General features: G+C 44.9%; 1 protein-coding gene across 1 annotated transcript; it reads left to right on the top strand.

The window, feature by feature from the left end:
- Window positions 1-49,768: 49,768 nt before the first annotated feature.
- On the top strand, window positions 49,769-119,138 carry LOC146862895 (toll-like receptor 1). The gene is made up of 3 exons (XM_085642275.1): window positions 49,769-49,820; window positions 60,456-60,548; window positions 116,544-119,138. The coding sequence occupies exon 3, from the start codon at window positions 116,595-116,597 to the stop codon at window positions 119,001-119,003; it is 2,409 nt and encodes an 802-aa protein (XP_085498401.1). The 5' UTR covers window positions 49,769-49,820; window positions 60,456-60,548; window positions 116,544-116,594; the 3' UTR covers window positions 119,004-119,138.
- Window positions 119,139-144,179: the final 25,041 nt, after the last annotated feature.

Raw genomic sequence — 144,179 nt, 5'->3', positions numbered from 1 at the left:
ATCTCGTATTAGTAAACCCACACTGATGCCGGTGTTGAATTTATTAATACATGCACACAGAGGGCACCTTAGAGGTGCCCCCTGAAAACCTACTAGGTACTGGTGTGCTGACTGACTGTTTTTAACCAGCCTGCCACCAGAGACAAGTCTCTGACCCCCAGTGGTGAGGGTCTTTGCTCTCAGGGGGCCATAAACCCCCTGAGATAAACTGCTCGGGCAGATGGTATATTACAGGATGACCTGCAGATTAGCATGCCAGGGCAGGGGAGCTTCAAAGGGCCATCCGCCTGTGGTATGCGAATCTGGTTTCTCTCACAGGAGAGGAAGCTGACCCCCTTTGTCCAGAGCTCTTTGGCACCCGGATAGGAGGAAAATTAGTGGTCATTTAGGCGTGTCAACCCTCAGACTAGTGCCATCCTTAGGGTAGGTTACATGAAGTGGAGGCAACTTTTCAGAGTTAGCCATCTTGGCGATGGCAAACACAGGAATTCTGGGCCAGGGTAATGCCCACTTCCCCCAGGAAGTGGTCATGTAGGGGGCATAGTGACCCTAGGGGTAGGTAGCCCATTGGCTTCAGGGGAACCCCTGGCACCAGAGAAACAGATCCTGCTGACCAAATGAAGAAGAAGGGGTGAAGAGATGTGAAAGCAAGAACTGTAGAAGGAGCAACAGAAGCAACTGACTTGGAACCAGCCCTGCAGGCCTGTTCTCCTAATCTCTACAATTGCGCCAGAGTTGTTTCACCCTGCATGCTGCTGATCCTCCAAAGCCTGGAAGGACTGCCAGCCCCAGGAACTCCTGTGAAACCAGGAGGTACCAAAGACCAAGACCACGGAAACCCGACACCGGAAAGCACCACTGCACCTAAGCTGCCTAGCCTGAGCTGAAGTGGGCCAAGGGTGCCAATGTGGTCCGCCCTCTCTCCAGACTCAAAGCTCACCTTGGGTTTCCCCACTGTGGACTTCTCAACGCCACCCGCAACATCTGTTTACTGGCCCCCATCTATCACAACCACAGGACACTTTTGCCCCGTAACCCCAGGCCCCGTGGAGAAGAGGACCAAAGCTGTCCACGAGCATCGTGAGGACTGACCCCCCCTGTTGGTTCAGCCCGACTTGCCTCCCAGTCCCACACTGCAGCATTTGTTAACGAAGACTGATCTCAATCGACTTGCATTGGGCACCCGATGCTGTTTGGCACCATTGCACCCGGCCTCCCTCGTGCTCCTGGAGGTGATCTCCTGGTGCTGCCTTGGACCTTTCCACATACTCACTTCAAGTCCGAGAGGTTGGTCACGTAAGTTGTTGCAGAGTACTCATATGCCTTACTTGTTTTTCCGTCCGTAGGATAACATTGCGGCCTTTGCAAAATGCACTAAGTGTTGACTGTTTAAATGCAAAAGTGTTTCTCTTTAAAAACGTACTTACCTGATTGTATCAATTCTGGTGTCGAAACATATATAGATATGTGTTATTTTTATAAATTGGTGTGGATCTCCTTATTGAGTTGTGTGCATCATTTATAGACTATTGTGTGTATTTGCAGATGTCTAACACTCCTCTCTGATAAGCCTAAGGCTGTTCGACCGCACTACCCCCTAAAAGCGCACCTCAGGATTGATAGAGCAAGCCCCTGTCCACTCGTAAGGGAATACCCAGACTCTTTGCACAGTATATCTCATTTTGATATACTATATAAAGAGCCGGATTCCTACATTATCATTTTAGTAAAATCAAAAGCTCTGGCTAACATGAGAACTGAAAATACGAGTCATTCTCAAAACTCTCCATTAGTATCACAGACTACATTCCCTGTGTTGGAGCCTTTGGTTTAGAAATTAGGTCAGCACATTCCTTGTCATCTGGGCACCAGACCGCATTTGTAGCAAAAACCAACTCCAACCACTGGTGTAACGAAACTGAAGGGGCCCTCCTGCAAGGTACGTGGAGGGTCCCCCTCCGGACTCAATCAGGAGCTCTCCGGGCAGAGTATGGTGTGGAGGGGGCCTCCTGAAGCTTGGGGGACCACCTGCACCACAGGGGCTGCGAGGGCCTGTGTTACACCACTGACTCCAACGTAAGCGGCATGCTAACATTTGAAGCCCTGTTTATTCCTTTGTAAAGACATGAGGACAAGTCCCAGGATGTAAACCAAAAGCCTGGAATGCATGGACCTGAGGAATGTGCGAGCTCTGGGCAGGACACCTGGAAGGAGTCAGTGCTGGCAGGGGACCTGGAATTACAAAGTGAAAGAAGGTGATTTCTCTTGGAGTGAGCTGATGCTTGCAGGTGACCTCGTCTGAATCGAGTTAATGCTGCGACAATTTGTGGAAGCCATGCGAAAAGCAGTAAGGCTCTGCTTTAGTGTAAGCTGGAGCGCAGCATCAGAGGGGGCCTGGATCAGTGTATTTCCCTATCAACATGGAACGTTCATTACTTTAAAAATGGAAGATCTGTCCAACTTCAGCCTAGTTTTCGGGGCCCATCATCTCTACCTGGGCATCTGTAGAACGTTTCTGGGCCTGCCCTTTTGACTTACACTTAATAGAGGCATTAAACTTGGTCGATGACAGTCATGCGCACTAGCATTCTACTCACTTCTCCACCCTTGACAAACCTCTTTCAGGGATTAGTCCAAATGCCTCATTACAAAACCAGCATTTTTCAAACGCTTCCTGGACATGATCCCATGTATTAATTAATTAATGTATTTATTTATGTATTTAGCATGTGTGATTTGCTGCTTGCAAACCACGACTGCTTCAGACCACAAGCGACCCAAGTTCAAAACTTGGTGCCCACGAAGCTTCATTCTTCACGGGACTATTCTGCTTATGGTGTGGCCCCACGAGTCAAGGGCGTCACGGCCTTCTGTTCACTGGCAATTTGTACTAGTGCAAAAAGTATACGTGTTTTTAGTAAAAGAAAAACGTGCTCCAGGAGCCACAAACCTTATTTCGCATTTTTAGGTGTCGCCTGGCGAAAGCAGCGCACGCGCTGTCCTCGCCATGGAGAGCACCTTTTGGAATCAATTCAGGGGAGGGCTATGGCCAGTGAGCTATGGGCCCACCGGGAGCGGGGGAGAAAGGTGGGTTGAGACAAGGGGAGCACACCCTGTCTGCTTGCTGCGCCTGGGTCTAGTTCAGGCCGCTTCCACAGACTCAGGGCATGACCAGCATGTGGTGGGTGCCTGACTTCTACTGGCCTCGGCCTTTACCCTTTCCCTACCCCTCCCCCCCTTAGCTCTTACCAGGAAAGCAAGACACCTAGCGGTCTAGCTCCGTCTTCGCCAAAGCAGAGATTTGCTTGGAGGAACCAGAAGCACCTAAAAGTGCTGGAAACACCGCCTCCAGGACTGGAGCTGGAGCTGTGGACTAGTCAGCTGGTCAAAAGAAGGCTCGGAGCATCTTGGCTGTGGTCGGGTTGGTTGTAGAAATGTGAGGTGGTGGAGGTGAGGGGTGCACACCAGACTCACCCGCAAGTCGCGCCCAGAACTAACTGGGCTGCTTCCGTGAGGTCCTGGGGCACACACTCGCAGCACTCAACTAAGGCCACCGCACTTGCTCTGTGAGGGAAGCAACGTGGTCACCGATCACTGGGCTCGTGGTCTAAGGAGCCCTAGTGATTCCAGATACCGAGCTGAGGAGTGGGTAGTCTGCCACGGGGCTCCAACAGCTGTGAACCGCTGGTCTCCCTTCCCTGTTTTCCTATGTGATTCTGCCACAAGGCAGAAGGCTTCTCGGACCGCTGCGAGGCGCTGCTATCAATGAGGGCTAGCGACTAGGAAGCTGGCCAGCTGCGGTGCCGAGCCAAGCACCAGTGACGCCCTCTGCTATATCAGAAGAACACCTCTCTATCCACCCTTTCGCGAACCCTGCTGCACATGTGTGGTGATGCCCTGTGCTAAGATCAGAAGAACTCCTTCCAATCCACCATGGCACAAACCATGATGCACCTGTGTAGTGATGCCCTGTGCTAAGATCAGAAGAACACTTCTCTATCCATCCTGGCACAAACCCTGCCCCACTTCTGTAATGATGCCCTCTGAGAAGATCAGGTTAGCTTGTGTCATGCTCCCTTTCCCTCCCCTATATCTAACTATACCTGGCATCCCGTTAGCAGGTATCTCACATTATCCACAGACCCAATACTCTAAGCTGATTTGGGCCTGTTAGGCCTCTGTTAGCTTTGTTAAAATGTTAGTACTGGATTCTATATTCTGTTAAATTCATGGGCCTCTTCATTCCAGTCATATGCTATATTTCTATGGCTAAGTAGTTGTCAGAGTCTCTGGGTTCATAAACATAATGACTAAAATGGTCTGCTTGGCAGCTAGCAATAGATCGGATACCCTTTTCCTTCTGATTGAATGCAAACAATTGGTTTCCAGTAATGAAATACCTAAGATGATTGTCTCCGGATTTTCAGATATACCCCTGCCTTTGATTTGGGATACACCAGCTAGTATATTACCCCCAATCCCCTTGATCTTAGGCCATGTCCACAGTATATGCAAAATTGTATGTAGTCCCCCACATTGTCTCCAGCAAGTCTTAGGTATTGTCTTGTCAATTTTATTTAGCCTCACTGTAGTGTGTTCTGCCATCGATTCAAGATCTTGTAGAGTGTTTCTTGCCCCTGTGCATGGTGCCCAAAGGTTTTTACCCATATGTTAATGTCATCCCATCGCTCAAGCTAATGGGATATTGAGGTAATTTCCCATTGTCTTTGGTAAGCAAAACTTAAGGGGCATTAGCTATCGCTTAAAGTCTGGAGACCATGTGTTGTGTTGTTGTCAGGGCGTGCAGGCCTTTTTTTGTGACCTTGTGGCATCCTCTTTAATTGATGGCTGCATGATCCCAGTGCCTAAGCTGCAGCTAGTGGTTCCTTTCCCTTTCTGGGATGTTCTAAGTGGTTTTCATATCTTCAAAAGGGTGGTTTTTCCAGTTTTATAGACTGCAAGTCTGAAACTGCCACGTGTCTTCCAGATCTGGAAGTGAGCTCTAGCTAACCCATGTGAAGTCCTAGTACCCCATAACAGGTATCATCAAGGTGTCATGTCCTGTGCGTATGTGCCCGAGGACTCTAGTGGTTCTCAGAGCACTCCTTACAAGCATTGCATAATCGATTGGGAGGTATTTGGGTCTGTCTAGGTGTGGTCAATTAAGTTCATGACCCAGTATGTTCAGTTAAAGGTTGCATGCAGTTGACTAAAGACATGCAAACCAGAGCTCCGTGTGTGGCGTGGTCCTTTGCATGGTCCTGGACAGGAGCGGACGCTACACAAGGGAGATGGATACATGATGAGGCCCTTGCATCTAACCAGATAGTCCCAGGTCTCTAAAAAGAAACACTTTTAAATGGTCTTTAGACCCGTGCAAAAACACCTGTGCACAAATTGCATATTGTTAGAAATGGTGGTCTCTAGTTGGCAATGGTTTGCACCTTTGTCCAAGTAGGGACCCTTCTTCCTAGTCAGGGTAAGGGGTAAACACTTCTAAAATAACACCTGCTCACCCCTTTGGTAGCTTGGCACCAGCAGACAGGCTTATCTCAGAGGCAGTGTGTAAAGCATTTGTGCATGCATACAGTAACACAGTGAAAACACTACAAACGGACACCACATTAGTTTAGAAAAATAAGCAAAACTTTATCTAAACCAACAAGACCAAATACAACAAAAATCCAACATACAATACTGTAAAAATACTAGGTACTTTGCAAGATAACCTTCAAATTGCAAACATAACTTGAAAACACAGTTCTTACGAGTCGGTAGCTCCGTCCGGGTCTACTGCGATGCTGAAAACGACAGTCTAACAGTTCCAGCCGGCTGCGTCTGTACGGGCCAGCTAAAGCATTGACAGACTCGTAGACAGTACCTTTTTCGTTGCGGCCGATCCCATTGGTACAAATTGGTTGGGAGAACAGTTGCGGTTGCAATGTGAAGTGGAAGCGGTGCCTCGGGTGGTGCCCTCACGGTGCGGTGCAGGCAAGCAGATCGGTGATGGTCATCCAACTGCATTGGTGACGCCAAGGCTTACGATGCGGAGTGAGGCACTGTTCAATAGGGTGCTGGCAGGTCACAGTGCAGGCGATGAAACTGGTCGGTGTTCAGAGTGGGCAGCGACAGCGTCCTGGCAACGTGAATTGAGGCGGTGCGGAGTGTGGTGCCCACAGGACGAGGTGCATGGAGCGGGTTGGTGATGGTAGCTCAGCGGCGTGGGTGAGACCAGGGATGCGGTGCAAAGTGCGGCGTTGCCCTCTGTGGTGCCTTCAGGACACTGAACTAGCTACAGACTCAGCTGCTCTTTTCTTTTGCAGCGATTGAAACCAGCAATTCCAGAGATGGTGCTCAGAAGGATGGTGAAGTCTTTGCAGTTCCTGAGACTTCTTGAACAGGGGGCAAGCTCTACCTCAAGCCATTGGAGATACTTTGTCAAGCAGGATACACTCTCAGTTCCTCTCCTTGGCAGAAACAGCTATTGCAGCCCAATGGCAGACAACACACAGCAAAGAGGCAGTACTCCTCCTCTAGCTTCTTCCAGCTCTTCTCCTTGGCAGAGGTTCCTCTTGAAGTCCAAAAGTGATCTAACCGTCGGGGGTCTAGGCCCCCCTTTCTATAGCACAAATTCCTTTGTTCTCTGGTGGCAGAGAAGCTCTTTGCCCAGCCAAAACCAGTTCTGTCCTCTCTGGTGCAGCTGCCCGGCAGGAGGTAGAGAAAGCATTGTCCAAGGTAGACCAGGCCCTTTCAGGTGTGAAAGTAATCTCCTCCGCCAACTTTGAATGCAGCCCAGGTCGATTCAGCTCAACCCTGACTCACCCTGGAAAGGCAGGACACACCTCAGCCCCCAAGTGGATGTCTGAACAGAATGCACATCCCCAGCCCCTGTCACTCCAAAGCCAGACAGTCAATACACAAACTTAGCAGAGGCACACTGGATGGCTAAACAAGAAAATACCTTCTTTCTGAAAGTGGTATTTTCAAACCTAGAATGTAAAACTCATCCTTACTAAAAGATCTATCTTTAGATTCTGAGTTCAGGCATACTTAACTCAATTTTCCTACCTTGTTCCCATGGGCAGTTATACTTATAAGGTAAGTAAACTCCCCATTCTATCCTCTGGGACAGTTAGCCTTTCAATAGTGAAAAACGCAGTTGGCAGTATTTCACTATCAGGACATGGCACACACATCAGGACATCTCCTACCTTTCACATATACTGCACCCTACCCACAGGGGTACCTTGGGCCTACCTTAGGGGTGACTCACATATAAGAAAAGGGAAGGTTAGAGCCTGGCAAGTGGGTGCACTTGCCAGGTCGACATGTCAGAACAAATGGCGCCCATGCACCCATGCACTGCAATGTAAGACTGCTTGTGTGTGGCACAATCTGTGCTGCAAGCCCACTAGCAGCATTTGGTTTACAGGCCCTGGGCACTGGGCACAAATGGTGCACTGTACTAGGGACTTAGCAGTAAATCAAATAAACCAATCGTGGACATACTAATCCATAACAGTAATTTACAGAGGGAGCACTTGCACTTTGGCACTGAACAGCAGGTGGCAAGTGCCCAAAGCATCTAGACCAGCAAAAACGAAGTCCAACCCACAATAAAAACAAAGGCAAAAATACAGGGGAAACCCACGCCAGGGATGCCAGGTCTAACACATATGAACCAGGTACCATGTGTTTTTTACACCTAATTAAATATTTGATACCTGTGCACTACAAATGGGCCATAATGTGCTCATGTTATTACAGCTTGTGCAGTGTTTGCACAGGAAGTAAATCAAGGTGGTAAAAGTCTGCAAAAACTTAACGGGTGAGCACTCATTTCTAAGGGCCAGATGTATGAAGCCTTTTCCTGTTCGCAAACGGGCCGTTTCTCAGAATCGCCCGTTTGCGAACGGGAAAAAGACTTTTGGGATGTATCATCCCAAAAGGCCCTCACAAAATAGGGAATCGCAAAATTTGCGATCTCCCTATTTTGCGAATGCATTTAAGGAATCGCAAATTGCGATTCCTTAAATGCAATTCTGGAAGCACCCAAGTTGTGCGGTTTTGCCTTAAAAAATCGCAAATTACCACCAACTTTAAGTTGGTGGTAATTTGCGATTTCCTTGAAAAATTCACTTTTTTGCATATTTCAGGGGTGCAACAGGGTGTCCTTTTGGAACCCTTGCACCCTTGAAATTGCATTCGCAATTTGCAAGTACCTATTGGGTACTAGCAAATTGCGAATGTCTTCCCATTCATTCCAATGGGCCTTTAGGCACATAGGAATGAATGGGAACGTATTCATTAATTGCGAATCGCAATTAAGGAATATATAGGAATCGCAATAATTATTGTGAAACCTGCATACATAGCATTGCGCAAATCCTTAATAGCGAATCGCTAAAATTCGGTATTGAGGACTCACAAACTGCAAAGATGATACATCTGCCCCTTAGAGTGCTAAAATAGTCGCAAATTCTTTTGTACCCATTTTTAACAAATGCCTACTCTGATGTCAGTATATGTTCTTTCTCTCAGTCCAAAACTTCTGATATTTGTTAGTTTACTGCAGCCTGTCTTCAAACTGTGCTAGACATTTGTCATCCCCCTGGGCACATTAGGTTGTTAGTGAAGGAAACCACTGACTATAACCTCCAGTTTGTCACTAATCCTCCCAGTTTCCTATGCTGGGTGATTTTAACACCTGGATCAAGTAACATACTTACTCAGGGGACGACGGCGGTGGCGACCATCACGCCATCGTAACGTGAATTACCCACCACCATATTATGATGGCGGTGGGTATCGCGGCGGACAGAAAGTCCGTCCACCGCTTTTACGCCGATCGGCAATCGTTATGATTACCGGCCGGGCGGAGCTGGGGCCCATATATGGTGGCGGTGCCTAGCAGGCACCGCCATCCATATTATGATGTTGGGATTTCAAGGCCTTTCCAAGGCGGCGATGCTGCCATGGAAAGGCTGGCGGAGACTTGCTTTGGGGGCCTGTTACGGGCCCCCATGGGGTGAGGGGGTGCACTTGGGATGTACCTATGGTACCCCCCTACATGTCCATGCACAAGGTGGCAGGCACCGCGCAGTGCCTGCCACATTGTGCATGGAAATGCACAACATGGCATTTTACCATTGCGGCGGGTGCTGCAGCCAGCAGCACCCACCGCAATGTTAAAATGCCAGATGCGACCGCCACGGTGGCGGTCGCATCATGATCAGGGGTGTGGGACCGCCGCATGGCAGGTGGGCTGTCCCGTTCCCGCTAGGACTCAGGTCCGCCCACTATCCTAATAGGCCCCTCAGTATCTAGAACCCTCACCAATTCCTCAGCAGCAAATGGTTCAATCGACAACCTTTACAAATCATGACACAACCCTTGAATATATAACCCTTGTTTGAAAACGCATTCAGTGCAATAAGACTGTGGAAATGAACAGCCTGAGAGAGAATTGGTATCAGCTACCTGCAAGTGATTACTAAAGGCCTATCTCTTTGTTAAGTCTCTCAGCGCTGTGAGACAGTGGTGATTTTGATATTCTGATTGGACAGGTGGTAGACATGGATGTTGGAGTACTGTACCTAAAAGGATGTCTTCCTTTATTGTAAGCCATACTCAACGTTTTGTATATGCAACGATGGTCCTGTTGGATTCAAAATAGTATTGGATCAAAACATTATTCTTGCCATTGCACAAATGCTACAACGATTTTCATAGAAATTAACATAAATTTCAGAAACATGTAGGCCTGAACACAGCAATTATTTCAACAATGCTATATTTTAATGATAATAGACAAACAACGAATCATTCATCATGAACACAAGGTGCTCCATAGGTGATCCATGCAAAAGGTGCTCGTGTATTGCATTAAAAAGGTGACTGTATAAATACATAGAAGTTACAACATTGAAATACTGCGAAATAAGTAATATTCTCAACCCTGAGGGCTACTATTAAGATGTCCATTATTGCCCAGTTGGAGACATTAAAGTGCAGGCAACAATGGTAATCATCAACTTTACGACCCCCTTTGAATGGCGTGTGATTACACAACATCTACTGGGGTCTTCATCAGGACTGGGTATGGATCAACCTGCGTGCAAAGGCACATATATTCAGGCCTCATGTATAGATGGTAAACACTACAACCATGGTGAAGCATTCCTTTCACCCACCTTGAGTCGATGCCTCCAAAACTTCAATAGAACCTGTTTGTACAAATTCAATTATTATGGGTTGGGCTGGGCAAAGAAACTCCCAAACTTACCAACAAATTCCATACAGTACCCAGGTTCTGAGGAATACAGAGTTATCAGTAAATATACTCATTGTGTGGCCATATTTCCTTTTGCCTCACCCTTTGGGCACATCTGTTCACCAAGCCAACCTTTGCCTCAGTTTTCACACACAATATTTTCAAATTTGATCTGAAGTACGCGGAAGCTTCCACCACACTTTTATCATGTATTTTGCTTGCCCAATGTCTCAAAGCTAGGAATCAAAGATGTTCTGATCTGTGGCCCAGTAGATCATGCTTGGACCACTAGGCACTGACCAGACCTTTACGAGCCATGTACACTTCCAGTTCAAGAGATTCACACTCGAGGTACTCAAGTACCTGCATGCACCTATCAACACACTCACCAAATCATAACTTTAACCATTTTTTATGCAATAGCTATCCTTTCGTACCCACAACCATGACTATACTTACGACGAGGGCAGAGCTACGCATGCCGTTTCCCTGCAAGCTCAACCATGCATGTCTTAACCACACATATGAGTGGTTAAGTCAGTGCACGGTCTAGATTCTGGGATGGGCGGGCCCAGGTATAGGAAGGAGAGGATGTGGTGAGGTAAGTGGGCCGGGGGCCGGGTTTTGGGGTCATTTTTAAGGGCTGGAGTGTTGTTTTTAGGGCTCGGGGGGGAGGGGGTCACGGTAGTGTTTAAGCTTCAGTGGCGGTGGTCAGGGATGTATAAGCCTGGGGGGTTAGTGTTTAGAGTGAGGGGGGTCAGGGACGTTTTTAGGGCTAAGGGGGGGGGTCAGGGTAGTGTTTAAGGCTCAGGGGGTTGGGGTCGTTTTTAGGGTGAGGGAGGTGGGGTAGTGTTTAGAGCTCAGTGGGGCGGGTCGTTTTTACGGCTCATGAGGGGGGTTGGGGTGTGATCTGTACCCCACATCCCTTTACCAGTCATGACTTTACCATGAAATTGCATGGTAAAGGCATGCGTGGTAAAGGAATACATTGCTTAGACGCATTCATTGTTGGGGCCGCGTAGTAGAAGCATGTGTGGTTTAGCCATGTGTGCCTCTGTCATACAACCAACTAAGTTACATCTCTAAGTACTGTGTACAAAGCACTCGAGTTCACCAGCCCCTCCCTCCTGATTGATGAATTTCAGCAATACTTTTAAACACACCATGGGCTCAGCTAAAGGTTTCTTTTTGGATGCAGATTTAAGAGGCATTTAAAGGCAACCGAGCTTTGGCAGACCAACCTCCAACTCTGGAATAAAACCCTTGCTTTCTGTGAAATCACAACTATTGCATGCTGTTTCGCCATAAACTTAAAATATGGCTGTTACCTAAGTAATGATTCAAACTATTAAGAAAGTATGAAAATATCTTGGCAGTAAACGAAGAGAGGGTGAAAATCCATGTCAGATCTGTGCCAAGAAGTCTGTTTTTTGTGTACAGGCACTTTAGTAATTAATTTCACAACATCCCTCTCGGCCTGTATGTCAAAGCACAACCTCAAATGCCTAATACAACATCATATTGCTAGCTCACGCTGAAGTGTTCACTAGAGACCTCCCAATGCAGCATGGCTAATGTGAGGCCATTTGTTGGGTCTTGCCTAGAGAGTGTATGTAATGTCTCAGTGAGACCTTTTTAGGTCGAGCCTAGCGGCAGCGCGCATGCGCTGCTCACTCTGGCTGTATTAGGGTATGCAGTGAAAGCCCTGCCCACTCTCCGCTCATATTTGTCATTGGCTTGTATGATTGTCCTTCGAAAATACAGTCTTTCAATTCATTATGAGGCTTGTTAGTCCCACCTTGGTACCGCCTTGTCGCCATTTGTTACCACCCATAACGACTGGATCTTTTACTTAGCTCGTTACACTGCATGCTTTATCTACTGCGTGAGCACTATTTAGTTTGATTGGCAAACCCATAAGCTCAAGTATCTGCTTTCAGAGGCGCTCAAAGCTGCTTCCGCTGCAGTACTCGGACGTGTCCAAGGTCACACATACTCCAGCTGCCTTTTGTTTCTGGGACAGCGTGTGTCCATGGGGCAGAGTGGGGACATCGTGTTATCTAACTGGCTTGGTCTTATAAACAAATTACGATTTTGAAACACCTAAGGGGGGCGTAAAAAAAGGGATTTTTGCTTTTCTATGGATCGGCACACGGAGTGGGGCAAAAGTGCAGAAGGGGCCGAATTTACATAGAGAAATCTACACCATTTTTGGCTAAAAGGAATGTCTCACAAATAGGGAGGACCGACCGCCAAGCCTGCTTACAAACTGCCTCCAAGCATTTTAGCCTCACCTTGTTTGTGTTTTGAGCAAAACAAGTAAATGCCAGCCCTACGTCGTGTGTTTTGTATCATCCTATGTATGAAACATAATCCTCAATGTTTAACAATGTTTTTATTAATGAGGCCTATCGAAAACATCTGTGCATAATTGGCACTCGTTGTTTGTTTTGACCCTTCTCGCAGCCCCCATCTCTCCCTTCCAGAAGCTTATTGTCAACTTTTTCAAGTTTACAAAGGATAAAGTATTCTTTCCACGTATTGTTAGTTCCAAGAAGGGCTCAGGTGCCACAAAGAAGCGTCACTGTTTGATGTTTTTTTTGTTAAGAACGAGATGAACTTTCCTTTGTTTACAGGGTATCTCCGCAGTTAGACAACCCTGCTTCTGTTTATACATGTTCCTGGCATGTGAAGCGCATGCTCACTTTCCATCCTCCCTGAGGAAGAGCCGGTTCAACGCACTCCCTGGCTAGCTCTGCTGTTTTCATGGCACAGGTGCCTGCTCCATACTTCCTTCTGCTTAGGAAACCGAGGTTTTAGGAGCCTTTCTTGTTAGAAATGCTGGGGACTACGTCACGCGAGTGCAGAATAGAGAACACTGATAATTGGCACAGTGACTGCATAACCTACTTACGGCGTTAGTCATACGGGTAGCGTTAGAAGTCATTCATCTCATGTGCATGCCTCTCCCCAAAACATTAAAGCAAATATGCACATTTTAAGCTCCTCCCATTACATGAAACTTTTACTACACAGCAGATAAAGCCATGCTACAGTGAAATGGGCTATTAATCAGTGTGAGTAAATAGCTACTTAAGTATCGGGGCTGGGAGGAAGCATGGCTGTTAAAGTTGCAACGAGGGTCTGCTTACTTGGAAATGCTGGTCCACCGTAAACTCTTAACATGCCATTTACTATGCTGAATTTAATTGCGGTAATATTTTGGGCACAGCAAGCATGTTTTTTTTCACGGTATGATGAACCCTCGTGAGGATCAGTTTGGGAAATTATGTATTTATTTATTGCCAAACAATACATATTTTCACCAAAAAAAACAAGCATTTGCAATGCAACAGGTCTCGCATTTACTCGAGTTTGAGCTATTGGCATTGTAAATGACAATACCTTTTATTTATGTTTTAGTTTTTGAAACATAAATGAAACGCATTGTCATTTACGATGCCAATAGCTTAAACTGGTGTAAATGCGAGACCTATTGCATTGCAAATACTTTTTTTCCTACAGTGGGCCTGGAAGCCTCTTATACTTACCAATGGTTGGGTTCATTGTCACTCTTATTTCCTTGTACTTGTTGGTCAGTTGCAGTAGGCCTCTTTCCCCTTCCTGTGTGGTACGTATTACTTGTGTCCTTCCACTGATAATTTTTTTAAGTGCAACTTTTTTCATTTGTGTTTAAGCACTCCACGAGAGTATGTCTTTTCATGCTATCTACCTCGTACACTTGCCCCCTCAGTGTTCTTCCCACTCGTGTATCCTCCACTGTCTGTGTGTTTGACCATAGCCCCTCCCTTCCAACCTCTGTTGTTGTCAGCGTGCCCCAGCCCACCCTCCCATGTCATCAGTTTGCCTCCAGCCCCTCCATCTCACCCTCTGTTGTTGTCAGGTTGCCCCAGCCTCTTCCACCAACCCTCCTTTGCCATCATATTGCCCCAAGTCCCTCCCTCCTACCTTCTGTTGTCCATGTGCTTGCTCTCACCCCCTCCCTCCCATCCTCTCTTCCGTTTGTCTCTGCCCACACCTCCCTCCAACAATGTTGCCTCATGCCCCTACAATAAGCAAAAACAAGCATTGATGAAGTCAATAGATCTTGTATATACAACAGCTATTGGCTTTGGCAATGTGGTTTTGTTATGTTGTACACCTGTGTGGCTGCTGTTCAGCATGACTAAAAGTTAGTGACGTTGAGTGTACTAGAGTAAAGTGGAGGGAGTAGAGTGTTGTAGACTGGATTTGTCAGAGTAGAGTGTTGTAGAGTGGAGCAGGGGGAGTAGAGTGTCCTAGAGTTAAGTAGAGGGAAGTAGAATTCAGTGGTTCAGTGGCAGAGAGTTTTGTAGAGTACAGTGTCATAGAGTGCAGTGCCGTAGAGTGAAGCAGCGTAGAGTGGAGTGGCGTGGAGTGGATTGAGGTAGAATAGGATGGAGTGGGTTGAGATAATGGGGTGGATTGGATTGGAGTAGATTGGAGTGGATTGGATAGGGGTAGAGTGAGTTGGAATGAGTGGAGTGAGGTGGATTGAAGTGGGTTGACTGGGTGGGGTGAATTGAAATGCAGTTAGGTGGATTGGATTGTGGTGGATTGGAGTGGAGTGGGGTTAATTAGATTGGTTCGGTATGGGGTAGATTAGATTGGGGTGGAGTTGGGTGGGGTGGATTGGATTGGGGTGGATTGGATTAGAGTAGGGTGGTTTGGAGTGGGGTGAATTTGAGTGAAGTGGAGGGAGTGGATTGGACTGGACTGGAGAGGGTGGATTTGAGTGTGGTAGATTGGATTAGAGTGGAGTGGACTGGACTGGAGTGGGGTGGGGTGGCTTGGATTGCAGTGTGGTGGGCTGGATGGATTAGATTGCGTGGGGTGCACTGAACTGGGGTGGGGTGGATTGGAGTGGAGAATGGAGTAGACTGGGGTGGATTGGACTGCAGTGGAGTGGGGTAGATAGCAGTGGGGTGGACTGGATGAGGTGGGTTGGATTGAAGTGGGGTGGATTGAAATGGGGTGGATTGGATTGGGGTGGGGTGGACTGGAGTGGGATGAACTGGGGTGGGGTGGAATTGATTGGGATGAAATGGCATGGGATGGAATAGAGTGGGGTGGAATGGAGTGGGGAGGGGAGGGAAGAATTGGATTGTTGTGGGGTGGGGTGGGTTGGGTTGGATTGGAGTGTAGTAGATTGGATTGCAGTGGGGTAGATTGGATTTGAGTGAGGTGAATTGGACTGCGTGAGGTGGACTGGGGTGGATTGGATTGGATTGAGGTGGATTCGATTGGAACGGGGTGGATTGGATTGGGGTGGGGTGGATTGGAGTAGGGTGGGGTGGATTGCATTGGGGTAGATTGGATTTGGCTGGGTTGGGGTAGATTGTATTGGGGTGGGGTGGACTGGATTGGGTTGAGGTGGATTGGATTGGGGTGAGGTGGATTGGAGTGGGGCCGCTTGGAGTGGAGTGGATTGTTTTGGATTAGTGTGGGGCAGATTGGAGTGGAGTGAGTTGTTTTGGATTAAAGTGGGGCAGATTATTTTGGATTGGAATGGGGAAGATTGGAGTGGGACAGATTGTTTTGGATTGGAGTGGGGCAGATTGTTTTGGATTGAGAGGGTCAGATTGTTTTGGATTGGAGTGGGGCAGACTGGTATGGGGCAGATTGTTTTGGATTGGAGTTGGGTGGATTGGGAGGGAGAGGGGAGGATTGGATTGATGTGAGGTGGGTTGGATTGGAGTGGGTAGATTGGATTGGAGCGGGTGGACTGGGTGGATTGGAGTGAGGTAAATTGGGATGGAGTGGGTGGATTGCGCTGAGGTGGATTGGATTGGGGTGGGGTGAATTGGTGTGGGATGGATTGGAGTGTGGAAGATTGGTGTAGGGCAGACTGTTTTGGATTGGAGTGGGGAAGATTAGAGTGGGATGGATTGGAGTGGGGCCATTTGTTTTGGATTGGAGTGGGGCAGATTGGAGTGGGCAGATTGCTTTGGATTTGAGTGGGGCAGATTAGAGTGGGCAAATTAGAGTGGGACAGACTATTTTGTATTGGAGTGGGTGGATTGGAGTGGGTCAGATTGTTTTGGATTGGAGTGGGGCAGATTTGAGTGGGTAGATTATTGTGGGTCAAATTGTTCTTGGATTGGAGAGGGCGGATTGGAGGGGGTCAGCTTGGAGTGGGGCAGATTGTTCTGGATTGGAGTGGGGCACATTGCTTTGGATTGTAGTGGGGCAAATTGTTTTGGATTGAGTGGGGCAGATTGTTTTCGATCGGAGTGGGGTGGATTGGGAAGGGAGTGGGTTAGATTGGACTGGGGTGAGGTTAGGTGGATTGGATTGAAGTGCAGTAGATTGGATTGGGTTGGATTGGATTGGTGTGGGGTGGATTGAATTTGAGCAGGGTGGATTGTGGTGGATTGGAGTGGGGTGATTTGGGATGGAGTGGGTAGATTGGGGTGAGGTAGGTTGGATCAGAGTGGGGCAGATTGGAGTGGGGCGGATCGGAGTGGTGTGAATTGGTGTGGGGCGGATTGGAGTTGGGCAGATTGTTTTGGATTAGAGTGGGGGAGATTGCAGTGGGATGGATTGGATTGGGCTGTTTGTTTTGGATTGGAGTAGGGCCGATTGGTGTGGGGCAGATTAGAGTGGCACAGATTGTTTTGGATTGGAGTGGGGTGGATTGGATTGGGGAGGGAGTGGGGTGGATTGGAGGGAGGTGAGGTGGATTGGATAGGAGTGGGTAGATTGGATTGGGCTGGATTGGATTGGTGTGAGGTGGATTGAATTGGAGCGGGGTCAACTGGGGTGGATTGGACTAGGATGAACTGGTATGAAGTGGGGCAGATTGAAGTGCAGCAGATTGTTTTGGATTGGAGTTGGGCAGATTGTTTTGGATTGAAGTGGGGTGAATTGAAGTGGGGCAGATTGGGGTGGGGTTTGTTGGGAAGATTGGACTGGAGTGGATTGGATTGGGGTCAGTGGTTTGGATTGGAGTGGGGTGGATTGGATTGAGTGGGGCGGATTGGCGTGGGGTGAGGTGGGGTGGATTGGCATGGATTGAAGTGGGGCAAATTGGAGTGGGGTTTACTGAATGATTATGTGTTAAACTTCATTTCAGAAATTACACATAAAGAAACAATGTCGCTTTGCAATGCGATAATCCTCATCTTTTGAGAACAGTGCCCACAAGTGAAAACAAAAGAAAGCATGAGTGTAAAGTGAGAAAAGAAGACTTGGCAAAACAAAAGAAAGAAGAAAGTTAACTGTAGAAAATAAATCTTTGCAATTTTGTTTGTCCTGCTGAGCCGGCACGTTTTTGCCAGTAACAAGCCTTCTGTTTACAGGGCACTAAAAGTTAAACAGAACAAAATAGTACCTCAATCATGTCGGGAGCAGTGGACGAGAACTGATTAGTTGAATCAATCAGTGCTTGGTCCCTGCTCCACAGAGAGGAATGGTAATTATGGTACGCCTGCCTTGATGAATTACGAGGCTGTAAAGAAGAGTTCCACGTAAGCCAACAAATGGTAATCAACGGGCGGACTTCAAGCCCTTTTTGGTAACAACAGTGTCCCACATGAGATAGCGCATGCTCTCACAGGCTTGACCCTAAAAAAGCGCTATGACAGGGCTAGTGCTTCTGGAAGGTTCTGACATCCGGTTTCATAACAGAATGCATTTATCTCTAATCAAACTCTTTGAAGAACCTGTTCTTCACTACTCCACGGAATCATCAGATGGAATGAATACAGAGGTTTTGAAGCATTTCTAAAAAAACTCCAAAATGCTTGATACTCTTAACTCACAACATTTCAGACTATTTTGTGTTTCCTGATCAGGTTTGTGTAGCAATGAGTTACCGTAAATCCTCTTGTTCCAGAAACATTTTGGGAAAACATTTGTAAAAGTAATTTGACTTGAAGGAAGACTCTGCCCGCATCCATAACAATAGGCTTCTTTGTTTGTACGGTTTCATTTAAGCACAATTGTTTCTTGAAAGTGGCCTCTCTCACCCATTACTTCAGTGTTCATTGCAATTTAGTTAATAGAATGCTAAAGGGTCGTTTTTTTCCAAAGAGTGACTGGATTCTTAGATTTGGAATGTATTTTTGGTTGTTCATACGTAGGATTTATTTTCATTACATTTGTGCATGGTAACTGTGAACGTGTTAGGTTATGCACAACCATCAGTGCCACGTGATATTTAACTGTGCAGAAAAATACCCTAAAATAACACTGTTACAGAAACAGAAGTGATAGTCATTAGAGTGAAGTCCGTTTTCCTTTCAAAGGCGGATATGAAAGTCTAGACACTTGGGTGTAGTTCTTTTAATGCAAATGTTAAAAGTAAATTGCTAGATTTGTTACCTAGGATGAATCTCTTGCCACAGGGACGTCATCCACATAAACACCACCTGGGGACTGGTCACGATTGATTGCCCTGGCCACTGTGATGGCTTCGATGGCACACTTAACCTAATAGGGACGAAAATGGCATCCAGGTTTTAGATGGTTAGTAGCACTAGCATGATATATTCTGTATGTCCCCCAATTCTGGATGGTTAACCTTCCTGCATTTCGACCTACATTCTCCCCTGTGTATTGAAAGCTGGACATTGTGTTTTCTACTGCCTCGCCTCCATCTCTCCAAAACTTTTTTTCCAAATGTTGTGTGGGGCACAGAGAAGTGAAAAGAAGAGAGGGACATGGAACCTGAGCAGACTACTAAACAATAGATCCTTTCCTGGCATCCCTTTTACGCTTCCCCGACCAGAACATCCCAACTCACACTCTGTGCATCCTGCAGAAAGTGCACTACACGAACTAAAGGCCTCAGTGTGAGTGCCCTGTGATTGTCAGTAGGCCAGTATCAGGGGATACCACCCCATTGGAATTTCATGTTTTGCTGTAATTCTGCTGATCAGGTCTTTTCCATACAGAGAATCTAACTGCTAAAAGGAGGTCGAATATACAGTTAAAATATTGGGAAGAAAAGGGGATTAACCAGGGGAATCTGATGTAGAATTACAGGTTCACCCCGTAATTCCAAATTTCCAAGGGGACTCCCAGGGTCTCACTCATAATATCAGGTAATTCCGAAGCTCCTCCCCACCAAATTTATTGATGCTCCGGTTTCAGGTGGAGTCACTAGGTCAAACTTCAAATCACTGAGCTTGTAGTATTGTGTTTAGATTTCGATTCCGTAGATAGGTTTCCCAATTTATGCCTTTATATAGGTACAATTCATATTGCCCTTATTTAGGCATAGAAAATCCAGCCCTTATTTAGGCATTGTCGATGGTAACCAAATACAGGCATGGTCTCCTACATCCGTCAATCCACGTCACAACGAGTTCTTGGAAAACTAGACTCTTAAGCCTTCAGGAATTTCCCTTGCTTGGATATTGATTTCTCCAAGAACTCATTTATTATGCATGAACATCTATTCCTTAGGGGTTCATTCATGACGGTCCGATGCCCGACTTTTACGTCAATACAGGCATTCCTAAACACCTTCAAGATATAAATATACCTGCACTTGCCCTGGCAAACCACGGTTCCGGTACGGTCCAGTTCGACTGCCTACTTGCGGTTCGCCACTGCAAGTTCGGAAGGAGATCGAGTTCCCGCCTGATGCACTAACCAGACGCTGTCATCCTCCTCTCAGAGAATCCAGCTCCAGTGTTTCTGACTCCCCTTGCGGGGTGTTAGATATCGAGTCCCGGAAAGAGATTCCAACCTCACACATTCTAAGGTATGGAGCAGACTAGAACTTAGAGAAACTTTTACCAACTCTTGGCAAAACTAAAACTATAGCTAGCTATACTTTGGAAAACAGCACCTACTTCTTACCTCGTACTACACTTAGGTTAGATACACTGGGGTAGAACTATCTAGAAGCATCAGATGAGTATTCACATTTTACCCTGTGTTATTTATGTATGTATTTTATGAATATATGTCATAGCTACAAACCATGCTATTGCAGTATTATTTTATCTTACTGCTAACCCTGTACGTATTGTACTTTGCATCCTGTCTCACGATTGTAGCAGTTCATATCTCTTGCATGAGAAATAAGACTGTTCAATAAACCCCTTTTTATTGAAACGCCCATCTCTCTATTTCTGTGCAACTCTGTAGAAACGAAGCATGCACGATTGACAGAGTAAAACTGTTATCTATTGTTTCCACGGTTCTGAGATTGTTCCGACTCTAAGGGAAACAAAGTTGTCATGTTTATGCGGTCGTCAGAAACGAATCCCTTCTTGTATATTTGAGAAGTTTCTAGTGACCTCTGAGTTAGCTGGCACACACAAGTAATTAAGTTTAATGTACTCGATAGAGAAATACTGACCTCAGGGCTATGTCAAAACTATAATGTATATTATTCCAATGCGCAGAACCTATCAGGGATATAGGAATTACGCTACAGTAGGGTTAAAAACAAAACTAGATGAAGTTATATATAATTACTAATTTCCCTACTGCTCTGTACCGCTGTCTGTTTTCTTTAATGTGCACATGAACATCCCTGGGTCTCGGCACCTGTGCATCATACTAAGCTATATGTCCCACCTTCCTATTTACAGGGTATAACCTAAACCTTTGTATTTTCCAAGTATCTGCTGTTTGGTATTCGACTTATGTTTTCTTTTGTACTGTACAGTAACATTATGTCTGATGAGCCTCTATTGTCCAGCACTTTGTCACGCTCGTGGTGTTTATGTGCGCTGTGGCAAAAACTGCTACAATAAGCAAGCATTTGCAATGCAAATTGGTCTCGCATTTGCCAGAGTTTGGGCTATTGGAGGTGTAAATGACAATGTCTTTTACTGAGTTTGTGGCATGCTGGCCTGGGTTGGATTTGGTGTTAGATACCAGTGAATGTACATGGTGTGGCGTGTTAATATGTGGTTTGGATTGGATTATTAGTTGTGGAATTGAGTATAGTGGAATTGTGTGGTGTGGAGTGGATTTGTGTTATGGAATAATATGGCAAAGTGTGCAGTGGAATTATATGGAAACTAATTATGTGCTATTAAGTGTACTGGAATTATGTAGAGTGGGATTGTGTGTCATGGAATGTAATTATTTGGAATGGGATTGTGTGTTGTGGAGTAGTATGCAGTGGATTTATGTGGTGTGCTGTTGAATTTTGTGGCATGATGTGGAATGTTGTGGTGTGGATTGGTTGTATGTGGTGTTTGGTGTTGTGTAAGTGTGTTGTTGAGTTGAATTATGTGGTGTGTTGAATTATGTGGTGTGGCATGGAAATTTGTAGAGTTGAATTGTGTGGCGTGTAAGTGTGTGGCGTTGAGTGAAAACTGTGTTGAGTGGTATTATGTGGCATAGTGTAGAGTGTATTCATGTGGAGTGTTGCTACGTTGCATAGACTGGATTTATGTGGTTTGTATCTATGTGGTATGGATTAGAGTGCAATTATTTGGTATTATGTGGAGTGTAATTATGCTGTGCTGATGAATTGTGTGGGGCTGAATTGTGAGCCGTTGTGTAGAATTATGTGGCATGGTGTGATGTATAATTGTGCGGAGTGGAATCATGTGACATGTTGTGGATTCAGAGATAGTTTTGTGTTTTCAATATTGTAACAGGAGCAGGTCAATAATATTACTGGAACTGATTTATGACACCCTCCTATTTCTCATGTCAGGTCCATTTTTGATATAAAAGAAACGTTTTTTATGGATGTTGCATGAAACAAACACAAAACTCCAGTATGAAGCTAGTGATCGGTGCTTGCTTACCCCCTCATCAAAAGTAAAAATGGTGCAATGGGTGTAATGTGGCAGAGTAGCGCCTAGATTACTTACTGGTACTTTTCAATATTTTAGTTCCTGTTTTACTTACTTTTTAACCCCGCTTCTGAAAGTGTGCAATAGGAATAATTTTGTAGTGTACTGTAAAATAGCTTTTGTAGCTTCAACGCAGGTTGTGTGATGTCTGTTTGCAAAAGTATACTTACTTACGGTTGTAAAATACAGCAACCAATGTTGGATGTTCAAAAACAGAGGCTACAAGCTGACTGAACTGAAGGTGGCAGGGTAGGTTTGGGACAGCAAATTGCACAGCAGTTCCCAATGGCAAAACTGTCACTAATCAATACAAAGGGCGATCTCCAGCAGACCACATTTTTTTTTTGCTATAGTGCCACCATTTTTTAACACCATACTTCATTTCACCAAGGTTTTTTAGGTTCACCAAAGGTTTGTGATGTCTGTTTGCACCAGTTTGAAGCTAGTGATCGCTTACACCCCCATAAGTGTGACATGCCTATATAAATAGGAAATAACAAAGGCACAAAAGAACAAAAATAACATACTGTTTACCTCAAACAATGTTTAATTCCAGCAAACGTAATGAAATATAAAGCAATATGCTCCGGGTGTTTTTGGAATCCACAAATAAATACAAGGGGAGTCCTCTAACAGACCAAATTTATTTTTGACAGATCCCTAGCATATTTTACACCATTATTAATTCCCAGAGCTTTTACAGCTTCACCCAAGGTTGTGTGATGTTTGTTTGTGAAAATATAGTTGTAGTTGTAACATATTTCCACCCAATGTTGAATGTTCCGAAGCAATAACAAATATAGGCGGAGAGGGGGCGGGGCTTCTCTTCCATATAAATATAAATATTAAAGGAACTGTATAGCTTTCATAGTTTGTTTGTAAGGAGAAGTCAGAGCTCATGCAAGGTAAAAAAGACGCACTGATAAACCAATCGTTTATTTTGAAGTGGCCGCAAAAATAAATATTACGGTTGAGATCAGGAGGCTTTGAAAGTTATTCTCACTAGCCCTAGAAAATGTACATGTGCATTAAGTATTAAAGGGACTTTATAAGATAAGACACCTTACAAAGACCCGTGGTGTTAACAAGGTAGGGATCGCGCAAATAAAAATGACAGCGACACAAGAGTAGTTAGATATTTGTGATATTGTCGCAAAAGCTATATAACGGTTGAGATCCTACAATGTTGATTACAACATTAATATAGGGCACCTCAGACAAAGTAAAACACAGATTTAGTTCTGCGCATTTATGTGCGCATGTAACAAGCATTAAAACTTTACTTAACACAGTCAGACATGGGCTTACAATGTTCAGTTGCCTGTGGGTGTGAAGGTGGGCAGGGCCCTCTCCTCCTGTTCCACAGCAGGTTGTGCTCAAGTCCTCTCCACGTAATATCTCTGCCTGGCCTCTCCCAGGCTGGCAGAAGGCTTAGGGGCCGAATCAGCGTCCCAAGAGGAGTGTGCCTGCATGCAAGCTCGAGAGGGAGTCTACACACAGAGTGCCCAGGACAGGCTGACAGCCCTTCGCGCATCGGATCCGCGAGCGGCCCTGACATCAGGCCAGTCCCGCCACTGCCTCCTCTCCTGCTCTTCCTGTGAATCTTCTCTTCACAATGAATTTAAATCACAGACAGTGTGTCCCGCCAGTGACATTATCATGCGCTTGTTAATCTGGAGTGGGCAGGGACTCTGTGCTTCTCCATATCCCTGTTATTGCTATGTACTATATCGTGGTACCAGCCTGGGTCTACACCCACCCTTCACCCCGCAGCGCTTAGCACAATGGGAGGTACTCACGCGTTGTGGTAGCCCAGAGGGTCCGAGAGGCACAGCTCCGAGATCCTCATCAGTCCAGATAGGGTATCCCCCGGTGGAGGAACGGGCACAGGGGTTCTGTAGGTATCGAGGCACCAGCTGGGAGGAGTGGGATGGTGACAGGCAGCTCTGGGTAAAAGGGGAGGGGAGGTTCAGGCAGAGGGGATTGAACACTGAGGTGAACAGCGCCTAGTTACGAAACAAGACTTCCGGAGCAACCAAGGTTTTTTTTCTGTGCACCCCAGGGATGTCACTTCCGGGATGCCTGCCCACTATTTTTAAACAAGCATTTGCAATGCAATACGACTCGCATTTACGCGAGACGTATTGCATTAAAAATGGGAGTGCAAGAGTGATAGAAGGGACAAATGGGAGTGGGGGGGTGAGAGGTTGGCGAAATATCATGGACTGCGTCAGGGGGCAGGGGGGACACAGGGAAAAAAATAATGTTGAGTAAAGGGGCTAATAGCCTCGGATGTGTACAAATTATGCCATGGACATTAGGAGGCGGGACTAACAAGGGAAAAAACAATCAGAAGCCAGCATGTAGGATGGAAGCCAAACAAAAAGATGGGCGGAGAGTGGGCAGAGCTTCCCCCACTATACTGTATACAGCATCTCTCGACGAGACAGCGCATGCGCTGCCTAGGCGAGACCTAAAAAGGGGTCCATCTATTGCACCCCATCCTTCTGCACAAAAGAGGCTACCCATGAGCAAGGTTAACCTCGCATCACCCGTATACAAAAAATGTGTATTTCTCTATGTGCAGTTCACTGATTTCAGACTTTGCTGCATCCTTTTCCTTTGCACTATTAAAGGATTGTTAAAATGCTGATGTTATCTGCATCTCTGTTGTCATAGATGGTCTTGTGCAAGCAGGCAATACCTGTTCTGACTTTCTATTCTGAGGTAGGTATGTTAGGCATCCCATAGCACACCATGGGGGTAGATGTCAGGAATCAATCTTAGACTTGAGGTTTTCCAGGAGGCAGGTGTACAAAAATACATTTTCAGCTGCTTAGAACAGTGGTTCTTAAACTTTTGACCTCTGTGGACCCCCACTTAATCATTACTGACTTTCAGGGATCCCCAATCAACCTTTATTGGAATTTGCGTATCCCCAGTGAGTCAATATTAGAATCCAGGGCCCCAGCCTAAGCAATTTCGATGATTTGTACCACAATACAATATGCAAAAATACAGAATGAAGCATTCACCAAACAAATATACAAAACGTGAAATGTTTCATTTCATACACAAATATAATTAAAATAATCACAGTTTTGACTTTAATTGCAAGGTTGGCGCTTTTAAAAATTGAGCTGACTTGATCATGGTACATTCTGTTTGACTGCTCCCACAAATCAATCTCAGGACACCAACTTGATTTTTAGCCTCCAATTTCAAATTTCTTCACATTTACAGAATGTTTTCAAATTTTCAGTTTTACAATTGCTTCATTATTTATATATGCCTCATTAATCTGTTGAAATTATTTGAATAGTGGACCCCCTGAGTAGGCGCCCCGGACTCCTGGGGAGCCCTGGACCACAGGTTAAGAACTGCTGACTTAGGATATTGTTTTCCAAGGGTCCAAGCAAGTTACAGCAGTTGCACAAAAATTCACATGCCTGGAACCTTTAGAGAGCAGGATTTAGAAATTGGGACAGACCTTCACGGATGGGGCTGCAAAGCTTAGACTAGCGGAGTCAGCTATTCGTTTCACTTCTGGGCTATGGGAGGCAGTGCCACTTAAAAGGACAGCATGGTGTACTGCGCTCGGTTGTTGGGATTTCTCTCTTCTGACTCAGACACCACCTGTTTGGAGGTCCCACAGTTTCCTCTGTTTTCCCTAGCCTCAGTTCCCTATTAGGTAATTTCCTCTAAGGCAAGGCTCTACAAGTTTTCCCTTCTCCCCTCTGTTTCACCGCAGTCCGGTGCTACTCATCAGTTGGTGTTCCAATCTAGGAAAGGAGGATCTGCTTCTTATGGTTACCCCCAATTTTTGCTTGATGTGATGCAGTTTTTGACTACTCTGACTGAGATCCTGCTAATCAGGACCCCAGTCTATCTGCTTTTTCCCTAAACTGTTATGTTATGTACTCAGGTACACTCCAGATTGGATACTGTCAGTGCTTAATTTGTAAATTAATAAGTGCCAGGGCTCTCGTCAGGAGACCTCTGCAGCTTGCACCACATATTGCTGCTGCCATGCTGCCAGTGATAGTAACAACACAACTACTAACCATCACACTTCTACTAGTGTGACAGTTCAGATTATCCCAGGGCTACAAAGCTATAAGAATGGCTTGGGTGGCAAGTAATAGTCATTTTTAATATATCTTGAATTAACAATTGACTGTTGTGGTTATCTGGCAGACTGTCACAAGCACCGGTGTTGACAATTAAGTGCCGGTGCCGAGCACCAGAAACCACCGGCTCAAATTAAGCACTGGATACTGGGGTACCCTTGTCAGTCCCTAGTATATGGTACACAGGTACCCAGGGCATAGGTACCCCAGAGGTCTCCCATGGGCTGCAGCATGTATTATGCCACCCATGAGAGACCCTGCAAAATGGAACAACAGGCCTGCCATTGCAGCCTGTGTAAATAGGTGCATGCTACACTTACTAAAGATATAGGTTTACTATATCTAAGGGTCACTGCACTTAAAATCTATAAGTCACCCCTATACCAGGCATTTACAATCCTGAAGGCAAGGTGCTTGGTTCTAAGTGAGAAGGTGCCACTGCACGAGCAAAACACCCTTGCAGCGTACGAAGTCCATTCTCCCGGGTTGTCGGTGAAGCAACCATATGCTATATAGTGGGGCATGGTATTACCGCACGATGAGCATATAAAAAACGGCTGCTACGAATCCTATCATGTTTGGTATCAAACATGTTGGAATCATACCTCCCACACCATTGATGGTGTGGGAGGTATGATTCCAAGCACCAGAACCTGGCTTCGTTGGGCTCCTGGAGCTCCCGGTACCAGTCTTCTAGTCCCGGACAGCACAAAATGGTTGCTGGCAACCAGAGACACATTTCTGCCCTCCTGCTGCTGAGCCAAGCTCGAGCAGGGGAAGGCAGAACAATAGGCATCCTGTCACAGAGAGGTGTGACCACCTCCCAGACAGGATTTAGTGTATTAGGGCTGAGTGGGTGCGCTTGCCAGCGCCTGAAAGTCTGCTTGAGGGGCAAATTTGATGTCCCTGTGCATAGTCCAGTTCAAATCAGTCCTGGGAGGTCCCGCTCAGGCGCAAAACTGGACAAAGGACATTGGAGTAACCTCCCCTCTGTCCAGGCCCTCCCCTGGGAGGGCCCCCTGAATCTTCCCAACCCTTTCCATAGGGTACTTCAGGGTTTACCAGAATATAGGTCCCTAGATTTGTTGTGGACTCACGATTCAAATCCTGACACAGATATGTGTTTGAGCAGGGATGAGCAAAAACAGGACTGCTTTCTGTTATGGTGTGAGTTGAGGTTATCTCTGTTTTACGGTATTTTTTGTGTCTCTTATAGTTAGAAGGGGTCATTCCCCTTAATACTATTCACCGTTCGTACATTGGCTCAAGCTGATTTCTATGTAAGTCCATGCCAAGTGTTCTGCATTTCCTGCCATTAGAAATCCATGCATGTCAACCTTCACTACATGACCATCCACTGACTCACTCAAGGGCCTTCCACAGGTAGATTTAGCTCTTCTTCTTTTACAGACATGTCAAGTTAACATTAGGTTCCTCTCAAACCTTACCACACTGATTCATGATTCTCTCACTCTTTATGAACTTGGCCACATGGCTACCACTGATACTTGTCTCAAAGAATGCCGAGGCCACCATATTGCCCTGGCCACCTCTAGGCTATAACAGCTACCATGTAGATCATCTGTCTCTTCTTGGCAGATGCCTTGTGTTTTTCACTCAGTACAAGGTGACATTTTGTAGACCCACATGCTGCCTCAGCATCATTCTAGGCAAGTTCAGTATGTGGATGGACTTTGAGAGCCTCCTTAAAGAGTTGATAGAGTTGCTATCTTTTCTTAATCTTCACTCATATGCTTCCAGCTCTAGGCATGCTATAAGCTCCTCTTTGAATCTAATTTCTCCAAGTTTTCCTGATTGCCCTATTCTGCAGACAGATCATTTAGCCATTAATTTCTCTATATCCCTGCCAATTCTTAGTAACCATTCTTTTCCTTCCTCAGCCACCTCCTATAAAATTAGGATTAGGCTGTTTAATTTACTGTGCAACATTGATGACAATGTTAGTGTGTGACACTAGCCCTAAATTTGAGTCAATAAAGATATCTAAATTGGGGATGCTAGCTGCAGGGGTAGGTTGTGATCCCATAAATGGTCGCCACTGAAGATCAGACAAATTAAGGTTTGGGGCTGTGGGAAGTAATTCTGTTTTACTTGTATTTAATTTTGGGTAATTGAACAATTTACACCAGATAATCCACAGTCAGATAATCCACAATTGAATACTCCAGAGATTTGGATGAATCAGTATTAGTGAATATGTCGAAGACCAGTTGTGCATCATTGGCATATGTCAATAATTTTGTGTCCATTTGATACAGTATAGAAGCCAAGGGGAGCATGTAAATATTAAAGACAAGGGGAATAAAATGGATCCTTGTGGTATACAATAGTGTAATTTTATTGAGTGAGAAAATGAGGGGTTAACAAGACAATTTGGTGATAATTGGCTCCTAAATCCATTAACCTAGCTAAATCTCAGCCAATCACCCAAATGCCATTCAGCCGTTTAATAAAAATGTTATGATCAATGGTGTTGAAGGCTGTCAAGAGGTGCAGAAGCACAAGGACCCCTATGCATCTGGCATCCATCATCCTTCTCAAGTCTTCCAAGATGGGTACCACCAATAACTAATTGCAGCATTCTGAAGGATAAGCAAAGAGTTAGATTCCACATGATTTTGCAGTTATAAGACTTCAATTTTTTTTCCAATAGTTTTGATAGATATCGGAGGAGTGATTTGGGGTAAAAATTACGGGGGTCGGAATTATCTAGGTTGAATGTTTCAAAGAGGTTTGACTAATGTGTTTTCCAAACTTCAAGTATTAACCCAGTCTCGAGCGAGGTACTAAAGATTGGTAATATTTCTTTAGCTAGTAATGGAATAACTTTTTTCAGAAGCTTCGCAGGGCTTGGGTCCAAAGGAAATATAGAGTGTCAACTTTCATTAATCACTGTAAGGAGCATTGATGCTGTTATGTTCCAAATTTAGAAAAAAGGGGGTTGTATACTTTGTCTGGGTGAAATTTACCATACTTGTATTGACCAATTGGATCATTCTCAATTTCAATCCTAGCTATTTTCCTGGAAAAGGAGGACGCAAGTCGATTGAAAATATGGTCTGAGGGAGCATTTCGGTTTCGATTGCTTTTGATTCCTGCAATTCCTTTACTATTTAAAAAAGTTATTTAGTCAGATTGGGTACTTTAAGAAGCCAACCAGAGAAAAACACTTGTTGAATCTGATACTGTGATATTATTTAGCTTTAACCTTATATTTTATTTATACGCCCTAGTTTTTTTTTTGAAAATTCTTTTTATTGGCATTTAGTAATATAAACGTACATTTATCATGTTGCGCATAAATGACTGTAACATATACGTAGCAAGGTAGACCATCATTGATATCGAGATTACGTTTACGTCTTGATCGGTGTGAATGTGGTCTATGGTGTAGCAGGTCTGTGCCAGTTAAAGAAAAACTAGGGGGAGAGCTGAACTGGGAAGTGCCATGGGGTTCTTAGTGTTTGGGTTAGGCGTATACTATGAGTCTGTTATTGCCTACTTCATCATGTCGCTACCATTCACTTAGGAGGGAGTGGGCATACGGGCCGATGTGGGGTGTCGTTGAGCGTTCCTGCTGGGGGATTTATACGCCCTAGTTGAAGCTTCCTTCCCTTATCTTTTCCACTAAACTAGCCAATGTTCTACTCTCATTGATGGTGGACCCAAACATTAGCTTATTGTATTTCATTCACTGGATTTTGGCTATAATTAATGATCTCCTACATCTGAAATACACTACCTTTAAGAGTTCTCTATTTCAGCTCCTAGGTTTTCTCCTGGTAGCAATGGAGAAAGCTTGCTACAGGTGGAGCATCAATGATGCAAAACTATGCTCCTACCAAAAGAAATTCAGAACACTCTTAAATTCTGTTTAATAAAAAGCCATATTTGTTAACTGCACTTCATATTATTATGAGCACATATGTGTAGTACATAATGGTACCAAGGCTTTATTTATATTGTATAATATTATAATTATATATTATATTATACTTGAAATTTAGAGCTCCTGTCTGCAATAAATCTGTGGCATGTCCTTGTCTTCTGTTTTTCACACCAAAACAAGGTGCGTTAGAAATTCCTTCTCCTCCTCCCCTGCACTTAACCATCTTGAGTACTATGTCTGCTATGGACATAGGAGGCATAAATATAAATTATATTTTGGTAATAGCACACTTGCTACATAATTTAGCATTGCAAGTAAATACAAAGTAGGTGGAAAACCATGAAGTACACTAAATAGATATACCCCCTTTGGACTGAGGCACCTCAAGACTGTAAGAAGGCCACTAAATGTATTTATTTATTTATTTAGTGGTGATTTATGGGGTGCAGAGCAAAGAGGTGGCATCGGAGTAGAGGGAGGAGAGAGGAAGGATACAGGAGTTTGCAGCATTCAGGAGGAAGCATTCCTGTTCATGAGGTCGATGGTTGGGACCTTTTAAGATTGACCAAGCATGAAAGATTAATATAGAGAACGGGAAGAGAAAGAGGCTGATGAACTGAGAGACCCGCCATTAATCGGCAGGAACCCCACACCATCATACTCACAGTTCACCCAAACAATTTAGAGGAAAAGGAAAAACCTGGGGGTCCCAACAAGAAACAATGTAAATGCAGTGCAACAGCGCCATTGATTTTTGTTTTAAGGAACAATCCCACTAAGATTTTCTTTTCTGAACAACAAAAGAGTTTGTAGAGTGGAACTTAAACAGCTTGCCACCCAACTGAAAGTGCCCTGCCTTCAGTGGAACCACCAGACCAGCAAAAGCATAGAAGGCCGATGGGGACCTCATAATATGCAGGGCGTTTCTCCTTCAGGGGCGTTGAGGCCTAGCTGGAGTGTCTCTCACTGGTTTAAATCACCTCCTTAGTCCTTCTCCGTGTCAGTAATAAGCAAGAATTATGTAGGCAAGATATGGCATTCCTTCAGGCTGACAGGATGAGAGCATCTGGGAAGGTCTGTAAAATGCATGGTCTTTAAATCCCTCCTGAATCTGGGGTGATCTTGATGTCTGAGTACAGGAGTCTACTTGTTCAAGGTTTTAGAGCTGTGTATGCTAAGGAGGTTTTCCACATCTTCACTATGGTATTTTATGCTGACAATACACAGATTATCATTTCTCTATCCCCTGATTTTAGATCCACCTCTTAAGACTTAATAGTTGTCTTGAGAAGGTTTCCAATTGGATGACAGCCAGAACTTAAAACTAAACAGGGATAAAATGAAGGTCTTGGTAGTTGGCAACTATCAACCAATATGGGACCAACTTAACAGGCCTCCGTCCCTAGGGGAATATCCATCCCTCAAGTAGGAAGTTAAAAGTCTGGGGATTACTCTGGATAAACCTCCTTTGGCCTCCTTAGAGCTCTGAGGAAGACTCTGAAATGCCTCCCTCTGGAGCCTACTGGCGCACGTTGATGAACACACAGGCATAACAAACGTTGTTATTCTGATGTGCTGCGCCTGTGGAGGTGACACAGTGAGTGTGTGGCCCAGAACACTCGTTGTAAGGTGGCAGGACCCCTTGCCACCACCGGGAAACACCACTTGCTGCCTCAGATTGCACCGCAGAACAGCCAGGCAGCTTAGTGTTGGGGAATGATGGGGCGCACTAGAGGGAAAACAACTGATCAAGTGGATAAGGGGAGGATGCGACTGGGATTTCTTTGTAATATCCCAAGACGACTGTGTGCCTCCCACAGATGCAGACCCTCCAAAAGACAAGTTGGATATAATACTGCAGATGATCCGTTACTCTCACAAGGCAATCAAACACCAACTTGGGATCCTAACAACAGACCTTACACTGCTTAGAGCAGACCATAAAAAGTTGCCGGAAGTAGTCAAGACCCACTCGTCAGAAATGGCCGAAATAATCCCACAACAACAAGACCAAGCAAATAAAATCACACAACTCCAACAACAAGTGACGGTGTTGCAGGAACGTATAGAAGATGCCTAAGATCGCTCTCGCCGAAATAACGTAAGGATAGTAGGACTGTCCGAAAATTGCAAAGGCACCCAAGTAACGCAGTTCATAGAAACCTGGCTGAGGACTAAAGTGGCACCGGAAGGGCCCACTGACCTGTTCTGTGTCGAGAGAGCCCACAAGGTTCCCACCAGAAGGCCGATACCAGGAGCGCGGCCGCAACCTATTGTGGCCCGGATACTCAATTATAAAGATAGAGACACTCTCCTTCCCTGTGCTCAAGAGAAAGCTCTTATATTATATAACAATGTACGCATCTCTCTGTTCCCAGATTATACATTAGCAGTACAGCGCCAAAAGTCCTCTTACCAGGAAGTGAAGAAGTCATTTAGGACACTCAACGTCAAATACACCCTGCTGTTCCCGGCACGTCTGAAAATAATCCACGAACAAAAGAGTAATTTCTTCAACAACCCTGACGACTCATGGGCGTGAATAGAACACACCTTCCCCGAACTCGCTACAAAAGGGACACAACTGACCAATCCCACCAGCACACAGAAAACAACAGAATCAAGGAGGCGCGAGAAACACTCCCGGAAGAAAGCTGAGGCGACACCGTCGTGTGAACAAGCACTGGAGTGCAGATTGGTAGCAATCAATACACCGACAGTGCTCTGTGAGGCAGACCTTGTATCCACAGATGATTCCTTCGCTGACACTATGGTCCATTTGGACTCCGAAAAACAGTTTGACACTATTCCCAACTATAACACCGCAGATGTCGCACTTTCACTTGAACTTACTTGAGTTAGACTAGTGCCATGCCAACATCCACGTAAGCGAAGAGCAAACCCCAACTCTCCCCTAGGGTAAGACCATCTCCAGGAAGAGAAAATCTTCTGAACAATGTATAATACCCCACGGAAGAGCAGGGACAATCAAGGGACCACCGGGAAGCCCACCAGCAAGGCCAACGAATCTCAGAAGGGAGGGGCCAAAGGATTAAGTCCAGCACTGTAGCAAAGGAAAATAACAAACAGGGAGAGAGGCAAGAAGTCCAATGTTAATCCCTACAGTTTAAATATGGTAAACACAAAAAGTGACAGAGAATAATAACTACCTAAGAAGAATGGTTGTGTACCCCCTCATACTCACATCAGCGCAGGAATGATCTCTTCCAAAATAGTCTCCATAATAATCCACTCAAAGGTATAAAAGAAGCAAGTCTCGATTCAGAGGAAGAAAGGCACAAAAATTATAAGGGCATCGATTTCCAAGGTATTCATAGAGCAGTTGTTTCTGACTAGTGTTTGTTCAATAAAGTTTTTGTTGTAATCAGTAAAACAGCACTGCTCAGTTTTCACGGTTCGTGAGTTCCATAAACCAAAGAAGATCCATGCGGTGCACGTTGATATCCCTTTATGATTGCCCTGAGAAGAAAAAAATAAACAAAGTCTGTGAAGTCCACAAATGATGAAAACAATCATTTGTGGAGGGGCATCGTTATCAGCTGCTCTCGCGGAAGACAAGGACGCGGTGCGAGCGCGATCGAGGGATCCAGGAGAGGAGGAAAAGGTGAACGTGCAAGCGGCGCGTCGGAAGCAACAAGGCTCGTGAGCGCGACACTCCTCGGAGCTGCGGCCGACGGTGAAGGTACAAATCCGGGAGCAAAGGCGCCGATCCGAACCAGGTCCGCGAGAGGGAACTCTTCGGTATTGTGTTGTTTCAGGGTAAGAATAGAGCTCGCACTCAAACGTGTGTATCTCCAAGGTCCAAGGGGGGGGGGGAAAGACAAACGGCTGAGAAGCAGACGTCCTCAAGAGGGGCTCCACGGGTTCTCTGTCAAGGATGATGTACGTAATTCTCGGCCAACGTGAACACAGGATCCAATGCATATTATCCATGGGGTCACAATCCGGATTGCATATAAACATACGATACAGGAATTTCAGGTCAGGCAGAACGGAGTGGTCCGCTAGAGCTCAGTAAGCCAAGCGAGGAACTCAGGGAGGGGCTTCATTTAAAAAGATCTCATCCACCAATGAGCTCGTCCCCGTGTAATATGGGGCGGTACACAACCCGGCCTTCGGGAATGGTGCATTATGGAAGTGGTAGTGTGTTTAAAGGGAGCAAGGATACAGCACAGGTAGACTGACGTGTAACAGCAGACGGCGGACAATTTCCTAGGTTGAGGACCACGGAACCTTCACTCCATGCAGGCTACAGGAAGGTGATGTATCATGGAACAATTATCCCACTTAACACTGACCCTATCACAAACTTTATTTAGATGGGGATCTTAGGTGACATGTAGACATGGGGTGGTACAGTGGAGGTATAAAAGGTTGTAATAATTGCACTCTGTAGCATCCATGTTCCCCTGTTCCCTTGCTGTTTTACCAGCTCACCACAGTCAACACATAGTATAGAAGTGGCAGAAGAACGACGAGGAACATGCGGCGAGGCACTTAGTTTCACTAAGTGTACTTGTCAAGCTCTGGATATGTTCACGGGAACGCAGATTGCGAATTAACAGTACATCATTGTGGTTATCATACCACGTGTATTGTAATAACTGCTGCCTACCCCTAATATATACCAAGTTTTTCTCTTCATCCATTAGAATCTTCTGTTCGCTCAACAGACGAGCTCCATGCATTGGTGCGATTGGTGCGATTGCCACCTTTGCCAAACTATATATATGTCCAAAGTTACTACCTTATTGATTTACACCTATTGGTCCATCTAGTATCTTCATTGCCCTGAAGAAGTCCTGTGTCTAAGGAGGAAACGCGTTGGCTGTTTGTCTTAAAAGAATGAATTAATAAAGAAGAGAACAACTAGTTACACACACAACTTTATTTCATCATTGAACATCTATTATTCTCAGGAATTTGAACTTTGTTGAAAAGTGGTGCAGCTCCGATATAGTTTTTTCATAGTATAGAAGCGGCCTTGCAGGCGGCACCGGGATTGGTGCAGCAACATCAAACACACTGCACATTCCATCATGTGCTAGCCTAGCATTACCCCAATAGCAAATGCACACAATTTTAAAAGGTTCCAATGTTGGTTTGAGATAGTTTGGTCAGACACAGTTAGAATTTGGACTGTGTATTGGGAATTTAGAAGTTACAGTTTCTTAGAAGGCCTACTGGTAGGCACCCTTTAATTACTTTCTGCGTAAGGACCCCTCTAATGACATCCCCACAGGTAGGTACGGCTAGACAAGTAACACACACATGGAGGCAACTGGATCATATAATATAACCACATGGAACCACATGGAATGTCTGGGGCATGGGTTCCATACATAAGAGGCATAGGATATACGCACAATTTTGCCGGCGTAAGATGCACATTGCATACTTGCAAGAAACCCACATAACCAATGTTGAAGCCATAAAACTACAAAAGAAGTAGAGAGGACAAGTTTACAACACATCCTACTCTGCATTCGCACGAGGAGCTATGCTATGGATGAAAACAGGGGTCCCGTTTGAGGGCCAAGAGAAGAGAAAGGACAGTAATGAGCAATACATTTCACTTCGGGGATATTTAGACAGCAGACCAGTAGTCCTTGGTAGTATATATGCCCCTAATACAGATCAAGATAAATTTCTCACACAACACAACTTGGCATTGGCAGACTGGTCCACATACCCATGGATAATAGGAGGAGACTTTAATACAGTTTTAGATACATTACTCGACTGCTCACATCCCCCCTACTAGGCACAACAGCGGTCCACCAGGCGGAGGCCCTAGGCACCTGGGTCACAGAATGGTCACCATCCGATGTTTGGCGTAGTAAACCTGCAGGCATGCGTGAATCCTCATTTTACCCTCCACTGCACTTATTACACACGCGTATAGATTGCATTGTATGTACCACTGTGCTCCTAACCCAAATACCACACACCTTAGGAAGATGTTGTTGGACAACAACCCCCTAGAAATGACACTAACATGGGGCTGAGTCCCCTCACCTGTGTCAAAGTGGAGACTAGATCCCCGCTTCTTGGAAGGTAGTGTGTTCCAGGACACCCTGGCCACGACAGTAGACAACTACTTCCAGGAAAATGCAGGTACATCCTCCTCCACTCTTCCAGAATGGGAAGCTTTTAAGATAGTAATTAGGGGGACATCTATTAGCACAACAGTGGAGGCTCGACAATTAGTACACAAGGAGCTATAGCGTGTCGAAGCAGGGCTAAACAAGCCTGAGGGAGAGGCAGCATTAGACACAGAGAAGACTCAAGTCCTCCAGGATGCACGCATCAAATATGCTGAATAACTGGAACGCTATTGCACATATGCGCAGAGGTTACACACAGAAGTTGACAAACCAGGTAGCGTGCAAGCACGAATACTCAAACAACCCCACCCTCAACTCCAATATTAGAAATCAATACTCCAGCAGGCTTACATGTTACCACTCAGAGGGAAATCAACACAGCATTCCTTAACTAGTATGAAGCCCTGTATTCTGCCCCTCATTTGATCCACCAGCAGAGGATAGCCAACCTTCTTAGATGATGTGGAAATCCCACGAATATCGGCAGAGCATAGGGCCAGCCTGGAGGCACCAATAACACATAACAAAATCAAAGAGCCAATAAAAGAGCTGCCATGTAATAAAACACCAAGCCTTGACGGGCACCCTACTGAATTCTACTCAACATTTGCTACACAGCTGGCTTCCCAGCTCTTACGTATGTATCAAACGGCGTTGCAAAAGGGTAAGCTGCCCCCCATGACAATCCTGGCACTGGTGACATCTCTGCCTAAACCGGGAAGGGACCATACTGATATCACGGCATATAGACCACTATCGTTATTGAATACTGAGTATAAAATACTAAGTAAAATACTAGACCGACACCTGTTACCACTGTTACCAGAGCTCATTCATACAGATCAGTGTGGCTTCATACCCGGTCGGAGTACGTCACTAAATATCAGAAGGCTCTATCATGTAATGGATGCCACCCCTGACAACCTACTGACAGCGGGCTGTATATCACTAGACCTGAGACAAGCATTTGATACCCTAGGCTGGGAATACATGTTATCCACCCTCACTAAATTTGGACTCCCCCAGGTTATATAAAATAGGTCAAACTATTGTATACTTTCCCCACTGCAAGGGCAAGTACCGGAGCATATATTTCAAGCCAGTACATAATATACAGATGAACAAGACAAGGATGCCCCCTATCCCTAATACTATTTGACTTTGCATTAGAGCCATTGGCACAGCATATGCATCAAGAGGCGCTAAACTGGGATATACCGATGGGGCCTTCGATACATGTGCTGTCGCTTTATGCAGGCAATATAGTTGTGTATGTCAAAGATTTGAATGCTGACCTACAACACATCTCCCAGACTTTTATGATGATTGAGTAGATCTCAGGTTTAGTCATAAATGCTAACAAGTCCCACGCTTTTTTCTTCAAAAATGGCCATCAAACTCTAGACATCAATTTAGGGGATAAAATAATTAAGGTGGCTGCTCACACCTTTAAATACCAATGGTCCAGATATACAGAGACACACAGTATCTACTTGAAGGAAACCTCCAGAAGGCCATCTCCTCCATGCGCTCGCTATTGACATTCTGGGTGTCCCTCCCCCTTTCAGTGGCCGGGCGCGTGGCCATATCTAAGATGGTAATGCTCCCAAGGCTATTATATTATTTCACTAATCTACCAATGGTCATACCGGCATCTTATTTTAAAACCTCAAATGTACTACTAACTGAGCTAATATGGGGGAATGGACGCAGGTGGGTGGAATTGACCAAAATGCATATCTGGACAGACCAGGGGGGGGGGCCTTGGAGTTACGGATTTCAAGGCCTATTGTTATGCCAGCCAGCTGCAGTGGCTATCGTACTGGCTGTTAGGACATAATTTGCATGAAATAGCATATAAACCTGCATTCTCAAACTTGGTGCATTACATACATTATTATACCCTGGTGTGGGCACCCCGGCCCAGGCCCAGATGTTATTAAAAGTTGCCCTCATATACTGGAAAATAGCCCTCAAATATATATCAAAAGCTACACCATATGCACCAAATATACCGCTCCTAGGCCTCCCCACCTCAATGGGCCCACTGACCTCAGGGCGCCTGCAGGTGTGGGAACAGTCCGGGGTGTCCACGGCAGGGACATTGTTCGGTAACGGTATGCTGTTAAACCACAAGGATTTCATACATGTACATAGTCTACCAGACTCCCTTTTTCTCACACATGCAAGCAGAATATGGTATGTCAAACTACATTGGGCTCTAGACGGTACCGAACCGAGCACCCACAAATTCATACATGCAGTACACTTAATGGGTAATGGCAAACACCTGATTTGTTGGCTATACCGTGGATTGAGGGCCCACCTACCAGCACACCTAACTCAAATAAGAGACAAATGGTGCAGGATATTGGAAGGGAATTGCAAGACAAAGAATGGGAAAATGTTTTAGCCTTCCCAAAGCAGGTCGCAAATAACTCCAGATTCAAACTAATACAACTCATGATCCTGCATAGAGCGTCCCTTTAACCACAAAGACTACATGCTATGTATCCAGAAGCGTCAGCAGCATGCCCCAGATGCTGTGAACCAGATGCAAGATTCCTATACAGGATATGGTCCTGCCCTACCCTGTCAACCTACTGGTTACAATTGACTGAGGACACAAGTAAGGCAATAAGGAGCACCACTCGTTGTGCAGCAGACGCTTGTTTACTGGGAGTTTATCCCCGTCCCAAGAATAGTAAAGCACAGACTAAATTTGTAGATCTGGCACAGCTCCTTGCGAAACGTCAAATAACAAAAATATGAAAATCCGCATCCCCCCAGAATATCTTGGCCTGGCTGTAAGAAGTTATATAACGGGGAACGGCTGAGAACGGTGCACTCCTCAGAGAAGAATACATAGGCCTACGAAATTAACCAATAGTGTTGGAGTGGGACACTCTCATTGAAGCTATTATTAACCATTCTAACATTGCATTTGGCTAGCCATAATTCTCTTGCCTACAGAAAAGAGTTGCAGAATAAGACAGGAAGAGAAAGCCTGCTAAAAACAGTACACCAAACCCATGCATGCTAGAAGACTCTCCTAGTTCAGTGATTTGATTTCTTCATTTGTGTTTCAGTGATTTATATGGTGAATATGACTGATGAAGTAAACAATGAGGCACAATTGGTTCTATCCCAACTGTGTCTCCTGCTCCTTATGTAAGAGAATGTCAATGTAAGAGAGCATCCAAGTGAGCATTAATGTTTTTTTTGGTAAGAAATATCCTCCCTCAATAGAGTTTAAGATTGTAGTCATTGTAGTGAATAACTGTTTTCTCTTACCAACCTATGCTCGCCCTTATCCCATAATCATTAGCACAGTAGTAACAGAAGAGAAACTCCTGGAAGGATATAGACCACGCTTGATGAATTTACTGGCAAATTTTAAGGTGACCCCTTTTTCTTCTCTCCTAATGCATGTCTTGTAACCAATCACTGAAAGAGACAAAGTAGAACTAGGAGAGGGTCATTTGAACCTCAAGGCTCTGCAATTGCACTTCAATGACTGTTTATGGGTCACATGGCTGCTTATAAAGTAGCCCTCCCTAAACCAAACTTCCTGCAACAAGTAGACAGTAAAACGGCAACAGCACAGCTAACCTGCAATTCCAGCATACCATTAAAAATGTCAATGTATAGTCGGCATGCCATTTTCCATGTGTTAAAGCATGGCACTGCACAAGTGGAGCCCACTGTATTCTTCTTCTCTTCTTTATGCATCGCTTGCCAGCATCTGCCCTAAGTATGCATGGCGAACAGAGGGCACCAAATATGTTGCTGAACAAGAAACCATGACAATTTATCAGTCTTCACCAGCCCTTACTTAACCCAGAAGAACTCTCCCCAGGTGCCTGATCCCCATGAGCTTTCACAGAGAGTGAGTTGACACAAAGTTTTAGCTGGCTTCAGCAAAAGCAGAAGCAATAAAAACCCACTGTATAAAAGACCTCCTTGGGTTATAAAAAGCCCAGCAACAAAGGACAGGAGGATAGATAAAGGTGAATCAAGAACCCATGATGGACTAGAAATAGACCCAGAGGTGGATATGGTGTCACATGAGGGATATACATCATTTAATTGATGAATTCAGAAAGGAACTACATTCCATTTGGTAAGAATTTACCAAATCTATTTTGAAAATAGACCGAGTGATTCAGAAAGTAGATGATAGAACGGGAAAACTGGACGTCGCAGTCAGTCAGTCAGTCAAAATTCCTTTATTCGATAAATTAATATCATAAAAGACACATACAATCCTAACAAACACAATTAAAAAACATTGAATAAAACACACAATTCATGCCATAAATACCTATCATAATATGACCTATTTCATATTCAAATATAAATAATGTAAAAACTACAGATATAAAAATTGTACGTAAAATGTTAAAAATGATCTAATTTAAAACCTGCAATGGGAAAACAAGTTTTTTCCTAATACGCATAGCAGCGACCAAGAAGCTTGCGACGAGAAACATAACTCGTGGGGTACTTAATTGCTGTAAATATACGAGTGCTGGCCTAACCTGTCTAAAACCCAGCTCCCTCAATATCGGCAGCAAAAACTTCCTCCTGCAATCCTTGTAAAAGCTACAGAACATTAAAAAATGTAGAGTATCCTGTCTCGAACAATTATCACATTTGCAGGGTTCTGCACGATCCACAGTGCACCAGGTTTTAAAAAAGCCCAGAGAAAAGTGCACCAAGTTAAACCTAAATCTGATTAGGAGGAACCGATGGTATGAGGCATTCACAACAGTCAGATAAGGTTCAGGACCAGGGGAACTGATCAGGGCATAATTAGCTCTGACAGTTGGCTTTGTCATTTCTAGCTCCTCACGTTCTAAGGAAAATAAGGTCTCAAGGGCAGTTTTGGTCATTGCAAGATCCTTCTTCGTAATAGTTTCTGGCGATCGGAAGAGGGCCTCGCGACCTATCTTTTGGAACCCAGATTTTATGTATGCCAACCATGATATTTTATTTACATTGTCCAGTTTTAAGCAATTATTTAATATTACATGGTTTAAAGTAATTTCTTTGTTCAGCCAAATCTTGAGCCAATAAAGGAGAGGAGCGATTCTAATCAGGTCTGTCACAAAACCAATCCCCACTTCCGTGTGTAAAGAGAAGGTTGGAGTGGACTGTGGAACAGAAAGGGTGTCTCGGAGGAACTTATTTTCAATAAGCTGTATTTTATTATGGTTGGTGTAGCCCCATATCTGACAACCATACGTTGCGACAGCTAAACATTTTGCCTCGTAAACTTTTAGTAGGGCTACAACTGGTCTAGCCCCTAATCTTTTAACAAAGCCTCTAACTCCCGAAACTGTCCTAGCAAATGCCACACTCCGGCTATTGATTTGTGGATTCCAGGTGCCCTTTTCATCAAAAACAACCCCTAAATAGGGGAATGTTGAGACCCTGTTTACCACATCCCCACAACAAAAGAAAGTTTTGACCCTGGATTTCTGCCTTCCCTTCCCCGCAATCAGGACCTGAGATTTTTTCGCATTTATTTTAAGGTCCAGTTTTTGCATAAAATCTCCGAAGGCATCCAGCAACTTTTGCAACCCTACTCCAGTGCGAGCCAGAAGCACTGCGTCATCCGCATATAGGAGAACCGGAACAACCTGGTCTCCTATACGCGGAATGTCTAAAGATATCTCTCCCAATTGGGAATCGAGAGCGTTTATATATAGGGTAAACAGCAAGGGGGCCAGGATACAACCCTGTCTGACACCTCTGTCTGACCTAAAGTGCCTCGTGCATCGCCCATTTGAGTTAACTGTAATTTTGGCTGATAAATCCGAGTGAAGATCGGCCAAAAAATATACAAGGGAAGGTTGGAGGCCCATGTTCAATAGAATATTCCAAAGTTTAGATCTATTAGAAAGATCGAACGCAGAGGAAAGATCCATAAAACCCATGTACAGAAACCCCTCCTTGGCCACTGTATATTTATTTATTAAAAGGTGCAAGTTTAAGCACTGGTCAATGGTGCTCCGTTTGGGTCTAAAACCATATTGTGCATCCGACAGGATCCCACTCCCCTTCAACCATTCACTTAATCTGTTCAAGACCACTCTACCTAGTATTTTGACAGATGAATCTATCAAGGAGATTGGTCTGTAACAGGAGAGGTCCTGTCGGTCTCCTTTTTTAAAAATTGGAATAATGATTGAGGTTGCCCAGGTAGCAGGAAAACTATTATTATCTAGCCCAGTCCTGTTAAATACATTGGTTAAAATGTTTGCCCAAATATGTGGATCAGCTCTTAACAGATCCGCAGGGACCCCATCAGGTCCCGGGGCCTTGTTTTGCGACATTTCTTCTATGGCCCTTTCTACTTCTGGAACCTGAAAATCCAGGGGAAACGAATTGCTTTGTGGCAATCTTGATGAAGCATGATTACCATCTACAGGCAGGCTGTATATTTTTTCGAAATGGGTTAGCCATGCCTCGTCAGGAATATTACAATCAAATTCGTGATTTTCATCATCATTAGAGAACAGGGGCTGATTTATAGTTGCCCAAAATTTCCCACTATCTTTCAGGGTATCAGTGGACAGAAGATTTGTCCAAGCTTCCTCCCTTAGTTCCTGTTTTCTTTGGGCTAAGGCCTGTTTATATACTAGCCTTTTAGAAACTACGAGATCCTATCTCTAGGGATTTTTTTCAAGGCTTTAAGAAGGCCAGCGTGGGATTGAGAACATTTTTTGTTAAACCATCTTTTTTCCAACTGAGGTTTTTGCTTACCTTTTAACAATAGATTCTGGTTTATTTGTTTACAAATAATGTTAAAGGCATTTATAACCTCTGGGCCTTGAGACTGAGGATCTAGGCAAATATTAAACTCCGTTTCGGTTTGAGACCGAACTTCGGACAAAAAAGTAGTTGGGACCACTTTAGTCCACCGGAGTTTCCTACCCTGATCAGTTAGGGCAACTTCTTTCGCCAAGTTTTGTGACGTATGCCTAAACGCTAATGTTCGGCCACCCGGGATTATCTCCAGAATCACCGGGTTGTGATCACTAAAAATAGAAACCTCTGTAAAATAACGTACAACTTGGACTAACATTAAAGAACTCAAAAAAATATAATCGATGATTGTACCTTTGTCTTTCCCTTTAAAGGTTGGGATCCTATTTTCTCCCTCCCCACAAGCTGATTCATAAAGATTCCATTCTGCGAGGAGATATTCTAATTTTTCCCCCTGTTTAGAATGTTCAAAATGTGGGGCGGCCGAGAAATGTGGATCCTCATGGTCATCACCTCGACACAATTTATCGCAAGGGTGAATATTTAAATCCCCCATCAGAAAGATCTCAAAGGAATTCGACCTTGAACTATAAGATAAAAGAAACTGCTCTAAAAGGTCCAGATTATTGTCGGCATCCATTGAGTTATATAGATTAATAAATAAAACTTTATTTACATCGGGAGCCGAAAGTTCCACAATTAAACAGTTTAGACAACCAGCATCAAGCTGCCTAAGTGAGCCCTTTATCTCAAGGGAGATCAACGTGATCAAGCCACCCTTTGCTCTCCCTGCTGCACTTTGTTTGGCTGGAATGTGAAAATGGCAATAGCCATCCATAGAAAAACTATTTTGTGTGTCCCAAGTCTCTTGTAGGGATATTATGTGGAATGAGCATAGGAATTCCTGCCAATTTGAGTCGTTCATTTTAGCCCTAATACCCGCCACGTTCCAACTCATAATCTTACAAGGAGGGACTGAAGGGCTTTCCGGGTATTTTATCTCCCTAATGTCATGTTCCAAGAATTTAAAAGTCTCCTGAGCTGATGCCACCGAAATGGCAGAAGGGGCAGGCACTGGGTTAGGTGAAAGAGAAGGGTCAAGATGTTCCTGTGAGTATACAAAAGGAACGGCGAAACTTACACCAGTATTACACTCCTCTATCAAGGATGGAACAACCAATGTAGGACAATCACCTCCAAACTCTATTGGACCACCCGGCAATTGGGCATCGGGATTTATTCTCCTTGTAACGGCTCTATCCTGATCTATTATGTCAGTAAGGTCAAGAGCTGTATTGTTAAGGTTCAGTCAATCCACACCTTCCGTATCATTAAGGGGACCAAAACGGTTATGCAATGGGAGGTTAAAATCTGAAATAGGTGGTCTAGGATTACCCCTGTTTACCCTTACCCATTGTGCTGGCCGAGTGAAATAGATAGACGGATAAAAATACCGTAAATCAAGGGTGAGGATGCCTACGGGATTTTGGGTATTGGGATGGTAACAAATGTGCCTAACTACCATAGGATCTCTAAAGTTTATAATGATGCAATCGCCCTCTACATCCTTAATTTTGGTACCCAGCCAACTCACCCTTCGCACAAACAAAATTTCGGCTTGCATGTTGGATGGGAGAGACCTGTTTCCATTAAGCCAATATATGACCTTGTTTTTTAATTCTCTAAAGGATTCTGTCTTGTCATGTGAAATCTTAGGGACGCCCGCCAGAATAACCGTGTAAGGAAGTGACTCTGGAGGTAGATTTAAACATGGTAGTATAGAGATCGGGCCAGTATTCAATGGGGCAGGGGTAGCACTAGCAAGCTGATCTTTATTTAAGTCTACGTTTACTGGTTTGGTTTTACTTGTTCTATTTACAGTATTAGAACATTCTTTGTCAGGTACATCTGCAGAACCAGTTTCCGTCGCCATTGGTGCATAATCTGAACCACAATGAGGATTTTTAGTATGCGAAATTGACACGCTAATAATCTCTGGGGTATCCTTGTGTGGTAACACGTTCTTGACCGGGAATAAACACCCATGGCCTGCCTGAAGTTCTAAAGCTTTTTTCATCACAGCCGTATTTGCCGACAATAAGTTTTCAAGGTTCTCTACTTTGGCGCTCAATTGTTTTACTCTCTCTAAGATGGGAGCCAACAATGATCTTAATAAATGTTCAAATGTGTCCATATTACCAGTAATAGATGGGTTCACACGTAGCTTGCCGGATGTAGTTTTAGTGGCTGTGGAACTAGAGATATCTAAAAGTGAATTACAGTCTGATTGGATATTAGTATTATTTGTAGATATCTGATTTTTTGCCACTTTAGGTCGTTTACCCTTGCTCACTCCGCCTGCACGTTTCCTTTTACAGGATTTGGGCAAACTCATATGCCCTTTACCCTTGACTTTATCAGTTTCTGATGGTATCTCTGGGTTAGGGAATAAAGGAATAGTGTTATAAACTCCCAAACAAGAACTGTTTTCCAAGATAGAAATGCTGTCTGTGCTGCGGATGCTGTTTGGGCTTATGTTCGTTTCGTCTGAACCAGGAGCCTCAATACTAGGTGCCACATTTTGGACCAAGTCAGTAGCCACGTGAACAGGTGACTGTGCCAACCTTATGTTCCCCAGAGAGGATCTCTTAGCTGTTAGCTCTACGGACAGTCTCTTCTCTGTAAGAATAATCTCATGTTCGAGGACACGAGTAGCTCTGGAAATAAAGTCATCCAAAGAGCCTGATATTGATCCCCCTGAACAGTCTTGGCCGCGTTTCCGACCAGATCTTAGAGAGGTTGCCATGATTCTAGTATGTAATAAACGATCCAGGAGCAAGCAGGAACAGTACTTTCTGCCTTGAGACAAAGGGGAGCCAATAGATCAAAATGTTACTATTCTCGGCAAAAAACGTTGCAGGGATAGCAGCCAGTACCTGAGACAGGTAACAAAGACAGACAAAGAGATATGGCCCGGCCCGGCCTCCGTCGGCCTCGGACGGCCACAGACGGCCCGCCCTCTGCCCGGGCTCAGCCCGGCGCCGCCCGCGCGCGTCCCGCGACGCGGAGGGCGCGCTCCAATTTGTAGCGCCTCCAGGCGCGTCCAGTGGGCGTGCGGTTCCGCCCTGCCCCACCAAGTGCTGCTGGGAATTGTAGTCCCCCTCCTTGCCGGTTCCGCGGGTGTTGCAAGCGCGGCGGCGGGAGGGAGACCAGTGCGCAGGCGGGCAGGCAGGCTGCAGACAATGTTCCCGAAGTCGCAGGGCAGGAGACCTCAGCTCACGACTGACCAGGTACGACACCCCCGCTCCACCGAGGGCGCGCTCCAATTTGTAGCGCCTCCAGGCGCGTCCAGTGGGCGTGCGGTTCCGCCCTGCCCCACCAAGTGCTGCTGGGAATTGTAGTCCCCCTCCTTGCCGGTTCCGCGGGTGTTGCAAGCGCGGCGGCGGGAGGGAGACCAGTGCGCAGGCGGGCAGGCAGGCTGCAGACAATGTTCCCGAAGTCGCAGGGCAGGAGACCTCAGCTCACGACTGACCAGGTACGACACCCCCGCTCCACCGAGGGCGCGCTCCAATTTGTAGCGCCTCCAGGCGCGTCCATTGGGCGTGCAGTTCCGCCCTGCCCCACCAAGTGCTGCTGGGAATTGTAGTCCCCCTCCTTGCCGGTTCCGCGGGCGTTGCAAGCGCGGCGGCGGGAGGGAGACCAGTGCGCAGGCGGGCAGGCAGGCTGCAGACAATGTTCCCGAAGTCGCAGGGCAGGAGACCTCAGCTCACGACCTCAGCTCACGACTGACCAGGTACGACACCCCCGCTCCACCGAGGGCGCGCTCCAATTTGTAGCGCCTCCAGGCGCGTCCAGTGGGCGTGCGGTTCCGCCCTGCCCCACCAAGTGCTGCTGGGAATTGTAGTCCCCCTCCTTGCCGGTTCCGCGGGTGTTGCAAGCGCGGCGGCGGGAGGGAGACCAGTGCGCAGGCGGGCAGGCAAGCTGCAGACAATGTTCCCGAAGTCGCAGGGCAGGAGACCTCAGCTCACGACCTCAGCTCACGACTGACCAGGTACGACACCCCCCGTCGCAGTCACAGAAGGTGCCCATGAATTACAATGAAATAGAAGTCAGAGTCAGAGAATTAGAAAGAAGATGCCAGTTTCTAATGGCCTAATAGATTATGGTGAAAATAGATTGTGACATAATAATGTAGGACTAAGGGGTAATACTAAGTAGACTAAGGGGTATACCAGAAACCATAAGAGATGATGACCTAGAACAATATGTGCAAGACAACTTTTCCTTCTTACTTGAAGACCCCACATAACCTCTGATAGAACTAGATAGTACACACAGTCTTCAGTCCATATCAGTTCAAGAATAAATTATTTAAAGAAAAAAGGAAGAGCTATTAAAAGCAGTAATAAAAAAGACCTCATTGTGTTCAGAGAATGGACAATTGTTTTTTTTTTCAAGATGTTTTTGCAATAACCCTGGCAAAGAGGAAATCTTTAAAGATTGCAACAGATCATCTGAAGGAATATAAGTGGGGATACCCATTTACACTGCATTTTCTCTTAAATAAGAAACCAGTGTCGGAGTCTACAAGAGAAGAAGAAATGAAAATCGTTAACCTGGCAGGAGATCTGGAAGGTCCGGACAATGGAGGTGAAGAGCAGTTGAAGACAACAACCTAGGAGTGCAAGAACACAAGAGCTGTCAAAAAGAAGAGTTATGGGAGACTGAAGGAGATACAGACACTTCTTGGCCAATAAAGTGCAAAACAATGCTGTAGAGGTTCTGAATAAGCAGAGAAACAACATAAATAGAAGATGTGTATCTTGAGGGCGATACAGCTTGTGCTATGTTATGCCTATATAGCTACAAATAATCGTTTAAACTATAAATCACACTCAGCAATTGTTAGAGGAATTGAACTGTGAGTTTTCTGAAAGTGACTGGATTCTGATAGGTGATGTGCCTTAAAATTGTTAATATCTACACAATAAAAAGCAAATTCCTTCAAAAAAATGTTAATATGTTACCTAACCTCTGTACGTTTTTGAGCAATATATAGCTGGAGAGAAAGTGGAGAAAGGAGCTCATATGTTCACATGTGGTGAGGCTGTGCACAAATTCAGTTTTTCTGCAATGACGTATGACTCCTTATTAGAAATATTACAAATACCATACTGCCGATGTATCCTTGAGCATTTCTGCTGTTAGGTGGAGGAGGGAGGTCTTTAGCCACTGTCCTCCGCTAATGGTAAATTGTTTGCACATATACTGTTGGCAGCACGATTGTCAGGCACCACAATTACTAACCCGTGATAACCAGCCTAGCAAGAGTGATGCAAAATGCTTGTACTGCCACACCCCTTGATGCTGAACCAAGTGAGTTGTACACAGCACTCATTCTGGAGGAACAGCAAAGGGAATGGGACAAAATAAGAAAACAGCCAATCGCTGATTGTCTGACCCTTCAGGTTCATCTGTTATCTGCAAGTGCCTGAATAATAAACACAAATATTTCGTTTTTTCTAAAAAATAACTCCTTCATAGCTAATGATTTACAGTTTCAATCATTTACATTGTGTCTCTAAATCTAGACTCAATATAACTGTTAATTTGCATGAGAATCTTTTAAAACATTAGTTCTTTCTCTTCTAGTTGCTTCTTCACTAGAAAAAACTTGTCTCTGGATGTGGCACACACTGCGTGGTTTCCTTAATCTCTCTCTCTGGTTTGCACAGATTGCGTGAATCACCGAATACTAATTAAGGGGCATATGTACCAAGCCCTTTTCCCGTTCGCATACAGGCCGATTCTCAGAATCGGCCCGTTTGCGAACGGGAAAAAGCCTTTTGGGATGTATCATCCCCAAAGGTCCTCACAAAATAGGGAATTGCAAAATTTGCGATTCCCTATTTTGCTAATGCATTTAAGGAATCGCAAATTGCGATTCCTTAAATACAATGTAGGAAGCACCCAAGTTGTGCGATTTTGGCTTAAAAACTTGCAAATTACTACCAATTTCAGGTTGGTGGTATTTTGCGGTTTCTTTGGAAAATTCACTTTTTTGCATTTTTCAAGGTGCAATGTGGGGCACATACATGCCCAGTGGGCATGTATGTGCGCCACATGTGCACACATACACATTTCAGGGGTGCTACAGGGTGTACTTTTGACACCCTTGCACCCTTGAAATTGCATTTGCAATTTGCGAGTACCTAATGGGTACTTGCAAATTGCGAATGTCTTCCCATTCATTCCTATGGGCCTCTATGCACATAGGAATGAATCGGAAGGTATTCCTTAATTGGGAATCGCAATTTGCGATTCCCAATTAGGGAATATGTAGGAATCGCAATTATTATTGCAATTCCTACATACATAGGGGCAGATTTATGAGCCCCTTGCGCCACTTTTGCGTCACTTATCCCATGTTAAAAGTGACGCAAAAGTGGCGCAAGGGGCTCATAAATCTGCCCCATAGTATTTTGCGAGTCCTTAATAGCGATTCGCTAACATTCGCTATTAAGGACTCACAAAAAGGCTCTTTCATACATATGCCCCTAAGTGTCTTGTAAATAATCAAGTATCTTTCATTTTTCTCCACTGAGTTCTTTTACTTATGGTCAATCATGATTCTTTTGTCGTCTCAAATTCCTGACTTGCATGCACAAATGAAGGAGGTAAATATTAAATGTACTTAGCTTTCTCTTGTCTCTTTTATCTCTTGCAGATCATAGAGAACTCTCTCCTGGAAGCGCAAGGTTCACAGAGCAAGAAGATTTCTTGGATGCGCAGGTAAGCTGGGTCGGAGGGAGAAACACAGGTGATGTCTTCACTGGAACTTTGATTGCCTAGCAAAGGGTATGGTCCAAAGGAGTGGTATTTATACCCCCTGAAATCAAAGATGGCTGCCATCATCACATGGCTGTTTCCAAAACCTTCTTACTTATTCCAGATGGATTGCCATGTGCGGTCAATTTCTATTTACCTTCTTGTTCCAGAGCCTTCTGCATTGTACCTTGTGCTTTCAAAGCCTATTTATGAGTAATTAGTTGACAACCTTGTTTTCTTTTACCAACAGTCTTAAATATATTGTTTGTTCATTATAGTTCTATTGCATTTTAACAATCGTGGCTCCCCCTTTAGGAACCATCTTTTTGCGTCTCCACAAACTTACCCAAAAAGACCAACCCCCTAGGATGTTTTGTGAAACACTTGTCTCTGCAACCTGGGTGGCCATGACACCTCCCCTCCTCAATAACTGCCATCTCAGCGGGTGACCTAGCTTGGTGGGATACTGCCTGTTAAAGTTGCGAAGTGATTGTAGTGCATGGAGATGACCAACTGGTTCCCAAGACCTTTACTTGGGACCAATCCCTTTCCAGCCAATTAGGTAGTTGACTTGACCTCGTATTTTTTAGAATCAAGTATACCTTTGTTTTCATATCCTACTTCAGCACCTTCTTCAATGGGAGCTGGGGTAGATTCTAGATGCATTTCTGGATGGCAAGGCTTGAGTCATGAAACATGGAATGCTGGATGTACCAGGAGTGCTGAGGGAAGTTCCAGTTGAACCGCGACTGGGTTCCTTATCTTTGTCATAGGGTAGGACCCGGTGAAGTTTGGCCATCATCAAATGCATGCTTCAGTCTTCAGTATGAGTGATCGCTAAACACCATGATACTGTTCTAACGTTTGATTTATACGCTCTGTTTTACCATCAGTTTTGGAGTGAAAGCTAGTAGATAAGCGGGCAACTATTTTCATCACTGAACATAACTTTTGCCAAAAATCTGAAGTGAATTGAGTGCCTTGATCAGTTATGATTACACTAGGAATGCCATGTCATCGGATAATATTTTGCGAGAAAATGTATTCTAATTCAATAGCAATAGGTAATTTAGTCAAAGCTAAGCTATGAAATGCACCATCTTGATTAGGTGATCCACCACTACCAGACTAGACTGTTTCCTTCACTGCGAGGTATTGCTACAATAAAATCCATGGAGATAGTATGCCACGCGCTAGGTGGAACGGGGATGGGGCATAGCAATCCTGCTGTTTTTTTATCGTTGAGCATAGCTATAGGGATTCCCGCATGACCCCCATATCGGGATTATGTACCAAGGTTTAAACTTGATGTTGCAAATCATGATGTGGGACCTAGAGAATACCTTGATGATATAATAGCCCATCACTCTCTTCTCTGACTGGGTCTGCTTTTAACCATGCCTCCTTAACAATATTCCATATACACGCTTTTAGCCTGGTTAAAAACTCATGAGTGTTGTCTATTAGCATCACCCTATTGCAAACCATTCCTGACTTTTGTAGAATTAATGGTGGTTCACAAATTGGATCTTATCTGTTTTCTACTGAAGTGAAATGAGACCTTGAAAGGGCATCCACCTTCCCATTCTGAGGGCCTGGACAGTATTTTATGACAAAGTCAAAATCTGAGAAACATAAGTACCATCAAAGCTGTTGAGGAGTCAGGGCCCTGGATTATTTTAAACACTGAAAATTCCGGTGGTCAGAATAAATTTCAATGGTATGTCTGGCTCTCATCATATAATGGCACCATTCTCATTTTATCGCCGACAACTGTTTGCATGTGATACTATAGTTTAATTCACATGGAGTACATTTTCTAGAATAATAGGCCATCAGATGCATCTGAATGGTATCTGGGTGAGGATGTGAGAGAATCTCTCCTATTGCATAAAATGAAGCATCTGCTGCAAGTATGAATGGGAGGTTAACACCCTGATGCCTCAAAATAGGGGCTTGAATGAATTGTTGTTTCAAAGTTTGAAATGCTTGTTCTGATTCTCCTGTCCATGTAAATGTAGCTCCTTTTCTCAAGATGCGAGTAATGGGTTGAACGATGGCTGAAACGTTTTTAATTAAACACCTGTAAAAATTGGCAAATCCTAGACAGTTTCAAAGAGCTTTTACATTAAACGGAGACTGCTATTGAGATATATTGGACACCTTTTTCTCATCCATTATTTTTTTTAAATTCTTTTTATTGATTTTCTTCCAAACGGGTGAGAGATGGCTACCCATCTGTGACAAGATCACATATGACATGAACAAACAAAACAACAGTAGCCCTTGGCTGAGGCACGCCAGTAGAACAGACATGCAGAGACACCAAACAGGCTCCCTCTCCCACCTTTTAGGATAGTTCCATATGTACTTCAGGCCAGGACTGATCCAGAGCCCTCTCTGCTCCCAGAGCCCACCCTCACTCATCCATTTATATGCCTTTAGGATTTAAGATATACCCTAAAAACTCAATTTTTTGAGACGTGAAATTTTTGCAAACAGTGGATATTCCCTCAATCGACTCAAGATGTCCTTCATATGACCAATGTGTTCTGAATGGTATCTGAGTATATTCAAATGTTGTCAATATACATTATACAAAACACGTCAAAGTATCCTCGCAGTACATCATCCATGAAAGATTGGAAGGCTGCCAGGGCATTGTAGAGTTCTAAGGGCATGACCTGACACTGGAAAAAGCCAAATGTTGTCCTGAATGTGGTCTTCCATTCGTCGCCCTATCAGACTCTAACAAGGTGGTAAATTTTCGGATATCCAACTTGGTAAAAATAGTCACCCCTTTCAACTGATCCAGCGATACTGGTAGAGGATATCTATTTTTTACTGACACCCGGTTTATTGCTTGATGGTATACAGAAGCGTAATTTCCCTTCCGTCTTGGCCAGAAAGACGAGAAGGGAGAATACCCGGCGACTGCGAGGGTCGGATAAACCCGGTTGCTAAGTTCTTATCTTGGTACTCTCACAAATGTTGGGTCTCTGTCTCAGTGAGGCCATAGATCATGCTGCATGGAATTGCTGTTCCACAGAATAGATCTATCTGGTGATCATACTCTTGATGTGGGGTCCATTGACTGGCTTTTTGTTTATCAAACACTTCCTGATACTATTTATAGCATTTCAGAAGAGTATTAATACAACAAATCTGATATTCATCACTTCCTTAAGTTAGGTATTTGTCCGTGTTCTCTTGATTTGGATCTTGAAGTGCATACTCTTTTAGACAATATTTCTTACAAAAATCCAAATTCATTAGCATTGGCCTTGCTGCACACATAACTAAGGGGTTGTGGAGTGTTAGACAAGGCATTCCCATTATGAGCATAAATTGTGGTGCATCAATTGAACCAAATCTAATGTGTTCAGAATGATCCTCACCAATTCTCATAATTACTGAACACATATGGTAGCAATTGGTCCCAAAGTCAAAGCGGTTCCATCCACCGCTTTTAATGGCTTTGGAATCTCTTTCCTGAAACAAGGAATACACAACTAACTGCCAGATTTCTGATCAAAAACAATTCTCAGTGGCCCTAGAATCTAATAAAGCAGGACTCCATGGGTCCTAATCACCTGGTAACTCAACTTGGATGCTAATGTTCAAATGAGCTACAGAACTTTGTTGGGTATTAGCCAACACCACAGAGGTCTCAGTAAAGGCCTCTCTCGGAAAAGCACCTCAAACGTATTCAAGAGGACTGGTTTCTGAATCCTCTTAGCACCACTGCCTGATTTTCACTTTCAGTTACTTTGGTCCTTGTGCAACAATCCTTTACAAACTGCCTTTTTCTTTTCTCACAGTACATACAGAATTTTAGTCTTCTTTTTTCTCGCTCTTCTATGGTCAAAGGACCCCGTATTCCATTTGTTTGCATTGACTCTACACCATTCGAGCTTTTGGTCCATTCATCTATTTCAGGTTTATTCGGTCATATCACAATCAACTTAGAGTGATCAAGTTGTACAGTTAACGATATCAACTCCTCACAGTTATCTGAAAGATTCACAGCTTGAGCCAACACATCTTTCAGTTCACTCCTTAGTCCTTGATAGAAAAGGGAAGCTCTCTTCCTAACTAGCCACTCAGTCTCAACTACCAATTTGTTAAAGGTTATGATGTAGGTTAAAAGATCTTACAGCCCTTGCTTTAGAGTTATAAGCGCTCTGCCTAAGGAAAGAATATTGATTTTCCTGTCAAAAAGTTTTTTCATTTCTTCATAGAAGTTAGTAAAATTATATAGAATAGGGTAATCTCTATCAATTATAGGAATTGACCACTAGCAGCATTTCCTCCGAAGGTAGGAATACACAAAAGTTGTCTTGGTCTGTTCATCAGGGAACACCATTGGTGTACACAAAAAGTGATGTTTACATTGATTAATAAAATTCCCAAATTTCTTTGGAACCCCATAAGAACATTCGGGGGGGAGGCGCATATCGAACTACAAGTAATGGAAGAACATAAATAGAACTGGTAGTCTGTGTAGGAGAGGGAAAAGCAGATTGTGATGCCGCACCTTCAATTCTACTCCTCGAAGGAGAAGAAGTAGTGATGTGATTAGACAATATTCCAGAATCTACCAAGGGAGGAGACAAAGGCCAAGGTTTTAGAGGAACTCCAGCTCTCCCACATCTGTCTCAGTTTTACTCTGACAGGACAAACCTGCCACTTCTCTCCGAATTGGCCATAACTCTTTTCTTAAATTCTGAATTTCAGCCCTAGAAGCTTGTACTTTTTGTTACAAACTGGGGATGGTTTCCAGAATAGTTGTTAAAACTCGGTTGGTGTCCATCGTTCTGGCCGTGAAGATCAATGTGGGGTAGGCAATCTGTCAGATACCACAATTATTGTATAGAGAGTGACTAACCTGTGATAACTGTCCCAGTGGGAGCGATGCGCACGGTATGTTCTTCCACACATCCTGATGTTCAACCAAGCAAGTTGTACACAGCACTCATTCTGAAGGAACACTAAGGGGAATTGGGCAAAATAAGAAAATAGCCAACTACTGACTGCATGACAGCTTCCTTGTATCACCCTTCCGGCTCGTCTGTCATCTGCCTCTCGGTGTGCAAGTGCCTAAACAACAACATAAACAAATATTTAGTTTTTTTCTAAAAACAGCTCTTTTCAGGCTTTTGATTTATGGCTTCAATCATTTTTATTGTCTCTCTCAATCTAGACTCGACATACCTGTTAATTTGCATGAAAATCTTTTAAAACATGAGTTTTTTCTCTTCTAGCTGTTTCTTCACTAGAATTAAACTAGTTCCTGAATTTGGCACACGTTATGTTATGTTATGTTATGTTATTTTTATTTATACCGCGCACAGCTGCCCCAGCAAAGGGGCGTCCTGGCGCTTTGAGAAGGTGAACACAACACAGCACTAAAAGCGGACAAAAGGAGACGAGACACAACAGATGAGCTAAACAAATAAAAAGGTCTTGATAGCCCGTCTAAACTGAAGGAGCTCATTGATGGCCCGAATTTGTGGAGGAAGAGAATTCCACCAACTCGCTGCCAGGACTCGAAAGGAGCAGCCACCAATTCTGCTCAACTTAAAACGCGGGACCACTGCTAAGTTCTGGCCTAGCGATCTAAGAGTGCGAGAGGGGACATAGGGAATCAGCAATTTCTCCAAGATTTGTGGGGGAGTACCCTTTAGGATTTTAAATGCAAAGCAGAGAACCTTAAATCTAATCCTCTGCTGCACAGGGAGCCAGTGGAGAGAGCGCAGAGTATTGGACACCGAGCATCGCCTAGGCAGACCTGTCACCAATCGGGCCGCAGCGTTTTGAACCCGCTGGAGCCGCAGAGATTCTGACTGGTTTATCCCCGCCAGTAGGGAGCTGGCATAGTCCAGCCTGGACAGCACTGATGCTTGGACCACCAGCTGTCTTGTGGGTGCATCAAAGAACTTGAGGATGGGTCGAAGTCCTCTGATGATGCCATAACAAGAAGCCGCCACCTTCTTGGTATGACAGATGAAACTCAGAGAAGGATCAAGCCACACCCACAAGTTTTTTATCTCTGCCGCTGGGAGGGGAGTCACACCCAACTCCGAAGGCCACCATTTGTCATCCCACAAAGCCACCTGTTTACCAACCACCATAATCTCCGTCTTCTTGGTGTTTAACTGGAGACAGTTGGAATTCATCCAGTTAGCCACTTCCCGCAGACCATCACAGAACCTGGGAGCCTCCAGGTCTGGGTCCCCATTCAGTGTGACCGCCAGCTGCGTGTCATCTGCGTAAGAGACCATGGTCAGGCCCCACCGCTTGACGACCGCAGCCAACGGTCTCACATACAGATTGAAAAGGGTGGGACTCAGTGAAGACCCCTGTGGGACTCCCTGGTCTAGCGGGTAGGATGACGACTTACCGGGCGGGATCGCCACCTGGAATGACCTATCCGTAAGGAAGGAACAAAACCAGTGCAAGGCGGAGCCAGAAACGCCCACCTCCTCAAGACGCCGAATCAGAATCCCGTGCGAGACCGTGTCGATGGCGGCACTAAGATCTAATAACAGTAGTGCCGCCGTCCGACCGGAATCCAGCACGGAACGCAGATGCTCGACCATCGAGAGAAGGGCCGTCTCCGTGCTGTGACCCGCACGGAACCCGTTCTGGGTAGGATCGAGAATGTTAAGCCTACCAAGATGGTCTGTAAGAGTGGCATTCACATGGGCCTCCGCTATTTTCGTGGCCCAAGGGAGAAGGGAGATAGGGCGGTAGCTTTCAGGTTTAAGGGGGTTAAGGGTCGCCTTCTTCAGAATTGGCATGACTACTGCCTGCTTCCATCTAACGGGAACCACTCCAGAAGAGAGAGACAGGTTGATCAAGGACAGCACCGGGGTACGGCAAACCGGTGCCAGGGTCTTGAGTTGGGCCGGTTTCAGCAGGTCTGCCGGAGATCCAGACTTGATTTTGGCGCTGAGAAAGTCAAACACCTCCAGAGATAAGGGGGGTAAGATGGAAAGACATTCCCCCTCACCTAAGGTGCGACCAACCTGCTCTAGCATCAGGGAACCCATTGGGAAAGTGCGATAGACGGCTTGCACTTTTTCATGGAAGAAAGAGGCCAAACCCTCACAATGTGAGTCCGAGCATATTTCCACTGCAGTTGCTCTCTTCGCCATCAAGTCCTTTAATACTTTAAAAATAAGTTTCGATGGATTGGCAGAGTTCTGAAACTGTTGAGCATAAAAGGAAGTGCGAGTTTGACACACTGCCCTGTGATAAATCTTGACCTTGGCCAGATAACATATTTTCAGATCAGGGTCGTACGACTTCCTCCATAATCTTTCGGCCTGTCTACAGGCCCTCTTAAGAGATGCCAAGGAAGTGTCATACCAAGGGCTCGGCTCCTTCCGGTGGCACTTGGACCAACACATAGGAATCAGAGAGTCGAGGGCACCAGATATCCACTCACAGAAGGAGTCGTATCCACAATCAACCTCGGTGAGCGGACCTAAAGGAACCTTCTCGAGCTGATGGTAAAAGTCCTCCAGTCTTAATTTGTTCCAGAGTCGTTTAAGAACAAGTCTATCCTGAGATAGAAAAGGAGAGTCAGACAAAGAGCATGCCGTTTTCACCAGCATGTGGTCTGTCCAAACCAACTGGGAGGAACCAAGAACTCTGAATCCTTCTAGATTTGTGAAGAACGGGTCAAGAATATGACCACCTTTATGTGTGGGGAAAGTAATCATCTGCGAGAGCTGTAGAGCCTCAAGATCCGCCAGAAAGCTCCTAATAGAGGGTAAAGAGGGGCAGTCCAAATGGAGATTAAGATCTCCCACAACATTAAAATTTGCACATCCTAGTGCCTCTATGCTAATATACTCAGGAAGAGCAGCCCTAAAAACGGAGGCCGGTAAATTAATAGCCCAGAGAAGGTAAACTGGTGACTAAACGCTATTTTAAATAGGGCACCCTCACACCCCAAAAGTTCAGCGGCTTTCCACTTGCAGGGATAACACAAGTTTGGTGGCCATCACAATACCTCCACCTCTAGTCGTCCGATTTAAAGTGAAAATAGCATACTCTGGGGGAAAGGCTAGGTTAATTATCGAGGAGTCAGAGTCCTGGAGCCACGTTTCCGTCAGAAAGAGCACATCCGGCGAACCATCAATAAGAAGGTCATAAACCTCCTGATGGTGCTTTACCACAGATCTGACGTTTACGCTCCAGATTCTCAGGTCCCGTTGTCCTGGCCTCTTTATAACAGGCCCCAAGGGGCGTATAAGAGAGGGGGATTCCAATGACCAAGCACCACACCTACAATGATATGGGCCACACAGGACTGCGTGGTTTCCTTAATCTCTCTCTCTGGTTAGTGCAGATTGTGCAATTCACCAAATAATAATTAAATCTCTTGTAAATAATCAAGTATTTTGTATTTTTGTCCACTGTGTTCTTTTTACTGATGCTAACTCATGATTCCCATGCCTCAAGTTCCTGACTTGCATACAGGCATGAGGAAGGTAAATATTAACTGCAGTGGTGGTTGGTGGATGGTGAAAGTGGTGGGGCTGAAAGTAACAAACACCCTTCTACATTAGGCACAGAAAGTAAACTTTCACCCTCAGTATCTGACTCTACATCTGCCTGCATAAAATTATTCTCCAAAAGAGTGATGCAGTCTCTCAAGGAAGCTTGCTGTGTCATGTTTGTAAGGATCACTTGTGACACATTGATGCTCCAAGAGATGTGTCTGCTCAGAGAATAGAGGAAGCTTGGCATCTACCTGACTTTGCTCCTGTCCCTCCAGCACTTCAGAAGAAAACCTGCCCTTTCCCCTTCCGCAATCGGTCCCTTGAATATTACCTCAATCTGGCATCTGCTCATCTGACCAGCACTTCAGAAGAAAACCTGCCCCTTCCCCTTCAGCAATCGGTCTCTCGAACAGTTCCTTAATGTGGCATCTGCTTTTCCGAAACGGGCCTGACTTGTACTTAATTCTTCGGTGACCCCATCTGCCTTTCCAAAGCGAGGCTGTCATCTGCCTGACTCTGTCTAGCTGCGAGGCTGTCTTTTGCCTGACTCTTTGGCTCTGGTTGCCTGGTCTTATTATTCGATGCTCTCGTATTACTTGTTCACAAATTAACCATTTTTAAATATAACGTAAATGCTGGCATAGATTGAACTATGAGGATTGAAGGCCAATGGGAAGGTGCCAATCCGTGATAGTACTGGCCCCCTGCTCATCCCTGTGTGCCCGAGGCCCACTGGACCTGCCTCCGGAGCTGGTACAAAGGTTCTCGAGAGATTACCAGCAGCTCTGTTTGGGGGAGGCAGGAGTGGGAGGGGAAGGGTTCTGGTGCGGGATGAAACTTCTTTGGCTGAGCAGAGACATTCTTCCATTGTCAACAAGGACAGGCTTTCAAAATCATTCACTGCCTTGGACTTAATTAAACCGCATTATTTATTTAGCTTTCTTATTAAAACATGCACTGGCACTGTGAGCACTATGCTGGCCCAGGACATCTAATTGCTTCAAAGTAAAAGAAAATACAAAAGCATCAAAACAATAACATGCAAATCATAATGCAAAGCAGAAAAAAACCTGACAGCTGAGTGCGGCAGCAGGCAAATGCACTGGACGTTCCCTACACGGAGGAAAGTCCTGGACTCACCTGAGTGCAGGTGGAGATAGATTCCACACAGCTGGCTGGGGCCGTGTTTTAAACACTAGTGAGTCTATCTAAGGCTGGATGGCTCTTGAGAAGACCTTACAAACGTTGATCGATTCAGATATAAGGACTATAGGACGGTTACCCAGTCTTTAATATGGTCTAGCCACAGTGGACTAATGCTGCATCCTCGATCTCTTCCATGTAATTTTGGTACAGATATGGTGCCAATCTTCCTCCATGCTTAACCGGACTCACAGAGCTGCATCCCACATTTTCTTCATCTGCCTCAGCCTGCAATTACTAAACTAAACTTGTCACTATGCTACGTGCGACAGTTTGAGGGGCTGAGTCTTCCTCACGGGCAAAAGACCAAAATATGACCAATCACTGTGTGGCTTCTAATAAAGCCACATAATGATTGGCCATGGTCATTTTTAATATGTCCACCCCTGCATGCACTGCCTTTGAATGTAGAGCCGCGAGAACAGTCGCTGTAGCTGGTGATCACAGCCAATCCTTGCGTTGCTACCATGCTGTTTATAGAAGTAAACGGCATGAGAGCCATACAAGTATTGATTGGAGCAGGTGCAGCAAACAGTTCGAGGGAGACTTGGTGGCAGTGCTGACTTGACCCTGGCTGCATAACACAGTGCAGGTTCATGGGACTCAAGTGCGCATGCCGGGCTGGACACAGTAAGAGACCTGTCCAACCCAACATGGGCACTTCCCAAGCCTGCAGCCTGCCAATGAGATAGGCTAGTTAAGCCCAATGCCCTGCCCAAACAGCGATGCCGGGGATGAGATATTTAAAAACAAATAAGGAAAATAAACAGTACAGCATGTGGCAGCTCAGAGGGGGCAGTGGGCGACGCTCTTAAACTCCTTAGGAGAAACCGCCGCTGTTTAAATGTACTTAGACACTTGTCTCTTTTGTCTCTTCCAGATCATCGAGAACTCTCTCCAGGAAGCGCGAGGTTCACAGAGGAAGAAGATTTTCTGGATGTGCAAGTAACCTGGGTCGGCGGTAGAAGCACAGGTAATGTCTTCACTAGAACTCAGATTACCTAGCAACGGGTATGGTCCAAGGGAGTGATATGTATACCCTTCTGAAATCAAAGATGTCTGCCACCATCATATGGCTGTTTCAAGAACCTTCTAGCTTGTTCCAGAACATCCAGACTTGTTCTAGATCATTCGCCATGTGCAGTCAATGTCTCTTTGCTCTCTTGTTCCAGAACCTTCTGAATTGTTCCAGATAGATTGCAATGTGCTTTCAAAGTCCCTTTGTAAGCGATTAGTTAACAACCGTGTTTCTCTTTACCAACAGTTTTAAATTATGTTTGTTCATTACAATTCTATCATGTTTTAACACTCATGACCCCCCCCTCACCCTCAAAACGTTTGGAACCATCTTTTTGCATCTCCACAAAATTACCCAAAAAGACCAACTCCCTGGGATGTTCTGTGAAACACCTGACTCAGTAAACTGAGTGGCCATCACGATTGGCAATTGCACAAAAATAGAAAGCCCCAGAACCGCCTACCGTAGTGATGTTGTGGAATCAAGCATTGACCCTTCATGTGATAGGGAAACTAACTGCAATAATTAGAGATCAAATTACCTCTTTTAAAAAGACTTGGATCCTATATGACATATGTTTAAAAAACTGAGGTAGCAACAAGTTTACCCGGTTTACCGGAATTGATAAGGGTGACAGGGATACCACATTATTGAACACTTCTGAATGAACAATAAGTGAAATAGATTAAATAGATGGACGGGAAGAGGGATTTGAAATGGAGACACCTTCTGATTATAATCCTAAAACAGACTATTATTGTTATATGTTTGGTGATCAATCTGAATTACTGGTTAATTGCATTGGAAGGCCCTTTGCAAAGGGTAAATAAGTAATGCATGCTCCATGCTGATAATTTGTTGTGTACATGCCAATCATAAATAAAGTTTTTACATTTAAACAGAAGAGAGCATCAGGGGTTCCAATCTTGAAGGTGTGACACATCTGTATGGTAAGTGCTGGCAATGGCCCTTTCTGCAGTCACCCCAAAACCTTTTGCCTTCCTCCTCTCCTTTGCGCTGAATGTATTTTAGTTGGCTTTAGGACTCTGGGCACTTTACCACGGCTAACCAGTGCTAACGTGCATATGCTCTGTACTCAAAACATGGTAGAATTGGCTTATCCACAATTGGCATATTTAATTTACTCATAAGTTCCTAATAAAGTGCACTGTATGTGCTCAGGACCTCTAAATTGAATGCTACTAGTGGGCCTGTAGTACTGATTGTGCCACCCACTTCAGTAGTCCTTCAAACATGGCTCAGGCCTGCAATTGCAGAGCATGTGTGTGCAATTTTAAACAGCCATTTCGACCTGGCAAGTTAACCTACTTGCCAGGCCCAAATCAGCCTCCTATTACATATAAGTGACCCCCAAGGTAGTCCCTAGGACACCCTATCGACAGGGTGCAGTGTAATCCCATAGGTTAACAATGGGATTGCCTTCAAACATCTTTTAAGTATATTTTCCAATAGGGAAAATATAGAGATTTTGAGTTTGGTGTCTCTGGACTCACAATTTAAAATCACAACTATGGTGAAGTCAGATTTTAAGTCTGTAAAAAGCCCTTTTTTAGAAAGTTGCCATTTTCTTACTTTAGCCATTCTGTGCCTCTGCTTGTCTCTGAAAACACCGCTAGGTGACAGCCGGGCTTTGTGCATTTCCCCTAGACAGTCACACACAAAGGGAGCTGAGGCTTGTCATGCATATCCTTATGCCCCTTCACCAGGCTGATGGGTCTGTCCGAGCTAGAGTGAGAGGAAGGAGCTGACACTTGGGGCAATGCATATCCCCATACAAAGAGCTGCATACTTCTCTGTAGTGCGTCTGGAGCCAGGGAAGGAAGGAAGGGCAGGGACCATGTGAGGTTCAAAGGTCCCCTTTGCCAAGAAGAGGAGCTGCTCTGCCAGAGGAACTGCCACTTTGCTACTTGCTCTGCTGTGTTGGCCTGCTGCCTGCTGCCTTTTACCTGACAGTGAGAAAGACTGGACCTACTCTCTACAACCTCTAAAATCACACTGAAGTAACTCCTAGGGTTTGCTGGCGTTCCCCCTGTTCAGAAAGTTTCAGGGTCATCAAAGACTTTGTTTTAGCAACAATTGCTAGACTGCACTCAATGAGTCCTCCCCCTGTCTGAGGTGCCACATCCAGACCTGGACCTCTAAACTGGGCCATCCAGTTCAGCCCTAGCAAGATCGGCGCTTTGCAGCTGTGAGTTAAGTGAAATCGCTGCATTTCATTTACTTCTGCCGCCAACAGAGCGCAACGGGAAGCCTTTCCAGCCTGACTCATTGGCAACACAAGAACTCGCCTATGATGCCCCACCTCATCACTTCCCCCCACGGGTTTCAACAGCGTGTTGCTGTGGCAATAGAAGGACTCGCCTGCAACACTGCATCTAGCCCCCTTCCCCTATGGAGTTCACCGTCGTTGCTGAGACTTGCCTCTACGGGTCAAAGACACCGCATTGCATCCACCCCTCCCAGGTTTGATGACGACATGGGATTGCTGGCGGCATACATTTTGACCAGCACGGATTGAGTTCAACGCCTCGTTCTCTTTACATCACTGCATCCTGAGGAAAGGTACTGTGCTCTCAGCAGGACCTGTAGGGGGGTTTGTAGCCGTCCTGTGCTCCTTTACAAGTGGATTTCATTACGAAGTTACATCAATCAGAGTGACCTTGCATACCCCTTTGTACTCACTTGTGCCTCTGGAGCCCTGTGCTATGCAGGAGTGTTGTGTAAACTGCTTGGATCTGTGACATTTAACCGGCGAAGTGAGATTGCTTTAAGCACTGTGCCGACCTTTATCATTCCAAAAGTGCATAACTTTAGAAACACTTATTGTTTTTTTGTCATTTTGGTTTTGTATTAACCAGTAAAGAGTTTATTGTAACTCAGGTATAGTCTTTTTGTGGTGTTTTACTACCTTACTGTACTTAAGAATACACAAACACTTTAAATATTTGCCTCTTAAGTTACGCCTGACTGCTCTGTGCTAAAGTACCAGAGGGTGAGCACAGGTTAATTTAGGTTGTGTATCTGACTTACCCTGACTAGGATTGTGGTCCTTACTTGGACATGGTGCAAACCTCTGCCAACTAGAGACCCAATTTCTAACAGTAAGGATTTGGAAAAAGACAAAGGATATTCTGGATACTAACATATAATCTTGTCCAACAGCCAACCCACCAGGCAGGGCATGTATTGGATCACATCCATGCCTGAGCAAGTTCGATCACTGTGGATGCTGTTGAGGAGGTTTTATGATCAAAGCATAATGGGTCTCTTTCCGACTGCATACAGCAAGAGGCACAGAACCATCGCAACCACCCACGAAAACATTCTATCGCAAAATTGGACAAAACAAGACTATGGGCCTGTGTAGAAATTTTCAAACAGGATATTCAGTCAAATAATGCCAACAATGCTATTAATCAGTTTAATTCCTGGATTGTAGGGACCCTAGATGAGCTGTTGCAACTTAAAACTGGGATTACACATCGTAAAACGCATTTATCTCCCTGGTATTCTCAAGAAATGACTCAGGCAAATAGGAAATGTAAAACGTTAGAGAGGATTTGGAGACAAGATTATTCTGAGGCATCGAAATAAGCTTATAAAATAGAACTTAGAATATGTAAAAGGCCTGTGAAAGCCTCGATGTGTAGCTATTATCACATCAAATTATTTCTGCAAACTAGAGAACTTTTTGAGGTTTACAATTCTCTGGTAAAAAGTATGCATCATCTACCCAATGCTCCCCCAACCCAAATGCTTTGCTCAGAACTGGCAGATTTCTTCCAGAATAAAATGTCTAGAATTTTATCATCATTCACCCAGACGGTGGAATGCAGAATCTGAAGATAGACTGAATCAAGTTGCTCACCATTTTAATTGTTGGTCAGATTTTAGACTTATCACAGAGGAGGAGGTGATATCTAAAATTTCTATAATCAATTCAGGCTCTCTTCTTGACCCATGTCCTATTAGGATTTTTAAAGAGCTAGCCTACTTTTTCTCTCCTTTGGTAACTATTATGTGTAATAACTCTGTAGAGAGGGACGGTGTTGTACCCTGTACAAGTAGACACAGGTAGCCTTGCAGTAATTCCAATTCTTCTTTATTAGTTACATGTCCAAGTAGCAACAATCTAATCTCCAGCCAGATCTGGTCAAGTACCAGCCCCACCAGGAGCTGCCTGCCTAGCTGCTCAGCCCATCTCTAACTGTCACCACTCATCCACACAGGCACCCTGGCATTCCACGCATCACAGTCACACCAACATTCCGTAACCAACTCACACTCTGGCTGAGCAGCTGGGAGGACCTAGGGTGGTTTACATGTAAATACAATATAGAGGATATAACATTATCCCTTTCCTTTAAATAAAAAACAAGAATAACAAAACTTTAAGAAAAGAACTATGCACAATAAAGCAGTAGTGTTCTAAACTCAAAGACGAAACATATAGCAAAACATTACGAGAGAGTGAACAATAATTTATCAAGAAAAGATGGAAAAAATACAACATACATGAGTATCAATATCCCCCATCCTCCCCCTTGAAATATTATTAAAACATTAGAAGCATAAACACATTGTAACATCATGTAAAGTGAAGCAAAAGGCAACCCACCCCGCTACACCAAACCCAACTAACATATGTAGAGTAAAGCAAAGGGCAACACACCCAGTGATACCGATCTCAACTGCAAGGGAACAAACAAATATATGGGATAATGACCCATGAAAACTGTGTATGGGGCAAGCACCCATAACACACACCCTATGTAGGGTTGTACCTTTGTCTATACCAAAACACATGTATATGGAAACACACCCATAACCTACCCCCTTGTGGAGGTCACAAACCCCCTAAAGGAGTATATATTTGTACATGTACATGGGAAAAACCCCATAACCCAACCTTGCGTAAGTTTAAAACCAAAACCTGTGTGTATTAGAACACACCCATATGTCTACCTCCAAATAAAGGTCACTAACTGGGAATTAAACCCAACCCATCCCTGACGAAAGGGATACAACTATGATATGATTTGACCATACAAAGAAAAGCATAAATCTGTGGCATCACAAAATATGAAACTGTTGCATAGATAATACTAATACAATTCCATTAACTGTAGAAGACTAGTGAACTGTGCCCCACGCCGTGAGTGATCTCTCACCCGAGTTGTACTGCACAGGGCACCCACACACAAATACAGAACACCCTAAGTAAAGTGAGTAAAGACATAATGGATACAAGTAAAGCTCTGGCATAACAAACTACTGAATCGTGTACTGTCTAGAGTACAAGGTAATAACATATGGAATAAAAATCATCCAGAAAAAAAACATAGAGTACAATAAAAGTTGAGACCATAAGTCATACCATACTACGTGAAGCAAGACAATAAATGGATATGGTAAAAAACAAAACCAGTCTGTAAAAATGACCACAGTCTTGTAGATCTTCCTGTACCACTCCTCCAGATAGTTTGTCCATGCCATAAAAACCAAATACAGGAAACCGTCCACTGTCTAGCTAATTATACGATTTCTTACCTCCAAATGACGAGACCATGGCAATGCTCAGAGAGGGTCCCAGCTGGTACATCAGCTAAGCGCTAGCATAACCATGGAATAACAGTTGTGAACACAGTGACCCAATTGGCAGCAACATCAAAAGCTACCAGTGTCCGGTGACCACAGGGTGCACTTAACAGGAGAAACGAGTCACACGAAGCAACCAAACTACGGTGTTGTCACCGGACTACCAGCTTGTTGAAACTTTATCCAAAAACATGGTTGGCAAAGAGGATACAGCTCACAACGTCACTGGAATGCTTGGAATTGTATTAGTTATGGGTGAAAGACAGCAGCACCCAATCACAAGATGGCGGCACATATTCACACGTCCTGCCGGATGGCTCACGGCATGTCGAAACACGCATGCATCAAGAAGGTGGAAACCACCTCGAACATTCATTCAGGACGTCAGAGGGCTCCATGGTGACAAGAATTTGCAGCAGAGACTCAACACGTCATGAAGATGACAGAAGGTAAAGTGCGCTTTACAAGTGACTCACGCCTCGTTTTTTAAACAACCGCACGACGGTTGAAAAACGCCTGCTGTCGACAGCTCTCAACAGCATTCTCTAATGTAGTGTAGTGGGGTTCTTAAGTCAATGAATACGAGGAGAATAAGGTTGATGAAGTCTTCTTTATTCCTTAAACCACACAACACAGACCCAACACACCAGGCTACTTCAGAGGTCTCCACATAACTTCCAGACCTTGAATACTCCGCTGGAATCCCCCAGTGCATTCCACTACCACATTCCAGTAACCATGGGAAAGGGAATTCAACACATCTTCCCCCTTAACACAATAAAACAAATGACACAAATCGTATAACTATACACAAAAAATCTAACAAAAGAAAAGAGAAAAAGTATAATAAATGAGATACATAAACCAAAGAAAAGACTAAAATACACTTATTGAAGAATATAATCCTTAAGGTATTAGGGGGCACGTATTCTTCTTCTGCTCTCCCTTGGTACAACAGCTACCCCACTAGGAGTACGATCAGTAGTTGTTGGTTCATCAGCAGCACCATTAGTATCTTGCAACAAGCAAGAATCAGAAAGTGTAAGATCAGAAAAAAACAACTTCCATTTTGAACATTTTGAGAAAACATGGCATCACCACCACCAGTGTGGTGAGTGGACATTTCATTTGAATGACTAAAAAAGAAACCATCCGGAAAAGACAGACCAGAGGAACTGCAAGGGGTTTCAATAACACAATTCTCATGGACGTTGTTTCTCACTAACACCACATTCCTTTTAACTCCACCATTTGCCATTCTCTACTACAACTGCATGTCTGGAAACTTTAACAATACGTGCCATGGGATAAAACTTAGAGTTATGGCTTTTAATTCCAGCTGGCCTTTTTACCTTGATAAAATCTCCAACAAAAAGTTGCACATCTTTTACTTTCTTGTTCGTATCATAGACTTGTTTCATTTTAGATTGTGCCTTTCCAACAGTATCACGTACCTGTTTAAGATCAGGGATCTTGTTAGAACACTTTTTCTGTTCCAGAACCCAGTTGGGACTGAGTTTGGAAGAACCAAAATGCCCTTTTAACAGAACAAAAGGAGGAATACCAGTCACAGAGTGTGGAGTATTGTGGTAACTCCATAACCTTTCTTGAACAGCTTCATGAACAGACTCTCCCTGACTAGAAGCTAACTGAATGGTTTCTTTTAACATCCTGTTCACTCTCTCCACCATGCCATTTCCCTGGGGACTATAGAGGGCCACAGTCATGTCCTTGATTCCCATGATGGTTAAAACGTTTTGCATAGCATGAGACTTAAATTGGACCCCATTATCTGAGACAAGAATGTTGGGAACCCCTTCTTGTCGAAACAAATCACTGAGCATATTAATCACAGCTGTGGTAGAAGGTTCAGACAAAAACTTACATTCAACCCATTTAGAGAAGTAGTCAACAGTAACTAAGGCAAATCTCATATTAGCTTTGAAATTGTACATTGGACCAATGAAGTCTATCCCCAGTTTTTCCCAAGGGCCCTTGGGAAAATCAACAGGATGAAGGGGAGTGTTGCATACTTTCAAGGATTTATCAGCCACGGAACAACTAGCACAACGTCCTACAAAACTCTCCACTTCAACATCCATTCCTGGCCACCAATAGTAGAGACACAGGCGTTTTTTAGGGCCAGTCATACCAAGGTGACCTTGGTGAGCAAAATTAATCAATCTTAACTTGAGCTCTCCCGGAGGAATCAACAAACTCCCTCTCATAATAAAATAATTTTCAATGGTGAGATCATCTTTTACCTTGTAAAAATGGCGTAAACCTTCATCCAATCCTCTCTTCAGGCCAACCTTTGATGATACAAAACTTAATAATTTCTGTAAATCATCACTTTTTGAACAATCCAACCATTCTGAGGTACTGATGGCCCCTTCCAAAACAACCAAACCATCAACCAAACCAACAACACATTCAATGTTATCATTAAAAGAGTTGTAGTGCTCTTCATGTAGAGGGCACCTAGACAAAAAATCGGCACAAGCGTTTTTCCCTCCAGGGATGTGCTTAATAATAAAGTTGAATTCAAACATCCTGGAAAGTAGTCACACCAATCTAGGACTGACCTTATCATGATCATTTCTGGACAACAAGAAAACAAGAGGCTTATGGTCAGCGACCAAAATAAACCTTCTGCCCCAAAGAAATGTTTCAGAGTGCTTAGTGGCCCAGACACAGGCCAAAGCCTCCCTTTCAATGGTGCTATAGTGACGTTCTGTTTAAGAGAGAGATCTGGAGGCAAAACCCACTGTACGTTTAATACCTTCGACTAATTGAGTGAGGACAGCACCTAACCCAAAACCACTGGCATCTATTGTGACAATAGATTGGACATCATCTCTGAAGGGGTATAAGGCAGGAGCTTACTGAATGCTGCAGACTCAGCCTCCTCCCAGGCAAATTGTTCACCCTACCTAAGGAGTTTCCTTAAAGGTTCAGTTTGGAGGGCAAAACTATCAATGAACCGTGAATAGTATTCACATAACACAAGAAAAGATCTCAGCTGATCTTTATTCTCAGGAGGAGGGCTATCAAAAATTGCTTTGACCAGGTCAGACTTGGGCCTAACACCCGACTCAGAAATGTGATGACCTAAGTAGTCAATATTGCTAGCTAGAAATTTTCCTTTTTCATTTTTAACTGTAAAACCATTTGACTCTTAAATTTGTCACACTTTAGACAAAATTTCCAAATGTTCCTCAGTATTTTTAGAAAAAACAAGGATGTCGTCCTGGTAAGCAAGAACATTATTACATTCCCCAAATAATTTGTGCATTAATTTCTGAAAAACAGAAGCGGCCGATGCCAGGCCGGAAGGCAATCGCAAAAATCTGAAAGCACCAAAAGGGGTGTGTAAGGCCATGAGGGAGCGGGAATCTTCGGTAAGCTCCACTTGATGGTAAGTAGATTTTAAGTCAAAGCACAAAAAAACTTTGGCACCTCCCAAATGAGCTAACATTTCTTGGATTTTGGGTAATGGGAAGCAATCAACTAAGATGTTCTTGTTCAAAGATCTTAAATCAATACAAAGTCTGATATCTTTTGTGCCTTTTTTTTTCGCGACGACGATCGGAGAAATCCATTCTGATGAATCAATCGGTTCAATAGCCATATCAGAGCATAGATTCTCCAGATGTAGCTTCAAATGATCTGTGATGCACAGTGGGATATTCCTAACTTTGTGCATGAGAGGAACTGCATTTTTCTTTAAAATGATTTTGTGTTCAAAATCATGTACAAGACCAAATTTGTCATCAAATAAGGACTCATGCTTAAGTAGTAACTGTTGCAGAGGAGGATTAATTTCAGGAATATCCACTATAGAAATAGGACACAAGGTACCTGGTCTCAACACCATCCCAATTTTCCCTTGGTCTTTCCACCCTAGGATGTTGTAGCCTTTTTTGCCACGTAAACTTTGGTGAAAATGAGTCTGTCTTTAAATTTAATGTTATGGAGGGAGAAACCCAGCATATCAATATTGTGACCACCAAAGGAAATAGTATGAATGTCTGGTGGTGATAATTGAATAGAATTCCAATGTTTGTAAAATAATTCATCAGTAACAAAGGTAACAGGGGAACCACAGTCTACAGTCACCTGAACCTCCACATCACCAATGGTGACATTGCACAAAGGACCACCATCATTTAGATCAGAGTCAATAGAAAGCACTATCTTTTTTAAACTTCTAACAGTGCAAATGTTGTTTTTTGAAGAATCTTCCACATTTTCAAGGGTGGCAATTTTATGAGGATTCTTACACATGCGAGAAAAATGACCATTCTTCTTGCAGTTTGTGCAAAGTTTACCTAAAGCAGGACAATTCTTTGCATTGGCTAGATGTGTAAAGGGTCCACATCTGTAACAAACACTTTGCTTTTTAATGTCTTTTGTCTTGCCGAATGTAGCTTTACGTTTAGTGCCAATAGCATTAACAGGTTCAGAGGCAGGATCAGCTTTGGCCTTGTTCAATCTCTTTGTGCTACCACCGATCTTTCAATGCCTCTGGCTAATTCAAGAGTTTCATTCAAAGAAAGATTTCTACAGCAAAGTAACCTTTCTTGCACTTTTTTGTTAAAACAGTTAACAATTAGCTGATCTCTTAGGTAAGAATCAATGTTGCCATCCAATTCACAAGTGACAATTAAAACTCTCAGCTCAGCTAAGAAAGTATCAATAAATTTGAATTCAAATTGGCGTCTAGTGTAAAACTTGTGTCTCTCAACTACAATGTTGGTGTCATCCTTAAAATAGTTAGCAAGTCTGCAAACTGCTTCTTTGTAAACATCCCAATCAGTTTCATCAGGTTGAGTGACCACTGGCAAATGGTAAAAAATGCGTTGGAAATCTGAACCAAGACTATTGTAAAGAAGAGCTAGTTTCCTATCCGGCTCAAGCTTCGATCCATCCAAAGCTAATATATAGCTGGCAAAACCTTTAAACCGTTGTTTCCATTTTGTTTTGGGTATACCTGGCTCTGGTTAGAAACGCAGAGGACATGTTATATTTTGCATTGTAAATAATTAAAACAAAGAACAGTATATACTATTAATGTGCAGACAGTATAATGGTGTGCACACCACCGTGTAATGAGTAAAAGCAAAGACCAAACAACCATAAGTCGTGAAACATTAAAATGTATATATCACAGTGGAACTCATGTTGAGAATGTAAAAATACTTGACAATTAAAGTAAAAAGAATATGTAAAACACAGGTGTGAGCTTCAGCGTGATAAATTTCAAATGATGGAGTACTTGATGTACATATTCATATCATATTTCCATGCTTGAAGTAATAAAATGTGCATGAAATTTCATTAAACAGGTGTGCGGATTACCGAGTATAATCTGTGAAGAAGCACTTAAATTGGAGACTTGAAGCAGTAAAATGAATTTGAGTAAGCAGAGTAGAATGGAGAGACGCACGTTATGCAGGTGTGCGTGTCACCGACTTGAAGCATTAATGGTGCCTGCTGAATTGGCTTAGTGAATGCGCGTTGTGCAACAACAGGTGTGCGCATCGCCGTTCTCCCAACTGGCTTTGTAAGCAGAGTAGAACAGAGAGACACACGTAATGCAGGTGTGCGTGTCACCGACCTAAAACCTTAATGGTGCACACTGCATTGGCTTAAGGAATGTGCGTTATGCAAACAACAGGTGTGCGCATCACCATGCTTTCAGCTGGCTTTGAAAATATGTCAAGGGTGTGCACGTCACCGCGCAAGAATTTCAATAACGTCAGTGCCTCACAAGATGGCGGCAAGTTGCATGACCTTGACGTGACCCTGACGCGTTACGTGACTTGACGTGACGCTGGGGCCAGAACGAAAAGAATGGAGAGAGCGAGGAGAAGAATCTTGAAACACCGATTCTGAAATCCAAGGTACGTGCAAGGTAGAGTGTGCGCTCGTGGGGTGGCAGTTGAAAAGGGTGCAAGTCCCAATAAAACTGAGCAAAGTAGAGAAAAGGTAAAAATATGTTGTCATATGACCTGTCACCAGATAGTTCAAGTAGGCGCTGACCAATAAATCCAATCACCACACGTCTACCACGAAATCACCAAGGAATCAATTAGGAAAGACTGTGCTGTAATATGTGTTGAAAAGGATCCCAATCGTCTCCAATTGTAGTGGGGTTCTTCGGTCAATGAATACGAGGAGAATAAGGTTGATGAAATCTTCTTTCTTCCTTAAAGCACACAGCACAGACCCAACACACCAGGCTACTTCAGAGGTCTCTGCATAACTGCCAGACCTCGAATAATCCGCTGGAATCCCCCAGTGCATTCCACTACCACATTCCAGTATCCATGGGAATGGGAATACAACAAATAGACAAAAAGTTGACTCACCACACATGTGCTTGACGGAGATGCCCTCATGGGAAAATGAGCCGAGAGTTGCTCACGAGAGCCGAGGCAGACTGCACTTGACTGTAGTATAACTTAACGCTGCAGAAAACTTGGCAAATGTGTAGACGTAGGCAGATAGGATGTCCACACCAGCCTCTGGCACACACTTGACGACTTCAAAAATAAACCGACTTGTTAGCTGGCAATAGGGAATTGCTCAGAATACTAGTAGATGTACTCACTTTTGATCAAAATACAACCTTGAGCTTGTGACTGCATGAAGGCAAGTAGACAGCACAAAATAATTATCAACAGAGGTTCCTTGTCACTATGATCCTTGTGGATCAATGTGGTTGGAACACCATAAATGGCTGTAGATTATCTACCCCTCCAACTCACCAAGCCTTATAGTTGTCAACGATGTGGCTAGAACACCAACATGTGGCTGTAGTTGGACTTGTAACGTTGGTCAGTCCTCAGGATCGGTTTGTAGCTAGGAATGGTCCACCTCTTGATCTAACCAAGCCGACAAGCCGTGATGGCAAAGGTCAGCAGAAGGATCAAGTGGGGGAAGGAAAGGGAGGGAACAGCAGGGAATGAGATCTGGAACGAAAAAAGAAAAGAACACCAGACTGAGAACACCTTCTTTTACACGTATCATATGAACAAAAGGTTTAATCTAAGACTGACCCCTACCAGGGGTGGATACACCTCTTATACCTTAAAATAAAAGAAAACATCCTTGTAATGGCTGTTGCTTGGGTAGAAGGGGATGCCTTCTATGTGGACGGATCTGTAATGTTATAACTGCAGGGAGGAAACAAGAGAACATGTAGCCATACGTATAGAAGCACACTCCTAGCAGCCAGAAGCAAACAGTAATGACCTATACTCTATTATGAAACACGAACCTACCCTTGTCTAGACTCCACCGCACTTCACAGGGATCGAGCGTAGGCTCCTACCACTCATATCAACTCCTGTTAAAGATAGAGCCAGAAGAAATACTTATAGCGAGACCTTAGATGTCCTCCAAACGTTTAAACCAACAGCAGTCCATAACTTTTACCACTGCAGTAGTAATACATTCCTTGGACCTTAATTTCGCAAATAGTCCTTTGTATTTCCATGTAAACGTGAACAATAGAACCTCTAGTGTAATGCCTCTTACACCATAGAGTCTTAGCAATGCAACATAAGAACTCAAAGTAACCCAAGGTGAAACGCTCATTTCTAGAGCGAACACAAAAGAGACAGTAAATCACTCTGCTCTAGACAGAAGTAAGGACCACTAATTACGGACCCCCCCCCCGGCCGACAATGCAGGCCGAACAAATCCAAAGTCACTTAAACCCCTCGCCGCTGGCCGGTACGCCAGCCGAGGATACAACCAGTGAAGCGAACCAGCCTCTGCATGAGCAGCCACTCTCCAACGGAGGTTGGTCTAAAAATCAGAGGTAACAAGTGGTGCCAGGCACCCTTACCGCTCTACGCGAACCGGAAACAGAATCGCTGTAAGAATCACCAGGGATGAAGATTTTCCGACGCTGGTCTCCGGACTCCATTGCCTTTTATGCTGACTTCTCGCGACGTTAAACGTGACGCACGAGTGCTCATGGGAAATGTAGTTCAGGACACCGGCACTGAATGTACTCTTGGAATGATTCGTCATGCAGCGTGCGCTCACTGTATTGCGCTCATGACAGTACATCCCCCCCCTCCATCAAGAGCGCACCAATGGTCCAGGTTTCAACGGATTGGCACGGTGGAAGGCAGCAATCAGTCTGGGCGCATGAACACCAGACGCCGGCTCCCACAAATTTTCCTCAGGGCCGTATCCCTTCCAAGCCACCAGATACCACAACTTCTGGCCCCACCTTCTAGAGTCCAACACCCGTTGTACCTCGTATTCTAGGTCACCATCCACCAGCAAGGGTGGGGGTAGTTTCTGGCTCGAGGCCAAAGAAGGCTTCAGCAAGGACACATGAAACACAGGATGAATGCGCAAATGAGACGGGAGCTTCAATTTCATAGCCACTTGATTTATACGCTTCAGGGTGCTGAAAGGTCCGACGAACCGGGGATTGAACACACTATGCTTCCTAAAGCGTATGTTCCTGGTGGATAACCAGACAGAACCCCCCTTCTGGTAAAAGGACCCTGCCGACAATGTCTGTCAGCGGCGTCTTTGTACTTTATCTTGACCTCTTTTAGCTGCTCATGTGCCTTGGTCAACGTCTCACGGATATGAACAACTCTTTTAGTCACTTCCGGGAGAGTGAGATCTGCTGTCGGATGTATGAAGGGGAGAAACCGTGGATGTCGACCATAGTTGCAATAGAACAGTGAAGTATTAGTGGAACTGCGTGTAGCATTGTTGTAGGCAATCTCGGCTAGCCAAAGATAATCCAGGCAATTATCCCGACGGTTGTCCACATAGCATCTCAGATACTGCTTGAGCGTTTGATTGAGGCGCTCCGGTTGTCGGTCAGTTTGGGGGTGAAAACTGGTTGACAACGCAGTGCTGATGTGGAGGGAAGAACACCATTTCTTCCAGAACTGAGCTGTAAATTGTGAGCCCCTGTCTGACACGATCATACTAGGCAAACCATGTAAACGAACCACGTTCGTCATCAGTAACTCAGCCAGTCGTCCAGCAGAAGGCACTTGTTTGCAAGCAATGAAGTGCCCCATCTTAGACAAATAGTCGACGACTACCATAATGGCTGTACACCCCTGATCCTTAGGTAAGCCTACGATGAAGTCTAATGAGATGCTGTCCAATGGCGTGGTAGGTGCTGGAAGGGGCTGAAGCAACCCCTGAGGACGACTATGATCGGATTTCATCATAGCGCATTGAGCACAGGAAAACACCCACTCCTTGACGTTCATCCTAAGTGAAGGCCACCAAAATTGACGTGTGATGTGCTACACAGTTTTCTCTACCCCGAGATGGCCAGCACTAGGGGACACATGACACCACACAAACACCTGTCTCCTCAGCCGAACCGTGGGGACCAAGAGGCGGTTATTGAGCATAGGAAAGCCCCCGTGTAAACGCCATTCTGGGTGACTTTTAAGCCAGGTCCTCCAGGTAAACAACGCCACCCCCTTCAGTATGTCCTGGAGAAAGGCATCAGGTTGTATGGCAAACATCACTTTCACCGGGTCAATAATGCTATGCACAGGAATGCTGTCAAGTTTCTTGGTAGAAGTCTGGTGCGTAAGAGCGTCAGCCTTCTTATTTTCAGACCCAGGGCGATAGGTGATGATAAAATGGAAGCCAGAGAAGAACAACATCCAGCGCAGCTGACGGGGAGTGAGATGTCTAGCTGCTGTCATGAATTGCAAAGTTCTATGGTCAGTATATACCGTCACCACATGTTTGGCTCCCATGAGAAAATGCCGCCATTCCAAGGAAGCCTCCTTGATAGCCAGGAGCTCTTTTTCAGCAATGTGATAGTTCCTTTCGGCCTCATTGAGCTTTCGAGACATATATGCCACGGGATGGAGCTGACCGGTGGCAGAATGTCTCTGCGATAGAATGGCTCCCAAGGCCACATCGGAAGCGTCAGCCTCCACAATGTAAGGTTTCTCTGGATCCAGGTGGGAGAGAATCGGAGCTGTAACGAAAGCCTGTTTTAAAGCCACAAAGGCTTCTTGGGTGAACTCGTTCCATTCAAACAACTGTGATTTTTTCAACAACTGGGTTATCGGGCGACTAGTTTGGAGAATTGGTTAATGAACCTCAGATAAAAGTTGGCAAAGCCAATGAAACATTGTACATCACGGACATTCTGAGGAGGAGGCCAATTCTTTACTGCTGTGATCTTTCATTCCGCCATTTCCTGACCTGACGGGCTAAGCATAACCCCCAGAAATTCCACTGTGTGGACATGAAAGTCACATTTGCTCAGCTTACAGAATAGATTGTTTTCTTGTAGTATTTTGAGCACTGATTCCACATGTTGAATGTGGATTTCCTCATTATCGGAATACACAAAAATATAGTCGATGTAAACCATCACATAGTGGTCTAGGATTTCCCGCAGAACATCGTTCAAGAAGTATTGGAAGGCCTCAGGGGCTTTACACAGCCCGAACGGCATTACCAAATACTCAAATAACCCATATCTGGTCTTGAAAGCGGTCTTTCACTCGTCCACGCTTTCATGCGAACCAAGTAGTAGGCACCCTTAAGGTCGAGCTTCGTGAAGATGGTCGCCTTTTTCACTTGTTCTAGTAACACACTGATCAAGGGTAATGGGTAACGATTTTTCACTGTGATGGCGTTTAACGCCCTATAATCCACACAGGCACGCAACTCGCCATTGTCTTTAGGGATAAAGAAAAGCGGGGAGGTAGCAGGGGACTTATAGGGGCGGAAAAACCCCAATTCTAGCAGTTTGTCCAGATATGCCCTGAGATGGAGATTCTCACGTTCTGTCAGGGCATATATTCGACCACTTGGAAGCACTGCGCCTGGAACCAGATCGATCTGACAATCGTATTGCCGATGGGGTGGCAACTCCTCTGCTTGAATTTTACTGAATACTTTTTCGTACTTTCGGTAATCAGGTGGAAGCAGGATGTTCTTTTCTGCTGCGGTGGCGATTACTGAGCCACAAGCCAATGCCATGGCAGGCTCCTCAGGGATATTGTGACAGTGTTCAAGACAGTACAGAGAGTTCATTTGCAATGTTCTCGCTGCCCAGTCAATTTCAGAGTTGTGTCGTTGCAACCATGGCAACCCAAATATGATCCCATATTGGGGGGCATGAATGATACTAAAAGCATTCCACTCTACATGAGATGCCCCATAGTGTACCTCAATGTTTGCAGTGTTGAACCCTATAGGACCTGTACACAACTTCCTCCCATCCACTGCATGTACTTCCTCTGGTGTATCCTTAGGCACAAGGCTTATTCCTTTATGTTGGGCTTCACCCATGTCCATGAACATATCAGTGGCCCCAGAGTCCTCCATAGCCGAAGTATGGATCATTTCAGATGCTACAACCAACAGTACCTGTACGAATAAATGCCCCTGCGTCATAGCGTCATTCTTACATAGGGAAGGGATGAATGCCTGACTCCAAGAAACCCCTTCTTCTTTCTTTGAGTCAGCTAGTTTTCCGGTGCCGCATCCATGGCAGCTGTTGGCAGTCTAGGAGTACGAAATCGACTAGTCTTGGGCTTCACAGGATATTCTCTGACGAAGTGCCCTCTTTTACCGCAATACAAGCAAAGACCTTGCTTACGGTGAGCTTCTTTTTCTGCGGTAGTCAATGCCGCTCTTACTGCTCCAATCTCCATTGGTTCGGCGGCAGAGGCAGGGCTCATATTAGTGGCCTTCTGTTTCTCGTAAGGTTGCATGTGTCTCTTCTTATTCTTGAATTCTCCCTTTCTCTCTCGTAGCCTATGATCCAAACGAAACACTAAGTTAATCAAATCCTCACATGAGGTGGCCTGAGGGTCTATCAGCGCTATTACATCCTTGAGGTCTTCCCGTAGCCCCTGATGGAACAGGGCGGCTTGCTTACTTTCAGGCCATTTGGTTTCCGCTACCAGTCTCCGAAAGGTATTCAAATACACTAGCAGATCCCTATTACCCTGTTGTAACTCGAGCAATTCCCTGTCTGCAGTATAGGAATCTGCTCTCCTATCAAATACCCTCAAGAATTCTTCTCTGAATGCTTCCCAATCGTGTAGAAGAGGGTCGTCACGATTAACTAATGGCACCGCCCATTGTGCCGCGTCTCCAGCTAAGTATGATATAAGAAAGGCAACCTTTCCCTGATTGGTAGGGAACGATTTTTGCTTACATGAAAAGTGAAGCATCACCTGTGTTAGGAATACCTGTACTTTGTCTAATCCCCCATGATATCTCTCTGGTGCGGCTAATGGTATGGATATAGGCATCTCCACTACCAATGACGCGGGAGAGCCTCCAGCAGCTCCTACATTAAACGGATTCCTCTGTATACCATCCAACCTTGCTCTTACATCGGCTGCTTCCTGTCTTGAAGCAGCCAATTCCACCTGAATGGTAGCTAGCACAGCAATTACGTCTTCAAGAGTGGCCATGCCCAACACAACCCGACCCGGAGGACCAATTTTCGTGGGCCGGAAATTCTGTAACGATGGTCAGTCCTCAGGATCGGTTTGTAGCTAGGAATGGTCCACCTCTTGATCTAACCAAGCCTACAAGCCGTGATGGCAAAGGTCAGTGGAAGGATCAAGTGGGGGAAGGAAAGGGAGGGAACAGCAGGGAATGAGATCTGGAACGAAAAAAGAAAAGAACACCAGACTGAGAACACCTTCTTTTACACGTATCATATGAACAAAAGGTTTAATCAAAGACTGACCTCTACCAGGGGTGGATACACCTCTTATACCTGAAAATAAAAGAAAACATCCTTGTAATGGCTGTTGCTTGGGTAGAAGGGTATGCCTTCTATGTGGACGGATCTGGAATGTTATAACTGCATGGAGGAAATAAGAGAACATGTAGCCATACATATAGAAGCACACTCCTAGCAGACAGAAGCAAATAGTAATGACCTATACTCTATTATGAAACACAAACCTACCCTTGTCTAGACTCCACCGCACTTCACAGGGATCGAGCGTAGGCTCCTACCACTCATATTAACCCCTGTTAAAGATAGAGCCAGAAGAAATACTTATAACGAGACCTTAGACGTCCTCCATACATTTAAACCAACAGCAAACCATAACTTTTACCACTGCAGTAGTAATACATTCCTTGGACCTTAATTTCACAAATAGTCCTTTGTATTTCCATGTAAACGTGAACAATAGAACCTCTAGTGTAATGCCTCTTACACCGTAGAGTCTCAGCAATGCAACATAAGAACTCAAAGTAACCCAAGGGGAAACGCTCATTTGTAGAGCGAACACAAAAGAGACAGTAAATCACTCTACTCTAGACAGAAGTAAGGACCGCTAACTACAGACCCCCCGCCGGCCGACAATGCAGGCCGAACAAATCCAAAGTCACTTAAACCCCTCGCCGCTGGCTGGTACGCCAGCCGAGGAAATCATCAGGGAAGTACTCAGAGAAGCGAACCCTCGCCGCTAGCCGGTAACGCCAGCTGAGGATACAACCAGTGAAGCTAACCAGCCTCCGCATGAGCAGCCGCTCTCCAACAGAGGTTGGTCTAACAATCAGGGGTAACAAGTGGTGCAAGGCACCCTTACTGCTCTACGCGAACCGGAAACAGAATCGCTGCAAGAATCACCAGGGCCGAAGAATTTCCGACGCTGGTCTCCAGACTCCATTGCCTTTTATGCCGACTTCTCGCGACGTTAGACGTGACGCACGAGTGCTCATGGGAAATGTAGTTCAGGACACCGGCACTGAATGTACTCTTGGAATGATTCGTCATGCAGCATGCGCTCACTGTATTGCGCTCATGACAGGACTACTCCTCCAGCGCACCAAGCCTTATAGTAGAAAACGTTGTGGCTGGAACACCAACATGTGGCTGCAGTTCAACTACACATCCAACTCACTGAAACCTGGTAGATCCTGAGGAGTATTTCCAGGCTGTAGTGTCCGTTGGCAATGACACTAGTGGGTTGGGCCGTCTTTTGTCCAGGACACTGGTGGAGCTGGCTTGCCTGGAACTCCATTTTCATTCATTTAGTTGCTTTAGTTTCTCTTACTTTCACTGGTTACTGTAGTTTCTTGTAGTTTCTTTGTTTCTTGTCTATTCTCTTGATTGCTTTACTTCAGACTCATAAGTAAGTCCGCTTGTCGCCAAAATAATGTTGTACCCTGTACAAGTAGACACAGGTAGCCTTGTAGTAATTCCAAGTCTTCTTTATTAGTTCCATGTCCAAGTAGCAACAATCTTATCTCCAGCCAGATCTGGTCAAGTACCAGCCCCACCAGGAGCAGCCTGCCTAGCTGCTCAGCCCATCTCTAACTGTCACCACTCATCCACACAGGCACCCAGGCATTCCATGCATCACAGTCACACCAACATTCCATAACCAACTCACACTCTGGCTGAGCAGCTAGGAGGACCTAAGCTGGTTTACATGTAAATACAATATAGAGGATATAACAGATGGTATCTGCTTTTTGTAAATTAGTTACTCCGCTTTAAAAAAAGGAGACTCCAGACCCTAGCATTTATTCTAATAATTGGCCTGTTTCTCTTCTTCCACTTTTTGCAAATATCCTGGAGAGCTGGGTAAATACACAGCTAGCTTCTTATAGTGATCCTGCCTTAGCACTGAAACCATATTTACGGATGCTACCAATGACATCCTAATGATCTTGGATCAAGGATGTTCAACGGCACTCATCCTCCTTCATTTGTCAGTCACCATCGATATTGTTTCTCATCGATTCTACGGGAAATAATATTTGCTATTGGCCTGAGAGACAAGCCACTCAGACTGTTTGAATCCTTTCTTGAAAATAGAACTCAGGCAGTCCAGATGACAACCTTTCACACAGATATTAAAGATATTGCCAGTGGTGTTCTTCAGGGGTCTGCTCTCAGTCCCACTCTTTTTAACATATATGTTGCTACCCTGGCAAATGTGATTGCCTCTTTTGGCTTTCACTTTTATGGCTATGTGGATGATGCCCCAATAATCATTCACATGGAGGACAACATTTTCCAACTCCAGGAGAAAGTTCAAAGGCTTTTTGATCAAGGTAGCTAGCTGTATGAATGCCAATTCTTTCCAGCTAACTTCAGATAAAACTGAGGTTTTGTTATTTGGTAATCCGTTGAGCTGGGCCTCTATGTGGTGGAAACAATAGTTAGTAGAATGTCCAGAACCAGCATCCCCTGCTCGTAATCTGGGCATGCTCCGTGATAGCAAACTCTCATTTGAGTATCAGATGAATAAGTTAATGTCAATGTGCCTCCTGCTCATGAAACAACTAATGAAGATCCTCCCTTTTATTCCTCAACGTTCTCGACAGTTTGGTGAGCGCCCTGATTTTAAGCAGACTGGACTATTGCAATGATCTCTGTGTTGAACTTCCGGATTACCTTATAAAGAGGTTACAACTTATACGGAATGCAGCAGCTAGGTCGATTTTTGGGAGGAGCAAGTTTGAACGCATCTTATGTTTGCTTGGCCAGTTACACTGGCTCCCTGTTCACAAGAGATGCTGGTCAGCGCCGGACTGGCCGTAGCGGGCACCGGGCAATCCCTAAGTGGGCCACACGGGTGGGGGCCGGTTTTGGGCCCCTGGGGGCCGTTTTTGTTACAGGGCCGTTTTTTGCAGCATAGCTGCAAAATCGACCCTGTAACAAAATCGGCTGAAAACTGGCCCTGGTAAAGAGCTCGGCGGCACCCCCAATCCCCCAGGAAGGGGGTGGGGCCGAGCACTTCGCCAGGGCCAGTTTTGGTTCCCAGTCCGTCCCTGATGCTGGTCCTTTGAATGGTTCATAAGGCACCTTATCCAGTAGCATGATCTTTGTATATATCTTATATAAATTTTAAAAAAACATACTCTCAGACTGCTTCACTCGACCTCGCCTGACTGATCACAGGACCTTAATGGCAGAGAGCAAGATTGGGAAGACGGGCTTTTTCTGTGGTTTCAGCTCAGGCATGGAACAGACTGCACCCGAGTTACACCTAGAGCCAAAGATCTTAAAATTTTCCAGAGCTCTAAAAACCCTTTTGTTTACATGGGCTTTGCCTGCAGCTGCAAGTTGCTGTATAGAGTGTATTAGTTTGCTAGCGCCAGGACATCCTCAGGTAATTGCACGCTCTATAAAACTAATAAATGAAAAAGATATGGATGGTACATATTTCACCTCAATAAGTGGACTCATTGAAACCGAGAGGTAAGTTTAGACAAAATTAGCTTCAAGCAGGAAACAGATTTGAGAGACATAGAGTGCTTCAGCAATTACTAATATTTGTTTCAGTACTGTAGGCTACCTAAAGATAATTGTTAAAAGCTTCCAGTGTGGTCAAAATTGTGTTGTCAGTAATTCAAAAGATTGTTGCCTGAATCATCACTCCTTTGGGTCTTTCACTAATTGCACTTGCATAATTTAAATTGTTTGTATGTTTTTATAGTTTTGCCATAGCTTACAGTCCACTAGTGCTAGGGAAACACAACATTATATGAAACCTAATATTTAACAAATAATTACCTACTGGCGGTCGCCAGTAGGTAGTTATAGTTAGGACCTATTATCCATAGGAAAATCGTAACATTCTTTTCCCAATAACTTTGGCGTCGGTTGACGAATCTTTGCAAAATTTTCAAAACTCGTGTGGCGCTCCGGTCAGCTCCTATCTTAAAAGTTTCTGGGTGATTCGGCAAGCAGGGGCCGAGAAAAAAGGGGGGTCCCAAAACGTGTTTTCTCCATGTTAATTCCCATAGGAAACTTTAAACACGGCTACAGCCCGAACTGCTGAACGGAATTACACCAAATTTGGCGAAAAGGTAGCCCTTGGTTCAGAAAGATCCCTTTGTGTTAAATGGTGTAAATCCGTTCAGTAGTTTATGAGAAATTAGAATAAGAAAATGTTTCAATATCTGGGCGGAGCCTAACGACACATCTCATTGTGAGATTTGGTTGGCTGTCAGCACTTCATCCTGGAATTGCTGGCAGCCATCTTGGGACCAATATACATGATAGTACCCCATTGAAATGCATTGTAGTGAATCGAATATTTTGAGGGTTACCAAAAGGAGAACTATAAAGGGTGATAACAGACTTTAGTTACATTAGAATTCATTTGTTGATGGTACCATACTAATTTCAGGAATTGTGGTGTGTTCTAAGGTGATTTTACCCTGTGAAAACCCTTCTGCTGGGATATCATGAATCATGTTTGAGAGAAAACTGAAGCTAAAATGAGAGCATATTTTCTGTAAATTCACATTATCTTTTTCAGTCATGTGAGAATGAAGTCTGTTATTCTCACTAAATCATGTACATACAACAAGGGCAGAGACTGTCAGCTGATTCCTTTGAGTTCTACTGCAGCTTCCCAGAGTGTTCTAAAGAACAACTAGAGTGCCAACAGCCTTACTTATGACAAAAGTATGGCACACCTGAAGCCATCTTGATTGGAATAAACTGGTAACCCTTAAAACATTTAATTTAAAAAGGAACAAAATGATGGGGTTCATTTTGTCATAGAAATTATGGTTAGTGCTGTAGAAAGACAAATTAGGACATGTTTCAACTGTGATCTCAAATGCCTTCCTGTTATATTTCAACAGGAGCAGCCTGTCAGTTGATGCCTTTGTGTTCTACTGCAACTTCCCAGAATGTCCTAAAGAAAAACTAGAGCGCTAACAGTCTTACTTAGGACAAAATTATGGCACACCTGAAGCCATCTTGATTGAAATAAACTGGTAACTCTTAAAACCTTTAATTTAAAAAGGAACAAAATGAGGGGATTCATTTTGTCATAGAAATTAGGGTTAGTGCTGTAGAAAGAAAAATTAGGACATGTTTCTGATGCGGAATTTTAAATCCACCCTTCGTCACAGACCAAATATCACACTAGCACATTCACTCAATACATTCATTGGTGGGGCCCATAACACCAACATTCACACTTCATTGATCTGTTCTCACGGGAGAGATAAATTGTCCAAACGCTGACATGAAAGGAATACCTTTTCACCTAAAGAACCTAATTTACTTGAACATACATTAAGTACCTTTATTAAACTCAGAACTTCGAGATATTCCCTCCATTTAGTCGATAGATCAGTTAGTTGAAATTGGATATTTGGTGACTCAATTCTTTAATCTACATTTAATCTTATTCTAATTTCCCCAAATAAATCACCTGACACATTTATTTGTTAGAATAATAATTTTGTTTATCTAATCAATTGCAATTTTAATAGGTCATACTAAACCACCGAACATCATATTTACCTAATCTGGCTATTAGTCATCCTCTAAGTCAGTGGTTCCCAAACTTTTGACTCCAGAGGACCCCCATTGAGTCACCACTGGAAGCCAGGGACCCCCAATTTGTAGGATTTAAATTTCAAACATTAAAACAGTAATTCGAAAAAAATAAACCCATGTGTGCACAGAAAACAAATAATTGAATTACTAAGGATTTTAGGGGCATATTTACAAGCCCCTATCACCATGGGAACAACACTTTTTGCAACATTCCTGTGGCGATAGGGGCTTCGCCTTATTTACAAGGCAGCGTTAAGCCACTTAGGGCCAGATGTGCGACCCGTCAATTAGCGACTCACAAATTGCTTTGCATTTGCGACTCGCTAATTGGAATGGACAACAGTGTCTCAGACACTGTTTGTGATTCCTAATGGGGTCACAAATTGCATGCCTCATTAATATTAATGAGGCAGGTGCAATTTGCGACCCCTTTAGGAATGGCTAGCATTCACAGGGATGGTGGCCTGCTGGGGTCAGCAGACCACGATGTCTGTGACTGCTTTTTTAATTAAGCAGTTTTTTTTTCAAATGTAGCCCGTTTTCATGGGATGCATTTTAAAAAAAGAAAAATGAAACTTTTACGTTTGATTTTATTTAGGGCAGCTCTTAAAAAATATTTTCCCACATACTCAAAAAGGGGAAGGGGTCCCCTGGAGACCCCTTCCCCTTTGCGAGTGGTTTACCTCCTACTTGAAGTAGGTGGTAGACTGCGAGTGCTTTGCGGCCGCAAATGTGGCCACAAAACATCAGTACATAGCATATCGAGTCGCTATTAGGAAGGAACGCCCCTTCCTAATAGCGAGAGTCGCAAATGCTATTTTGAGAGTCACTGACTCGCAGAATAGCATTTGCACATGCTATTACCCTTTTTGCAGCTACAAACTGGAGGATCTCCCGTTTGCACCCGCAAATAGGTCGTACATCTGGCCCATTACTTGGCTTAACAGTGCCTTGTAAATAAGACCCCCTTTCACCCAATGCTTCGAGTGAAAGGGGTGGGCAGTGGGTGTTGCGGTGGGCGTTCCACCGCAACACCCATTGATTTTTGACGCTGCCCCCTATTTACGAGGGCAGCGTAAATGGGAGGCAGAGCCAAAATTAAGATCAGGGGTCTTAACTTGGCGAAACAAGGAGAAATGCTTTATTTCTCCTCGTTTATGCAAAACGCCTTTGATTGTTTATGTTCAGGAAGGTGACCCTTCCTGCACTTAAATAATCTTTAAAAAAAATTACACTTTGTAACTTCCATGTGTGCTGCATTAAGCAGCACACATAGAAGTGACAAAACAGCATTTCAAGATTGTTTATGTGCAGGAAGGGGACCCTTCCTGTACATAAACAATCTTCCCCTGCATGCCGACACCCTTGCACTATGGTGCAAGGGTGCCTGCATTGGTGCTACACTGTTAAGTGTAGCGCCAACGCAGGGGAAACAGGGCTACACCATATTCTTGTAAATATGGTGCAACCCTGCGTTTCTGAAGTGGCGGACCTTACTATGCACCAGGATACAACCATCTTTTTTGGGGTTCTTCAATGATTCCCCCACTATCACCCTCCAACATTGCCTCTATCTCTCCATAGCTCGTCTGTCACATGTATTTTATTTTTTATAGCATCTCTCATACCATTGTAGGATGTCAGAGCACTTTACATCACACACACTTATAGAGACAGTGACACATACATGTAAATCAGTGTATAGAAAATGTTACATAAGGCAAAGGGGACTACAAGGTGTAGAATTCCCATGTCATTCATACTTGTAGGCATTTTTAGACTTTAGTGCTTAGTCTGGAGAAGCACAAACTCAGAATTCAGAACATAACACAGTGGTTAGCGTTGACTTTAACAATATAAATGTATTTCCACCTAAATAAACCGTTTTAGCAGCATCAGGATAATGAAAGACTGAGAAAAAACATAAGTCACTATCTTGTACCTTGCAGTTTGCAAGTATCTCTTTGATTACAGTTTATAGGTCACTGTGCTAGATTACGATTGTCACTTATAAACTGCACAGTAACAAAAGAATCTCTGTGACAAAAAGCAGTAAACCACTGAACTATGCACATAAAATACTTTTTTTTTTATATGCATGGTACACTTTCTTTGCAGTAGGCATATTAACCCTCTGTGCAACATTAGATAAGTCAAAGCTGCCACTGGAAAAAACTCTCATCTCCCTCCAGCAGGTACATTAATCACTGGCGTTATCTTGACACTTTTATTGTTGTTTGAAAACTGCTAATTGTACAAGATATTTTGCAATGCTTTTAAAACTGCTTCCTGCGGACCCCCTAGGAATGTATCACGGACCCCTGGGGGTCCGCGGACCACAGTTTGGGAAACACTGCTCTAAGTCAATCAAGTAGTGGAAAAGTCTTTAATTCATCACAGTCAGGCAGCAATTCAGTCTGTCAAAGATTCATGATAAACAGCTGTCCAGCAGTGTCATCGTCCTCTTCGTCAGCGTCAGCATTCCCAGCCTTACCAAAAATGTCCTCTCTATTCTACCATCTTTTATAATAAATTTAATGTCAAGATGTAACAAAAATCAGTTTTAGACAGTCCTGATTGGAGGATTCCGGGTCATTCGGCGAGGTTCTTACATAGTCTTTTTTGTTAGATCATCACGCTTGCTGGTTCCGGTTTTAAAGACAGTCTTTTGTTTAACAAACTTGGCAACTCTCCCAGTGTGGCCTTGATGGGTACATCTCACATGAGGTCAAGACGAGGTCACTTATTGCTGGCTGTGGCGCAGGCACACTTCACCCGAAACCTCGTGGAACAGTGACTAGGCCGTCATGTCAAAGTCTGCCATCTTTACGAAGGCCCAAATCGGTCAACTTAAGTAAAACAAACACAAAACGTAATTAAAACATTGAAATGGCTAATAAAGTGTTAAACCCTCACTAATCCCCTCTAATCCCCTTATGTGTATGTAATTATCTAGCACGATAGCAACATTCAAAGCGTTTATATTCACCCAACGATGTCATCTGGTGCAACTTACAATTACATCACAAAAGCAACATATATCATGCAATATTCTAATTTTCTACCATTAGTATGCGTACATAGATTAGTATACAAATTGGTTTAGACATGGAAATGCAAATCCCACGTGTAATTCTTTCATTAATATAGTTGGTTAGGGGAGGAGCCTAGCGCGCAACCAAGATGGCCGCGTAGGTGCGAGGCTCCCGAGGACCTCCGCGACCTCCTATCACTATCCTGAACATATCCTGTCCCAGATGAGGGGACTGTGTTGGTGAGCCCGAGCTGAGGTGGCGCCCGTTTTCCGCTTCCAAATCGGACCTCGGACACCGACTTTACCACCGATCGAGGTTTGCGGCCTTCTCCTAGCCGAACCCCGGATTTGCGTTGTGGGGCGATCCAGTGACGAAGTGAATAACAGCGGCGGGCAGGGCTTGGTGGCTCGCGGAACCCGCACTTTCACTTTCGCTTTCGTACCCTCCTGGCTGTCTATGCGAGGTTGGGTCACGGGGCTTTGTGTGTTGGTGTGGCATCTCTGGGGGACCCCGCCTGCCCGCCGGCTGTGATCCGCCCTGCAGATCTGGGGTGGCACCCCCCCGGAGCCCGTGGACCGGCTTGCCTGCCCTTCACGACGTGGCTGGTGCGATCGGGAGACTGGGACCATGGCCACGAAACAAGATGGCGATCGGGCAAAGGTGAAATCGACCCGGCGTGGCGCAGCCCAACAGTCCAACAGCATGGATCGCTATACCCTCCAGAAGGGATCTCCTGAGGTGCCCCGCAAGTCCCCTGAGGGCCCTACTGATGCCCCCGATCTGCCCACGGATCTGACTCTGCGGGATGTCATGGGCGCCATCGCCGAGATGAAGGCCTCTGTGGGCCAGCGCTTTGACACACTGGCGCAGAAGATCGACTCGGTCCTCGTAGATGTTGGCCTGATAAGGGCCGATCTCTCCAAGACCAACGACCGAGTTGATTCTTTGGCCCACACCGCATCGGGCCTTACGACAGATGTGGCGGCCCTGCAAACGGAGGTGCGCCGACTTGCTCGGGCGAGTGCGCAAATGGATCGTCGCCTGGAGGACTCCGAGAGTCGGGCCCGGCGTAACAACATCCGTATCATCGGGGTGCCTGAGGGACGTGAGGAAGCGGCGGCGGACCTTTTCGTGGAAGACCTGATCGTCAACCATCTCCAGCCACGGGGGCTGAGTAAATTCTTTGCTGTGGAGAGAGCCCACAGGGTTCCCGGGGGACGGCCTAAGGTCGGAGCCGCTCCGAGACCTCTCATCGCCCGGATTTTTAATTTTCGGGACAGAGACGCTATCCTGCAATCCTCCAGACTACAGGGACCGCTTAGACTTGATAATATGGATATTAATTTTTATCCTGATTTCACCCCTGCGGTCCAGAAACAGAGACTGAGCTTCCTTGGTGTCAAGCGCCGTCTTCGGGACCTAAACATCAAGTACGCCATGCTCTTCCCCGCTAAGCTGCGAGTGGAGGTGGAAGGTCGCACACACTTTTTTGAACGTCCCGAAGCAGCCGGGGACTGGCTGGATACTCTGTCTGGAGATCGGGATCGGGGTGGCGGGGGGGAGCGGCCGGGGGAGAGGGCTCGCCGGATCAAGACTGAGGGACTAATATTAGGCCTCGCTCGGGACAAAAATGATGCCACTTTTTGACTATACGTCGGATTGTTTAATTTCCCCTCCTATGGAGGTTGTGTGGGGTCTCTTGGGGGTTCTCCCTCCTCCTCTGGGGGTCTAGTTAGTTTAACTATCTATGGGGCGACAGGCACACTGCACATTGGGGGGGCTGTTTGGGCTCATGCAGGGGTGCAGGGAGGGGGGAGTTTTGTTGGGGTGGGTGGGTAGGGATGGGGCGTTGTTTGTTATTCTCACAAGGCAACCCTTTTTTTGTGTAGGCTCTACTGTGCTCTTGGGGGGACAAATGATGGTCTTTGTGTATGATCGGGGGTAGGGAATTGACTTTGTTGTCTTGGAACGTTAATGGACTGGGGGACAGGATCAAACGAGGTGTGGTCCTACAGTATCTGAAGCAACTCTCGCCTGATGTGGTCTTCCTGCAGGAGACACACCTTATTGGCAATTCCTTCTGCGCCATGAATCGGCGTGGTTACCGCCTTGTGGCCCACTCGGGCTTCACGTCAGGCTCGAGGGGTGTGGGTATCATGGTAAAGAACTCGCTCCCGTTAGAAATTGATGAGGTGCTCCATGATGACAGGGGACGTTACACTGTCTTGGTGGGGAGAATGGAGGGCAAAGTGGTTGTCTTTGTGTCAGTGTACGTCCCACCGGGGTTGCAGTCGACCACCTTTGCAGATCTGGGGCGCCTCCTCCTTGGCCTTCCGGGGGGGCTTCTGGTGGTAGGGGGGGATTTCAACGCGGTGGTTTCTGGAACTGTGGATCGTCACCCCCCTAGGGACCTCCCCCGGGCACAGGCGTGGCTATCCGGCCTCTTGGATACACTGGGATTGGTGGACTGCTGGCGCTTAAAACATCCCACACAGTTGCAATACACTTTCCACTCGGGGGCCCATGGTAGTCTCTCACGGCTTGATTATGTCCTTGTCCCGGCGGCCCATGTTGGGAGGGTGGGGGAGGTGCGCCATTTGGCACGGGGTATCTCGGACCACTCCCCGCTATTGTTGCATGTTGATGTCTTTCCGAGGGCTGAGAGCAGGGTGGTCCCAATTAACTCCTGGTACCTGCGCGACCCCACCATTCGCGCTGACTTGATTAAATCCCTCCAGCGCTATTTTGAGGAGAACGTGGGGTCAGTGCCTTCAGCTATCTCCCTGTGGGAGGCCTTCAAAACAGTACTTAGAGGGGAGGCCCTATCCCTTATTTCCCACGCCCGGAGGCGTGAGCGGGAAGAGGTGACCCGGGTGGAGGCTGAAATAGCGGAGCTGGAGGGTAATCTAGAAGATGGGGTGACTGACGCGGCACTACATGTCCTCCAGCTCAAGCAGGCGGCGTATAGGGCCCTCGTTACGGAGGCGGCCAAGGGCCTTAGTAGAGAGCAACAGGGGCGGCTGTATGATGTGGGTGATAAGGCTGGTAAACTGATAGCGTGGTTGGATAAAAAGGAAAGAGCGAATCGTGTGGTCCCACTGATTGAGAAAACGAATGGTGTGTGTGTAACTGAACCAGAAGAAATTGTCTCCTGCTTCGCGGAGTATTTCCGCGAGGTGTATTCCCCGGTCTCTTCTTGCTCGGAAGAGGATTCCCGTGCCCTGCTCAGAGATATCGCACTGCCTTCCCTGTCCGGGGAGGACAGGGTGTTGCTGGACGCCGCTCCCACCTCCGACGAAATTGCCCTCGCCATACGCTCGGTCGCTTCTGGCAAGGCCATGGGCCCGAATGGTATCCCTATCGAGCTGTACAAGCTGCGACCGGATACATTGGCGCCTCACCTCCGCGCAATGTTCCTTGCGGCCCACTCACAGGGCTCCCTCCCGCTTGACCAGCGTCTGGCTACAATTGTGGTGATCCACAAGGAGGGGAGACCTCGAGATCGGGTTACTTCTTATCGGCCTATCTCACTACTGAATGCGGAGCCTAAAATTCTCGCTAAGGTACTCGCCAATCAGCTGGTCGGTGTGGTGGGAGATCTGGTTCATCAGGACCAGTCTGGCTTCATTCCCCATCGCAATACAGCCCTTAATCTTCGGCATTTGCATGGGGTGCTTGCGCGTGTCCCGTTCATACGGGAACCGGCCATTCTGGCATCCTTAGACGCCACCATGGCGTTTGATACGCTTGAGTGGCCATACATCTGGGCGATGCTTGCTAAGTTCGGGTTCGGCCCAGGATTCATCAGTTGGGTCAAATTGCTGTATGCGGGCCCATTGGCACAGGTGGTCGTGAACGGAAGAATATCGGCCCCGTTTGAGCTGGGCCGGGGCACGCGGCAGGGCTGTCCCCTGTCGCCGCTTCTTTTTGCGCTTGCCTTGGAGCCCCTGGCGGAGTGGCTGCGATGGGAGCCTTCCATCCGTGGTCTCCGTTGGACCCCCGAGTATGAGGATCGCGTATCCCTATACGCTGATGACATCCTTCTGTACCTAGCCTCCCCACGCAAATCACTTATAGTCCTAGTTGATGTTTTACACTCGTTTGGTCGTAACTCCGGTCTCGTCATCAATTGGGCTAAATCGTGTGTGTATGTTCTCTCTGGGGAGGCTCCTATTCTCCCGCGGGGCTGTCCGATCCAGATCGCCCCGCAGGGATTTCGGTACCTGGGTGTCTTCATTACTCTGGACCCGGAGGCCCGGTATGAACGGAATCTGCTTCCCCCCCTCCAGCGTCTGCGGGTAGATGTCGCACGATGGCGGCGCCTGCCGCTTTCGCCGCTCGGCCGGGCGGCATTGTTCAAGATGATGTCTCTGCCGCGTTTTCTGTACGCTTTGCAGAACACTATGGACTTGGTCCCGGCGCGCTACTTCCGTGAGGTGGAGAGTCTGCAGCGCCTCCTGTTCTGGGACGGGAGGCCGCGCATTGCTCTGGCTAAGCTGACGCTCCCATGGTTTGACGGGGGGATTGCCCTCCCGGATATTAAACGGTACTACTGGGCCTCCCAGCTTGCTGCCATTAACCATGGCCTCTACGGGCCCGCCTTAAACCCGGCCTTTGAAATGGACAAGATGCTCCTGCCAGGTGGCGACTACAATCGAGCGCTCTACTCTAGCGCGCCCGACGCTCGTCTGACGGGCCCCACGCGTGTCATGGTGCAAGTCTGGCACGCGGCCAATGCAGCTATGGGGTGGAAGGACCGTTTGACCCGGGCATCACCACTATACGCGTCTGAGCGGTTAGGTTCCCTGTGGACCTCTAAGGGCTTTGAGAAGTGGGACATGATAGGTATCAGTAAAGTGGGGGATCTTTGGACGAGGGGAGGATTTAAAACGTTCGATATGCTGCAGACGGAATTTCAGTTGCAGGGCAGTGAATACTTCCGGTATTTGCAGGTCCGTCATGCGCTGGGTTCCGTCTTCACGGATGTTGCCTCCATCCCGGAATATTCCCCCCTGGAAGATAGAGTGCTGGATGGGCATGTCCCGGACAGCACGATCTCCCTTATATATAAAAAGCTGATAAACGACCGCTCGGGCCTGTTGACTGCCCTTCGTGCGGCTTGGGTTGCTGACGGGCTGGAGTTGGACGACGAGGACTGGACCTCCGCGGTGGCCTCCCCGAAGGAGGTGGCCATACCAGCTCGCCTTCGCTTCGTCCAGCTCAAGATACTCCACCGGGTCTACATGACGGGGCCGAAGCTTCTGCGTATGGGCTATGCCGGAGATGGGTTATGTAAGCGTGGGTGTGGTGCTTTGGGGACCTTTATGCATATTTTGTGGGAGTGCCCGGAGATAGAGGGGTTCTGGCGTGGTGTACATGAGGTGCTGCGTCTGGTTACGCATGTGACGCTGTTGCCTGAAGCGAGGAGATGCCTGTTGAATGTGTGGGAACCGACTGATTACTCAGCGCCGCAGACGTGGTGGGTGACTCTGGGATATATGGTAGCCAAGCGTGATATTGCTCAACTGTGGGGATCCCAGAGGCCCCCGACGGTCTCGGCCTGGAAAGAACACATGGACTGGTGCATGTTTCGCGAAAAAGTGGTGTATGTGGCGAGGGGTAAGCCTGGGACATGGGTGAAAGTATGGGGCCCCTGGAACGCCTACCGCGGGGGTATCTGTGCACCACCGTTGCTGCCTGATACCTCGCCAGCCCCATCCCCCTAGCCGACTCGTTCCCCTGCTGCCGGGCATTGGGTTCCCCCAGTCTTCGCTCTGCTCTCTTCCCCCTCTCTAGACTTCTATGGATAGTTGGGATCCCCCCTCTAGGGGAGCACATGCTGCTATTTTCGATTGTGGGTTGCCTTGTGGGTGTGGTTTTCTTGTTGTTCTTAATCTAAAATGAAACCGCATAATGGGGCCTGGATGATGTGGTTTTTCGACATTGTTATCTATTGAGAAACGATCCTCCTGTAATGCCACGTGTTCCATGTATATATGTCATGTGTTCCTACTATTGCTAGCGGCCGGCCGGAAGGTTGTGGGCCCATACTTGTATACTTTTCAGACCTGTAATAAACGGTTTCAAAAAAAAAAAAAAAAAAAATATATAGTTGGTTAGATATAACTTCAAACAGATTAATAATATTACAATTAATAGATTATTCGGATTAATATAAACATGCAGAAATGGGGGGGGTATACAAAATTTTGTACTACCCGCTCCAGCATTTCAAGTGTGATCTCAAATATCTTCCTGTTATATTTCAACAGGAGCGGCCTGTCAGTTGATGCCTTTGTGTTCTACTACAGCTTTCCAGAGTGTTCTAAAGAACAACTAGAGAGCTAACAGTCTTACTTATGACAACATTATGGCACACCTGAAGCCATCTTGATTAGAATAAACTGGTAACACTTCAAAAATTTAATTTAAAAAGGAACAAAATGAGGGGGTTCATTTTGCCATAGAAATTATGGTTAGTGCTGCAGAAAGAAAATATAGGGCATGTTTTAAGTTAGATCTCAAATCCTCTTCTACAATCACTTTCAATACCAGCAGTAGACTTCCAGTTAACTCCCTGGTGAGCAGTAGCTTAACTACAGTGATCTAATGAACAACTAGAATGCTAACATTCTGAATTTATGGCAAATGTGTGACACATCTGAATGCCTTCTTGATGGTATCAAAGTAAAAAACTGAAAGCATTTCCTACTGAGGAGACTGCAGAAAATTAGGAAATTAGGAAACTTCATTACAAATAAGTCTCCCAAGATGGCCACCAGAGAACAAAGAGCCCAAATGTAGCACAAATATCACCCAGATATAGCCCACATATAGCCCAATGACAGAAGTGTGCAAAACACTTTTTATTTTTAGTTTTTCTGCAGTTTTATATAGTACAGACTGGTCAGGTATTGGAGCGTTACATCATACTTGGACCCCTTATTGCGTATTTTGCACGAAGTACATGAGATTGATCTTGTGAAACATTGGACTTTACGATTCTGTTAACCTGAAGTTGCTCTGAACCGGACTTTGTAACACCCATTTTTACCTACTGGTTTTAATTAATTCTCACTGTATTGTATCAGGAAAGAGGATTTACTGTTTTTATGTACACTTTTATGATCTATGTTTCTAAATCAGATCAAATAAAGTTTAATGAATTCTATGGCAGGACGGAGGCGAGGATTATGCATATCTTTCCTCACTTTATTTGCATAGCAGTTCAAAGAAAACGTAACACAACAATCATTAAACAAAAGATTACACAACCAATGAACCATTAGGGGGTAGTCTCCAAGGCAACTATAGTCCATTGATATCACAGTCCATCGTATATAATATTGTGACGTCCCTTCCGCTTCCTCTTTCTTCAGTGCTCGTCAGTTAAGTGCATTCCTTACATTCTTTGCTTAATCTGACGTTGTTGCTGTTTGAATAGCGGTTTCGTGTGCACGTTATTAGCATTATTGCCTTGGTATTGTTTCATATTCCCTGCGCAGCAGGCTCTTGCCAGAGAGCGTGCTCCCCCTCGCAGTTTCTCCCACTGTGCGCTCTGCGCGTGGTGAGATCCTGTCAGGGGCGTCTGGTCCGAGCGAGGCAGCTCCGTCCAGCGCTCCTGCTGGTCTTTACGCGCGTTTGGGAATCCGGTCACTCCTTTAGTGTCCGCTTGATTCCCCACCAACCCTCGCTTAATTTTGACACCGTTATGCGGTGATTTCCCCACACAGCCACGTTAGTGACCAGTGCCACCTGGTGGTGGTAATTGGTATTGCGCCTCAGTCTATTCTTATAACAGCTTCGGGGAAAGCCCAGCTGTTGGAGCACCGGCGAGGGGGCTGCCTTAAGGATTTTAGGGCCATTTGTTCTGTGCTCACACCCTCTGCTATCATGTCTTCTCCAGAAGACCATTTTTACTCCTCCTACCAGGAAGTGGAGGAGGAATGGCCCCCCAACTTCTCCCTCCAGCAGTGGACCAAGCCCTCTCTCTAGCCATTTCTAGGGCGCTGGCTCCTCTTAAGGATCAGGTTGATAAGCTGGTGAAAAGCATCCCTGGGGTGTTCAGTGACCCAGATCTGGTGGTGGCGGGTCCCAGTAGCTCCCAGATGGGGAATAAAAGGGCCGTTAAGCATAACGCGGGGCACTTGGAAGGATTTGATAAACTTACGGAGACCTTCCTCAAGAATGCGCGAATGCTAAAACATGCACCTTGCCGGGAGGAGGAGGAGTCCGGAGAAAATTGCGACCCTGTCACCACTATTGCAGACCCCGACGGCGGGTTTCCCTTAGAGGAAGAGGGTGTATCGGAGGACGATTTCTCCTCCGATGAGGATAAGGACTCGGGGCGTCCCTGGCATCCAGAGTCCCACTCTTCTCAGTCCCGGGTTGGGGACGGGGTCCACTCGGACATGTTCGAGCCTACCCAAATTTACCATCCTAGGTCAGCGGAGTGGACCCCTGACACCAAAGTGGCAGAGTATGTGGTGGGGAAAATCCATCAACCCCTTGAAAGGGAGGTCAGGAATAGGATGAGGGGAGAATGCCCCAGGCCCTCACTGAAGGGGAAGGTGGCACACGCGCCTGAAATTGATGAGAAACTATGTACCTTTTTCTCCAAGTATATGAGGTATCCCAATAAAGGAATTGATAGGTCTTGGACGTGGTAGGGCCCTTGACCCAAATTATTTAATTGGCGGAGCGTTCAAAAGAGTCATGATCTCCTTTGTCCATGGTTATTGTGACTGGTTGGGCGCACTACCCTAAACCCTAAAACACTACCCCCTCCACTACCCAAACACCACTGCACTACCCTAAACCCTAAAACACTACCCCAGCACAACACCCTACACTACCCAAACATAACTGCACTACCCTAAACCCTAAAACACTACCACCGGCACGACTCTCTACACTACCCAAACACCACTGCACTACCCTAAACCCTAAATCTACCCCAGCACAACCCCCTACAATACACAAACACCACTGCACCACCCTAAACCCTAAAACACTACCCCCAGCACAACCCCCTTTACTACACAAACACCACTGCACTGCCTTAAACCCTAAAACACTACCCCAGCATGACCCCCTACACTACACAAACACCACTGCACTACCCTAAACACTAAATCTACCCCAGTATGACCCGGTACACTACACAAACACCACTGCACTACCCTAAACCCTAAAACACAACCCCCCGCATGACCCCCTTCACTACCTAAACACAACTGCACTACCCTAAACCCTAAAACACTACCCCCAGCACAACCCCCCACTACCCAAACACCACTGCATGACCCTAAACCCTAAAACACGACCCCCTACACTACACAAACACCACTGCACTACCCTAAACCCTAAAACACTAGAACCCAGCACGACCCCCTACAGTACACAAACACCACTGCACTACCCTAAACACTAAATCTACCCCAGCATGATTCCCTACACTACACAAACACCACTGCACTACCCTAAACCCTAAAACACTACCCCCAGCACGACCCCCTTCACTACCTAAACCCAACTGTACTACCCTAAACCCTAAAACACTACCCCCAGCACGACCCCCTTCACTACCCAAACACCACTGCACGACCCAAAAACCTAAAACACGACCCCCTACACTACACAAACACCACTGCACTACCCTAAACCCTAAAACACTCCACAAACACCACTGCACTACCGTAAATCCTAAACCACGACCCCCTACACTACACAAACACCACTGCACTACCCTAAACCCTAAAACACTAGAACCCAGCACGACCCCCTACACTACACAAACACCACTGCACTACCCTAAACCCTAAATCACTACCCCCAGCACTACCCCCTCCACTACCCAAACACCACTGCACTACCCTAAACCCTAAAACACTACCCCCAGCACAACACCCTACACTACCCAAACATAATTGCACTGCCCTAAACCCTAAAACACTACCACCAGCACGACTCCCTACACTACCCAAACACCACTGCACTACCCTAAACCCTAAATCTACCCCAGCACAACCCCCTACAATACACAAACACCACTGCACTACCCTAAACCCTAAAACACTACCCCCAGCACGACCCCCTTCACTACACAAACACCACTGCACTGCCTTAGACCCTAAAACACTACCCCAGCATGACCCCCTACACTACACAAACACCACTGCGCTACCCTTAACACTAAATCTAACCCAGCATGACCCCCTACACTACACAAACACCACTGCACTACCCTAAACCCTAAAACACTACCCCCAGCATGACCCCTTCACTACCTAAACACAACTGCACTACCCTAAACCCTAAAACACTACCCCCAGCACGACCCCCTTCACTACCCAAACACCACTGCATGACCCTAAACCCTAAGACACGACCCCCTACACTACACAAACACCACTGCACTACCCTAAACCCTAAAACACTAGAACCCAGCACGACCCCCTACAGTACAAAAACACCACTGCACTACCCTAAACACTAAATCTACCCCAGCATGACCCCCTACACTACACAAACACCACTGCACTACCCTAAACCCTAAAACACTACCCACAGCACAACCCCCTTCACTACCTAAACACAACTGTACTACCCTAAACCCTAAAACACTACCCCCAGCACAACACCCTACACTACCCAAACATAACTGCACTGCCCTAAACCCTAAAACACTACCACCAGCACGACTCCCTACACTACCCAAACACCACTGCACTACCCTAAATCTACCCCAGCACAACCCCCTACAATACACAAACACCACTGCACTACCCTAAACCCTAAAACACTACCCCCAGCACGACCCCCTTCACTACACAAACACCACTGCACTGCCTTAGACCCTAAAACACTACCCCAGCATGACCCCCTACACTACAAAAACACCACTGCGCTACCCTTAACACTAAATCTAACCCAGCATGACCCCCTACACTACACAAACACCACTGCACTACCCTAAACCCTAAAACACTACCCCCAGCATGACCCCTTCACTACCTAAACACAACTGCACTACCCTAAACCCTAAAACACTACCTCCAGCACGACCCCCTTCACTACCCAAACACCACTGCATGACCCTAAACCCTAAGACACGACCCCCTACACTACACAAACATCACTGCACTACCCTAAACCCTAAAACACTAGAACCCAGCACGACCCCCTACAGTACAAAAACACCACTGCACTACCCTAAACACTAAATCTACCCCAGCATGACCCCCTACACTACACAAACACCACTGCACTACCCTAAACCCTAAAACACTACCCCCAGCACAACCCCCTTCACTACCTAAACACAACTGTACTACCCTAAACCCTAAAACACTACCCCCAGCACGACCCCCTTCACTACCCAAACACCACTGCACGACCCTAAACCCTAAAACATGACCCCCTACACCACACAAACACCACTGCACTACCCTAAACCCTAAAACACTAGAACCCAGCACGTCCCCCTACAGTACACAAACACCACTGCACTACCCTAAACCCTAAAACACTACACAAACACCACTGCACTACCCTATACCCTAAACCACGACCCCCTACACTACACAAACACCACTGCACTACCCTAAACCCTAAAACACTAGAACCCAGCATGACCCCCTAAACTACACAAACACCACCGCACTACCCTATACCCTAAAACACTACCCCCAGCACTACCCCCTACACTACACAAACACCACTGCACTACCCTAAACCCTAAAACACTACCCCAGCACTACCCCTACACTACCCAAACACCACTGCACTACCATAAACCCTAAAACACTACCCCCAGCATGACCCCTACACTACACAAACACCACTACACTACCCTAAACCCTAAAACACTACCCCCAGCATGACTCCCTACACTACCCAAACACCACTGCACTACCCTAAACCCTAAATCTACCCCCAACACGACCCCCTACACTACCCAAACACCACTGCACTACCCTAAACCATAAAACACTACCCCCAGCACGACCACCTACACTACACAAACACTACTGCACTACCCTAAACCCTAAATCACTACCACCAGCATGACCCCCTACACTACTCAAACACCACTGCACTACCCTAAACCCTAAAACACTACCCCAGCACGACCCACTACACTACCCATACAGCACTGCACTACCCTAAACCCTAAATCACTACCCCTAGCACGACCCCCTACACTACTGCACTACCCTAAACCCCAAAACACTACCCCAGCACGACCCCCTACACTATCCAAACACCACCGCACTACCCTAAACCCTAAAACACTACCCCCAGCACAACCCCCTACACTACCCAAACACCACTGCACTACCCTAAACCCTAGAAAAAAAACACCCCATGCCCAATCCACCTTACCTCTCACTCCTCGTGGTTCCTCTCTCCTCGTGGTTCCTGCTTCACGTCGTCTCTGAGGGGCGGTGCATGTCGTTGTGAGGAAATGGAACAGCCTCTGTTTCCTTACAACAATGTGGATCATCTGCATGTTTTTTAGAACACATGGTCATTTACCATACATACCTTTACAACAAAATTTGTTGTAAAGGCATGCGTGGTAAATGACCATGCGTTCTAAAAAAATGTGTAGTAATGACTTTGCGATGTACAACGCATGCTTGGTAATGCATGCGTTGTAATGGTATCGCGAAGTAAAAAAGTCGTTGTAACGGCTGTTTACCGATCGAAGGTGTGCCCTGTTCTTCAGTGAGATGTTTATTTGAATAATTAGGAGGAAGGAATGTGTTTTTTTTACCGAAAAGTGCATTCCAAGCTGTTGTATTGTGAAAGTGTCCGCGTGGCTTGGTTTCACTTCCGGTGAGAAAGTGGAAGAGTCTGTTTGGATCTAAAGGAGTTCTGTTGTTGGACGGGCCGGCGCGACACGTCATCAGAAAACATAGCTAATGGAAAGTGTCCTCCCTGAAGTGTGGAGCAGTGCCATGAGAGGTCAACAAGTGTGCGTCCCACCGCAGTATGACCGTACCGCGTGACCCATGTGCCGCCTCCAGGGTACGGGAGGCAGAAGCGGCATCGCAGGTCCTCTTGAAGACCGTTGTAGCACTAATTCTACATTTTGGTACTAGGGCATTTTTACTTTGTTGTTCCTGCCAGATACAAAGAGAAGATCCTGTGTTATTCAGTGCCTTGTTACCTTTTTTGTGGGTTGTGGTGCTTGTCACTTCCCTGCCCCACCGGTGCACACGACTGGGCACCCCACCTCGTTTGCCATCTGCAGGGCCTCTGCCCTCGGATCACTGGTTTTGGTTTCTGGAGTGGCAACATGAACAGTTGCTTCCAAAGGACTAGCCGGAACACTTAGGTGAATATCCCCTGCAACATACCACCAATGACATGTCATGGGTAGTCATTGAACAACTAGACCCCAGTCCAACCGACATCCATGAACGTCTTTTCGAAAAAGAACAACGCTGGGTTTACAGACTCTCAACCCACATTACAGGACTCAACGATAATGTACCCTGGAACAGCATACATCGACACTGATGACATCGTACCCCTGCCTTCTATCGCTCTATAGTCTAAAAACAATCATTCTGTCCAGTCTTGTGCAAACGCTAATCTCTGTATTGTACAGACCCCTTCACTGCTACCATTAGCTTATCCCTTAAAACTTATCACACAGCCCTAAACGGTAACCAGCTTTCCTATCCTTTCCTTTTTACCCGCCCTTTCACACATAGGCATATTTTATACCGCTACTCAACACATAGCCCTAAGCGGTAGCCTGTGACCCTATCTGTTACTCTCTCCTATTTATCATTGGCATAGCCGGCCTTGGAGGATTTCTCCTATTCAAATATCTAGGAGCTCTTCACTGTGCACTCCTGTTTCTTTCCTAAATATTTTAATTATTTATTTTCACACATAGGCATATTCTATACCGCTACTCAACACATAGCCCTAAGCGGTAGCCTGTGACCCAATTTTTTTTTTTTACTCTCTCCTATTTATCATTAGCATAGCTGGCCTCGGAGGATTTCTCCTATTTAAATATTTAGGAGCTCTTCACTGTGCACTCCTGTTTCTTTCCTATATATTCTAATAATTTATATTTTCCTGCCCAGAGACTTCAGTCGAGTCACTTCGACTCAGTACCCCGTCCACGGAACACAGAGTATTTCTTTTATTTCCAGTCACATTGTAGACGTTCTAGTCTTCTCAGCGGCAGCACGGAACTTCCTGCTTGCCGGCCTTCTTAACCACGCCCCTCCCAAGTATCGACGCTGAACAAGCGGAACCGATCGCCGCCCTAGGTATTTCGGACCTGGTCTCCCTTTCAAACTGTGAGTACCTATGGGTCTACCATTGCCCGGTCTAGACCCTCAACCCCCTTGTTTTTTCTGTAAAGCGCGTTCGCGCTCTTACGCTCTCCTTGCCATTTCTTCTCCACTAAAGGCAAGCGGAGAACCACACGGCGTTCTAAATCCAGAGGATTAACTACCTCTCCACTCAAGTGAGACTGTATTTTATGTTGTGTGTCATTTATTTGTTGTTTGTCTTTCAATTTTAAACACGAATGTCGGTCTGCTGAACGGCACACCCAGCGGACATTATGTTGATATATACCACCATATAATCAGCTCATTTTATTCTGCACGTGCACATGAATATTCTAGCATATCAGCTACTAGTATCTTCAATACTTGCACAGTCAACACTCTATAAGTACAATGTGTGTATTACCGCGCTATAGGCACGCAAATAATGGATAACGAATATGTGCACCATGTGCCCCAATATTACAACAATTGCTCACGCACGGATCTCGTGGGGCACATTGTAGCCACGCAAGCCTCTTTAGTGTCCATGCACTCTCACCAAATCAGTCTAGTTCAAAATCACTAGTCTTCTAGTCGTAAGGAGCATGCATCTAGTATATATGCATGATTCACAACTGTTCCACATTTCTAAATTAATTCTTCATTTGCAGGTAACCAAAAACGGAGTTACTGTGAGTACCTCATCACAACACTCACAGCACACTTTAGGGTGTGTGCTGATACTTACACTTGGCCTATATATTATTTTTACGGCCATTCACCAAAATTATTTTTTCTTCAATTTTGGCTGGTCCTGACGAAAGCCTCTAGAACTATGTTGAAGGCTGAAACTAGTTGACCTTAGTTTCTAGGGATACAAGGAAAATAACATTCCTTTTTATATCCCCCCTACCTTTTTTTACATTAGTCCTGGGACCCTTTTAATTAAAGTTTTTTCATAGGGCATTTCCCAGAGACTTTTTTAACTCTTAATCACTTCACATATAGCACTTCACTCACTGCTCATAACCCTGCTCCGCTGTATCTCAGGCGTTGTAGCACAACTGGATTGTGCTAGACAATCCAGTTGGGCCCCGATGATGAAGCATGCCACCTACTAGGTAGGTGGGTGAGGGGTTTCTTATACAGCAGTTGTGCTCTCCTTCCTTTCACGTTGTTTTCAACAATCTCAGCGAAAAAGTCTGCTTTGAGGCATGAAACTTGTCCATTTTGTTTGATCATATTGTTCTGGGGAAGAGGACAAGTTTTTCTTTTCTTTTCCTCGCTCTCTTGTTGTTCTTATTTATCCCCTGCAACAGCATTCCACGGAAATTCTTTCCTAGCTCTCCCACGTTGACGAGGACGTCATAATAGCACGGCTCCGCACGCAACACCGTATGACGTCTTCGGAGCCATAAGAGGACCTCGTCGGTGTGCTGACATCAGTTCCACCCATTTTTTCTGTGCCAACGAGGCAAATAGGCGGACCGAGACATTTTCACATGTATACATAGTATAATAAATATATATATATTCACTGAAAAAAACATAGGTTTCAGGCACGTTATAGTTAGAAATTAGCATTTAAAAAACCTTAGAAATTCACTTAAAAAACCATAGGTTTCAGGGGCGTTATAGTTAGTTGGACATTTCACTCGTACAAAACCATAGAAATTCCCCCGTTATAGTTAGTTCAGCTAACTATAACTTGCGCACCCGCAATGCACTGCTGATGACATCACATATTACATCGCTCATGACATGGTCAGTGACATCACTCATGACATCACTGATGACATCTCAAATGACATCACTGATGACATCATCCAGTGACTGTGTGTTTTTCTGAAAATTAAATATGTTTTATATATGTATATCTCAAGGTCGATGGAAGAATAAATGGGTATATAAGTGTCTAAATGGATGATTTGTTTTTTGTAAAATTGATGGTATAACTGACTGATTAAGTGTATCTTAGTGAATACATGGGTTAGTGAGTAATGTTTAAATATGTAAATATCTGTATCAGTCTTTCACTTTGTGTATAAGTGTCTGCATGGGTTGGTGAGTAGCTACCTGAGTGTCTATATGGGTTATTAGTTGGTTTTTTGAGTATCAGTATGAGTGTCTGAGTGTCTGTATGGTTCGGTGGGGGGTATTACTTAGTGCATAGATGCATGAATGAGTGACTCACTGTTTGTATGTGTTGAAGACAGCATGTGTGCAGGACTGTATAGGTGGATGAGTGTGTGTATGGGTGTGTTAGTGAGTGAATGACTGTCTCAATAGTGTCTTTATGAGTAACTACATGTGTTTTAAACTAGTATATGTGAGTATTGGTGTATATAAGTGAGTATATGTGAGAGTGAGAGATTGGAAGAGTTCCTGTACAAATACGTAGGTGTTTCAATAAGTGATTGTTTAAGAGAGTAAGTATGTGTAAGTTTCTGTAGAAGTAAGTGTGGTAGTGTGTGTAAACTGTATATGCAAGTAAATGAATGTTTGATTCTTTGTTTGCATGTGTGACTATGTGTGTGAGTAACTATGGATGAGTGGCGGTGTGTAACAGGATGTATAGGTGTATGAGTACATATGATGAGTGAGTACATGTATGAGTGACTGTATAGGGACTGTTGGTGAATGAGTGGATGTGTGTGTAGATCTTAGAATTACTGAATAGGTGTGTTGTAAATGGTATTGATATGCCCATTGTTTTGAAAATGTTAGTTTGTATTTTTGAGTGTGTGTATCAAAGGTTATATTAGGGTGAGAGGAGGTCTGCCAGTCTATCACAAGGATGATGTCATCAGTGATGTCATCAGTGATGTCATTTGAGATGTCATCAGTGATGTCCTGAGTGATGTCACTGACCATGTCATGAGTGATGTAATATGGGACGTCATCAGCAGTGCATTGCGGGCGCGCGAGTTATAGTTAGCTGAACTAACTATAACGGGGGAATTTCCATGGCTTTGTACGAGTGAAATGTCCAACTAACTATAACGCCCCTGAAACCTATGTTTTTTTCAGTGAATTTATATATAGTTACATCAACAAGAGGGGGATACAATTCTGGGAACATTTGGAAGGGTAGAATCGATTTCCATGTAGGAAGGTAGCTGGATAGAACAACCGTAAAAGGCTGAGTCATGTTTTCTAGTTATCGCTAGTATCTTATACTGGTCATGTGGATGGGGCTACAGCCGAGCACTACTGTACATCTATCACTGAAGATGGCTAAAAAAATGTCTGAACTGAAGAGAACTGTGACGGTAGTCCATTAATTTATGGTCATTTCAAGTTCCTAGAAAACTTTAAAAATTAGAAATGTAGCCAACTAAATTATGTTAACTGACACAATACAAATGTTCTCTTATGTTTTATTTAAAAAATACAAAGATGTTTCATTTTATTCTCAGTAGTGCTCCAGCAATTTGCGCTGCCTTATTTTACTCAAGATTCATAAAGCCATGCAATTCTCACTTTTCATTTGATGATGCACTTATTTTGGAATCATTAGTGAAGCCAGTTGTAAGGAAAAGGCAGTGAACCGCTTTAGTGTGACTGTGTTCATGCACATGTGTGTTTATTGCACCGGGATACCAGTGTTGTGCATTCCTGCTAGTTCTCTGAGATGAGAGTTTAGGCCTTTGTATCATCTGGACAGAGAAACAGTATTAGCAAATAGGTATTGCCTCAAGACTACTGCGGAACAGCTCCGTTTATTAGCTAGAAACTGGAAGCTGATGCCTTACTCATCCCCGGAGAATTGGTTTATATACTCTTAGAGTCATTAAGAAGTTCTTGCATTGCATCTCTTCCTGTGGTGTTGAACAAAGGGTGGGCTTGCTGTGGTGCACCCACTATAGGGTGCGCATTATAAGTGTATCAACAAGTGGGACTTAAAATAGGGGGTTAGACCTTACTTATGGGGGCATTGCATAGAGCTGCAATAAGTTTGCCATACCAGGGTGCTAGCACTAACTGGCAGATATCACAAAGGTGGTTTTCTCTTTAACGTTCTTGAAGAAGGCACAGAGAATACACTATTACACAGTTTATTTTGGACACCTTGCCTATTGCTACAAGTACTATATTTACCTCAAGTACAGGTCAAGGCATTATAAGGCTCTCGTTAGACCCTTACACTTAAAACCAAGACATGTTACAATTTACAATTACTAGTATAACATTCAAGTAGCAGTTGGGTGGCACTCAACATGTCATATATATCATGTAGATATGTGTTAGACCTGGTACCATTGGCGTGAGTCTCCCTTCCATATTTTCTGATTGCCTCCTCTGTTTTTGATATGTTCTGCTGGTTTAGGTGCTTTGGGCACTGTGCCACTGCCATTCAGTACCACAGTACAAGTGCTCCCTATGTTAAATTGATGTACTGATTAGTGACTCCATGATTGGATTATTTGATTTACTTGTCAGACCCTAGTACAGTGCACCATGTGTGCCCAGAGCTTGTAAATCAAATGCTGCTGGTGGGATTTCAGCACTGGTTGTGCCATCCACAGAAGCAGCCTGTAAAGTGTGTTTCAGGTATGCCATTGCAGAGGCTGTGTGCAGTCTGGTACTGCCATGCTGACTCACCAAGTGCACCCACTTGCCAGTCCATAAACCTTCCCTTATCTTCATATCAGACACCCCTATGGTAGGCCCATGGGCAGGGTGCATTGAAAGTATAAGGTAGAACATGCCCTGGTGTGTGTGGCATGTCCTAATAGTGAATTACAGCCACTTTTGTTTTTCACTATTGCCAGGCTTTCTGTTCTCCATAGGCCGGAATGGGCAGTTTGATTATTACATCTTATAATCCTAACTGATTCAGGGAACATGGTAGAAATTCGAATTTAGTATGCCTGAACTCAGATTGATAAAATACATATTTTAGTGAAGTTGGTTTTAACATTCTGTGTTTGAAAATACCACTTTTAGAAAATAGGTATTTTCTTGCTTAACTGTCCAAGCCTGCTTCAGCTAGGTTGTGTATTGTGTGTCTGGTTCTGTGAGTGACAGGGGCTGGGGATTCCAGGGGAGAGGGTGAGTCAGCACAGGGCTGAATAGGAAGATCTGCATGTAGATGGGTGGGAGGAGTTGCACCTGGGACCTGAATAGGACTGTGCCGTCCCTCCACAATGCTGGCTCCACCTCCTGTGGTGTGTCTGATGTTTCTGCCCTGCACTCTGAAAGGAAAGAAGGAGTCAGGTAAACAAAGTGCTCCAGGACTGACCAGAACTGGTTTGGACTAGGCAAAGGCCTCTCTGCCTTCAGGGAACAAAGGGAAAAGTAGTATAAATATGGGGACCCAAACCCCAAGACTTTAGATCACTTCTGGAACAACAAGAAGAAACTTCTGCCAAGGAGAAGAACCAAAGGAAGCTGTAGGATTGGACTGCCCCCCTGTCAATGTGCTGTGTTGCTGGGCTGGCCTGCAGTGGTGTCTTCATTGCCAAGGAGAGGAGAAGGAACTTTGTGTGTACTTCATCATCTTGCAGAATATTTCTCCAAGGGCTTGAACTTGTGCTTGCCTCCTGCTGAAGTCTCAGGGACAACAGACTTTGCCACCAGCTCCCCATGAATTTCCTTGCTGGGAATTCTATCTGCAGAAGCCTGCGTGTCGCTGGGAGCTGGAAGCGCGACGCAACGAGTAGAAGCGTGTCGCCACCGCAGCTGTAGTCATCGCATCGCCGGAGAAGCGTGCTGCCGCCGCATCTCCCAGAAGCGTGCCTTCGTCGCAGCTGTCTGCTGTCGCATCACCGGAGAAGCGCGTCGCAACCGTGAGGGTCGCCGTCGCATCATCGCAGGGCCTGTTGCGGCTCCAAAGTACAAGAGTCACCGCAAGGCTGCCAGGGCGTGTCGCATCGTCTCAACGTCGTTGTATCAAGGGCGCCATCTTATCGCATCTCACCGGATTGTCGCATCGCATTGAGGCGCCATCTTGCTGCATCGCAACTGGCCTGCAGCACGAGAATCTACGCATTACCTCCTCTCCGGTAAGGATCAAGACGCATCCCCTACTCTGCGCAAGCATTGAGGCACGATGCATCGTCTCCCCCGAAGCAAGGAACCGACACATCTCCGACGCTGCGAGCCTTTTGTTTATTTTGCGTTACGCATCCAGGTACTTTTGTGAGAACTGTGTCGCATTTACCATCAACTTGAACTAAGCTAATTCTACCATCTTGAAACCAATTTAAAGTACAGTATTGTGGATTTTTGTCGTTTGTGGTCTTGTGTTAAGTCTATATAAAGAATACTTCTTTTTATAAAAACCTGTGTGGTGTCCATCTATAGAGTTTTCACTGTATTACTGTATGTGTTCACAAATGCTTAACACACTGCCTCTGAGATACGCCTGTCTGCTTGTGCCAAGCTACCAAGGGGGTGAGCAGGGGTTATCCAGTAGTGTAATCCCCTTTCCCTGACTTAGAAGCAAGGGTCCCTATTTGGTCAAAGGTACCTACCTCTGCCAACTAGAGACCCCCAGTTCAAACAATATGCCATAAGTAAATACACGGCAAATACAGAAATGTCACACATAGGCAAGGGATAGCCAAAAAATTTAAATACCCCAAACTTTGAACCCTCTCAAGAAGATCTCTCTTGTCCCATCCAAGCAGCTATTCATTCATCCTTTCATCCTTGCATCCACCCACTGATATCCACCATTTCCCCTTCACATTCTGTCACCCATTTATTCTTTCATCTTTCATTCAGTCCAGGGCCGGATTTAGCACTGGTGGCGCCCTGTGGGACAATGTTTGTTGGTGCCCCCCAATGACCGTCTCTGCCATGGATTTCCTCGCTACCATCCTTTAACAGTGCCCCTTAAGTCTCCATAACCACTTTCAGATGTATTTAATTTGTTTTATAGCACCACTCATACCAGTGTAGGGTACCAGAGCACTTTACATCACACACATATTACACAGAGACGATCAATCATACATGTAAAAATCAGTGTATTGGAAATGTTGCATAAGACAGAGGACTCCAAGGTGTAGGAGTCACATGTCATCTCATCCATACTGGTAGGCAGTATAGTTTAAGAGTGCTTGGTCTGGAGAAGCACAAACTCAGAATGTAAAATGTACCACTATGCTCGAGGGTTCTCTTTAATAATGAGAATTGATTTCTACCCAAATTAACCGCTTTTTAAACATTAAGATGATGAAAGAAGGGAAAAAATCTTAACACTGTAATCTCTTTGATGACACCTAATAGCTCACTGTACTATATTAGTATTTTAACTTTCTAAACTGCAAGTAACAAAAGGATCTCTCTGACAAAAGCAGTAACCCACTGACCTATTTATATTATATGCACTTTGTGATCTTCATGGTAAACATTATTTGCAGCTGGCATATTAATCCTCTGCAATACCTTATGATGAGTCAAAACATCCACTAGACAAATCTCCAATCTCTCTCCAGGAAGAATATTAATCACGGAATTTATCATGACATTTTTATTGTTGCCCAAACATTGCTAGTGGCAAGGAATGCAGCAGCCGGCACTTTCAAAGCCATAATCTACTAACGCAAGGGCATCCCCATCCGAAGTTAGCACCCGGTGAGGTGGCACCAGTTGAACCGCCCTAGAGCCAGCCCTGGGCCACGCAGCACTGCAAAATGGCAGCCCCATACCTGGACCTTGCTGCCTGATGCAGCCCTGTCATGCCAGACTTTTATGGCTGCTTCCTCCACCCCCAGCCCACCACTCCTCACCTGATAATGTCCAGCTAGTCCTTGGAACAAAGGTGCCCTTTTGTTGTGTGAGGCAATGCTTCAGGGCAGGTTTTTAAGCGAGGTGCTGCCCCGGTCCTGACATTGTGAGTCAACGCAATTGCTGGCTTTACTGCTGCCTACTCCCCTACCCACTGTTTTCCTTTCCCCACCCTTGCACCCGAGGAAATGCAGGCATGCACTTGGACAAGAGAGGTCAAGACAGCGCCCTTTAAAAATACATTTGTGATGTGATCCGATCGGGGAGGGGGCACTGGAGGAGCGGGTGGGATGACTGATAGTGTTGCATCTCACCCTGAAGCAGGGCGCCATGTTTTCTTCTGAGCGCAGGGCCTGGGGCAGCTGCCCATGTTGCCCATGCTTAGCACCAGCACTGCCCAGACTCTTCCCTTCTCTCACTGATTCTGCCCGTCGCATACACTGCTCCTCCCCCCCCTTTCTGTTTCCTCAAGCCTCTTGCTCTTTGTTGCCGTTCTGCCCCCATTACATTTACCTGTCACCTCTGTGCTGTACTTTTACTCTGTCATCTCTCCCCCACCTCTTCACTTAGTTCTTTCCTTTGTCATACCCCCTTTATATGCACTGCACCTCCATTTATTTTCTGTGCTTCAGCCTTTTCCTTCATCCTAGGTGAATAGTTTTGCCACCTGACCAGTTGTCTTCTGGCCCCACCGGTATTTTCATGTCTTGGCCGAAAAAACAGAAGCAACATTTGAGAATGCCTGTATTTTTAACCCTTACCGGTACATACTTCAAACAGCGGGTATATATAGAAAGTACTTTTAAATGTATTCTAGAGATGTATAAACGATACCTGGCTAATGTTAAGGTAAACGAAGGCAGAAAAGTCATGGTACAAATGAATACATACTATGATTTTTAAAGTTCTATTTAGTATACCATGTGGGTCTCTGCAGACTCTTAAAAAACAACAAATGTCTGGTATTTTCCTCTCTGAAAGCTGCCAATCCTAAGGTGAGCAATGTTCATTGTGATGCAATGTGTTTCTGTCTCTTATTGTCAGTCCTCCTGGGACCCCTACTGACATAATACATGCAATATTGATCTTTGGTGCCCCTTGATTCCCAACATTTTTGCTAACATTTTTAACAGTTCACTAAACATGCATGTTCCCCAGTCATGGAATTTGGCTACTATTGTACCCATCTTTAAGAAGGATGACAGGATGCCTCCGAAGTGCTACAGACCCATTTCGTTACTAGATAGCACTGTTAAAATTATTGGTAGGGTGACCATTTTTAACCGCCTGGCTGGATGGGCTCAGGATCAGTGCAACCTGCCCATGTTCCAACTTGGGTTCGAGCAGGGTTGGGAACAATTGAACAATGTTTGAATCTGTGTCTAATAACTAGTAAGTATTGTATTGTATCTTAGATTTATATAGCGCATGCTGTCACCCTATGGGTATCCTGGCGCTGTGACTTGCCCAGATGACATTGTGCGTGAAAATAGCCTGTTTAGCAATATGGGTTTCTCGGGTATCTAGTTCTTAGGGAAGAGCCACGTCTTTAGGCTCTTCCTGAATAGAAGCAGAGATTTGATTTGTCTGATGTTCGGGGGAAGGTCATTCCAGAGTCGTGAGGCAGCTACCCCAAAGGCTCTGCCACCTGTCCTGGTCTTCTTAAATCTAGTGGTCTTTACCAGATTTGGGCTTGATGAGCGTAGGTTTCACCCAGGGATGTACCAGGTGAATTTCTCGTGTATGGATATTGGACCTAGTCTGTGCACTACTCTGAATACAGTACAGAGAGATTTAAAAGGAATTCTCTCATTAATGGGTAACAAATGAGGGTCTTTCAGAGCTAAAGATGTCGAAGACATACGCTGCCTGTTTAGCGCCAGTTTGGCCGCTATGGACTGGATCCTCTGTAGCTTTCGTAGTGCTGACTGCGGTGCTCCCAAGTATAGGGAGTTACAATAATCCAGCCTACTCAGTATTAGACTCCTCACCACCAGAGGTCTGGAGGTGACGGGCAGAAGCGGGAGGATCTGGCGCAGTGCTTTAAAGAAAAGATTGTCATCCATTAGGACCCCCAGATTGTGTGCTGTTCTGGCAGGAGACAGTGGTTTCTCCGTCGGGGTGAGTCTAAACTCGGTGGGATAAGGCCGAGCAATTTTGGCCACGGAGCAGTAGACTATCTCAGTTTTTTCTCTGTTAAATTGTAGAGAGTTTTTCCTGAGCCAACTGGAGATTCTGAGCATGCATACCTGGAACTTCTCAAGGGATACTGCCTGATTTCCTTCCAGAGAGAACACCAGTTGCGTATCGTCTGCATAATTGACTAGGTCGATGCCAAAGGACTTAATAATTGGGATTAAAGGGCGCAGGTATATATTAAAGAAAATTGGGCTGATTGCTGAGCCCTGTGTCTCACAGGGGTCTTAAAGGAAGTGAACTGTTGAATGGTTACCACTTGTTGCCTGCCTGTCAGGTATGACCGCAGCCACTTTAGCGCCCGTTCTTTCACTCCGATATTCTCTAGTCTTTTTAGCAGGATACTGTGATTTACCGTGTCGAATGCTGCCGACATGTCCAGTAACACTAGCACGGACAGATTGCCATTGTCTGCACGTATTCTCAGGTTATCTAGGATTGTCACTAGGGCCGTTTCCTTTCCATGTCCTGGTCGGAAACCAAATTGGTCTTTGTCTGGTTTTCTTCTAGATAAATGGACAGGGACTTACTAACTGTCCGCTCCAAAATTTTTACTGGGTACGGTAGAAGAGATATTGGTCTAAAATTCGACGGGCAGTAAGGATCAAGTGACGGCTTCTTTAGCAGCCGGGTTGCTACTGCCTGCTTCCAGACCTCTGGGACAATTCCCCTTTCTAAAGACTGACAGCAAATCTGCTGCAGCCAGGGAAATAGTTCTGGCTGGAACTCTTTCCAGATCGCATGTGGAAGGGGGTCCCAAGGTGACCCGGAGGATACGCTTTGGGCTAAGATGTTGAATATATCCTCAGTGGGGATTTGAAAGTGCTCTAAAGCGGGTGGCTCATAGTTCTTGGGTGCCTCCTTCTGTTGGTGAAGTCATAGTGGGTTTCTTTTCCTCATCAAAGCTGCTATTGTTGTTGGAGTTTAGGCCACCAACTATCTTGTTGATTTTTTCGTCTAAGTAGGTAGCAATATTGTCGCAGAGAGTTGTTGTGACACGGTTACTTTATTGCCCGTACATGCTAGATTGGATAGGTTCTTTATGATGGTAAAGAGCATTTTAGTATTATTAGGTGCCTGCAAAATTGTTTTAGCATAGTACTCTGCTTTAGCCCTTGAGATTGCTTCCTTATATAAGGCCTGTACCGATTTCAGCTTTTCTCTATCAGATTCCTCATATGACCTTCTCCATATCCTTTCGGCCTGTTTGCGTTTTTTCCTCGGAAGTATATATCAGCCAAACGCTGTCCCCTTTATATGGCCTTTATTGCCCTCTCAGCTGCATTTTGACTCTGTTAACACAACCAAGTTGTGGATAAACTTCTGGACACGGGCGTAGAAGTGCCTCTGGTTAACTTCTTGTTTAACTCAGACTTAGTGGCAAAACCGCTCTTCAACCCAAATGGTGAAATGTCCCCAGTATTCAGCATTAAGCGTGGTGTGCGCCAGGGCTGCATCCTGGCCCCTATGTTGTTCATATTTTATATTAATAATCTTTGCCCTCACCTGACCTCCGTTCAGGTAGACATCCTTAGAGTGGCTGACAATCAGGTGCCCGCACTTTTTTATATGCAAACTATGCTGTCCTGTTGGCTCAGACCCCCAACGCTGTGCATGTGTTGGTAGACCTCTTCATCCAGTTTATGGATAGCCTAGGCCTAGTCACTAAACATGGCAAATTTTATATTATGGCTTGCAGACCAGGAAGAATTGAAACTTGCAGATTACTCATAAAGGGGCAGTCCCTGTATTGTGTGAAGGAGTTTACCTATCTGGACATTATTTTTAACTTACCGGGTTCCTGCCATCCTCAATTGGCCAGCTCGAGTCTTAAACTCAGCAGGTCAGCCGGAGCCATCTTCAATCTCTCTAGGACAAGGAGGACGGGGATGATTCTACCTCTTTTAAAAATATATAATGCCCAATGTGTCCCGGCTACCACGTACTGGGCAGAAATATGGGGTTTCCGTAAGAATGCCACTCGTCAGCGTGAGGCAGATCGCACATGTAGACATTTTTACAGCTTCTCCCTTCTGCTTCTATGTTTTATCTTACACACAGTGCTTAAGCAACATTTTATTGACGATAGTGTCTAAATGACACTCTTGCTTCTTTGGCTCACAGTTAGGATAAATTCCCAAGCCACACTCTGTAGAGACATCATCTCAGACTGCCTCCTTTTAGATAAATGGGGCTCCATTCTGTGGTTGAAATACATTTATGCAGCCTTTCAGTGGCCGGGGGTTTGCTCTTTTTGTCTTCTACAAGTCTACAGAAAGTAGACAAATCACGAGTAAAGAGACTCTTTTTGGAACATTGTGCGAAGAAAGATTTTAGAAGGAGTTGGTGAAGAGCAATTATTGGATCCTTGCTAGCCCAGAGCCCATTTTTTATCTTTCTCTTTGACTAACGCAATGGGCAAGGTCTCTCCTTTTCTGATTTAGATCAGGCTCAGTATGGCGGCTTATGAGTTTTAGAAGGCCAACTAATGCCTTGGGAGGCACTTCCCGGGTCTGTCTCTGCAACGGGGTTTACTCACAATAATGAATGCATTACATCTTTACTAAAACTATTTTAGCTATGCTCCAAGCTTCTTTTCTCAAACCTCTTTTAAAATCTTTGGGGCATCAAAGTTGTGAACAGGCTTTGCACAACCTGCAATCAGTAAATACCCCAATTATGTGTGCCAGGGTGAGATTTTTTTCTTAAAGCTGCTATTCGAGCCAGGAACTCTATGGAGGAATAAAAACGTCTGTCTCAAAGGATCATTACTCTGCTTTTTGATATTTCTTTTCCTTGATCAGGCACCATGTTATAGTTGCACTGTGCACTTTATATGCAAACTGTTTTAATGGAATTATGTGCTGTAGATTTTACCTTGCGGAGCATTAACTATTATGTTTAATGATCACTGAGTTATCTGTTTTTTATGTCAAGTAACTATGTTGTGAATAATTTAGTCATTTTAGATGTGTTTTATGATCATTTAACTGTTCGGTATTGTACTTGTCTTTCATGGCCACATAAGGCCGAATAAAGGGCCCGATTACGATTGCGAAAAGGCCCGTCACCGCCAGCCATGCGGTGGCTTTCCTTCCACAATCGTACCGCGATATTCCCTCTGCCGCGATATTCCCATAGCCTAAAATGGTGTCTGTGTCTAGCAGGCACCATCGGATGCTGGCCAGTGAAGGCCTCGCCATGGAAAGGCTGGTGGCGATTAGTGACGGGGTCCTGTTGCATGCCCCCCTTGTGTTGGGGGAGGTGAGGGTGCACTTGGGGGATACCCAGGGTACCCCTCTCCATTACACAGCGTTACGTGGCAGGCACCGTGTGGAACCTTCCACGTACTGCTGTGAAATGCACAACATGGCATTTTGACATCGCGGCGGGTGCAGCTGTCTGCAGCACCCGCTGCAATGTTAAAATGCAGGATCCAACCCCAATGGTGGTGGTCACATCCTGATTGGGTGTGCGGGACCACCGCATGCATGGTGGACGGTCCCGGTTTACACCAGGATGAGCCCCAAAGATTCAAATGAAAATACTCTGCTTTTCATTCATGCAGGGACAGGGCTGACTTCACACTTACGGACTCTTCAAATACCCATCTAATTGCTGTTCTCATGCAAATGCAGTAATTAGATTACTGAAGTCCTTTTGGCTGATGGCTGCGAGATCCAGGGAGGGGCCCCCTCCCCAGGGGCTAATAGCACTGCACTAGCATCATAACCGAGGCCTTTAAAAGACACTGCTATGAGGCCTCTCTTGCATGTTAACAGGCGCGAGGCCGTGGGCAGCTCCCGACACTGCCCATGCCTAGCGCCAGCCCTGTTGATATATAGCACATGGAATGTGTGTGCACTCCAGTGTATATATAAGATGGTTGACGTGTGGAAATATTTGGTTGTGCTGTTATATGTTACGTTGGGAGGATCACTTTGCTGTGGATAAGATATGGCGAATGGAAGGAAAGGTCAAGTTTTGTGAAGGACATCATGATGTGCTATGGTGTTGTGAGGGTGTGTGAAGAGGTGAGATCGGAACGTGTGAGGAGGAATTAGGTGTCTATGGAATAGTGCTCTTCTTGGTAGGAGGGAGATTCAAGTGGTCAGAATGTTGAAGATATAGGATGTGCATTAAAAAGATGCATGAAGTGCCTCTATGTGTGGGTTCCAGATGCACTGTTGTTTGATGTTAGGTTGTGCTATATAGTCATCGAATTAAGGAATACACTACAATGTTGGTGGTCAGTGAGATTGAGGTTTCATGTTGTTTGAGTTTGAACATTGAGGGAAAGTGATTTTGTGTGTACGTGTGGGTGTGTGTACGTGTGGGTGTGTGTACATGTGTGCATGTGCATGCATGTGTGAATCTGTAGTGTAGGTATGTGGGTATGCAATAGGATTGAGTAAATTCATTTTCTCAGAAGCAATTTGCAATTGATGTGTTGGGATGTGCAGTGTGAAAAGGACCTTATATTAAGAGTGCACATGATGGTGGAGTCTGAGGTGTTGTGGGTGTACCAGATCGGGAGTCCAGCAGTGTTGTGGCTGGGTGATTTGGAATAGTGTGGCTAGACTTGGTGTGAATAAAGGTTTTATGATTTGTGTAGTGTGGTGATTTGAAGAAAAATAGGAAAATATACAGAATGTATAACATTCATACTGTTTAAGTACTACTATATTAAGTAATAATTTCAACATGTTTATTTGTATTTTTTCTGTAGGAAATAAAGATGAATAATTAATATAGAAAATCAGCTTTGCAAAAGTCAACCATGGAGCAAATTGTGGGCATTGCTACAAACGTCTTTCTGATTTTGTTGCTGCTTCTTTGCGCATTCTCTCAAAGAGAAGAAATTGTTGCCAACTTCTCAGGAAGACAACTTCGAAATGTACCTCAGAATCTACCATCACGGACCACAGCCCTGGATTTATCACAGAATAACATATCTACTCTTCAGCTCTCGGAGGTCAGTTATATGCCTGGTCTCAAATTCCTCAATATTTCTTATAATCTCATCGAAAAACTTGACTTCAGCATTTTTGCACTGAACAAAGTCTTGCAATGCTTGGATGTCTCCCACAACAGCTTGCAGAGATTTACCTGCAGCTCTCTTCATGCTGTTCAGCACCTGAAATATTTAGATCTTTCCTATAACAAGTTTACAACTATGAGTCTCTGTGAAGAATTACATTTTCTTTCAAGGATGAAATATCTGGGGTTGAGTGCAGCAGAGATACATAAATCAGATTTTGATGCAATCAAATCTTTGGAGCTGGAAACTCTCTATTTGGGGTTAGAGGACCTCTCTAGCTACGAATTGGGAAGCCTTCAAGCTGTAAACACAAAGAAGCTCCACATTGCTGTCCCACGAAGTGTGATTTCGCGGCTTCCTTTGCTAGATGCCTTCACAACTTCCCAGACATTGGAGCTCTCAAATATTAGGTGTGATGCTCCATGTGAATATCCAACGACATCAATTTCACAGGTCAACAAATTATCTAGGATAAAAACTCTAATCCTCAGCAACCTCACAATGCCTTTTGCTAATGTTGGAACTATCCTGCAGTCGGTTTTCAATTCCTCAGTGGAATATTTATATATATATTCATTGACATTGGTGGCTGAATATTCGTATGTCAAATTTGACTATTCTGACAGTATATTGAAGAAAGTGGCAATAAAGCACCTTATTAACAGCGTTTTCCTATTTCATGGCATCTATCCCTATCAAATGTATTCCGAGATGGTTGTCGAGAACTTTACATTATCAGACTCAGACCTTATTCATCTCCCCTGTCCACCAGAAACCAATGTATTCCATGTTTTAGATGTTTCTGAAAACAGAATCCCTGACAACATTTTTCAAAACTGTAGTAGCTTGGTTCATTTGGAAACCCTCAATTTGCGAAGGAACAGGTTAGAAGATCTGGCTAAAGTGAGCTCAATGACTAGCGGTATGATATCTTTATCGGTTTTGGACATAAGTGAGAATCTCTTATATCATGAGGAGGGCAGAAAATGTTACTGGCCAGCGACATTGGTTGTGCTAAACATGTCATCAAATGGCCTAGGTGATTCTGTTTTTGAATGTCTGCCCATTAAAATCCAAATTCTAAATTTGCAAAAAAATCAAATTACGGGCATCCCAAAAGCTGTGAGACTCTTTACATATTTAGAGGAACTGAATATTGCATTCAACCGGCTAACAGATCTCCCAGACTGCAGCCTGTTTAGTAGCCTGGCGATACTAAACGTGGAAATGAATTCTATTTCTTCTCCGTCGTTGGAATACTCACAGAAATGTATGAACGTCAATACAATATATGCTGGAAACAATCCATTTGTCTGCAATTGTGATATGAGAGAATTCATTAATCAAGGAAACATAGCACCTGCCAGGTTGAGTGGCTGGCTGACCTCTTACAGATGTCAATATCCTGAAGGTGTCAGGGGATCTTTACTCAAAGATTTACATTTATCGGAGTTATCCTGCAATACTACTCTTTTGATTGTTGTCATTCTAACCAGTACTGTGGTCCTAATACTCTGCCTGTGTTTCCTGTGTAGATTTTTTAATTTGCCCTGGTATGTAAGGATGCTGTGGCAATGGGTGCGAACCAGGTATCGAGCAGAAAAGTTGACCGCCCAAGATCTTGAAAGGGATTTGCTTTTTCATGCTTTTGTGTCCTACAGTGAGCATGATTCAGATTGGGTCAAAAACTGCCTTCTACCTAACCTACAAAAAGAGGATGGTTCTATAAGGATTTGTCAACATGAGAGGCATTTCATTCCAGGAAAAGGTATCATCGAAAATATAATTAACTGCATTGAAAACAGTTACAAATCAATCTTTGTGCTGTCTCCAAATTTTGTACAAAGTGAATGGTGTCATTACGAGCTATACTTTGCTCATCACAGACTATTTAGTGAAAATTCCAATTCCTTGATCTTGATATTATTGGAACCCATTCCACAGTATCTCATACCTGCCAGATATCACAAACTGAAGGCGCTCATGGCACGGAGATCCTATTTGGAGTGGCCTAAGGAGAAAAGCAAACATGGCCTTTTCTGGGCCAACCTTAAGGAGGCCATAACAGTCACAATTCCTACATCTGAACATGTAATAGAAGACCCTTTACACGACAACCAAATAGACGAGCTAGATTTAGACAACTAATGATGCACAGTGCTAATCATGACTAGGTGTTCTGGGATCATTTGATTGAACTTTTACATTCTGTTTTCGACTTGTTGACTACTCAGGGTATTAAAATGTTTGTGCTGTTTTTTTCATTTTAAATGCAATTTAACATTTTCCATGGAGGAGGTCAGGGTGAGTGGGTTGGGGCATGCAAAACCTCCTTGATCAGCACAGCCAAAGTCTCCAACAGGAATGCTGAATCTGGCTGTTCAATATTCATGAGACGGGTGTGGCACATAAAAGCAGTAATTCCCTTTAATCAGACTATTTCAGTAATCAGAGCATAAGGTGGCCCATTCTAGTCATGCTTTTGTTGACTATGCCTGGATAGCAGAGAGGTATCCAGGGTGTATCGGGGCATACTATACATTCTATAGAAGAAGGCCAGTTTATAGGTAAAGTTGGAGGCAGTTTCATGGAAGAGGGAGGTGTAGATGCAAGAGCCTCAGTGCCACACGACACCATGTCATGGGTGTCACCTTGCACCAGTCTTGGCTTTTCAGCCAACACTACTTCTCTAGGTGAAACTTATTAGCCTATAGTTATAATGTGGAAAAGCAAACTACAAGTCCCAGAATTCAAAGAACTGTCGGTTAGGAAGCCAAAATTGGCTGAAGAACGCATGGCATTAGAGGATCTACAAATACGAGCAAAAGAAAGGATGGGCGGTGTAAAGGAGACGTGAGGAACCAGGGGGATGATATCAAGGGAAGAGGAGATGGCCAGTGCTCACAGTAGCCCTGGAGCGGAGGTAATAGGTAGACGATTAAATAACAGTTTAAAACAGTATCTACCGCCCGGTACACTGTGTGAAATTGTTTAAGAGGGGCTCGCCAAGCCAAGTGTTATACTACCAGCTCCCAGACATCCTTGTCACAGTTGTGGTTGACGTGTAACCGAGGACAGCCTGCGAACTCTCAGTTATATGAACCTGGACTCAGCAACATTGAGGGGCCGATGCAGCTGGAGTCGGCAAAATACTTCTCCCTGCAAACACTCCTGTAAAACTAGCAGCTAACGGAGCAGCTTGAGATGATGCCACATCTGCAATGTATTCCTGACAGCATATTAGGCAACATTCTGTCTGTTTCTTTGAAACGTTTATTCTTTGCTCATAGCCTTGTTGTGATGCTCGTTGAAAGATATGCAATGTCTTGACTGCAAGCATTTTCCAGCCAGTAAACGATTGTTTACATGGACACAACCATGAGTGAAAGGAATGTCTGCTGCTCTTCAGAGATGCCAGTGTCAGTCCAGTGCATATTGCACTCGGACGCCACACACGGGGATATCTTGAGGATTTTGGGAGCCCTGGTCCAAACCTATTTGGGGCCCCTGTGCAGGGCAGGTTTGAATTTTCAGCTCTTTCATGCCCTCTTTGCCCAAGTCACTGACAGTGCACAGGCGCACTCCTCCAAATTCTAAATGTGTTCATATCTAATATTCAGGGATAGTGACCTATGATTTCAATATTGCAACGCAGGAGCAGCTCACTAATAATGCTGCAAATAATCTTTGTGAAGCAAATAATATCTGTCACGCCCTCCCATTTCTCCTATGTGAGTCATTTTGTGATCTAAAATAAATTAATGGAAAACGATATTTAAAACAATCTGTTTAATAATTTTTCATGGTCTTCAGGCAAGACTCTCTGCAGAACAGAGTTGGCTCAATCAGGGGTCCCCCTCAAAAGCTCCCCGCAAAGGCTGGGGCCCTGGGCAAGAGCCCATTTGTCCGTGCCTTAAAACGTTTCTGGCCGCACACGAAGTTGAAGATCTGTTTCTGCGTCAAGTAGAATGCGATGAATTCCTAGAATTGTGATTTTATGCATGTTCCGTATTACAAAAACAAACAATAAAAACCTGCCTACGTAGTATAAACCATAACACCAACTCTTAAATTACAGTGATGTGAAAAGTGGTTATGAAAATTATTTATTCATTTCGCTGCTAATCTCCTGCTGATAACTTTTAACTTCGTTTTGTTAATTTTAAAACACACTTTGCTTGCATTTTAGCTGCCAAACGACTTTAAACAAATTACCTGTTTTATTGGTTGTATCACACCCTCCGGTCCACCACGGTTATTCCGATTGAGCAGAGAGGGTGCTGTGGGGTTTTCAGTGTTCGGGGCTCTCGCTGGGACGGCGCCATCTTGGTAGTGGTTGGCGGTCAGCTGGGGAAAGCCTCTAACTTCCGGGTGGGGGAGCATAAAACCACATGGAAGGGTGAGCGCGCAGCGGACGCGCCGCCGAAGCGGCGAAGGCGCGCCAAAGGCGGAAGGCTCCAGAGACAGGTGGGAGTGACAAACACGAATATTAGTCGAATCACAAAGAAGGGATTGATCACTCCATCACTGACGGCGTCCATGAATGCGGTGCTCGAATCAGACAAAGCCTGTGGCTTTGTCTGATTCGAGCACCGCATTCATGGACGCCGTCTTAAGAGGCCGATTTTTCAGTGATTAATTTCACTCAACACACCGATCCACGTCACAACGTGGTATGATGTGATTCGACTAATATTCGTGTTTGTCACTCCCACCTGTCTCTGGAGCCTTCCTGCCCTTGCGCCTTTGGACGCCAAGCTGACACTGATTAGATGTCCGTTCTCTAATTTGGTGCCTACCCTTCCTGTTTCACCATCCTCTCTGTCCTGAGGAAGACCCCACCCGTAAGGACCAAATCAACCTACCTTGGAAGAGGGGTCGAAACGTCGACATTTCACTATGCCAGTACCTTCAATAGTGCATTGAGCACTGTGTACTTTCACTTGTATATGGTTTATTTGGCAAAACATTCAATTTTGTTATGAATGATTTTCATCCTGACTATTTGGCACGATATTAACGTGCCCAGCAATTGATTTGTGCTACTGTTATGAATATTTATATGTCACTTATCCTACTACCCTACCCAATTCGTCACTCCCTCCCCTCCCCCGTGGCACCCTGCACTTTTGTGAATAATGTGATTTTTCATACGCATTCATGTGCCTGCTCCAAGTGTGATTAAATAACACTTCGATATGCCTTATTTGTTGTAATAGTTATTTTGCTGACTCTGTTCAGGTTTTCTAATTACGTATGTTCTGGGACCATTTCCTTTCTACTGTTTGTTACCCAGGTCCCAGTGACTATTGGGTTTGCCCTTTGTTTTAACACTCCCCTCATTCCCAGGCTGAAAGCATTAACTCCTGGCTGGAACTGGCTAGAGACAGTATTGCCCCACTACAGAAAATTAAAACCAAAAGACCCCACGATGCACAACGCTGGTTCTCTGACAAGTTGAAGGCCATGAAACTGGCCCTGCGACAAACTGAACGGAAGTGGAGACAGGATTATTGCCCCCATAAAAAGCTCATCTTCATTACTGCACTTAAAGATTATAAAAATGCTATTATTAGAACTAAATCCGAATATTTCTCCTCCAAAATATTGGCATCTACCAACAAGGCCAAAGATATTTTTTCAATAGTGGATGAACTTGTTAAACCCGATCGTGTCTCCGTAAAACCTACCCCCTCGCAATCTTTATGTGACTCACTTAACAACTATTTTATTGAGAAAATTATCAACATTAAAACAAGTATTCCCCAGCCCCCTGCATCTGTGGACTTTTGTGGTTCAAAGACTAATTCTCACTGCCTGGATCGCTTCCCTCTTATCACCCAAGAAGTTTTTTTCTCCTTACTTAAGAAGGTCAGGTCAGGATCCCCATCCGACAGTTGTCCTCCCTCCATCCTTCGGGAAGTCTTTCTCTCTTGTCCTGAACCCCTTTGTCTCTTCTTAACAACTCCCTCACTCTGGGCATTGTTCCCAACCTTTTTAAGCATGCCAAAGTGGTACCTATTTTTAAAAAAACTGGCTCTGATCCTTCCATTCCCAGCAATTTTCGCCCCATCTCATTGCTGCCCTTTTTGGGAAAAATTTTGGAAGCTCATGTGGCTGACTGTCTCAGCACTTTTGTTGAGAAGTCACATTATCTCGACCCCCATCAAGCTGAGTTCAGACCTAAGCACTCCACTGAATCTGTTATTCTGTCAGTCCTCGATGAACTACGAAGGGGAGACGACCAAAGCACCATGCTAACTCTGGTGCTCTTAGACCTCTCGGCTGCGTTCGATACGGTCGACCACTATCTTTTGGTCGACCGGGTCAAGAGTGCCGGGATTCGGGGTCCTCCTTTGGACTGGATCTCCTCATTTCTCTGTGACCGCTTTCAAGTGGTCCGTCTTGCCAGCTTTCTGGCCCAGAAAAGGAGATTGACGTGTGGGGTTCCCCAGGGCTCCGCTCTCTCCCCCCTTCTTTTTAATCTATATATCCCCCCTGTGATTCTGTCCCTTCAGAAGAGAGAGCTGGTTATATTTAACTATGCTGACGACCTTCAGCTAGTATTCAACATTGACTCCTCCCCCTCGTCTATAGAATGCTTCCAGTCCACTATGACATTTATCAGTAATTGGATGAGTGCCAACCATCTTAAGTTAAATCCCGACAAAACTGAGCTGATCCTTACGGGCGGCCCAGGGAACCCTTGGAATTCTAACTTTTGTCCCCATTCTTTGGGATGTCCCCCATCCCCTGTTAAGTCAGTCAAAAGCTTGGGGATCGTAATTAGCAACGACCTCACGATGAAGGCACAGATTAATTCTGTGGTATCTGCCTGCTTTTTCCATCTTCGAAGTATTCGTAAAATAAGCAGATATCTGACCTTCGAGGCCCGGATTCAAGCTGTTCTTGCTTTGGTGATATCGCGTATTGATTACACCAATTCTTTGTACGCCGGTATCCCTGCCTACCAACTACGCCGACTTCAACTGGTGCAGAACCAAGCCGCTAGGCTTGTATATGGTCAACCTAAATCCTATCACGTGAAATCACTATTGGAAAACTTACACTGGCTTCCTGTCTGTCAACACAGTCTCTTCAAACTTGGCTGCACTGTTTTTAAGGCTCTTTCAGACCGCGGCCCAGCTTTCATTTTGGCCAAACTACAACGTTATGCCCCCTCTCGAGTCCTGCGATCTGCAAACATGAATCTGTTGACCCCTGGCCTGTATAAGCATAAAAAACATGGGGGTCTTCGATTCACAATCCTGGCGCCTCAGCTCTGGAATTCTCTCCCCCCTGATTTGCGCTTTTCCTCTTCCTATGTTCAGTTTAGGACCTCTCTCAAAACCTGGTTGTTTGTTCAGGCCTATAACTGAACTTTCTTCTTTCTTTTTTTTCCCTATGATTAGCAACTGACCGATTCTGCGTAGCGCCAAGAAACCGCTGGTGAACGTGTACTGTATAAATATTTTTTAACATAACATAATCAAAAGGCACCTCTCACGTAGGATTATGTGCATGAAAGAAAGCAATAACAGACTACTGGGGAGCTCACCTTCAACTAGGGTGTAATATTGCCCCGGAAGTTGTACTAGAGGTACCAGCAAGTTAAGGTGGTGGAAGCATGTTTTTGTGCTATTGAATCAAAAGTTCCTCTGAGAGTATCAGAGTGGTTGGTGGCTGGTGATCTAGAAATTGATGACACAGTAAGGGCTGCACCAAACAGTTGCAGTATGTGAACTTTGAAAATAGAAGCCTGTATTTGCATAAGGGATGCGAATGAAACCTATAAATCTGAGTTTCTCCTAAGGAGCTGAGAGTTCAAGGTTCCGGGGTTGAGGGAAATTCGGCCGCCCAAGAACATTTTGCTAAAATGGGCCAAGTTGTCCACTTTAGAGCACAGTTTTCACCTAAATTGGCTAGAAACCCGTATTTTCTGAAGGAGCACTCTTGATATATTTCACAACTTCTAAGGTGTGCCTAGCAAGCCTGATCCTCCCCAGGGACTTTGGGTTTGCTGTTGATTTGTTTCCACCAAAATTGTTTATTTTCAGCACAATTTCCCATAACTTTGCTAAAAAGCCAAAGTTCAGAACATTTAGGTCTGCAAATTTCACAAGGTGTTTCACATTTCAAAATGTATATAACATCTTAATTCACTTCTTCATCCTACTTCTGAATTCTTGTATCAGCGTTGAGCTGTCCCATTGCACCTCTATTCTGACGCATCAGATGTTACTGTCACAGGTTCCCCACACAAGCCTGGCTGTGTATCCATACCGTACCTTGATAGCCCAGCACCTGCAAGTACACAGGTCTGCCAAAGCACCTCTAACATAAGCTGAAGTAGTTGCTTTTCCAGGTATGAAAGTTAGACACAGCAGCTCTGCCAACGCATCACAATCCTACCATGACAGGTGTATTTGGGATTCCAGTGTTGGTGCCACTTACATATGTTTATTTATACCTGACCTACTATTCCATTATTCGGATCTACATAAATGTTTCCAAAGTACTTCAATAATAATGTGCATCCTCCCATCTCATTCCAGCAGAAGTCTCAGAAGAGCAACTCTGCTAATGCACCTCAATCCTGCTACGTGTGGGAGCTAAGCCCCATTTTTCACTATGCCACAATATTTCGATCACCTCCAAAATTGACCTCTAGCAGCTCAGCTCCTCTACCTTTGATTTTGTGATAAGAGTCACCATCCATCTCGACATCAGGCCTAACAATTTAGCAGAGTAGATAGAATTAGTGACTGGGACCACTCAATAACTGAGTTCTAGACCAATAAAAACTGGAAGGGTTTTAGTACAAAATCTCAAAATCAGCAATGCAGAGAACTGCAAAACATATGCTACAAAGGCTCAGGTACAGGGTACATAGTCAGAAATCAGAATTATTTTAAGTTCCAATAAGCAACAAAAATCATAAATGGAATGGACAGAGTCCCAGGAGGAATAGAAAAGTCATCTCCCTCTAACTGTCAGAATCACAAAGGAAACTGTTGTACTCTTACATGAAGTAGACGCTGATAGCCATGTAAGTTCTTTAGTACCTTTATTCCAGTAGTACAGCAAGTTGGTCTACAGGTACATCCAACAGGTAGTACAGGTAACAGGATAAGGTAAAGTAGGTTAGCCCAGTAGTCAGTCTTTGGTACTATGCCACAGCATACCACTTTGTAGTATCAAACCCCACCAGGAGCAGCCTGCCTGCTGCTCTACCCATCTGTAACTGTCATACCTCACCCAGTCAGACTCCCAACGTTCTATGCATCACAGCATTCTCAACATTCTACTCCAAACACACACTGTGGCTGATCAGCAGGTGAACTGGGAAACTGCAAGATATGAAAATAGTATGCAGGGCATAACAGAAACCAACATCATCTCCAGTAGAAATAAGAGTCTCTCAATAAAATGACAGCATCCTGGGAGAAAAAGAAAAGAAACGTCTCATGGCTCACCCCCAAAAGCAGGAGTTTTTATACTAATTTTATGAATAGGCAATAGCAAAAACTGCAAATTCAGAATGACAAGACTATTGATAACATATATTGAGCAAATCAGAAGAACGATTGCCAAGAGCGTAAATATAACACAATGTAACCATTTCTAAGGAAAAAGGAAAACTCCATGAGCTTTCTCAGCAACAGCGCAGTCCGGAGATTAAAAACACAATAGGAAACATTTTTCAAAGACTCATACACTAGGATACACTAGCAGGCCTACAACAGAATTTCCAACAGAGTTTCACTCAGAATGATACATTCAGAACACAAAGAACGTTCCATTTATAATATAAGCGCTCTAAGAATAATAACCAATTTTTCCAGACTGTCTTGTGCTCTGCGTAGACTGTGGGGAGAGAAGACACGAGGAGGGACATTCATTGGGATGGTAATGAGCAAGAGCAAGATGAGCAGAACACCAAAACAGCACCCATATTAATAAAATGTTGGCTGTAAAAATGTGGCACAACTAAACTACTTTAATAAACAAACTTCTAAATTCCTAATAAAAATAGTTTCAAGTGCCTTTTCAATAATTCATCTGTTAAGACAAAAATCATTAGTATTCAAAATTTACATGCGTCACCACCTGCCATTACATTACTGACGGACCACGGACTCGATAATTCTCGCTTCGGTGCCTACTCTAAGCACGAGTTCACACTATGCAGCTCTGGGCAACAAGCTTGCTTAATCTCCACAACGGCCCCCCGCGGCGGGATGCCTGGCTTTCACCTTGGGGATGCCCAGTACGGGTTATCTCACAGGGAAAAACCAGGACGGGTTCCCAATGCAAGCGCCGAGATGCCCAAGTGTAATTTGAGCGCTATATAAGACCGCACATACATACATACATACATACACTCTGTCAGTGCATCTTCATATAGACCTGTGGCACTGCTGGTTACCTCAGAACTGGGACCCACAAGAAGCTCTTTACAAGAAGAAAGTCACAGAATAGGAAGAATGGAAATTTGGTAATGTGAGCGCTAATTTTCTGTTAATAAAAATAACACGCTATATTCTAACTGCTTCTAATACCAAACCATGTTTACATCGTCTTCCTTCTTGTTTAGAAGTCACCCTAAGTCATCTGATATTATTGTTGATTCCGCTTCAAAATTTAACTTTAATACTTTGACACAAGCTATCAAAAACGTTCTCAGAGAAAGCTTATTGAATGTACTAAGTCAAGGCAAATCTTGCTCACCCTAGTGCTGTTAACATTGTATCAGCTAAACTGTATAGTCAAGACTGTAAGAATGATCAAACTATAATGTATTGGTGGTAGGAAAATCACTGAATGTATTCAACGCAGATATGTTTCTTTTAGACTGTTTTCTATTTGTTTAAACTTCATGAATCATGTGTTCCCACCGAATGTATGAACCCCGTCGTTCAAAGCCCTATCTAAGAGTGTACGTTTCTCTCACAATAGAGCAGAGACCTGTACTCCCATGTGTGGAACGTGAATCTATTCTAGTTTTTATACTGAATTGTTCTTTTACTTATGATTTATATGCTGTGCTGCTAATTAACGTTTTAATATTGTGTATTTTGACTTAGATACGTACATAAAGCATTCAAAAAGAACTCTTGTCTGTCATTCTCATGAGAATGTTTCAGAAGTGTTATGTGGGCCCAAATCGATTCTAAAGTGACGGTTCCAATTGGGGAGCACCAAAGTCAAAGCTATAAGGACTACACCGCTCCAATGAATTAAACTGCGGCGGTGGTTTTCTATGGCTCTAGTTAGGAATCGTATATGGCTTCCCTTCCACGCGCCGACAGATCTTGGAGCAGAGGACAGTTCCAATTGGAGCTGACCTATGGCTCGATATTAATTGGCTGTAGAAGCGGGCATGTTACCTTTATTGTCCAGGCTGTTTGCCCTGAGATTTAAATTGACCCCTCCAACCTGATCCTGATTCCAGGGAGATGAGAGGTGATTGACAGAAGAATAATAATGTGGGTATCAATCGAGACTGCATGAAGTAAGCAGTACATTGCATGTTGGGAGTTGTAGTGAACATTGTGAGAGAGGAAAGCTATGGGAAATATTAGAGGATAAATATCGGATGGCTTAAACATTTGGTCTTATTAGAGTTACTTTTATTGTGGTTTTGATGATCTTTTTCAAATTTTAGACGAGAGGTACCTCATGTTAGAATTTGAATTGGTAATCTTGCCTGTTAGAAGAGGTGTACTGTGAAGCGCTATCAGTTACACCAAGCTAGACGTATAACTTTTTCTTTGGGAATGCATTAAAACAACTTGCTAGTGATTTGCTTCTGAGTGTACAAGGGGTGAGCATGATGAGCTGTGCCTTTTGCTGGTCAAGAGCTCACTTTAATGTGAGAGCAAGTAGTCACATTTTTCTTTGGAGGAAAACTTTGTGTTGCCGGAACAGGCAAAAGAGGTAAAGTTGGGAGACATTGATTTGAGTGAGGTGGTGCATTATTTATCTGCCTCACTTTAATTTGAGCATTTGGAGTGTTCCGGTGTTGCTGAGCAATACTGTGATTTGCTGGTAAATCGCAAACCCGTGCTGTGATAGGGTGATCTTTGGCAGCGATGCGCTGGGATTGGTGGACAAGTTACAGAGAACGTCGGTGCAGAAAGGTTGGAAGCTTGTATTAGAATTACTTGCTATCTAAATTAAAATAGGGAATCCTTTGTTAAAAAGAGAAAGATATGTAAATAAAGAAGAGAAGTTTCCTCCAAAAGGTACCCCTGCTAGGGAAATGGTTGCAAAGAAAGGGTTATATGCGTGCATCTGGCTTATGGGATGGCAGGAATATACAACTAGAGATAGGGAATTAATATTTCCTCTGAGTGGAACCTTCCACATCCCAAGAATAGAGAATCTGAAAAAAAAATATATAAGTTGAAGCCACAACCTAGACCAATTCAATTTGAGGCTTTAAATCTTTGGGAGCAGATAGTAAATGACAAAAGAAGAGAGCTGTTTGCATTCAAAATTCGAAGTAGGGCCCATTCATGGAAAAAGGAGCAAGAGGAAGAAAAGTAGTGAAAATGGAGCGAGGAAGTCATTGAGACTGAAGAAGTTTATCCTTTATTGGAAGAGAAAGAAAATATTAAAGGAAAACCTGAGTATGAAGCAGATATAAAAGGTGAGGAAGAATATGTCCTGATAGAAGAATTACCTCCGTACAATGCCACAAATTTGGAAGTGCCACAACACTGGTAAGGCCTGACAATACAGTGACTGTGGGATCCTTGTTAGCCTCTTGAGCCCCCCGCTATACGGAGACCTCTGTCCCGACTCCAGCTCGGACCCCTGTAACAGTTGCAATAAGTACCTTACCCTTATCTAACATATTGCCAGCTTCTATAACAGAGGACTCTTCAAACGTGGCACAAAGGCAACATGTCCCGAGTATACCACAAGAAGCAGCCCCAAGTATAGGAAGTATGGCTATAGTTCCTTACCAAGGGAGAAACATAATTAGCAGAGAACGTTTGGAAACAAAAAAAACTATAATAATTGTAGTATTTCTATGGTGCATAAAATCAGAAGGCATCTAAGCGCTGCGCCGAATGAGACTGTGTGACGGGTGAAGACCCAAAGTAGAAAGAACCTGAACTACCCGTCATCTCAGAGGGAGAGCTAGTTTGAGAATAATCAAGTTTTGACTTGCCCAAGGAATGTCAGGTACATGTTTGAACTCCTGATGCTTTCTGGGAGGGAATTGCACAGTCTGGCGGCCATCACTGTACATGTTTGAACTCCTGATGCTTTCCGGGAGGGAATTGCACAGTCTGGCGGCCATCACTATGAAGGCCCATTCTCTCCTCCTAGCTTTCCTGCACCTAGGGGCCACCACCTTCTAGACTTATACAGATTTACACCTTCACCTTCTTAAATTGTACAGATTTATCTAGTGCCTCTCCCAATAAAGGGAATGAATCTAGCACAGTTAACAGCATAATTTGAAGAGTTAGTGAAGGGAAATGTGGGAATGGATTATCTAGGAACCTATGGGGGAATTGAGATGCTGTATTTATGCAAAGAAGCAGTGAGAGTGGTGAGAGAGGTATACGCAAAGATGAAAAAAGTGGCGAGTGAATGTGGCTTTGAGATAACGCAATGGAGGAAGCTGCGACGAAATACTAGAATGGATGCAACTGAAAAAGAGCTATGAATGTTGATGGTTAGAGGATTGAGAATGCATGTAAATGAGTTAATTGAGAATATCAGAGAATGGAGTGATACAGAGAAACTCAGAGACTTATGGTCAAAGAAAGAGAAGGTTAAAACTAAACTAAAACGGAAAGAGGGAGAAGAAACTAATATTGGTGAAAAGATAAAGGAGTTTCCACTATGAGAGGTTCAGAGTGGAGGATATGTACATGGTCTATGGTCTCTATCAGACCTTCTCCATTTTACTAATACTCTTCCAAAACTTAGAGGGAATCCTGATAAATAGTATAGCCAGATGGAGTAGATTGTGACCATATCAAAGGTTTTGTGGGACGATTTAGATGTGTTATTTGAAGTAACAGTCCAATAAGACTTGTGGGCAGAATGTAAGAGAGCTGGTAATTGGCCAACACAAGAATCACCGTGGTTGCAAGGGACTAAAGCTCCTTCACCTATAGTTAAGACCAAATTTGAGGAGGTAATGAGAATTTTAAAGACTAAAGTCCCACTTAAGGAAATTAATTTTCCAAGGATATTTTGAACTTCACAGGAACTTAAGGAATCAGTGAATAAATACTTTGAGAGATTAATGCAGGTGTATAGAGAGCATAATGGAATGAATGATCCTATTGGCAAAAATATGAGAGGATAGCTTGCATCTTTTGTGTATGAGGGGAGACCAGAAATTAGTAATCAAACTATGTTTCGGTGTTATTTGTTGACAGAGCAAATCAGCAGATGAGATCTTACCATATGCCAGGTATTGTAGTGAGAATCTAGAGGCAAAACAAAAAGGATTAAAATAAAGGTTTGTGATTGCCCAGACCCAATTGGCTCAGAATTTAGGGCTGAAGAGATTCAAGTCCTCAGTCCAGGTACTTGAGTTAGATCTAAATTATGTAACACAAATTCAGGGAGTTTCCCAAAGCTATGAAATATACCTGGAGTATGTAGAGGTAGAGGAAACTTGGCAGGGACTAACTTATGTGCTTTGAAGAAAGTTACCCCATGTCAAATATGCCACAAGGTGGAGCACTGGAAGACGGAGTGTAGATACAATCTAGATCGATTTTCAATATATTCCCAAGGTGTAAATCTGATCAATCAAGAAGAAATGTACCAGATCCTAATCCCCATATCGCTGTTCAGAAAGTTCTAAAAACTGGAGTGTTACCAAGCAAGTGCAATCCAATGCAGATGCAGGTAAGCATTCCGAACCAACAGAAAAATTACAGAGTTCCCCAAATCCCATGACAATGCAATCAGGCCCAGTTCCCATCATGTTTGAAACTGCCCTAAATCAGGACCAATGACTGTGCTTGAGGGGGGAGGAGAAGTGCATACTTGGCACAGTCCTAGAAGTGGATCAGAGTGGACTGTATGCTGAGGGAGAGGTAAACATGTTTTTTCGAATAGACGCAGGAATTACTTATTCAACAGTAATTACTGTTGTGGTCCCTAACCTACCCCTCATGGGAAAAGAAGTACAAATTGTAGGTATCATAAATCAGCAGCGTACTAATCAAATTACTGCCCCAGTGTCACTTAAAATAGTAGATATCAAAGAACACCATGAATTTGTAATTTGCGACTTAAGTCCTGTAAACCTTCTAGGTAGAGATCGTCTTTGTAAGATGAACTGTCATATAGTGTACATAGGATGGTGTAGGAATTGAAAACAAAGCAGCTGATTCTGAGTTTAAACTGCATTCACAAGAGTCTGTTGTCAGACTCTACCCAGTTCTCACTACTGAAGATTTGTCTAGTGTCTATTGACGTTAAGGAGACAGTTAAGGAAGAAGTTTGAGACATTACTGGAAAAGAAATTGTATTGATTAAAGGTGCAAAGCGTCTTATGATTACCCTTAGACTTAATTCTGTATTTCCTCAGATTCGCCCATTTAAAATGACCCTAAAAGCCATTGAAGGAATCACCCCTATTATGGAGAATATGATAGAGTAGTGAATCTTGAAGGAAGTAATTGGACGTCCCTGCAACTCACTTATATTGGCCTTACAAAAATCAAATAAGAAATGTAAGATAGTACAAGACTATTGAAAGGTTAATCAGATTACCATTCCTGTGCTACCAAACCTCTCTGTCGTTTTGTTCCAAATTCCTTCAGAAGCAGAGTGGTTTACGGTCATTAATCTTTGCCAGACGTTTTCCTCTATTCTGTTGCATGAAGAGAGCTAATATCTCTCCACATTTCAGTTCTAAGAGAAAACTCTTGCGTGGTGTTGTGCTCCACAAGGGTATACAGAGAGTTCCTCCTTGTTTAATCAAATACTTAAAAATTATTTAGAGACACTTAGTCAATATATCACCGATCTATTGATTGTCTCAATGACAAAATGTTGTGATGTACTTAGACTGTCTCAGATAGGCTGGGACTGCATACCTTTATGATGCACCTTGGTTCCATTGTGATGTCACATTGCTTGGGGACAGTTTGACAGTTGGTCCAGCTGTTACTGGCAAAGCTGTGGTGTGGGGTTTGTTCTCTGTGGAATAAATATTCCTCAACAGAAAAGCCAGTGTGGTGTCTTTGTTTATCGTAACATTTTGCCAGACACACGTGTGCAGCAGAGCAGCAAACCCCAACCAAGAACTCACGTGTGGAGGTGGGTAGCTGTTGGGACTGTGTATGGTGAACAAGGCTTGGAAGAGAGGTTATCTCTGGCCTACATTGAGGTGGTGCCTGTGTGATACAACGTGAGGAGGAACGACGTTGTGTGGGATCAGGGAGCAGCTGTGATGAATGCGGAGTGAGCCATTGAGCCAAGGACTGACTTGCCATCAAATTCGGCGTGTAGTATGTGCCTAGGGAGAAGCAAGAGCTGATGCGGGCAGAAAGCGGCAGTTAACAAGGGTTGCAGCAAAGAAGCGGCACGTGCTGACGGTGAGTGCGGGTTTACTAGTGGAAAGGAGCAGCTGTTGAGTGCCGTTTAACAACGGAACTTGGGACCTGAGGTGTTTATAATCGGAAGAACAGTGGTGGGGGGCAGCGCATGGCACAGTCGTTAACAAGGTGATACAAGCCACGCTTACCGCTCAGCGTAGCATGCAAATTACAGTACGCTAAGTGTGGAGAAATTTGTAGTTCTGCGCAGAGTTCAGGGAGCAGCAACATTATTAACACTTTTACTCACTGTTTATTCCTCTCATAATCGGCTTTGGCAATTTCACTGTCCCTGTGAAGTCCAACGCTCTGCCTTGACTAGGAGAGGACATATTAGCCTACGGCGCATTCGCTATTGCATTACACGCTCCGATTGATCTACATCTGACTTGCTCAAATAATACTTTCGTTGGAGAAGTGTGTGTTTTTCTGGTATTTGCTGCCATCTGGTGATTGAAGTTATTCTGTGGGAAAAGGAAAGGATATCTGTTAACATGGATCTCTGCACTGCTATAGTAACACCACCTGCGTTTCTCATGGTAGCAGGAGAACCCCCGATTGAATGGGAAGACTGAATTGACTGCTTTGAGAACTATATCTTAGCCCTAGATTGTGCTGAATTCCCTCCCATAAGGTAGAAGGCCTTACTTTTGGGTTCGCTAGGCAAGGAGGGGCAACGTATTTTTAAATATCTGCCACCTGTGGGGAAAGCACAAGGGGGTGCCATAGATAACATTTACAAAGAAGCTGTTTTACATCTGCAGGCAAGGTTCTCTAAGCAAGTCAATGTAGTCATGCGGCGTCATAATCTTTGTACTCAGCCACGTTTGAATGAGACCATTGATGATTTTGTTGTCAGATTAAGGGAGTTTTTGGCTAAATGTCAATTTGGTGGCATGCAGGAGGAAATGATCAGGGACCAGTTAATAGTGCAGTGCAGCAGCAAGAAGATTCAAGAGAGGTTGTGGGCCTCCAGCAATCCCACACTTAAAGATACTATAGCATTTCCAAAAGTGGTGGAAGAGTCAGAAAGGTGCATACATGAGATGAAGATCACGGCAACTAGCAACAAAGACAATGAGGTGGCACTCTTAAGTGATGAGTTGGAAGGAGTCAATGTGGTCAGGAACAAGAAACAAACACTGGCTGGTGGCAGCAGCAGGAACAATTATGCTAAAGGGTTTGGCTACTCGCAAGTCAAATAAGCAGGTCGGCATTGCCTCAGGTGTGGAAGTGGTTACCACATGGCCGATTCCAAGCAATGCTATGTGGTTGGGATAGACTGTCTTAAGTGTGGCAAGAAGGGGCAGCTACCAAGTATGTATAAAATGGGGAGAAGAAAGTGTCTCTTGTCGAGGAAGAACAAACAGGCTACAGAGTCTTAGTGGTACAGGAGGAAGGAGTCATTGGGAATGTAGAAGTAGCTGATCGGAGGAAAACAAGTCCCAAAGCAGACTTTGAGATTAATGGCTGCACTGTGTGATTGATGGTGGACACCGGTTCACTTTATACAATTGTTCCTCAAGACATTTTTGAAGCAACATGGCCTGGGGAGAATTTTAGTTCTTCTGATGTTTTCCTAGACGGATACCAAGGTAGTGACATAAGTGTGGTAGGGTACATGACATGCAAAATCACTTTTGCTGGAAGGAACACTGTTGGCAAGGTTAATGTGGTAAAGGAAAGACCACCCATCTTAGGTTGGTCCCATCAATATGACCTCAACATCAAGGTCGAACACCGGGGTGCAGTTCCGGTAATGATTGTGGATGCTGTGGGACTGAAAGAATTGTTACAGATGCAAAAAGAGGTGTTCGAGACAAGGTTGGGTGAAGCCAAAATCTATGAGCATGTGATTAGTCTAAAGAAGAATTCTCTCCCAGTCAAGCATGTTGCAAAAAGGATGCCCTTGGCAGCCACAGAGAAAGTCAAAGAAATTATCCAACAACTTTTACATGACAAGGTGATAGAACCAGTGGAAGCAGCTGAGTGGTTATCTCCGGCCGTTATAACTAAGAAGGCCGATGGGTCCCTCAGATTCTGTGTGGACTTACTCAGTTTTAACGAGAATGTTATAATGGACAACTTTCCCTTACCCAAAATAAATGAGTTGATTCGAATGTTGTCTGGTGCCAAAGTTTTCTGGAAACTAGACTTAAGAAGTGCATACCACCAAGTCAAACTTAGTGCACAGTCCAAACATTTCACCTCGTTCATCATCACTGAAGGGACCTTTCAGTTCTGCAGACTGCCTTTTCGTTTATGCTCTGCTGCCAGTGTATTTCAGTGTCTAATGTCTTCTCTTCTTTCAGGTTTGGACAAGGTTGATGTGTTCCAAGATGACATCCTTGTGTTCGGGAAAGATGTTCAGGAGCACAATCAGGTGTTGGCTCGCATTGGTAACGCGGTTCTAACCTTGTGCAAAGAAAAGTGCCAATTTATGCTGCTGAGGTGGAATATCTGGGACATCGGGTGACAAGGGAAAGTGTAAAACCTAAAGCTAATTTTGGTTAGTGCCATTGTAAATGCTCAAGTGCCTCATGACAGAGCGGTACAAAAGGGGGTGGTGATGGACGGAGCATCAGAACCAATCAAACACTCACACCCAGTCATCAGATCTGGGTTTGATCCATCACCGTTCTTTAGCCCACTCTGCCACCCCAGTTCAGACATGGCCATATGCAAATCAGTCTGACCCTGTGCCTCATGGGAACAGTCCAGCCCGAACTGCCAAACCATGCCTTCCCTGGACCAGAAACAAGCTTCCTAAGACTGGTTTCTGGCATTTCAGCCGTCTTCAGCCAGGCTTGCTTGAATCCAGTGGCAAAGTGAGCAAGGGACTCACGTCTGAGCATACCCTGCCAACTTATGGCGAACAAAGCGGTACAAAAGGGGGTGGTGATGGACGGAGCATCAGAACCAATCAAACACTCACACCCAGTCATCAGATCTGGGTTTGATCCATCACCGTTCTTTAGCCCACTCTGCCACCCCAGTTCAGACATGGCCATATGCAAATCAGTCTGACCCTGTGCCTCATGGGAACAGTCCAGCCCGAACTGCCAAATCATGCCTTCCCTGGACCAGAAACAAGCTTCCTAAGAACGGTTTCTGGCATTTCAGCCATCTTCAGCCAGGCTTGCTTGAATCCAGTGGCAAAGTGAGCAAGGGACTCACGTCTGAGCATACCCTGCCAACTTATGGCGAACAAAGCGGTACAAAAGGGGGTGATGATGGACGGCGCATCAGAATCAATCAAACACTCACACCCAGTCATCAGATCTGGGTTTGATCCATCACCGTTCTTTAGCCCACTCTGCCACCCCAGTTCAGACATGGCCATATGCAAATCAGTTCGGGCTGGACTGTTCCCATGAGGCACAGGGTCAGACTGATTTGCAATCACCAAAAAAGGTGAAAAAAACAGACAAACAAATGCCAAACTGCAGCGAAGAACCATTGATGTTGTCGGAGCAAGTACGGAGAAGAACCAGAACCCCACAAGCCCCCCGGAGGACCTGCCTGGGACCTCAGGGTCAGGGAAGGCCAAGGAGAAGAAGAGTAGGAAGAAGCGCTTCAGTCCGCAGGAGAACAGGATCCTGATAACGGAGGTGGTAGAAACATTATCAACAAATGTTCGTCACCTCCACTGTGTCATTGGCAACAAAAAATGAACTATGGCAGGCTATCGTGGACAAGGTGAATGCAGTCAGAGTGCTGAGGAGGACAATGGACGAGGTCAAAAGGCGCTGGAATGACGTCAAGCAAAAAACCAAGCTGAAACTCGCCAACAACCCGAAGGCAGCACTGCAGACTGCAGGTGGCAGTCCTGGACAACATGGAGGAAATGGTGTCCACAGTCATCAGTGGGGAGATGGTGGCAGGTGTTGGGGGACCGGACACTGCTCAACAGGACCGGACACAACAGCAAGAGGGTGAGTAACAACCAGTGACGGGGGCAGATGAGAACAATGGCACACATGCACAATTAAATAGAGCACAGCTGCGGACAAATCATGCCCCAGACCCCAAATCCCACCAAGAGAACTATATATATATATTTTTTAAACAGACTTTATTAGGTCACAAAACAAAATGCAGTCAATCCCCTTCCCCTGTACCCTGCCCCCCAGCCAAATCAGAACGTGGTGCAGTGACCAGTCCACCAAACTGATCACAACTGTACAACATTTACCCCAACAGCGTCTATGCTACGAGGTAGGTCATCCACAGAAGTAATCCACAATGAATGTGCGATAAAACCAATATGCCCCCCGCCACATCCCCCAGCAACCCCCCCAACGTAACCCCCCCTACCCACCCACCCAAGCATGTCGCCAGTATCTATCATAATTACATGTGCATCAAAGCCTCACCTACCACTCGTCGGATCCGCCTCCCAGCTATCCCAGCAGAGAGTGCCTCAAGAGCATAGGGGGAAGCCTGTTACAGGGTGCTCACGGAACCGGGGCCACATCATCCTCCACCGGTTCTCCCCCATCTCCCACAGCCGAGCGCTTGAACAATTCTAGGAGTGCCAACCATGCCCGGGTCCCACCAAGAGAACTACGTACTCAAGTATGCAACATTTCAGCACTGTATGAGCACAGAAGTCAGAGTCACACCGCATGTAAGGGATAAAGGGCAGCCAAATCAGAGCTGCAGGGGTGACTCCCCCAAAATGCGGTACACACACATCACGTGCACAGCACATCAACATTGACAATGAAGTGGCACAAACCGCAACACGCTCACCACAGAACAGAGGACACAACTGGTGCCGACTGGGTATAGACACTGGCCAATCACAAGTGGCATTGCAGGGAAATGTGAGTTGATAATGTACAAGTACAAACACACAGCTGTGATGTTGTCAAAATGTCCACTGTCCCAAAGCAAATGGGCAGCCCCTCCAAAACAGCCACGATGTACACAGTCATGCAGTCTGTATGTAAACATGTACAATGCAACAACACACATGTGAACACATTGTTAAACTGCATCTCCCCTTCAAATTGCAGAGGGACAATCACCAACTCCTGCAGAGCAGTCCCAACCTCTCTTCTCTTATGAGGAGGAGGACCACGATGCCTTTGACTCCGATGCCCTCCGAGAGTTCACCGACAGTCTCCGCAGCACACCTCCAGAAGCAGGGCAGCCCAGCTGCAATGAGGAGAGCCCCTGCACAGACCACACTTCAGGCAGCACCCACCACCAAGGCTGCCTCCCAGGACCCCCACAAAGAACACATTGCCTTCCAATGCCATGTGTTGGGATGCCAGAAGCAGCTGGCTGAACAGGTGCGGGTGGGCTTCGACTGCATAGCAGACAAACTACATGCCATTCGTAGGTATCTAAGTCCTATCAGGGACCACTCATGGTCCCTAACAGACACCGACAGTCAGCTCCATGCTCTCCAACGAACCATGACTGACATCGCTAGAGTCCTGACTGTGAGACAAGAACGACTGTCTAGTCGGAGTGGCTCCAGCGAGCTCGCCTGGGAGTTGGGACTCATGCGGAGGCTCATGGAGAACATGGAGCGGGCCAATGCGGAAGGAGTGGCTGCCACGTCTGCACACCCGTGAGAGGTAGCTGGGTTCCCCAATGACCTCAAAACCATACTCATGGCATTGCTGCCACAAGGCCTGGTGCTGATGCATGCTGCTGCTACCACTACATCCACATCTCCGCCCCCTGAAGTGTCAGTGCCACACAGTGTGGCAGACATTCCACCTCCGGCCCCTGAGGTGTCACTGCCACACAGTGCTGGAGAAAGGCCAGCACCACCCACACGTGAGGCACATGAAACAGCAGAGGACGAAAATGCAGAAGAATCTGCCCTCATGGACAGAAGGAAGTGGTAGCATCCATCTCCAAATCATGGCCGGTTTCAGCTTGGTTCTGCCCTCTGCATCCTCACCTTCCACTGTCCCCCGATACACTCTGCGACACTCACCCTATACCTCGACATGGACTGCCATAACCTGTTTGATCGCCAATGACATTGCTATCAGACTGCAGACTGAACTCTTCCACTTCCTTTGGACTGGTAATTCCCTGAATGACTCTGGTTGGCCCTCCAAGGCCAACATTTGAAAGTGGGGTTTGCATGGCCCTGTACTGCTCCAGATGCAACACTCCACAGAATGTGCATTAAACATTCCGAATCACACAAATGTGATGTCTCTATGGTCTTTCAAGTGTGGTAGCATGGATGAATGTTGGGTCAGTGAATTCCTCTTACGTCCATGTGGCTCATGTCGTTGGACTTGGGTCACAGGATGACACATTGTCGATTGTCGTCCGTGTGGCGTCGACGCAACAACAGCGACACACGCATTTGTTACTTCCTTGTCCAGCCCCGTATGGACCCACACACAGAGCCCCGGGGTCATTGTCCAAACCCTTACGCTGGAGTGGCATACGCCAGGCCAGCCCACTGCGCTTACTCTAAAGGGGGGTACAACAACGCCACATGTGCCAGGACTCCCCTGTAGTGATCTGCTGCTCACAGTTCTAGCTGTCAGCATGCCATGGCCACTCCCTCACAGCTCGTTTACACTTACACCACACTCATCCAGCACACGCATCACAGCACTTGTGACCCTGCCAATAAAAATGGCACGTGCACGACGCCATTTTCAAACTCTCTCAGGGTGAATCCGTGTGGTGTGCATGTAGGCATGGGGGCCCAGGGGCCTGCGACATCACATGCCGCAGGCCCGGAGGGGACATGATGGCGTCTGCACCACGATACCCAATCATAGGGGGTCCATGACTGTAGGGGCACAGACTTGGTGGCACCGGATACACTGCGGCTGGCATAGGCACACCGCAAAGGGACAGTGACTTTCGGTGCACTGAGGTAGGGGCACCTTAAGTGCTGAGCGGGTGTGCAGCCTGCGATGATGCCCCATCACGGCGGTCGGGACAGCTCAGGTTTTGTGTGCCCTGCTGGACCGCAGTGTAGGCCTGAGCCAGCGGCCAGCGCGGACCTACCGCCATGTGGCGTCGCCTCCTAGATCACAGCGTTAGTGGCACCTATGCAAGTTGAAAATGATTTTCTATGGTCTTATATGTCTGCCTCTGCAGCGGAAAGAGCAGCTTATTTTTACCTTCTTTGTCATATTCTTTCTCTTGTTCTGTTTTTCTTAATCTACATTATCTGCATAACTTGATTAAACTGTTTTACTTTGACTTTAATAATTCCTCAGAAAATGTATCTATCGTAACTGGAGAACATGTATATCTGTGGGCTACTAAACATATGTCTCGTACTTATAAAGGATTAAATTCAAGGGAACAGTGTGAGTATGTGATGAAATTCTTTACTCCTCTAAGAAAAGCATTACTAATCATAATGTGCAAGAGGTAACCTAAAATAAATGCAGAGGAAAGATTCTTCATAGATGAATTGAATGAAAGAATAAGTAGATGAAGAGAAAGGAGAAGGGAAAACGGATGCTATCCATGATATTGGGAAAGTAGTGTGTGTGAACATAGTTATCTAGTAAAAGGAAAGACTCTTTCCAATGTAGAAGCTAGCATTAAAGGCACATATTATGAATGTGGTAAATCAACTTATTTCCAGTAACCATATAATTGGGTAGGAGGAGGAGTCTTGAAGTTGCTATTAACACCAAATTTTGTCAGACTCATTGGCATTGAGTGTATGCTTATTTTCTTGAAATGTTGCCAAGGAATTTCATCATCAAAAGTAGTGACTTGTCGGCATAAGAAGATGTCCGCCAGGAGAGGAAGAAAGCAAAAGAGTCTTGGTATCAAAGTCGAGGAGATACAAAGTGAACTGCATAATAACATGGAGGATTTCGAGGAGACCAAACAGAAGAATTCAAAGTTGATTAATGAAATACTGTGATGAAGAATTAAATTGATGATGGAATCATCAGAGGAGGAAATGTGAGCACTAATCTTCTGTTAATAAAAATAGCCCTAGATTTGAACTGCTTCTAATAGTGAACCTTGTTTACATCGTCTTCCATCTTGTTTAGACATCATCCTAAATCTAAAAATAGAGCAGAGACCCCTATTCATATGCTTAGAAGGTGAATCTATGCTAGATTTTATACTGAACCGTACTTATTCTTTTACTTATGATTTATATGCTGTGCTGCTAATTGACCCGTGGCATATTTTGTATTTTGACTTAAGTACTTACATAAAGCATTCAAAAAGATCTCTTCTCTGTCATTCTTATGAGAATGTTTCAGAAGGGTTATGTTAGCTCGATATGATTCTAGAGTGACAGTTTCAATCGGGATACACCAAAGTCTGAGCTACAGGGTCCAGGGCCTGCTTTAAGGCTGTGTGACTGGTGTAGCAGCACTGGGAACGGAGCTGGAGGGGGACAGTGACCTCTGCTGGGGGGGCTGTGTTAAGAATTAACTTACAATTTAAAAAAATTGTCTGCAGAGTTCCTTCTGCATCTTTCTTTTAGGCAGCAGTAAAAATGTCCATAACACTTGTGATTTATGTTCCTGCTAGAGAGAGACATCAAAGTGGGAGTTTTGACTCACCATAAAGTAGCATAGAGGGTTAATATACCTGCTGCAAAGAACAGATCTGTATTTTATGATGATAGCTGAGTAGATTAAAAAAACCCTCATCAGCATTGTAAAACAAATGAAATGTATGTGAGAGAGGGGCTATGGAGAAATGAGGGGCACTTTTGCTGGGCAATCTGAGGAGAGGATCAAGGTGGTGGGGGAGACTCCCAAAAAGACTGTCCCTTTAACCTTAGTTTATTTCAGTGAATTTCTACAGTTTTTTAATGCTATTTCCTGACTATAGCATCACTGTAACCCGGGTGTGTGAGTGGTTGTGTGAGCCTGTGAATGGGTGAGTGAGTGGGTGTGTGAGTGCCTCTGTGGGTTTGTGAGTGGGTATGTGAGTGGTTCTCTGGGTATCTGAGTGAGTATAAGTGGCTGTAAGGGTGTTTGTGGGAGTGGCTTTCTGGGTCTATGGGTGTGTGAGTGGCTGTATAGGTGTGTGGGTGGGTGTGTGAGTGGTTGTGTGGGTGTGTAAGTAGGTGTATGAATGTGTGAGTGTATGTGTTAGTGTGTATGTGTGACTGGCTGTGTGGGCCTATGAGTGGATGTGTGAGTGGTTTTGTAGATCTCTGAGTAGGTGTGTGAATGGCTGTGCAGGTGTATGTGTGAGTGGTTGCATGGGTGTGGGGGTGTGAGTGTGAGTGGGTGTGGTGCAGCGGCCAGGGCTGCTGGCTTTGGAGCACAGGGCTCACGGTTCGATCCCTGGCTCCGGCGGCAGATTAGCTCAGCACCATGTGACTCTGGGAAATAGCTCACTTAATTTCCACGATGGCCCCCAGCGCCTTGAGACCCATAAGGGTGAGTAGTTTGCACTTTACAAATACCAGATTTACAATTTTAACGATTTTAGTGCTTCTGTAGGTCTGTGAGTAGGTGTGTGAGGGTTCTCTGGGTCTTTGAGTGTGTATGTGAGTGGCTGTCTGGGTGTGTAAGGGGGTATGTGAGTATGTAATTAGATGTGTGAGTGAGTGTGTGGGTCTCTCAATTTGGGATCTGGATCAGCTGATCTGTCGCTGATTCACACGGGCCACTCTGAATGCCTCAGTGGATCCTTGAAAGCCCAAAACATTTTTTATTGACAATTTCTTTATTGCCCATTAGGAGTCTCTCACAGACCCCTCCATCAGTCCCATGGGATCAGGATACCTCTATCCTGACCCCTTATATCCTATTTATACTTTATTTCCTCACCACGGGAACAGTGTCCTGATTGTCAAAATGGCAGCGTAATCATTCTCTCAGGTTGTGACCAGCAGATCGCGGCATTGCTGTTGTTGCGTGGATCCGTGTATCAACCGCGGTGGATCCCTGTCTCTAGATAAACATAAATCTTTTTTCTTTAATAACTCTAAAACTACTGAACAGATCTATACCAAATTACAAAGAACATTCTTTCTGGACCAAGATCTAGTTTTCTGCTAAATTTGGTGTAATTCTGTTCAGTAGTCCAGGCTGTCTTTATGTCAAAAATACCTATGGGAAATTGCATTGGGAAAATGTGTTTTGGGACCCACCCCTTTTTCTCGGCCCCTGCTTGACGTATCACCCTGAGACTTTCCAGACAGCACCTGAAGTGAGTGGGAAACTAGTTTTGAAAATTTCGTCAAACGGTGCCAAAGATATAAGCAAAACAAAAAACGCTTTTCCTGTGGAAACTAGACCCTAACTTTAACTACCTACTGGTGACTGAATATATTCCTTTTTTTTCCTTGCGAAGAGAGGTTGTTGCACTTGGTGAACTAAAAAAGTAGATTTATTGTTACGACCAAACGATCTTTCTCACGGTTGTTGAGTCCCCTCTAAGTTTTTGCTTAAATACCATCACCCAGTCCCACCTTCAATGTGGCATTCTAGGATTTGTAGTGACATAACAAAACTATTGTAAAGAATAGAAAATGTGAAAAATGTATAAGCTACAAATAAAACTCAAAAGGACATAAGAAGACTGTAAGAATCTGTAGTGTCTCTTATGTAGAGACGTCTAGTTCTATCTATAGGTGGCAAGTAGTAAACAACATATATTGCCATTATTTAGTACAAAGAATCACAGGCCGGAACTACTGGCCTTCCTGGAGGATTATGCAAGGTTTTATGTATTTTAAGAAGTAAGTAAATTGTTGGTTGGTCAGATTATCCCTCTTCAAAAATTTGTATTCATATTC

The sequence above is a fragment of the Triturus cristatus genome, chromosome 2_2 (genome assembly GCF_964204655.1).
Source record: "Triturus cristatus chromosome 2_2, aTriCri1.1, whole genome shotgun sequence".
Classification (NCBI taxonomy): Eukaryota; Metazoa; Chordata; class Amphibia; order Caudata; family Salamandridae; genus Triturus; species Triturus cristatus.
The sequence above is the reverse complement of the archived record's forward strand: the minus strand, read 5'-3'. Positions and strand labels throughout refer to the sequence as shown.

Excerpts from the sequence above, each read along its gene's own strand:
- LOC146862895 (XM_085642275.1), top strand. The coding sequence starts at position 116,595 with ATGGAGCAAATTGTGGGCATTGCTACAAACGTCTTTCTGATTTTGTTG.